The 144,179-nt window shown below is 42.8% G+C and overlaps 1 protein-coding gene and 1 pseudogene across 2 annotated transcripts; both read left to right on the top strand.

Annotated features, from left to right (window-relative positions):
* Positions 1 to 13,378: 13,378 nt before the first annotated feature.
* Positions 13,379 to 13,914, top strand: LOC128420812 (ferritin heavy chain A-like; annotated as a pseudogene).
* Positions 13,915 to 45,379: 31,465 nt separating this feature from the next.
* Positions 45,380 to 120,252, top strand: KIT (KIT proto-oncogene, receptor tyrosine kinase). 2 transcript variants are annotated; one of them, XM_053402340.1, is made up of 21 exons: positions 45,380 to 45,629; positions 74,526 to 74,774; positions 80,702 to 80,980; positions 81,493 to 81,629; positions 85,383 to 85,542; positions 90,427 to 90,616; positions 91,473 to 91,588; positions 100,633 to 100,747; positions 105,401 to 105,591; positions 105,771 to 105,877; positions 105,974 to 106,100; positions 107,531 to 107,635; positions 108,561 to 108,671; positions 110,357 to 110,498; positions 111,355 to 111,443; positions 111,768 to 111,895; positions 112,945 to 113,067; positions 115,559 to 115,670; positions 115,799 to 115,898; positions 117,754 to 117,859; positions 119,679 to 120,252. In XM_053402340.1, the coding sequence occupies exons 1-21, from the start codon at positions 45,566 to 45,568 to the stop codon at positions 119,802 to 119,804; spliced, it is 2,877 nt and encodes a 958-aa protein (XP_053258315.1). In that variant the 5' UTR covers positions 45,380 to 45,565; the 3' UTR covers positions 119,805 to 120,252. The 2 variants fall into 2 exon arrangements, with proteins under 2 accessions (XP_053258315.1, XP_053258316.1); XM_053402341.1 differs by lacking the exon at positions 74,526 to 74,774 and having other exon boundaries at positions 119,679 to 120,251.
* The last annotated feature ends 23,927 nt before the right edge of the window (positions 120,253 to 144,179 follow it).

The following is a 144,179-nucleotide window of genomic DNA, read 5'->3' as shown; positions in this document are numbered from 1 at the left end:
AGCACCACCCGCATCCCTCTCCAAGAGTGTTAGGTTTACCTTTATATGGCAAAAATCAATCACACTGACCAGGAAATTGGGAGAGAAGGACTGACACAGCATCCTCAAATGAATGAGTAGTGGAGCACTGCTAAACCTGTTTGACCTTTGCCCTCATAGACCCCCTGCAATCCAGGAATATGCAGCTGTCCCTTACAGACACTACAGCCTTTTGATTATTTACCTACTTGGAAATGTGTAGACCAGTTGTTTGTAAAAATATCCAAGCAGTGGACACAATATATAATTACATAGCATACATACATAACATGTACATTTAAAATATCATTAAAAATACTAAACAATATGTATAATTCCTTCACATAACTGTATTAGCTGCAAACAAAACTATTAATAGCTCAGTTGACATCTCCTTTGTTTCAACATGCAACATGTATTGGGCTGGTTCTAAGTAAATGGGTATTTTTAAAACATCTGCAGCTGCATATACACCATACTACATTTAAAGCACATCATCTCAGTTCCAAAGAATCCTGAGAACTGTGGCTTGTTAAGGGTACTGGGAATTGTAGCTCTGTGAGTGGCAAACTACAGTTCCCAGGATTCTTTGGGTGGGGTGTTCTTTAAATGTATGGTGTGCACACACATCCAAAAAAAGTGGGAAAGATGACAGTTGGAGCTGTACCATCTTAAGGCACCAAAACACAGCTGTCAGTAGACTCAGAAAGAACACTTATATTTGTTCTCCAAAACACAGCCAGCCATTATCAACAGAATTTGTAACAGTTGTAACATGTTGGTAATACCTAAAAAGGACATAAAAAACTAGTGCACCCAACCATCTGCTGTGGTCATCATGACCAAAACCCTTTTATACAAACGGAGAAGATTTGGATGTTCAACTGCATATTCTACTTGCTGACACAGATAAATAATCTTGGATAATGGTAACATTTTATACACGGGTTTAATCTGCCCCTCTAAAATAATTCCCACAACATACTGAAACAAACAAGCCAGTCAGCCAATAAAAGGCCAGCATTAATGCACTTGAATTCCTACAGCTTTCAGTTGTGTGATTCTCACTGTGAAACCTGTGCATAAAAGCTTTGTCCCTCACCGGCAACCATGTTTGCTTCCTGAACTCATTGTTCTTCACATTTCTTTATTCTTGAAGCTGCTTATTTCCCCTGATCTTAGGGTGTGGATGTGTGATTTACAGTGTCTTGAAACCGGATTCTACTAAAGACCCTTCTGCTGTGCAAGATGGCAGCTGTTTTCTTTTTTTAAGAAAGAAAATCTTTGAATGAGCGTCTCAGTCTCTTCCTGCATGCAGCTATCCAACGGAAAGTTCTTAGCCTGTCTATATGAAAGGGTGCTTGTATATTGAGTGTTGTTGCCTGCAGTTCTGTCCTTCACAGATGTGCCACTGGGAAATTGGTGAAACCAAGAAAATAGGGGCATTTAGCCAGGAATTTTTGTTTTCTCTCAATACACACAGCTGTAACATCGCTAGGTTGTTATTTCCTTCGGAACCCATACATGTCTGTGTTGGCTTCTTAGAAGCAAGGCCTCATTCAAAGTACAATCCACCCTTTCTTTCTGCAAAAGCAAACAAGAAACCTGCCATCAGTTTTTCTTTCTTTTCTTTTTTTTAAATATTTTTATTAAACAGTTTTTATAATCACACAAACAATACGTAATACATGACAACAACAAATACATAAACATACAATAACAAAAATAAAACAAAAAAAAGAAAAAAGAAAACAAGTACCATTTCATATCCTAATTTCTTAAACCTTTCTTCCTCGACTTCCTCATGCCTCCCTTTTCTGTATTCCAAATTCTGATCAATTACTCAGCAAATCTTCCCTTATTTTACTTTAAATTTAAGCTAGTCTTCCTTATTCTCCTTGTCTTAACCATTGCTAATAGTAACCATTTACTTTCCAGTCCAACATCATTCTAACTTTCATTAATTTTGTAATATTTCTTTAAATAGTCCTTAAACTTTTTCCATTCTTCTTCCGCTGCTTCTCTTCCCTGGTTTCGGATTCTGCTCGTCATTTCTGCCAAGCCCATGTAGTCAATCACCTTCATCTGCCATTCTTCCAGTGTGGGTAGCTCTTGTGTCTTCCAGTACTTTGCAATGAGTATTCTAGCTGCTGTTGTAGCATACATAAAGAAAGTTATATCCGTCTTTAACACCCCTTGGCCGACAATGCCCAAGAGAAAGGCCTCTGGTTTCTTAGTGAAGGTATATTTAAATACCTTTTTAAGTTCATTATAGATCATTTCCCAGAATGCCTTAATCTTCGGGCACGTCCACCAAAGGTGAAAAAAAGTACCTTCCTTTTCTTTACATTTCCAACATTTATTATCAGGCAAATGGTAAATCTTTGCAAGCTTGACTGGGGTTATGTACCACCTATAAATCATTTTCATAATATTTTCTCTTAAGGCATTACATGCCGTGAATTTCATCCCGGTGGTCCACAACTTTTCCCAGTCAGCAAACAAAATATTATGACCAATGTCCTGAGCCCATTTAATCATAGTTGATTTAACCGTTTCATCTTGTGTATTCCATTTCAGCAGCAAATTGTACATTTTTGACAGATTCTTAGTACTGGATTCTAACAATTCAGTCTCCAATTTTGATTTTTCCACCTGGAAGCCAATTTTACTGTCCAATTTAAACACTTCATTTATTTGGTGATAGTGCAACCAATCTCTCACCTTGTCTTTTAATTTCTCAAAACTCTGCAATCTCAGTTTGTCCCCTTCCTTTTCCAGAATTTCCCAATATCTTGGCCACTTCGACTCCATATTTAACTTTTTAACTGCCTTAGCTTCCATTGGCGACAACCACCTTGGGGTTTTGTTTTCCAGCAAATCTTTATATCTGACCCAGACATTTAATAGTGCTTTTCTGACAATATGGTTTTTAAAACTTTTATGTGCTTTAACCTTGTCATACCACAGATATGCATGCCACCCAAAAATATTGTTAAAACCTTCCAAATCCAAAATGTCTGTGTTTTCAAGAAGCAGCCAATCTTTTAGCCAGCAGAAAGCTGCCGCTTCATAGTACAGTTTAAAGTCTGGCAGGGCAAACCCCCCTCTTTCCTTTGAATCCGTTAATATCTTAAATTTAATTCTGGGCTTCTTGCCCTGCCAGACAAATTTAGATATATCTTTCTGCCACTTCTTGAAACAGTCCATTTTATCCATTATTTGTAATGCTTGAAACAAAAACAACATTCTTGGCAATACATTCATTTTTATAACTGCAATTCGGCCTAACAAGGAAAGCTTCAAGTTTGACCAGATCTCCAAATCTTTTTTCACTTCTGTCCAAGTTTTTTCATAATTATCTTTAAATAAGTTCACATTCTTAGCTGTCATATTTATACCCAAGTATTTCACTTTTTTAACCACAGTCAACCCCATCTCATTCTGAAACCTTTCTTTTTCAACCTGTGTTAAATTTTTCTCCAATACCTTAGTCTTTAACTTATTCAATTTAAATCCTGCCATTTGACCAAACTCTTGAATTATTTCCAAAACTCTTTTCGTACTAGCTTCTGGCTCTTGTAATGTAAGTACTAGGTCATCTGCAAATGCTCTCAATTTGTATTGTTTAGCTCCGACCTGGACCCCTTTGACCAACTGGTCCTTCCTAATCATATTAAGCAAAACCTCCAGGACCGATATAAAAAGTAGTGGGGAGATAGGGCACCCCTGACGTGTCCCTTTTTCAATCTTGAACTCTTCTGTAACCACATTATTTACAATTAATTTTGCTTTCTGTTCGGAATATATTGCACCTATACCATTTTCAAACCCTTGGCCTACCCCCATCCCCCGGAGGTTCTTCAACATGAAACTCCAAGATATATTGTCAAAGGCTTTCTCGGCGTCCACAAATATCAAAACAGCTTTAGTGTTTATATTCACTTCCAACTTCTCCAAAATGTCAATTATATTCCTTACGTTGTCCGATAAATGCCTTTTCGGGAGAAAGCCCGCTTGGTCCCCATGAATCTCCTCCATCAAAACTCTTTTCAATCTCTTTGCTAAAATGTCAGCAAAGATTTTGTAATCCACATTTAATAACGAGATGGGTCGGTAGTTCTTAAGTTGGGTCTTTTCAGTCTCTGTCTTTGGTATAAGTGTAATGTAGGCCTCCCTCCACGTATCGGGTGCCCTCTTCCCCTCCATAATCTCGTTGCAGACTTCCTTCAAAGGTTGTATCAACCCTTCCTTCAAAACTTTGTAATATTTGGAAGTCAGTCCATCCGGTCCAGGTGATTTGCCCAACGTCATACTTTGAATGGCATCTTCTATTTCCTGTGCTGATATCTCCTGGTTCAAAATAGTCTTACTTTCCTGCGAAATCTTTTTCAGCCCATTTTTCTCGAGGAATTGTTGTATGTCCATTTCTTTCTGTGGCCCTTGTGTGTACAATTGTCTAAAGTAGCTCTGAAAACGGTTCCTAATTTCCACTGGGTTACATATATTCTTTCCTTCCACTTCTAAGTTTGTTACCGTGTTGAGTTTTTGTCTCTTCTTTATTTGCCAAGCCAATAACTTGCCACATTTATCTGCAGATTCAAAAGTCTTTTGTCTCATTTGTTTAATTTTCCATTCTATTTCTTGATTCATCAGTTCCATATATTGTGTTTGATACAATTTAATTTCTCTTAAAATCTCTTGCGATTTTGGCTTCAGTCTTAGTTTCCTTTCCCCTTCTTTTATCTTTTCCAAGATTTTCTCTTTCCTCTCATTTTGCTTTCTTTTCTTTAATGAATTTTGTTGTATCAAAAACCCTCTCATCACGGCTTTACTTGCGTCCCATACTATTCTTTTTTCTACTTTAGTCCTTAAGTTGATTTCAAAATAATCTTTCAGAGTTTTCTGGGCCTTCTTGCAAATCTCCTCGTCTCTAAATAAGGTGTCATTCATTCTCCATCTGAAGGAGCCAGTTGTTGTTTGCTTCATCACCATCTTTACTGCGTTATGGTCGGAGAAAGTTTTTGGGCAGATTTCCGCTTTCTTTATGTTCGACGCCATACTGCTAGTCACCCAAATTTGGTCAATCCGTGTCCATGTCATTTTGGCTTCAGAAAAGAAGGTTCCCTCTCTTTCTAATGGGTGTTTTGTTCTCCAAATGTCAATCAAGTCCATATTGTCAGTCATTTCAAAAAAAGTTTTTGGTAGTCTTCCATCTTTTGTGACTACCTGTCTTTGTGCTTTGTCCATATTTGTTGAAACTACTCCATTCATGTCTCCCATCTGGTTTCACCTCAGATCGTATAAATCTTTCGCCTTTTACTAAAGACTGCCATCAGTTTTTCATGGAAACTATGCGAAGATGCTTTCAGAGAAGCTTTTTAATTAAAAATATGAATTAAGCAGACATATGTTATTGTCTAATCTGACTGAATGCAAGGGCTCTTAACAATGTGTTGTTGTTTTTCAAGTTTGGATACCTGAGATGTTTTGAATTGGAAAAGCAAGAGGCTGAAGGTGCTGTAAACTTGTTGGGAACTTGTTGAGGGCTGTGGTAGAAGCTTCTACAGAACGACAAATCCCATTTGTTGTAATGTGACAATCAAACAGGCATACCTCTCAGAAAGGCATGGAGGGGGACACACATACACACCAAGAATCTTCCATTCCTCCCTGAAATGTCAAATGATGACTCCCAAAGATGACACTCAGAGATGTCAACATGCGAATTTCTTGTGGCTGTTATTCCACTGAAGCCAATGCGAATATCAGGAGGAGGAAGTTTGCAAACTCCTAACCAAGCTTGGCTTGCAGCTGGTTCTGAATGCGGAAGACAGTATATGCAGATCAGCTTTCCTCCAACTGGTACCTTCCAGATGTTCTGGATCACAACTCCTATCAGCTTCAGCCAGGTTGGCCCAAGGTCAAGATGATGGGAATTATAGTCCAAAATATCCGGAAGGCAGCATGTCAGGGAAGACTGATATAAATCATATTTTCTTCAAATGTACATTGGTGCATCACTGGCCTGAATTTTCCTATACCAGTGCTTCCCAAACATTTGAGACAGAAGGGTGGTTTCTTTGGGGGGGGTATTTGCTGCTTCATGTGACAGTATAATGTAGCCAGCCTGGATATTATTTACCTTATTCTACTCAGGAACATGTGGAAGGAACCTCAGTTGTGGTTCCTTCTCAGGCACCAGAATGTTTTCATCATCCAAGACATTGCTTTCCTTAAGTTGCTTTCAAGAGTTCTCCAAAGGTCAACACTCAGTGTGCCAGTGTGGTGTAGTGGTTAAGAGCGGAAGACTCGTAATCTAGGGAACCGGGTTCGCGTCTCCGCTCCTCCACATGCAGCTGCTGGGTGACCTTGGGCCAGTCACACTTCTTTGAAGTCTCTCAGCCCCACTCACCTCACAGAGTGTTTGTTGTGGGGGAGGAAGGGAAAGGAGAATGTTAGCCGCTTTGAGACTCCTTAAAGGGAGTGAAAGGCGGGATATCAAATCCAAACTCTTCTTCTTCTTCTTCATGAAGACAATAAAACTGTCAATTAATTTGCAGCAAGCAGACTGAATTATTTAAGGCAAGAGATGTTGTGCTGTTTGTCAAAGATAGCCACATTCTCAGACAAAACGATGTTGTATACAACCAACAATATTGTTCAAAAAGGGAATATTGTGGAATAGTATGAAGGGAAGTATATAAGTGATTATATACTATCTTGCAGTTTTATTATTATGGGGAATTTTGGATTCTGCTATTGGATGCATGTAAACCTAACAGGAAGACACCTTGCAAGAATGCTGCAATCCTAATCCCAGTGATCTGGTAGTAAATCCCACTAAATTCAATAAGATTTCCGGCTGAGTAGACACATTTAGGATTGTGCTGTTCTGATTTTCAGAGAAGGTGATGTGCTGCTGCTGGAATCAGCTTTGGGCCAGGAACCACTGCGTCGGGATGTTGCTCAGACGTGGTCCACATGGTTTGGTGCCCGCTAGGACAATTTCCCAGAGTGCAAAAGAGACTACAGAGAAATGGGAAATTCGTGCACAGATCTGCTTCAACTCAAAGCTTTCCACTGGCTCACAAGGCCAGATTGCAGCAGCACCTAACTCTTTAGTATCGTTCCTTGATTCTTCCCTACCTAAAACACTACCAGTTCTAAACGGGAGATGTACCATGGTGATGACAGGCCTTGCGGTGAACTGGAGAATAAACAAGAAGTCCTTGTTTGACAGGAAACACTATTTCTATGCAGAGATATGCTGTGAATGGGAATTTGCTGTACATTCTGTGCACAGGGAATAACCAGAATGAAATGGTAACCAGAAACGTGAGGATCAAGCAGATTTTCAAGGGATTGATAATGACTTAAACCACAATGTGAACAAAGAGAGTCGCAGTTAAAAAAATAGTCCCTTTCCCACAAAATTACAAAAACCCACTGCATGGAGAAAACTAGCATTTCAGAGATCTAGATTAGAACTTGGGCAGCCCAAAAAGTTTTATCATGTGATGAGTTGTATGGTGAATTGGGCTGAAATCAGCTATATTAGCTGCCGTTTGGTTATGCCATGTCATTAAATATTGCAAGAAAGGTGCCTGAATATTGAGACAGACATTTGTCGTAGAAATATTTATTCCACACCAACCTCACTTGATGCGAAAGTTGAATCATTTATTTCTGGGTTTAATATTTGATTTCATCATTTGATGTGCTTAAGAGGTGAATAATAATAATAATAGTAATGTGGCTTTTGTTGTTTTGTTTTTAATCATTTGCTTGTTTTTATCCTGTATTTTATTCTGTGAACCACTCTGAGATCTTACGATGAAGGGCAGTATATAAATCTAATACATAATAATAATTTTATTAGATGAGGTGTGTAGATCAGCAAGAATAAGCCAGTCATAAAGCAAAGCAAAGAGACAGCATTTGATCTATTTATTCACAGTTAAAATTAAAATTAAAATCTTCACGATGTTGTATATATTATATACATTAAGTTGCTGTGCATCTTTGCATGCAGGATTTGGGGGAAGCCAGTAAGCCTTGACAGACAGCACAATGAGCATTTAAAACAGATTGCTCTTCCCACATGAAGATTTGTGAAGGAGTCTTTTCAATGTGCTTAATCCTATTTACAACCCCTAATTGGAGTAATCTGTTTGTGAAAAACACCAAAGTCTCCAGTCTTCAGGCAGGCTCATCAGTTTCAGAGGAAATAAAAGTGCTATTTGTTTTTATCATCCATCAAACCCAATCCCAAAAGAACATCATAACGACGTCAATTTTAATGATGATCTATTTCATCTTAAATTAGAATAAAGCTAGCCTGTGCTTGGCAAAACGACAATGGCAGACTCTGTTAAGAGACCTTGTAAACACAACCTAGCAAAGTGATTTTGAATCCTTAGTCCCTTTCTTCAACTGGGAAAAGAGCAGATTACGCACACCTCCTGATTTTCCAATTCAGTTTCAGTGCATGTAAAGCACACATAAAAAGAGTGCTTTACAAAACACATATAATTTAAATATGGACCTTTTGTGCATGCTTTCAAAAAATCTGCATGAAACAGGATGGAACGGTATAGTACACACAGCTCTAGGATAGCTCAGATGGTAGAGCATGAGACTCTTAATCTCAGGGTTGTGGGTTCAATCGCCATGTTGGGCAAAAGATTCCTGCATTGCAGAAGGTTGGGCTAGATGATTCTAGTGCTCCCTTCAAACTCTACAATTGTATGATTCTATGACAGATCTAGAGGGACGCGGGTGGTGCTGTGGGTTAAACCACAGAACTTAGGGCTTGCCGATCAGAAGGTCAGTGGTTCAAATCCCTGCGAGTTCCTGTTGCTCGGTCCCTGCTCCTGCCAACCTAGCAGTTCGAAAGCATGTCAAAGTACAAGTAGATAAATAGGTACCGCTCTGGCGGGAAGGTAAACGGCGTTTCCATGCACTGCTCTGGTTCGCCAGAAGCAGCTTAGTCATGCTGGCCACATGACCCGGAAGCTGTACACCGGCTTCCTCGGCCAATAAAGCGAGATGAGCGCTGCAACCCCAGAGTCGTCCACGACTGGACCTAATGGTCAGGGATCCCTTTACCTTTATGACAGATCTATGGCTAAGCACCACCAAGATTGAAATGGGACAGAATCAGCTGCTCAGTCCGTCCCTATCTACATTTGAATGGGCCAAAATATTTTTTGGCCACTTCTATCTATTAGAATAATTTCAATGTGCAGAGCATACTTAGCAATCCTCCTTAGCAAGTCAATTTTCTCCAGCATTTCCAGAAATGATTGATTAGCATAATAGCATCTCCATCTGCATCATTCTGTATGATTAAAAAAGCACATTTTGAGTCTCTTTATCTCTATCTCCCTCCCTCTTTGAATAAGTATATACATGAATATATGAGCCCTAGGGTTCCTGGTGCTTATTCAAAAAAAGTGTGTAGAGTGTCCATTGACTTGTAAGGAATTCACCATTTCCTTCTGTTCCCTTAGGAACCTCAATGCAACTCTAAGGATTCTAGGAATATCACCTATCCCCACTTCAGACAACAGAGGAGCTGAAGAGTTTTTCAATAAGGGATATGTCTTTAAAACTACATATGTATCCTGTTATCCCATGTTACCTTTGCAAAAATCCTGTGAAGTAAGGAAGGCTGAGAGATTTCCCAATACTATCCAGTGACTTTCAGAAGACCTTCAAAAATTTGAACCCTCAACACCACCACGTTGCCCAGTCTTTCAAACAAAGAACAGCCCCTTATACCACAACAAGAAAAGGGAGATATATATATATATATATATATATATATATATATATATATATATTCATTAAATTTGTTTCCTGTTGGGTCAAGTATTATGCCACTTCTATTCTTGCTAAGATTTCTGAAACAAATGTGATATATATGAATAGAAATCACTCTCTGAAATGGTTTCATCATGGTGACAATACTCATGGTTGAGCTTCTAAAAGTGAAAACGCTAGACTGTCTATGAATCCCGGGGAAGAAATGGAACCACACATTGAAGTGCAAGTTGAACTTGAGGTTAAGCATGAGGTTTAAGTGCGTTGTTGGAAAATCTTTTGTTGAACTTAAGTGCCTTGAAACAGGCTCATTGTCTCTCAATGTGTCTTGCCTGTTGCCTGGGAGCTCTGGGGTGCACACAATACATTTTCTCCAGCTAATTCTAGGATGAACGAGAGATCTCTGTGAGCTCCTAAAGTGGGGGGTTTATAATTAAAATTGCAACTGAACAGGCCAGAAGGGAATGAAGTGCTCAGGGTACCCTCCAATTAAACTCCTCCTAAAACGGGACTCAGCTGCTGTTACACTTCTTCCAGGCCAGAGGTGACTTCTTAGTAGCCTTGCTGGTAAATAAAGAATGAGGCTGTACTGAATGAGTCTGATGTGCTATGTAATTGGCTGTGCACAATTCGGCTGTGATATGTAAATGTTCTCCTGACTCAGTGCTGTTTTGTATAACGAAAGGAGAAATCCTTGCGTGCCCTTTTGCAGTGATTGGGACTTATTAGTCTGTGACGGGCGTCTTCTAGGTATAGGTAGACTGACGCAGACCAGGGAAGGACAGGGGAGAATCGCATGTGGGGTTTTCTGCCACAGGACCATGTCTCCCCATATGAGCCTGTCAGGGCTTTGAGATCTTCTGGGGAAGCTTTTCTCTCCATCCGGCACCTTTGTAGGCATGTTTGGTAAGAACACAAGAAAGGGCCTTCTCAGCGGCTGCTCCCCGTTTGTGGAACCCTCTTCCACAAGAAGGGAGAGAAAGTCCCCTCTCTGCTTTCCTTTCACGAGTAGGAAAATACATATTTTGTTCCAACAGACCTTTGGTCACTAATATCCATGATTTCTGATAGTTTGATACACTTATAGGATGAGATGATAGTAGACATCTAATAGTAAGACGTTTAAAACAAGTTGGAAGAAAAATTAGGAACCTCTTGTTGGAATCTCATAGAGTTAACGGTTTTGTGAGGACATTTGAACCGGCAAACTATGGTTTTGGGATAATTATTGATCCTGCTTCAAAGCATGGTTTCAATTTGCAGTTAGGAGGCAAAACACTTAACTTTTGCAGCTGAAGAATGAGATAATAATGCTTTAAATAAATAAATACAGTGGTACCTTGGGTTACATACGCTTCAGGTTACATACACTTCAGGTTACAGACTCCGCTAACCCAGAAATAGTACCTTGGGTTAAGAACTTTGCTTCAGGATGAGAACAGAAATCGTGCTCTGGCGGTACGGCGGCAGCAGGAGGCCCCATTAGCTTATGTGGTGCTTCAGGTTAAGAACAGTTTCAGGTTAAGAACGGACCTCCGGAACGAATTAAATACTTAACCCGAGGTACCACTGTACCATAGTTTGCCAGTTCAAACAATACAGCAAATGATGCTTAGTGGAAACCAGGAGGGTAAGAGGGGAACCAGTTCATGTAAGGGTAGGTGACTGGGGACAGTGGGAGGGAGCTTTGCTTTGCCATTCCATCTGAATTAGCCTTCATTGCCAATATGACGCATGCATCTACTTTTGCTGGCAAATAAGTGCTGATATCCAATTTAAGTCATACTTAGAGTGGACCTATTGAAACCAATGGATTTACTTAACGATGAACACTGGATATCATTCATAGAATTTGTATAATAAGCAGGAGGTTATTAGAATGTATAATACCAAAAGAGTAGGCAAAATTAGAGACGGGTGAAAAGTTCAGTTTCAATTGGCTCAGAATCAGCTTTGTCATTCCTCTGGCAAAAAGCTTGTTTATTCTGATCCAATTGGAATCAAAATTTGCTCTGTTGCAGGGTTGGCAGACTGTTCAGGATATGAACAGTTGTAAGTTTAGGGGGTTAGTCTAGATGATGCTCCTTGCCCCTTCCCGTTCTTGGGGTCCTTAACCCAGCTGACAAGAGGAGTTCCTGGAACACCAGTACAATAATTGTGGGTGCCATGAAGCAGATCCCTTCTCTGTTTCCCTGTGAGTCACCAATCCCCTTCCACTTAAGCACCTCCAAATCCCTACCCACCTACCTGCAAATCTCTAAGCCTCTTCCACCCATATGTTTACCTGGCTGTGAGGAAAGTTGGAGGTCTATCTCTCTTCTCTGGCTTCTGGTCCCCAAAGCAATGTAACAGAGCACATCAAACACAACCCTCCCAGGGATACAAATGCCTGCAGCAGTTGTGGAAAAATTAAATTTCCCAGTATTAATTTGTGCCGGAAAGAGAAAGACCAAAACAGAAGTAGCCAGGTGTCAGGGAGAGGCTAGTAGATTTTGAGGGGGAAAGCGCTGTGTTCTTATTTGGTTCCGATTAAAATCTAAGCTGAAGAAGAACTGGGTGTGCTTCATGCTTTTCATAATTATGGCTAGAAGCAGATGAGCATAAAACATGTACTGGTGGCAAGTAATAAAACTCCCTTTATCACAGATAGGAAACAAAGTGAGCAAGTATGGGAAGCATAATAAATGAAGACAGAAGATTCAGAAAAGATAAATAATTTCATAAGAAGAAGCACATGCTAGCCTGAGGAATATTTTTCAGCGCTGAAAAACAAATATACCCACACATATACGCATAGATATGGAGCAGAGGCTCATACAGATGTTTAGCAAAATGGAAGAAAGGAGACTTGAGGCTTTTGAGATGAGGGTTTGGAGAAAAACACATAAACTTTATTAGATGTAAAAGAAAACTAATAAAGAAATATTGAACAGGACTGGAGAGGGACGAAGGCTGCTGCAAAATATGAAGAGGTGAGGTGATCAAATAGGATCAAGGCCTCCCTCCAAGACACAGGCTGAGGGAAGGTTGCCATCTCACAGGGAAGTGGGCAAATCCAGCTGCAATCCATACATGGACAGCCCCCACCTCTATGCCACGGTCACCCTACCTACCTGCCTTCATTTGCTAGACCCTGGCAATTTTCTGGGCTACATGGCACCCATTCTGGACAGAGTCAGCTGTCAATAAGAACTGACCTGGGTGACAGTAACAGTAGTGTAGGGCTTGTGGTGTTGTTTGGTTTCAGTTTAGTTTGCTAGGACACAGATGTTATGTACTGAAGTTCTCACCCTGGGCCAGCAGGGGGATACTGTAGATAGTTTTCACTCAGGTCCACACATGCAAATAAGGAATTGAAAGTGACGTTCAGTGATTGGATAGTTACAGAAAGTTCTTACTGTTGCGTTGTAGTGGAGCTCTATATAAGCAGGCTGGCTGAACCCTTCAGTTCAGTTCTGTTCTGGCCCATGAATAAACAAGAGCTGTTTGAAGAATCGCTGTGTCGTCTGATATGTTCACCCACAACTTAACAACAGAGATGGCTTCTCAGGTGTGCCAGAACTTTTGTGCTGACTGTGAAGCTACCTTGAACCAGCTAGTGAATTTGCAGCTGTATGCTAGCTATTTGGATCTGTCCACGTCCTACCACTTGGACCGTGGTTATGTTGCCTTGTGTCATGTGGCCAGGTTCCTGAAGGAGCAGTCCCAAGAAAAGTGGGAGCATGCAGATAAGTTCCTGAAATATCAGAACAAGAGAGGAGAGCACATCTTGCTGAAGGACCCCAAGAAGCCAGAGAAGGATGAGTGGGGCAACAGCCTGGATGCCCTGCAGAGTGCCCTACAGGTGGAGAAAAAGGTGAGCCACACGCTCTGGATCTGCACAAGCTCGCAACAGAGAAGGGAGACCCTCATCTGTGTGACTTCCTGGAGTCTGAGTACCTGGAGGAAGAGGTGAAGGTCATCAAGCAGTTGGGAGACCACCTCACAAACCTGAGGCACCTGGGACTGCTGCAGAACAGCATTGGGGAGTACCTGTTTGACAACCTCATTTTGAAGAAGAGCAGCTAATGCTCTCATCACTTTAGAAAAAGAGTGAAATTTGTAGTCAAGTTTGTGTAGTGTATGTTCAAGAAAAAAGAAAGAAAGAAAGAAAGAAAGAAAGAAAGAAAGAAAGAAAGAACCTGGGTAAAGAGGCCTTTAAATTGTTTGAGTTGATATTTGCTTCTCGCCTTTCCAACAATCATGTCAACTGCAAAGCGTCTCACAATAGCACCATTAAAAATTAACAAATATTACAGTCACTATAATCATATCAAAACCACAGCAGCATATAAATAAGGCAGAAAACAAACAAATTCAGCCAGCGATATGCAATTCAATGCAAACTCATAGTGATTCAGAATATCAGAAATGGCTGCAAGTCGTCTCAAGGCTCCATCCAGACAAGCAAAAGTCATTATTAACAGAGTCTAAGACACATCCCAGGCAGGCCAAAGCACTCAAGACAGGTACAAAACATGGCTGGTGAGCGGTGTGGCCTGGAAAAATGATGCAATTAGGGTTGCCACCTGTCCTGTATAATACAGGATTGTCCTGTATTTCAGGTCTTCTCTCTCTCTCTCTCTCCTGTCTGCCCCACCCTGCCAAATTGGGGGTCCTCTCCAAATGCATGTGTTTGAAAGGGTGTGCGAAAGGTCATGTATTTAAGTTCTGGACAGCCAAGCACAGAGAGATCCACAAATTAATATAAATCAGTCAGATGGGTGGGGTACAAATAACAAAACTATTATTAGTTGTAGTATTTTGTGTGTGTTTGTGTGCGTGGCAAATTCCAGAGGGGCCATCCTATTAGGCTGCCATGGGTTGTAATGGATTGCTTTGAAGTCACTTGGGCACTGGGGAATCTCCCACCAACTGCCCCACCCTGCCCTGTCCAGTATTTTGCCAGAACAAAGGTGGCAACGCTAGGTCCAGCAGGGGAGGGGGCGCCTTGGGAGAAGCCTAAGAGAGGCTCTGAGGGATACATTTGGCCTCTGGGTCTATGGTTCCCCATCCCTCCTTGAGATGCTTTCAGTCCAGGCGCTGCAAGCTAACAGCAGATTGACACAGCTTCAGTTCACTATTAACTCATAATAAAGTTTCCAGTTGTATTTGAACTGATTTTACAAAGGCAACGGCAAAAAACCCCTTTAGCTAAATAATTATGTGTCATACTTCTTGATTACTTTTTTTATAAAAAAAATATATGTCATGGGGTTGGTTTTTGTTGGGTGTTTTTAAACCACAGGCAGATCAGAACCTTTCAGTGTAAGTTACCATGGCAAACCCACTTGCTGTTATACTACTGAACTAGATAATGAATTAACCACAGCACCATCCGTATCTCTTCAACTAAGAACAGACATTGTCTGCATTATATCGTTTACTGGCTGGCCACGTAATACAACTGTGATCGGCAAGAAAATACGTTATCTCACACTGATAGGACATGAATATCTATTTTTATGCCGTTTCTTCGACAGAGGCCCCCTTTCTTAACGATAAGAAATAATTATCTCCCTTGAAAGTAAGTCTTTGTGTTCATGTGGAGCACATACATGTGGTTTTTCAAACAGTTATCCCGTATTGAATGGTGCTTGGTGCCCCAATGAGGCCAGGGAGAGGGATATATGGTTCGGTCACAAGGGGGCACTCGACGCTAGTTGTATCTGGGAGCAGTCTGGAGTTTCCTATACATACATATATATATATATATATATATATATATATATATATATATATACACACACACACACACACACACACACACGTTTTTATTAATTTTTTAACATATCATTTCCAACAATCATTTAACATACATTCTTATCTTATAGACTTTTAGACTTCCGTCAACTACCTCTGAAGATTTTCCATTCTTTACCACTTAATCTGCATTTCTTAATTTCTCTATTACTTTTAATTCTCCTTAACTAATAATTCTCTTCATAGTCTTCTGTCAGGGAACTGCCATCAGGGACGGAGAGAGAGAGAGAGCTCCAGAGGGATTCCAAAGAGAGTCCCGGGCTGGGGAGAGGCAGCCCGTCTTCTGGAGAAGGGAGGCAGAGTAGCACCAGTGGAGAAGGGGGGCAGATGGGGGAATCGGCAAGGCAGTCCCATGATTCCTTACCGGGGACCAGCGGGGAGAGAGAGGGTCCCCAGCTGCCTACACCCTTCTTGCGCAGAAGGCTTCCGCGCAGGGAGAGTAGGAGGAGACTAGGCGTCAAAGAACTTTTATGCTGGAAGAAGTTGAAGAAACGCCCACTGACGGATTCTGCCAGCGATTTGAGACAGCCACGGGTGAGTGACTGTCCGGACAGAAAAGGTTCACTCAGAGAAGCCAGCCTGGTGTTGGCACCGATTTATGCACGAGCAACCCCTAGAACCATTACATCTTCCTTGCAATATTTCGCATAGTCCTCCTTACAAAACTTCTTGCAGTCCTACTAGCATAATCTGTTTATTACAATTGCTTTTCAAATAGTTCAAATATTTACTCCAGTCCTCTAAGAATCTCTGGTCCCGCAGGTTTCAAATCCTTCCTGTCAAGTTTGTCTAATTCTGCATAGTCCATTAATTTCATTTGCCACTCTTCTTTCGTCGGCAGTCTGGAGTTTCCTGTATGTGTTTAAGAAAGAATCAGTAAAGTTATTGCCTCAAATCCTTACAGGGTGTGTGTGTGCGTTGCGTGGCTCTTGCCCGCCATTTCTACTCTGGTGTGAGGCAGGTTCCCAGACAATGGCTGTGTACACATCGTACATTTCAAGCACATCCCTCAAAGAACCCCAAGAACTGTAGTTTACCCCTCACAGAGCTATAATTCCCAGCACCCTTAACAAAGGAAAAGGTGATGAAGCTCCACTACCTGCAGCTGTTAACTGTTCATCATCTGCTATAGCCTCTGTCTTCCTCCTCCTCCTCTGTCCAGCAAGGTTTGGGCAGCAACAGCAGCAGCTTCAAGGCAATTCAAGGCAGTGGCAGGAACCTGGTCTCTTGGAGGAAGGTTCAATTTTGCCTCTTTGGAACCCAGTTTTCATCGTGACTGTAATAATGGTTGTTCTTGTCCTGTCTTGTCAGTTTACAGAAATCAGCTGGGAGAGGATGTTTTCTCTCCCTTCCCCTCCATGAAGAAGAAGAAGAAGAAGAAGAAGAAGAAGAAGAAGAAGAAGAAGAAGAAGAAGAAGAAGAAGAAAGGGAGGAGGAGGAGTTTGGATTTGATATCCCGCTTTATCACTACCTTACGCGGGTGGCGCTGTGGGTTAAAACCACAGAGCCTAGGGCTTGCCATTCAGAAGATTGGCGGTTTGAATCCCCGCGACGGAGTGAGCTCCCATTGCTTGGTCCCTGCTCCTGCCAATCTAGCAGTTCAAAAGCACGTCAAAGTGCAAGTAGATAAATAGGTACCGCTCTGGCGGGAAGGTAAACGGCGTTTCCGTTCGCTGCTCTGGTTCGCCAGAAGCGGCTTAGTCATGCTGGCCACATGACCCGGAAGCTGTATGCCAGCTCCCTCGGCCAGTAAAGCGAGATAAGCGCCGCAACCCCAGAGTTGGACACAACTGGACCTAATGGTCAGGGGTCCCTTTAAGGAGTCTCAAAGCAGCTAACAATCTCGTTTCCCTCCCTCCCTTACAACAAACACTCTGTGAGGTGAGTGAGGCTGAGACACTTCAGAGAAGTGTGACTAGCCCAAGGTCACGCAGCAGCTGTGTGCGGTAGAGCGGTAATGCGAACCCGGTTCACCAGATTACGAGTCCTCTGCTCTTAACCACTACACCACACTGGCTCTCTCATGGAATTAACTCTGCTTTCCTGCTAAAACCTGCAGGGCATGTACAGGCAGAGGAGCAGAGGGCAATTGAAAAGTTGGCAACACTTTTAATATGTACGAGGGTCTCCTTCTGTAGAAAAAGTTCAGGAGGCTCAGAGGGATGGTCTCATCTGACTATCAACATGCAAATTCGAGCAACTACTCCTCCACTTGCATTTGTGCATAGGAATAAATATATGGGAATCTTTTGCATACCCTCTTCTTTAATAACATGCAAGTGACCACTCTAACCCTATGCTTACTTTGCTTCCAAGGAAAATGTCAGAGAGAGAGAGAGAGCTGGATTGATATATCCCCTGCATTCCCTAGGAGAGGATTGAGAGCTTTCCAATCCTCAGCAGACACTGGGGCTGAGCCACTGTTGTAAAGTGAGTAGTGTGGGTATGTGAAGTGGCAGGCATTAAAAATGAAAATAAGAAATTGTATCCCGGTCAACTCTTTATTGTTGAATGTGCTATTGTTATGCTGCTCATCATGAGATATAACGCAAGATTGGGAGACAGAACGTTAACATGCCTTTGGCAACAAAATACCTGGGTTCAGACCTGGCCTATATAATTACAATGAGGCAAGGCTAGACGTTTGCACAGAGACCTCACTGTAGCACAAATTGCAGAAGAGTTTATCTAGTGGTGGTTCTAGGCTAAACTATTTCACAACAAAGTAAATCTGTGTTTTGCAGAGTTGTAAGGTAAAAAGGTAAAGGACCCCTGGACGGTTAAGTCTAGGCAAAGGCGGCTATGGGGTTGCGGCACTCATCTCACTTTCAGGCGGAGGGAGACGCCATTTGTCCACAGACAGCTTCCCGGGTCATGTGGCCAGCATGACTAAACCACTTCTGGCGCAACGGGACACCGTGACGGAAACCAGAACGCACAGAAACGCCGTTTACCTTCCCGCCACAGCGGTACCTATTTATCTACTCGCACTGGTGTGCTTTCGAACTGCTAGGTTAGCAGGAGCTGGGACCGAGCAACGGGAGCTCACCCCATCACAGGGATTTGAACTGCCGGGCCTCAGATCAGCAAACCCAAGAGGCTCAGTGGTTTAGGGCACAGTGCCACCCGCAGAGTTGTATGCTAATAGAAAAGATGGAAGGCCAGGGAACCTTCTCTCCAATTTAACTTATTAATGCACCCTAGTTTAAAAATAGTGGGGTGGACTTGAAAGAGGATTTACTGAGTATCCAAGCTCAAGGAATTTGGCTGCAGACTTACTCTAGTCATGTTAAAAGTGTTCAAATGGGTAGCATAGTCTTTTTTTTTTTTTTTTTTGGTAGGACATCCCAAAAGGATGTTGAGGGACACAGAGCCTTCACTTGGTACCAAGCAATCTTGACTGTGTGTGTGATTTTTCATCTTATGATTTTCCATCCTAATACTCTCATCCCATTCTAAAGTTAAATAATTAGCAGTTTCCCCCCTCATGTTTAGTGTTTTTGAATCAGCTTCCTTTTATCCTTATAAAATGGTTGATGCCTCTGACTCCGGCACTGGAGACATAAAACGCGAAAGAGCATTTGAAAGACTCAGTGGGCATAAATGCTTCACTTTAATCCTCCCAGGCCCTTTGGCAACCAATAATGTCACAAGGGCAAGTGGACAATGAATGCTTTTAAACGTTCTCGTTTCCTCCATCCGTTTAAGCGAAGTGAGAACCTACAAGGCTGTCCATAAATATAAGTCAGACTCACGCAAGGAAAAAAATAAAGGAAGTTTGTAAGCAAACTCTGTCTGTAACCACAGCAGATGCTCTTAAAATACTTTAGGTTGTATCTAGACAAAGGTGCATGTAGGTTCTGCAGAAATCAACCAGAACAGTTGGCCATGTAGCACTGTAGCCTTTGACTGGATCCGGCCCATTACTTTTAAAAACAGTATTTCCTTTGAACTGGCCTTTGATCATAAAATCATAGAACTGTAGAATTCTACAGTCCTAGTCCAACCCCCTTCAGTGCAGGAATACTGCCACAGCGAGCCTTCTGGTTCACAGCCAGACACACTGACAAATTTGTTAACATGAATCTTGCCCCCACCCTGTCCTGACATCTCTTCCCCGCAGCAGAAACTAGGAATGTTACCTTTGTTAAGCAGTGAAGCGCAGCACTATAAATATTTGGAAAGTAATGCTGAAAAGGTGCTGGATATTGAAAATTGCTGTTAGTGGGTTCAAATGCAAAAAGGTAACATTTGGGCATCTACAGGTGTGAGAACCAACAAAACACTGCAAAATAGATTGCTGTTCAAGATTCTAGCTGTCTCCTTTCATTCATTCTCCCAACTCTATGCTCCATGCTCATTTTCCTATATTTCTTTGTACTTTTGCAAAACCTGGAGCCTGTTGATACCTGCCATTTGTGAGTTGTGCCATTTTGGTTACCTAAGCAACAACACTCAGGACCTGAGCATCAGAAACCCATCTTACCAGAATAAGGCAAGGGAACCCCATTTTCTGAAACCCAGAAATTCACCCCAAATAGCCAAATAAATGGTTTTATTTAGTTCCAAAGGTAATAAAGATGTTGATGGAGGGGAGAAGACCTGAGTAGCCATGTGGGTGAGTTAGGGTCAGCCATCATCCCCGAGATGTGACAGCCTGGACTCAGGGTCCCCCTTCTGACTGGCAGATTGGGCAATATCATACATTAGAAAGGGCCAGACAGAAGCCCATCATACTCACAAGATAGTGTATGCAATTCACCAGGCACAGCAAGAAGAGATAGTGCCAACTGATTCAAGATAATAAAGGGGAATGTAAATACTTTCTTTAAAAGGTGAAAAACAGATGTATAATCGCTGCCTTTAGGTATGTCTGGGACTCACATTTATGCTTGTCACTACACCTCTTTCCAGACATATTTTCTAACATGTTGATGATGCTTTTTGAAATGCATTATGGGAAACTGTAAAGGTAAAGGGACCCCTGACCATTAGGTCCAGTCGTGGCTGACTCTGGGGTTGCAGCGCTCATCTCACTTTACTGGATGAGGGAGCCGGCGTACAGCTTCCGGGTCATGTGGCCAGCATGACTAAGAGGCTTCTGACAAACCAGAGCAGTGCACGGAAACGCCGTTTACCTTCCCGCTAGAACGGTACCTATTTATCTACTTGGACTTTGATGTGCTTTCGAACTGCTAGGCTGGCAGGAGCAGGGACCGAGCAACAGGAACTCACCCCGTCATGGGGATTTGAACCACTGACCTTCTGATCGGCAAGCCCTAAGTTCTGTGGTTTAGACCACAGCGCCACCCTTTAGGAACTTTTAAAAGTAGATGTTCTGGGTGCTTCATCTTTGCTTTGCTTGGGAGTAGAAACTTTGTTGCAGCAAATAAAATGATCAGGCTTATTAGCCACTGTTTTGCTTCTTTAACTTGGCTCTCTCTCTTGAACCTGACTGGTTTTGAAGCCGCAGATCCTGACGAATTTGGGAAACCTTTTAAGAAGGGTACCCCAAGTTTTGGTACTTCCTTAACAGCATCATCCTTCGGTCCAAAGTTTTTGTACCTTGTACGAACAGAGGAGGTAGGATAGATAGGATACCTGAGGCACACACAGCTCCTGTAGCACAAATTACTCCTTGTTCTACTGCATCTTAAGCTACTCCATAGTAGTGGCTGCTGCACCAGTTTACTGACCTACATTAAGATCAGTTTCCTGTACCTGGTGTCTTTCTGCATTCACACTGTTATAGGATATACAGTCCTTATTGTACAGAGCAAAGGGGCAAACTCCCCTCCACATTTTGCAAAGTGAGGTAGGTGAAGGTGCTTGCTTAACAAACTGTTAGGTCGCTTGAGCAAGAAAGGCAAATCACTCCCAGCTTCTACCTGGGTGTGTGCATGTGGTAAGGAACGTGGGGTTAAGGGAGAAAGACATTGACATCTAGCAGGAGCTTTTATAGTTGGCTAGCAAGAGGTGCAGTGCTGTGATAATAAAATAAGAATAATACTTAATATATTATTATTATTTTATTATTATTATATTAATATAATATAATTAAGGATGGAATAACAAAGTGAATAACACAACAATAACAAAAATAATAGTAGGTAAAGATCGCACAGGGGTGGAGGGAAGTACTGGGCTGTGGGGGAGGGAGGTGAAGGGATTAATTGAAATTGTTAAAGATTGGTATAGGATTTAAGAGATTTAAATTTTTATAAAGATTCTATAAGGGAAGCAGAAAGCAGTAAGAAATATCAAGTAAAGGTACTGGAGAGGAGATCAGTGTAAATGAAAACATGAAACTTATGGTTTTGTTACATATGATTTTATTTTGGAATTGTCTGTTTATTTTGGAGTTGTTTGTTGTAAAGAATGTGTATTATGTGAATAAAATAATAAAGGATTTGAAAAAAAAGGGCCACCACAGAAAAAGAGAGAATAAGAGCTCCAAGCAGTAGCAGCTGGTACATGCATGGGGCTGCACCACTCTTTAGCCTTCCAAACACCATTTAGCAAGAGGGGAGGGGGGCAAGGCAGTGGGGCTCAGCATGGTGTGGGGACAGCATGGTCACAGCAACAGGATCACTGGGTTGTCTCTGCCACAATGCCCCCGCTGCAGTCCTCCTCCCCTGCCTGGCCTCTCAGTAAGCAGCAGCACCATGACAAAGCAACATAGCCCCACTGTCTCCTATAACCGCCAAGTGACATGTGACACATAGCTTCTAGGCAAAGGGCCTTCTTGGTGGTGGCACCCTAAATTATGGAAATCCATCCCCAGAGAGGTTCTCCTGGCACCTTGGTAGTCTTTCCAGTGCCACATGGAGACCTGCGAACATTGCAATCCACAGATTGGAACGGCTTGCTCTTTGGCATGGAAAATTTTCTGGTGAATCTGTCTGCTGGAATTTGAATGCTGTTTGTATTATTCTGTGATTTATTTATTTTTTAAAAAATGGTATTTTAAAATTGTATTCCTATTGCTCACAAGCGGTCCGGAGAAAACTGAGCAGCATGTACATGCTGAAAATACGTCTATAAAATAAAGGCCAGCACTACCTCTCCAAGTTCCTTCCCGCTAACCTTTATATTTGTAATTAGCCATATATTATAGAACATACACTTTCCAATGGGGTCTCCTCACAAGGACATGGATCCCTTTCATGACTGCCTCTGAAAACTTCTTACAACCCAGAAAAATGGAGGGGAGGAGGCAACATCGTGTAAGACCAGAAATTGTGCACATTTAGCTTATTTTCCCTATTTATTTCACTGATGAATTGACCTTCTTCACTTGGAAGAGACCAATATTGTCTGGATCGGAGATTATCAAGTTTTCCGGCTATTTTATCCCAGCCATGGGCGACTGCCGAATTTTAATCAATAGACACAAAAAGAAAAGTAATCTGTCAAGATGTAAGGCCAAGACATAGGCTTGGGTCCTAAGAACAATTAACTAAAGGAAGTACTCTCATCCCTGCATCTGCCTATGATCCCTGAAAAAGGTATTTATCTTAATATCCAAGACATAGTACACATTTCCACATATTACTCTATGGATTTTCTACACACTTCCCCAGTCCATAAAGACTAAGAGGCCAGTTGTGTGGCAAATGTATCTATGACCCTCCAAAACCAGTGTCTGGAGAACAGCGGGCACCCCTAGCCTAGAAAGCAGCACTTATCTGCAGCATGTCCTGCCATTAATTGAAAACACAATGTTCTCTCAGCTGTGCCGATGTTTATTGTGAAGTGCTGTATAGCAAGGCAGTTAAGCTAAACCCGCCCGTTCTGTAATTTTTAATATGCCTCTGTAATTAATAACTGCCAGCCTCTTATCTTGTGTTGCAGTTGAGAAATATTTTGATTATAACTAACAGCAAACTGAAAAATTGGTTGTTTTGCTTGTATGCTGCTACAATACCTGTGACAGCAAAATATACAACCAGGAGACTAAGGCCCTGTCTGAAAATATATATGCCGTTGGAGCATCCTACAGTTTAAACAAGCTAGCCAGTGAAAAATAGAAAGTAGTTTGGGAATCCGTTAATTTCAGGGAATAAGGAAAACAACAACAAATAAAATAAATTTTTATTTGTTCTCTGCCCTCCCCAGCCGGAGCTGGCCTCAAGGCGGCTAACATCATAAAACTAACACAGTATACAAAGGGTAATAGTAGTTTTGTTTTTTTTTAGAATTATACTAATACTATTTGGAATACTATTTACTTGACTATTCTTACGGAAAGGCCTACCAAATCCTGCTTTAGCCGCAGGTATTTCCAGTCTACACTCTTCAACAACACAGCCTCCCCTGCTTTATGCTTCTTGTGTTTTGCATTTCTCATTTGTTCTTCTCAGTTGTGAGTGTTAAGCCTGTTCCTCTGCTCATTTTCTCCATGGGGCTAGATTTGTGAATTAATCGATTAAAATTTAGCATACCCTCCAAATGTCCCTATTTTCCAAGGTCCTCCTTAATTGAGAAAAGCTGTCCCGGTTTCTGATTTGATCCCGGAATGTCCTCTTTTCCTTAGGATGTCCCTATTTTCATTGGAGAAATGTTGGAGGGTATGGAATTATCCATCCTCCAAGCTGTCTGAAGGCAATCCTGCATAGGGCAGTTTTTAAAATGTTTTCATATATGCTGGAAGCTGCCCAGAGTGGCTGGGGCAACCCAGTAAGATGGGTGGGGTATAAATAGTAAAATTATCATTATGGAACAGGACGTCCCTATTTTCACCAGAGAAATGTTGAAGTACACTAGTAAGAATCTGCTTCCAGGGTAGTCAATGTCCTCCATATACGATCGCCAAATGCTTACTGTACAAGACAACAGTCCTCTCTTTGAAGGAGACCAGTCCAAGTCCACTTGAAAGATAAAGAACCAGAAGAAGGGAGAGTAGAGGCCTCAGAGCTGGCACACCCATGAAGTTGGGTGAGGTGGTCACCTCAGGAAGCACCTCCCAAGGGGTGGCACACCAGTTCCTCCACCCAGCTCTGCTACTGCTCTCCCCAGCCTCCGGGGCAGAGAGGGATGGGTGGCAAAACTCCACAAAATGCCTCCCTCCCTGCCGAGTTGGCAAGAGGGGAGGTGTTCCACCATCCAGTGGCATGATGATGCCATGGGCTTTTCCTGCTGAACAGCAACCTGAAGGTGGAGAAGGAGGAGTGACTCCACCTGCAGCTGATCAGTCTTCAAGGACACGGATGAGAAGGAGCTGATGAGAAGCCTTCTTAAACAGAGTTCTCAGCAGCAGTCAGATGCTGGAAACAACGCTTGTCGTTCCTGGCCTGACCTTGCTTCTTCTTGCTCCTCTTGACTTTTGATCACCAGATTCCCTGACCCCTAGCCATGTGAATTGCTGTTCACCTAACCCTACGGTTGGACCTGACTTTGGATACGGACTCTGCCTACAGGCAAGTACACCTGTTGGTTGGCTGGCCTCCCACTCCTCTGAGCTCACTCGTTGTTGCTCACCATGAGATGATGACAGGCAGGGCTTAGCATCAGCTTCTCCTGGAGGGAGGAACCAGTGCAAAGCTTCACTGGTGGTCTGGAGGGGGGGCGGTCTGGAAAGGATCTCACTCCCATCCTGCAGGAGAAACTCCTTGTGGAGTTTGTACACCCATCATGGGGTAGCAGGTGCTGAGGTGCCTTGGGCTGCCCCTAAGAGGTCTTGAAGTTGCTATCAGCAGTTAGGATTTGGACAGCAGACTTAGGCACACAGGTCACCTGATTACAGCGTTTCCCCCCCCCCATGTATTGTATTCTTGTTTTAAGTATAGTAATTAGTTCCATCACCAATTAGAAACATCACCTTGTCATAAAAAGGTCCGTATAGTTAAAGCTATGGTTTTCCCAGTAGTGATGTATGGAAGTGAGAGCTGGACCATAAAGAAGGCTGATCGCTGAAGAATTGATGCTTTTGACTTATGGTGCTGGAGAAAACTCTTGAGAGTCCCATGGACTGCAAGAAGATCAAACCTATCCATTCTGAAGGAAATCAGCCCTGAGTGCTCACTAGAAGGACAGATCCTGAAGCTGAGGCTCCAATACTTTGGCCACCTCATGAGAAGAGAAGACTCCCTGGAAAAGACCCTGATGTTGGGAAAGATGGAGGGCACAAGGAGAAGGGGACGACAGAGGACGAGATGGTTGGATAGTGTTCTCAAAGCTACCAGCATGAGTTTGACCAAACTGCAGGAGGCAGTGGAAGACAGGAGTGCCTGGCGTGCTCTGGTCCATGGGGTCATGAAGACACGACTAAATGACTAAACAACAACAACAACAATTAGTTCCATAATGATTTGGTATGGTAATTGTTTAGCTATCCATACAAATGAGCACATTTTATGCAGATCTGTGTCCTCTTTTTTTCGGTGATATGCTAAGTGTCCATCCTACCAGCATATGCTTCAGGAATCAATGTATCCCATAGTTGGGGAGGGTGCAAACTATTCTTTTGAGTTTCCCATTTGGAATACAAGGTTTTCACCCTATTCAGTAACGAAGCTCAGAATGAATAGCAATTTTAACATACCCTCTTCAAGTAGCTGGTGCATATCGCTGAAATGCAACAGACAAACACGACCTATTTATTTTGGAGCAGAATGCCACAGGCTGACATCTTAATAGAAACTGTGTGAGAAAGAACAGATTAAACAAAGATTGCCCGTTACTGGCCTTTATTCATCTGTTGACAGGATCTGGGTATATTTGCATAGCCGGTATTGCCAGCTACCAATATCCAGCAGGATCCTGTTGTCATTAAGCCCTACCTGACTTATGCAAATATTCTTTCATGCTAAATAATCTCAAGGCAGCCTTACCAACCGTACTATTGTTGTGTCTCTTGTGTCTTAAAACAAAAGCGCAACGTGTGATATAAAATTATCTGGAGAGGAAGAAATTTGCAATATTGTTCAACAGATGCATAATAAGGCCTGACTTGAAAGCCGGCTGTTTTGCCAGTGTTAAAATGTGTTTTTCCATTTTGACCATTCGGGGAGAATTTCTACAAAATGGGACGAAAGTGTTGTCCTAGTGCACTCTGAATAAACCTTGTTGCTTTCAGGACATCGGTATGGGCTCAAATCTTGGTTACAGAATAGTGTAAAATATTTTCCCTGTCCTGCTAAGCCAAGAGCAGGTTCATATACCCACTGTCTCTCTCCCAATATGGTGAGGAACCACTTCAAAAAACAAGACAAAGTTTCATACACTTGGTGTGTATTTTTTCCTCCTCAGAAAATATTTCTGCCTCCTTGTGTTTACTACTTTTAACTTTAAGCAGATAAGCATCTGAGGTAACCTTAATTATAAGCGTGAAATATTTATGTATGGAAATGCTACACTGAAATCTCAAGGGCAAAACAAGGATCGGTTTACTACTATTATAATATGCACAATATTATTAGAATAATTATGCAAAATAGCCACTGCTTTCTCCTTTTATCAGCTGGAGAACAAAGGCTGTGAGTGAATGGCTTTCCCACTCAGGGTTAGCCAGTGAGGCTGCAGCTAAAATGGAGGCCAGACTCAGATAGGTAAAGGGACCCCTATTAGGACCAGTCGCGGACAACTCTGGGGTTGCGGCGCTCATCTCGCTGTATTGGCCAAGGGAGCCAGCGTACAGCTTCCGGGTCATGTGGCCAGCATGACTAAGCCGCTTCTGGTGAACCAGAGCAACACACGGAAACGCTGTTTACCTTCCCGCCAGAGTGGTACCTATTTATATACTTGCACTTTGATGTGCTTTCAAACTACTACGTTGGCAGGAGCAGGGACCGAGCAACGGGAGCTCACCCCGTTGTGGGGATTTGAACTGCCGACCTTCCGATCGCCAAGCCCTAGGCTCAGTGGTTTAAACCACAGCGCCACCCACTGGAAACCCAACAAATTAGACCATAACTGATTCTCATTGGTGCTGTGACAACTACACAACTGAGTTCTAATAGCAGTGATACCCAATCCAATAAAAATGTTTTGGAGCCCAGAGTAATTTATTTCATGTCATCGCAGGTCCATCATCTCAGGGCGTGGTTTGAAAGCACGTGAGACCACCACCTTGCTGAAACTAAGCAGGTCTGAGTCTGGTCTGTGTCTGCATGGGAGTCCTCCTGGAAACTGCACATTTGCCACTTTGGGTTCCATGATGGAAGGACGCTGGTATATAAACATAAGTAAATTAGTTTCTTACATGTATAATTTGAATGAAAAATCTGCCTTGACTATGAGACCTCCTTCTTCAGCTTCCTATCCAGCTTGCAAAGGTTTTCATACCTGCACCTAAAGAATGTGAGAGAAATTCAGAGGCAGTTTCAAATCATGTGTGGAACTATTTACTTCATTCTTTTCTTTTACTGAGGAGGGGGCGTCATAGAACCACGGAATTGTAGAGTTGGAGATGGAGCAATTTCACCATCTGTTTTAAAATTTATATTGCTAACCAATAATGTATTTATTATTATTTTATTGATGATTACATTTATATCCCACTTTTCCTCCAAAGAGCTGAAGGTGGTATGCACATTTTTCTTCACAACAACCCTAAGTGGCTTAGGCTGAGAGATGACTGACCTAAGATCACCTCAGTGAGCTTCATAGCCCAGTGGGGATCTGAGCCCTGGTCTCCTAGGTTCCTAGACCATCACCCTAACCACTACACCACAGATTTAGGGTGGGCAAATAGCTAAGGTGAGGCATAATCAGCTAGGCCTTGGCCCCTTGTCCCTTGGCCCCATGTTTGTGGAAACCACTGAGAATCAAGCTTCCTTTTAGACAGAGCCAATGAAGTGAATTTGACCAATCTCCGGGAGGCAGTGGAAGACAGGAGTGCCTGGCGTGCTCTGGTCCATGGGGTCACGAAAAGTCATAGAATCATAGAATTGGAAGGGACCCTGAGGATCATCTAGTCCAACCCCCTGCAATGCAGGAATACGCAGATGTCCCATACAGGGATCGAACCTGCAACCTTGGCATTATCAGACATGACTAAACGACTAAACAACAAGAACAAATGAAGTGAACTGTGGGTAGGGAAACATTCACAGATGATTTCACATCAGACACATTTTTTGCAATGTGTTACTAGCAAGGAACAGGGGAGGCACTATTGCTGGTCCCTGTAACATGTGACTGCTCTTTCATAATGCTTTACTTATTTTTTAAACCTAGTGCAATATCACATTATAAATGGTCATCATAAAGAACCTACGGCCCTCCAGATTAGGACTGGGTGATATATTGATATATTGTCTAAAACTGGTTTGAGGTCCATATTGTGATATCGGTTTCATAAGTTTTGACTTAGCAATATAGCGTGAAGCGTGTACTATGCAAAAATCACAATGTGGGAAAAGCCATAAAGCCAGCCAATGTTCTTCTCGATTCCTGCCACCTCTGTTAACTCTGTCGTCTCAACTCTCCCTTGCCTCCTGCAGAGGGCAGCAAGTCACAAGAGCAGGCACCGGCATAAATCACGATGCAGGAAAAACCATGAAACCAGCTGTTATGTACTGAAGTTCTCACCCTGGGCCAGCAGGGGGATACTGTAGATACTTTTCACTCAGGTCCACATATGCAAATAAAGGATCGAAAGTGACGTTCAGTGATTGGATAGTTACAGAAAATGGTTACTGTTGCGTTGTAGTGGAGCTCTATATAAGCAGGCTGGCTGAACCCTTCAGTTCAGTTCTGTTCTGGCCTGTGAATAAACAAGAGCTGTTTGAAGAATCGCTGTGTCGTCTGATATGTTCACCCACAACTTAACACCAGCCCATCCTTATTTCGGACATTGTGATATATTTAGCTGGTGATATATGTTAAAAACCAGCTGGAGGGCCACAAGATTCCATATCAGTTATTCATTTTGTTGAAGCTTGTCATTCATGGTTAGCAGCCGGCGACAAACACTCCTGCATCACAGGGAGAAATCTTTCTCAGCTGCAAGACCCCCCTCAGTTGAAGTTTCTGGGGAATGCAACACGAGGATCTGAGCGCTAGGATGCAGCCTACCTTGTGAATTTGAATTGTTGCATTTGCAACCCAACAAAGAGATCATTTAAAGAAAGGGCAAGCGTATGCTTTTCTCTGTCATAGGTTATATCTACATTTTACCAGGGTTGATTATGCCACTGAGATCCAGCCTGACCATCTGTTCCTAGGAGGCCTTTGATGAACTTTTAGTTCATATGCAAATGTCCATAATTCCCAAGTGTTTGCAATTATATAAATAGAGCCCTAAGGACACGTATCATTTGTCAGGTCTCAGGATAACATGCGTTGCTGAAATACATTTTTCTTCACCCATATGCTTATATTTCCATTTTGCAGTCCTTCAATATTGCAGAAAGTAGCCTAAAGGCAGAAAAATAATGAGACTCCAATATAACATGAGGTTGGCTTTAAATTCATTAGATTTCTCCCACCACTATCTTAATTTTTAAAAAAAAAACACAAAAAAAATTGGGACTCAAGAATTATTTACAATTATAAGATTGAGAACTAGAGGAGGGTGGGACTGGTGATCCTGCAATTTATACATTCATTCTGTCCAGTGACGTAATCCCTGAGAGAGTTCTTTGTTTCACGAAGTACGGGTGATCTGTATGGTTAGCAAACTTGACATGACTTTGTAGGCTGGCAAAGTGGGTAGGTCTCAAGGTTCAAGACAGATCATCCAGGAGATTGCTGACAAATCTTACATCACTATGGCTTGCTGAAAAATAATTTGTGGTAAAGCGAAAACAAAAAACCCTTCTGGGAGGGATCAGCCATCACATATGGTTTCTTGTGCAAGCTTAATTTTCAGTGCAAGTTCCACATTCTAATTCCAGAAAATAATGTTACATGCCACTGCAATCTCAGAGCAGTGAGAGATTCCAGGCACTTAGTCAGGGTTTGCGTTTCCTTTGGAAATGAAACACAGTGGAGACTGTGGTGTCTTTATGATATATGGTTTATTTACACATATATACAACCTGAGCCTATGATGCTGGGGTTCAAAGCATTAAACGGCCATCACAGATCAGACACCACAGACACATTAAGGGCAACAGGTCACATCTGACTCTGAATTAGGGTCTATATCTACTAGAATATTTTCCTAAGAAAATAAAGAATCATGTTGCCATCAAGGCACTAGGCTAGTTTCGTTAGTAACCTTTTCCTAAATTTCAGTTTTCAATAACAATGTCAAACTTTTTAAAAAAGTTGTGATTGATGATGTTTGGAAACCACTTGGAGATTTGGATTGGAATGGACTGTATCTAGTAAGCAACTGCTGCTTTAAAAGAAAGAAATAGGCATGCCTAAGATTCAGTCATATGATCCACTGCTGAGCATCCAAAGATAATGAAAATTGGGCTATGTTTCCTTGTCTAATGTGTTCTTTGGAAGGGAGTGTTGAGGGCACAACGTAAAGTTATGATCATTTTAAGTAATCTTGTTTTTGTCATGCTTCATGCTTGGTCTATTCTGCTGGTATATTAGTCAGGAAGCCACATTCCAAACAAATATGGGGATTTATGTATTGCAACTGCTCAGGAACTGCTTGAAGGTATAACAGCAAGCAAAAGAATCATTTCCATCAGGTTACAAGACATGGTGCCTGATGAGGGGAAATGTTATTAATGGTTGGTAACCTGTCCACTTGAACTCTAGGGGACTTTCATGTAGTTTCTTTCCAGATATCCCTTTCAAAAATTCTCTTTTCATTTCCAGTCACTTATTCTAGGGCTCACCCAGACTTGTACTTGCCCCACTGCTTTCCCCCAAGGAAACTCAATCTTCACTGCTGAATCAGAGTCAACATCAGTCAGGTTTCCTCCATATTGACGTTTGCTCCCATTTATCACTAAATAGTGGGTTTTCCCAAGGAAAGGAGCAAACGCACTCAGACCTATGTCTAGAAAGTGTGGGACAGGTGGGAAACTGCTTGGACCTGTGCACAGGATAAGTGGAAGTGGGGATGAGCCCCTAATTTAGTTGCATACTGGACTAGACTACTGGTGCTACCAAAACTCAAAATTGGTTGGCTCTTAAGTCAAATCTTGAATGTATCTTGAGCCGTGACTTCAGTCCAAAAAGTTTGTTCCATAAGTCAAACCGAGATCAATTACAAGTTGATTTGTATTTCCTGTACCTGAACAGTAGGCAAAGGTTAGCTTGACTTATCAGTCAAACTGCCATCTTTGCACACGTTCAGTTGTTTGTTGCCATAAATTTATGCTAACTTTCCTGAGGAAACGGAAAAGGCACATTTGCAATGCACATTAGTACCTGATCTACTTTGGCAGTTCCTGCCTCCAACTGTTGCTCCAGGTCCAGGTCTACCTTCCATTGTAAACAAATCACATGTGATATCAGAGAAGAATACATCACGACACAAGAACATTATATTATATACAACATGTTCCCAGTATGCACTTTGGAGACATGCCAGCACAAGGATTAATTGAAATCTTGTAGTAATAGCGTGTCTTTGTCTCCTCACTAAAAAACACAAATTATTCTCTTCACATCTGTGGGCGGCAGAAGAGGTTCCATGTAAGAGGTGCCACATATGATTTGTAAGCCATGCCTCTTATTCGGAAATTAAGTCACACCACAAAACATAAGTTTTTGAATGAGTGTATTGATTACACCTTTGTCTCCAAACTAAACAACACACACAATTTTATTTTTTTTTAAAGGTGAGGAACATTTGCTTCTGGTTGCATGCAGTATTCATCCCGATAAAAAACAAGTTAACTTTTCATTATCCAAACCATTTTTTTTTCTATCTAAATCGAAAGAGCAAAGGATTTCAAGCAACAGACACACACACAAAAAAAGGCAATTGTTTCGTTTGAGCCAGAGCATATTTGCAATGCATGGCTCAGCCCTGAAAATGTGAAGTAATAATTTGTGCTCTTGTGCAGAGTGCATCACACCCATGAGTAATCATCAGTCCCTTGAGTGTGAGATTATGGAGAATGTCTTCCAAGGTCTGGAGAAGGATGTGGAGTTGGACAGGCATTGAGCCTAAACTTTTCATTGTATAAACTCGTCGACAAATTTACAAAAGAGCAAGTTTGTTGTGGTGATTGTTCTCGCCCAACTCAATGTTATTACAGTCCAGCTTTGGGGTCTGTATATCAGAATCTCATGCAAACACTACATAGGTAGTGGCACTGGAGATATGTGATGCTTTGTGAGTATTATCTGAGCCTAGAACAAACTAGTTTAAGACCCATGAAACATAAGCTAACCGCACTCACATTGAGCCGCATGAAATGGAAATCCATCAACCTCACCATATATAAGGGTCTGGCGACTTCTGTTTCAGTGTATCTGAAGAAGTGTGCATGCACACGAAAGCTCAAACCAATAACAAACTTAGGTGGTCTCTAAGGTGCCACTGGAAGGAATTTTTTTTATTTTGTTCTCACTTAAGTGGCTTTGGGAACTACATTTCTCTTTTACTGGTTCAAAGCTGGAAGATATAAAGATCATCTGTAAGGTATGTCCTCTCTGGGAGAACAGAATATGATGAATGGAAAGAGTATGAGATATATTAGAGTCTCAGACCTCCCCCCCCCCCCAATTTTCCCTATTTTTGATGGACAGACCCATATTTACAGAAGCCGTCCCAGTTTCTGATTTGATCCCAGAATGTCCTGCTTTTCCTTAGGATATCCCTGTTTTCATCAGAGAAATGTTGGGAAGTATGGAGTAATGCGACCTGTGAGCCAAGGAGATAAGTATCCATACAACTTTTAGAAGACATCTGAAGACAGCCCTGTATAGGGAAGCTTTTTAATGTTTAATGTATTATTATACTTTTATATATGTTGGAAGCTGCCCAGAGTGGCTGGGGCAAGCCAGTCAGATGGGTGGGGTATAAGTGATGATGATGATAAATTAATTAATAGAATAGGATGTCCCTATTTTCATCGGAGAAATGTTGGAGGGTATGAAGTCTCCTCTGGCCAGAGGTCTGCTGTTATTTATAAAATGTATAAATTGTCTGAACTGTATGATGATTCACCACTCTCACTGATATTTATTGGAAAGTTTAGTTAAAAGCTATTTTAAACTTGAAGCAACTTAGAGCAACAACTTAATGGCCGTTGCAGATCCTGCATCTCTTTTATAAATGACATCATAAAGCGGCTCTTTACAATATTTGTTGATGTTTTTGAGATGAAGGCTAAGATTCTAATGGGCAACAATGAGAAATTATTAAAGGTGTAGAAGTAATGAAAAGTTGCAGCCAAAATGTTTGTTAAAAACAACAGGGTAAAATTGGGTTTTTTTGCAAAATCTGTTTATCGTAACTGATAGCTGATCCCTCTGGAAGCAAGCTTGGATCCTACTGTATCGATTCACTTAACGGATCTGAGCATCCCCCAGGCCAGATTTTTAAAAAACAAACAAAATTGACAAAAATGTGGTCCTTAAATTGATCTCCCTTTTAGGCTTTCCAAAATGCATCAGTAGAAGAATCCGCTAGTTAGATAATTTATGCCTAAACCTGCTTAATACCATTTCCCCCCCCCCCGGGGCATGATTTACACATCTCCAATTTCAGATGTGTGTTGTCTTATTTATTTATATGCAACTTAATCTTTAGCACATTTTCTGTAAGATTTAGAACACAATGCGTGCTCTTTTAATTTGGGTTATTGTTTCGGTGACATTTATATTTACTTCCTTGCTGTCTTAACGCCGATCAGTTTAAAATGGCCTCCAGCAATTTGCTGTGTGTTTCTATGTGTTGCCATTCCTCTGTGTGCCTTTCCTTCCAAGAACTTATTTTTTGAGGGGTAGTTCAGGGAAATAACTCATCCCTAGAATGTTAAGCTTATATGTCCAATAATAACATTTGTATAGCATTTTCGAGTGCCCAGCACACTTGATATGTGTTATCTAGCAAGGAACCACAATTGTTTGCTGTATATGGTGTTGTGTTTGATATTATAGTGACTGAAATGTTTGTTGCTGTTTCATGCTAATGTGATTACAGTGGTACCTCGGGTTACATACGCTTCAGGTTACATACACTTCAGGTTACGGACTCCGCTAACCCAGAAATATTACCTCGGGTTAAGAACTTTGCTTCAGGATGAGAACGGAAATTGCGTGGCAGCGGGGGACCCCATTAGCTAAAGTGGTATCTCAGGTTAAGAACAGTTTCAGGTTAAGAACAGACCTCCAGAACAAATTAAGTTCTTAACCTGAGGTACCACTTTACGTAACCAGAGGTACCACCGTATTAGCAGCCGCTTTGAACTCAACATTTGTGTTGGAAAAGTTTACTTATCTCCATGGCTCAGGGGTTGCATAACTCCATAAGGTAAAGATAAAGGGACTCCTGACCATTAGGTCCACTCGTGGCCGACTCTGGGATTGCGGCGCTCATCTTGCATTACTGGCTGAGGGAGCCAGCGTACAGCTTCCGGGTCATGTGGCCAGCATGACGAAGGCACTTCTGGCGAACCAGAGCAGCGCACGGAAACACCGTTTACCTTCCCGCCAGAGCGGTACCTATTTATCTACTTGCACTTTGACTTGCTTTCTAACTGCTAGGTGGGCAGGAGCATGGACCAAGCAATGGGAGCTCACCCCGTCGCAGGGATTCAAACCGACGACCTTCTGATCGGCAAGTCCTAGGCTCTGTGGTTTAACCCACAGCGCCACCCACGTCCCCAATAACTCCATACCTTCTAACATTTCTCTGATGAAAATAGGGACATCCTAATGAAAAGCAGGACATTCCAGGATCAAATCAGAAACCGGGACGGCCTGTGTAAATCTGGGACTGTCCACTGAAAATAGGGACACTTGGAGGGTCTGTTAGTAGCACCTGTAAAGCTTGCTGGGATCAGTCTAAAAATGAAGTACTTCCTTGGCTGGCACATTCTGAAATCAAACCACATGGGCAAAGGAACTGTTCTCCTTTGCAGACTGGTTCATGGCGATGCTTCATAGTGACGTTGGATGATTGGCAACTGGCTCACTAGCTTGATTCAAGTCCCCACCTCTGCTGTAAGACAAGACACTACTATTATCTCACTTGCTGAAGAGTTGTGAGAAGAAACTGAGGCCGAGAGATGGCTTGCTTAAGGCTGCCTAGTGATGTCACGGCAGTGGCAGGATTTGAACTGGGGACTTCATGATTCAAAGTTCTCTCTCTCAGCCGGTATGCTACATCAGCTCTCAGTCAGTTATGGGTTGTAAGTATGGGCGCCAAGCCTAATTTTTACAATCTATTTTCTCCCACAACAAGAAAAGACATTCCGGCTTGTGGCGACAGATCAGAAAAAACAAAACTCTTTGGTATTAAAGAACTCTCTATGTGACAATATGACTGAAATCTTCACAAGAGATCTAGATTTCCTCAGGCTGGTGGTGAAGGAAGAGAAGCCAACTCTGTTGACAAGCTACTTCTTAGTCTTTAATTTCCTCAGTAGTCAGAATCACATGAACCCTCAAAAGGACTGGATCGGGGATGATTATGAAATCATTATTCATTGTAACGGCTTACAGAAGCACGAAGCAGGAAAGGCACTGCAGACTGAAAGTTTTTAAAAAGGAAAATAGCATTTTCTCAGTGAATAAAGAAATGTCTACCACAGTGATCATAAGCAAATGAGTGATAATTCTCCTCTGTCTCCCAAATGCCTAGTACAGTGGTACCTCAGGTTACATACGCTTCAGGTTACAGACTCCGCTAACCCAGAAATAGTACCTCGGGTCAAGAACTTTGCTTCAGGATGAGAATAGAAATTGTGCTCTAGCGGCGTGGCAGCAGGCCCCATTAGCTAAAGTGGTGCTTCAGGTTAAGAACAGTTTCAGGTTAAGAACGGACCTCCAGAACGAATTAAGTACTTAACCTAAGGTACCACTGTATTTACTTAGAATTAAATATATATATAAAAATACAGCCATATATTTCTTTTGCTCGCAAAGAAATGCTGCCCTGGCGATGATATTATTATCTTTTGATGGATAAAAACTGGCCTGTGTCAAACTCAGACAAGGAGAAATATGAAGCCCTGGTGGGTAGAAAGTTAAAAGAGCCCTTGGCTAGCATCTCGGAGTCAGAGTGAGGAGTTCAGGCACACATTAAAGGGAGGGTTTATGGGACTAACAAGCCTTTTGCTTTTGTGTCTCCATTTGGAGCAGCAGTGTTTGTGTGTGGACATCAGTGACACTGCTGTTTTCCTGGTTGGGGCAGGGCTGGGGTAGGGCAGCAGTGAGGTCAGGGCACCATCATTTAGTTGTAGTTCTTGCAGCCCATCTCATTGTTTGGGGATGCAGATCATTGTGGCTAACTACTCCGCCACAGCTATTGTCCCTAGACCAAAATGGTTCAACGAGACCTGGGAGACCAGGGTCCAAAGTGGCCATGAAGTTCACCATCAAGGTGGGATGCAACTAATGAAGTAAATAAATAGGGCCTCAGAAGAAGACCATAGCAAATCCAATGTAGCATTTGTATTTTTTATCCCATGACTGCTCAGTTTGGTATTTACCAAAGAAAATTCAAATCAGACAAAAGAACATGTCCATTATAACATAATTAGGTAAAGATAAAGGGACCCCCGACCATTATGTCCAGTCGTGGCCGACTCTGGGGTTGCAGCACTCATCTCGCTTTATTGGCCAAGGGAGCCGGCGTACAGCTTCTGGGTCAGGTGGCCAGCATGACAAAATCGCTTCTTGCGAACCACAGCAGCGCACGGAATAACAAAATTAACAGAGCTCAATTATGCAGGGTGGGGAAAAGCACTGGGCTTTCTTAAAGAACCTAATTTCTTTAGACCGTTCAGATGGAAGAAAAAGGGAAATATCCAGTGTTGATGTCTTGTGAAAGCTCAGAGTGCTTTCAGAGCCCTTTCAAAGACTAAAGAAAAAGGCCACACCTGAAAGGACAGTAGGGTTTGTTTACCATTCCCAACAATTGTCAACAGCACCTCAGGGTTGATGGTATCAAGTAGCAGCTGCTGGGTCTTCTTATCTCTTCCCAGGGATCACAAGGCACAATAATGGCTGTGGAACATTACCTAAAACTCTGACATAGCAAGAGACAATGATGTTAGCATCCAAATTTGCATGGTACCTGAAAGTCTTTTGGAATGGATTTTGTAAGATTTTCTAGGTGTTGCTAGGATTGTTTAAAACACCTTAGCATGATTTTAAACTATTCAGAATCCAAGAAAAGTGGAGGGTCTTGTTCTGGTGTCAGAGTTTCACTCAGAACTTCACTCTTAGTTGAGTTGCTCTTTTTATTGTGATTGTGGCTGTTATTCTAGCACCATCATTGACAAGGAAGGAAGGAAGGACTACCCCTACTTTATTGGGGAAGGGACAGGGAGAGTGTGACCTTGCTGGTCCTCTGTGACCTCTCAGCAACTTTTGACACTATTGACTATGGTGTCCTTATGCAGCAACTCAGAGGGATGGGACTTGGACCTATTGTACTACAGTGGTTCTGCAGGGTCACTACCAGGAAGTAGTATGAGGATATTGTTGCCCAGCTCAATGTGCTGCCATCTGCCTTATTGCAGGGCAGATTCGAGGGTAAACCATACGTGGAACGAGTCTGCCCCTGTGGCTTGATGGAGGTAGAAACTGTCTCTCATGTCTTGTCACGCTGCCGCTTCTATGGGGATATACGCTCGGTATTTATCCCTCCTGTTATACAAAAATCTCCAAATGGCTCCGAACTTCAGTGTCTAAAACTCCTGGTAGAGGACAAGGATCCAGAGATCACGCTAAGGGTGGCCAAATTCTGTGCGACCGCCATAAAACTTAGGGAACAAGCTGTACTACCAAAATGATTAAGGCTTTAAATGACAATTTTAGGTTATATTTTAATGATCAATATTTTATATATATTTTTAACTGCTATATCTGTATTGTCTCTGTTATACCCAATTGCATTTCAATGTATTCCTGTTGTGTTTTACGATTTTCCTGATATTGTAAGTGAGCCGGAACTGGTTTGTGACCGTAATAATAAAATTCATTCATTCATTCGTTGTTGCCCAGCTTCATAGCTTCGGGGCTATCGGGTGCCACAAATCTGGGGATTTGGAGGTCCATGCAGCTCTGTCTGTACATTTCATCATAATCAGAAGAGGCTCTGAAGGCACCAAATTGGTATCTGGAAGCAGTGACAATACACTGAAGCTGAATCCTGATAAGATGGAAGTGTTGTGGATGGGTGACTGGGATTAGCTGTATGGCCTGTTCTGGTGGGGGTTGGGGAGAGTTGCACTCCCCGTGAAGGAACAGGTTCAAAACCTGGGTGTATTCCTCAATTCCAGTTTGTCACTAGAGTCTCAATTGATTTCTATGACTAGGGACACTTCTGCCCAGCTTAGGCAGATTCACCAGCTATTACTGTTTCTGGACGAGGATAGCTTGTCCTCAGTTGTCCATTTGGACTCCTGTGATGTGCTGTCTCTGAGGCCGTCTTCGAAGATGGTCCAGAAGCTGCAGCTAGTGCAGAATGTCCTTGCTAGCCCTATGGGACCATTTGTGACCACTCCTTTAAGCACCACACTGCCTGCTGGTGAGGTACAGTGTTACGTTCGTTCTGGAGGTCTGTTCTAAACCTGAGGTACCACTTTAGCTAATGGGGCCTCCCACTGCCGCCGCCGCCCAATTTCTGTTCTCATCCTGAAGCAAAGTTCTTAACCTGAGGTAATATTTCTGGGTTAGCGGAGTCTGTAACCTGAAGCGTCTGTAACCCGAGGTACCACTGTACTTGGTCCTATTCAGTGTGTTAGCCATAGTATAAAAAGTCCAAAATTACTTGGGACCCAACCCCCTACAATGAAGGAATCTCTTGCCCAACGTGGGGCTCAAACCCATGACCCTGAGTTTAAGAGTCTCGTGCTCTTCCAACTGAGCTAAAGCTAATGATCTTCAGGTGAGGTCTTGTTGGTGGTTCTGCCACTGCGGACTCCCCAGTTGGTGTTGACCTGTGACAAGGCCTTCTCAGCGGCAGTTCTCCATTGGTGGAACGCCCTCTCTGATGAGGTGGAGTTGTCCCCCTTATTATTGACTTCTGGGAGGAATTTAATAATATTCCTCTTTATCCAGGCATTTATCGGCTATTTTAAAAAAAACCACACTTTTGCTCAAAGTAGACCCATTGAATTTAGTGAACCTAACTTAGTCTTGTTTATGACTTTCAATGAGTCTAAATTTGAGTAAGAATACCACCCACAATTCCCGGTGACTGTGAAATCATTGGATGAGAGAATGTGACGGTTTTAAACTGTTTTAGAATGTGTTTAATGATATTTTTATTTATATGTTTGCTGCCCCACCCTCCTTTGGGAAGAAGGGCAGGATATAAGTGTAATAATAATAATAATAATAATAATAATAATAATAATAATAATGGCTTGAAAGCTAATATTTGTCAGTGGGAAGAGAATAGGTGGATTTGAGGGAAGGTGAGTGTATCATGGGATGTTTGTCCTCCTTGCCTCGAAAAAGATGTCTCACTTCTTCCTCCTTAACACTGAGTAGGGTAACTTAGTCACCTCAGCCCATCAACAAACTCGTAGAATGAGTCCTCATAAAATCTAAAGATTGTTGATATGTCTTCTTGTATGCTGTTTTAAAATTCCATTGGGGAATATAGTATATATGAAATACACAAGCTGAACATTTAATAACTCCACAGTCAGGAAATTAAAAAAGTAATGGTTCCCACTGCTGATCCATTGCTGCTGCACACCTGATATTTACAAGCACATAAAATATGAAAATAGATTTAGCAGTTGCTGAAGGAAGAATACTTCTGAATTTCCTGAGAGTTGCGCGCTTCTAGTCTCAGGCATAACTTTGCAGTAACTGATTTTTCAGAATGGCATCTTACCATTCTACAATGTATTCGGTTACATAATCACACAAAATGTTGTTTTATTTTTAAAGGAGAGAAAAATCCACTGCTGCCTGGTTTGATTGGACACAGGAATTAGAGACACACTTATTGAAAAGAAGTGCTTTTAAGCTGCTGCTCAAGATAGTTTAAAATGCCATGCAACATGGATGTCACGCTGCAAAAATAGTTATCTACTCTGAACCCTGAAATCATTAGCTTGAACTGCAAATCATTATAGCTAATTAGCAAAACCAAACAACGTTAAAATAAGTGAGCCATTTTGATATATGCAATAAGCGACTCTTTGATTACGAAGGCATCCTGTAACATTCTGGCTCCTTCTAGCACACCAGAGTCTTGTCGTGGAACAGTTGCATCTCCATACAAAATGGATGTGATCATTACCCCAGACTTTTTCATTAGATTACTGTATAGAGTACAAATTATAGAATGCAAAATTTACCCAGAGTCAGTGACTTTTGAAAACTAGACATCCATAATCCCAGACCAATTTTGTTACGGTTGTAAACCAATCATTATTCTACTTATCTGATCTGACCAATGAAACTGTGTTTTCCTCTGATTCACCAGAAGCGGCTTCGTCATGCTGGCCACATGACCCGGAAGCTGTACGCCAGCTCCCTTGGCCAGTAAAGCGAGATGAGCGCCGCAACTCCAGAGTCAGCCACGACTGGACCTAATGGTCAGGGGTCCCTTTACCTTTTAGTGGTATACTGTATTTTGAAGGACAAGAGCAACAGCGACTGTTAGCAGCCTTGGGTATCTCAGAGATGCAAAAATGGTGGGGTAGAAATATTTTAAATAAGTAAGAGTAGCAGAATCCTACATAAACCACAAAGCCTAGGGCTTGCCGATGAGAAGGTCGGCGGTTTGAATCCCCATGACGGGGTGAGCTCCCGTTGCTCGGTCTCAGCTCCTGCCCACCTAGCAGTTCGAAAGCACGTCAAAGTGCAAGTAGATAAATAGGTACCGCTCTGGTGGGAAGGTAAATGGCGTTTCCATGCACTGCTCTGGTTCGCCAGAAGCGGCTTAGGCATGCTGGCCACATGACCCGGAAGCTGTACACCAGCTCCCTCGGCCAATAAAGTGAGATGAGCGCTGCAACCCCAGAGTCGTCTGCAACTGGACTTAACGGTCAGGGGTCCCTTTACATTTACCTTTAGGCTCATATTGTGAGTTGTACCTCATTTTAGACCTCTGCAGAAGAATCCCCTCAGGAGGGACTCTAAGAAAGAATGAGTCTCACACCCAGCTCTCACAGGCCTGAGCTGCACACCCAAGCAAGTTTCGGTGCCCTCCCCACCACTCACCTTTCTGGTTATAGTACTTTATTTTGATGTTTTCCCTGTACACAATGGAAAAAAACTTAAGGAAAGAGATCTTACAACCCGATATCATACCCTCCAACATTCCTCCAGTGAAAATAGGGACATTTCTCATACCCCACAACTGACCCTCCTTGACACACACACACACACACACACACACACACACACACACCATTTTTGGCCCCCTACCCAGAGCATTGCCACTACCACAAACCAACGGGACACACATACACACCCACCCTCCACTGTCCTGAAAACACCCCTTAATCTCGATTTTATTATTTGGTAGATTTACAAAAAGAAAAGCACACACCAATAAATACATTTTAGAAAGGGGCAAGGTTAGATGTGGGCATGCAAAGCATTAAAAACAGCAACACCTCTGGTCCTCTCCCCCTTTCTTCGTGCCCAGGGCAGGCCTGTGCTCTGCCTGTCCCTCAGACCCACAAGCTGCCCAAGGGAGGGGGCTGGCAGCGGTGGAGAGGCAACCAAGAGGCAACAGGATGCTTCAGTGCAGCTGCCACTGCCGCTGCTGCTGCTGTTGCCGCCACTCAGAACAAGCACTGACTCATCCTCTTCCCCAAGCTCGGTGGTGGTGGTGCTGGTGGAGGAAATAGGGATATTCCGGGAATCAAGTCAGAAGACAGGACAGCTTCCATAATTCCTCGACTATTCCTGGAAAACGGGAGCACGTGGAGGGTGTGCAATATAAGTGTGTCTGTTTCCAGTTGCGCTTTCCGCATCAATGAATTCCTTAAGGCCTGGAAATCTGATTAGTCATGCGTGCCTTCCATAAAATAAAATAAAAATCTGCAGTCCTTTAAACCAGGCATGTTACAACTCACAGGTGGGCCACCAGCCATATATTGACCTATAAGGGATGGACAACCCCACCCTTTTCCTTTGCATTCCCAACCAGGCAAGAAAAGGAGGTTTGTTGATTCCCCCCCACTCTACATTTTTTTGTTGGTTGGTCATAAGTGGTGCTGGCCTGCTCTAAAGAACCAAAATCACCAAAACACCAGGTTTTGCATGGTGATTTGTGTGTGTTGTTTCTTGTTTTGCATCTGACTTGAATTTGCAAAATAGAATTAAGTGAAATGCGTTTGTTAAAATCTTACCAAATGAATAGATCTGTGAGGAGATATTTGTGTGATCGTGATGTGTGTACCACAGGCAACTGGACTCATGGAGGAACTTTGAATGATTTCCTTATTTCTGAACAGATTAAGTCATATCCATTCTGTAGAACCTAGGACAAATAACCACAAAATGTGGGCTAGTCATGACATTTATTTTGTTTTTTTGTAATTTTTTAATCCCCCTCTTCTTCTCCTCCTCTTAAAAAAAAAAGTATGATGAGATTGACCCTAATGTGAAATGAGTTTTGAAGTACTCTATCTGATGTAAATATATCAATATTTTACTTTGCAAAGAAGGATGGATCCACCAGACAAAAGAGAGTCCCTGTCAAAAAATGAAAACGAGCAAAGAAATGGCGAGACAGACAGTTTCTACATACACGGCAAATCTTTCATCTGATGCTGCCAGACTATGTGGGATAAGGCTGTTAACCTTTGAAAAAGATTTGCAGTTTGGGACAGCAACAAAACTAACATCTCACCACTGGCAATTTCTTTCAAGTATCTGATGGCCTTGAAGAGGGAGGAAGAGAAATTCTCTTTTATCCTGATAGTGGCTGCATTGTTATGAACAGCAATATGTCTTTCTCTCAATCTTTGTATGGATTTTTTCTGGCAAGTTGTTTTGAATTCTTCCATCAGTAAGCAATGTGCTACCTTCAGAATATTATACTATGAATGAAGATAGGACTTTTGTATACATCTTTGCTCTCTCATTGTTGATACAGCCTTTCGAGACCCATCTACTCCTCCCAATTCATAAAACTGAGAGCCATGGTGTGTACGTTAATTCCTGCCTCCCCATATTTTAGGCCCCATGGAATTATTTATCAGGGCCACCGATATCTCTGGACAAATGCCTGCTCTAATAAAGCCAGAAGGCCCTCGGCGCTGGATCTCAGTGTCTTGGCTGAACGATGGGGGTGGAGACGCTCCTTCAGGTATACTGGACCGAGGCCGTTTAGGGCTTTAAAGGTCAGCACCAACACTTTTAATTGTGCTCGGAAACGTACTGGGAGCCAATGCAGATCTCTCAGGACCGGTGTTATGTGGTCCCAGCGGCTGCTCCCAGTCACCAGTCTAGCTGCCGTATTCTGGATTAATTGCAGTTTCCGGGTCACCTTCAAAGGTAGCCCCACATAGAGCGCATTGCAGTAGTTCAAGCGGGAGATAACTAGAGCATGCACTACTCTGGCAAGACAGTCCGCAGGCAGGTAGGGTCTCAGCCTGCGTACCGTAAGTTTCTGCTTCCATTTTAGCTTAATCACAGTTTAGTGTTACATCCTAACTTTCAAATTATGGTTAATCGTAACTACAGTTTGTTGAAAGGAGCTGTTTTCTTAAGCTATGGAAGGCCTCTACTTCTCTACCTGGAAGGACACACGTTCCCCACCCCTGCTTTTCTTGTTTGCTGCTTCTTTGGAAGTGATTGGAGCAATAGTAAGAACAAGAACAAGCCAAAGAGCATAAATTGGGTCTGAATCTAAGCAGAACTGGAATGTGGTGCAGTGGTGTGAGAAGAGTTAACCATGAGCCGGATCCACAACATTACTCACATTAATTTCCTAAGGTGGAACAAGCTAGACCTCACTTCGAAACTGTCACACATGCAAACACACAAACGTCTTCATATCATATCACATACAAACTCTGCATCCATTCCCTCATTTTGCCCTGATATGCCTATTTGGTGCATGTGTGAATTGGCTATTTGTCAGTAAAAATATTATAACAGCAATGGTTCATAATGCACATGATTTAGCCTGACTCAAGCCCTTTTAATGTCCACTGATTTCAGCCCTTCCATTGCAATCAATGCAACATAAACATGCTTAACTTGGGGCAAAGCAAGACCTTTTCCCCTCTGGAGTTGCACAACTTCATGTGTTCTGCACACCTGGGTGCTAAACAACAGAAGAGGGCTCAGGTTTGGCACAACATATCTCATAAAGAGCAGCTGACTCCATAACAGCAACTGTTATAAATGTTTTCTTTGTAGTTTTGAAGGGAAGTCATGGTGGCTTTCATTGTTGGAGAGCTACTTCTGCACTGTCTCTTCCCCTTTCCATAAAACAACTACAGTACTACCTTCTTAATTAACACCTCTCCCTTGGAGTGTCTGGGAGACTTGGAAGGGGAGAGAGTGGTTACTTATTTTTCCAACTGAAAAGGGAAATGATTCCTCTGTGTACGTTAGAACGCTTCCAGAAAAAAACCGGAGAGATACGGTAATTTGCTAGGTCTGATAGGCTCCCTTCAGCCCTCAACATTGCAAGTCCCCCCCTCCCTACCCCGCGCCAGCCCCTGGAGTTTGTCGCGGGAATATTGTCTGTCGGAGCCAGTGGGCTGCTGGAGAGAGAGAGAGACAGAGGCGTGGCCGCAGGAGGCAGTGCGAGTCGGGCTCCCCGCGCGGAGCTGGCTTTGCTCGCGTCTCTCTCTGTGTGTCTTTACGCGCGCAGGGGACCCTTCTTCCGAAAGGTCAGCCTGGAGAGCCTCTGCGCTTGGAGGATCGGACGCCGGTCAGCGGCACCATGGAAGGCTCCCCAGCTTTCTGGGCGGTCGCTTTGCTGGCTCTTCTTCTGGGCGAATCAACAGGTGGGAAGCGAGCGGGTCGGATCCCTTCTTAACGGCGGCGTTCCGGGAAACCACCGGCGGCACCTGGCGCGCTGAGGACGGTTGCGCACGGCAGCCGAACGAGGGGCGCGCGCGGAGAGGCACAAACGGTGTCCGGGTGGGAGGCGCGTCCTTAGGTTCGCGCCTCTCCCTCGAGATCCGTGCCGGGGATCTGGGGATCGAGGAGCACAGAATATGCGCACGCCTGAGGGTCAGGCGGAGAGTGGGGAAATTGGGGGCGTGGGGGGCAGAAGGGATTGTTTGGCAACCAGCTTGGGTGGCTTCACGAGTTTGGGCGAAACAGCTCGGCTTCTTTTTCCCCACAGGAAGGGCAGTTGGAGCTCGAGGTCAGCTTCACCCGCTTCCCATTGGGAAGGGATCTCGAACCCGGTTTATGTTATAGGCGGCCAGTGGGTCAGTGTTTGCAGTCATGCCAATCACGGGATGCGCCTTCCCTTAGGCTCCAGCGCTCGGATCCGCAGGCGCGTTAAGCGTCAGGAAAGGCGCTGCAGGTTTATTTTGCAAGCCGCGATACTTAAATGCGCAACTTTAAAGTTATGATATTTTGAGGGGTGGGGATGGTAACAAAACAAAACACAACGTTTCATTGATTGCGAAGGAGCTTTTCCAAATAGCGTGTTTTAGTAGGATTCAAATGACCGCCCCAGTGTATCGCATCAGTGAATCCTGTCCTAAAGTCTCTGGAGAAACAGGGGTATTCTGCGAGGGGCACTCCGGTCCTAGAGGGAAAATCAAGTTATGTGGCAAAATCAAGGGGACAACGCAGTCACATCCTGTGCACCTTAGAGCAGAAGCAAGACCATAGGACTTGGAATCATGCCAGTTTGTCCCATTGATTTCAGTGGGTCTACTCGGAGCATAACTACCCTTTATAGAAAAATGTTTGAAAATGCAGGGTGGTTTTTTTTTTTATTGCATAAAAAGCAAGTTGTAATTTCTACAAATATTTTGATATTGAGAAATAATTTTTGTCATGTTAGGTTAGTAGAGCGGACCTACCCACGAGTACTTGCAATAGTTTGTGTTGATTCCACGTACCACTTGGTTATGTAGCCATTGCTGAAGAATCTTGCTCATCCCAACTCCCAAGCCATGTCTCGGCAGGTCATACGTATCCACTATCACACACAAGATTTGTCTTGGCATTGCCACTGCTGTTTTTTTTTTAGTGTCAGACAACACGTGCTGAGAGCGGAACCTGCATATGGCATATAAAATGACCGGTTTCTTTGGGGAGCCAACATACTGAGTCTTAAAGTGGCAACTGCTGCCACGTTGTTTGCCGGATCATTCCTTTCCCCCATCCTCATAAGGTGATTTTGTCAGGTGATTCCCACCCTCTGCTGGCACCTGTCAGTGAGAGCCATTTGGTACATAGAAAGGACATAATATATAGTGAACATGCGTTTTTCAGCCTGCTACCGGTGGACGTACCTGTTGCTGGTAGGTGCATGTCAGAAGCCACTCAAAGAGCCTTAATTGTATTTGTACAGCAGTGAAACCTAAGCAGAAATGTGTTGTTAAACCTTGCCACTAATTCCTACCCGAAACTCAGTGCAGCTGAAATCTGTGAATGAAATCAACTTAGATGTCCGGATGGCTCTGGACATCCACAGAGCAAAGGTCCATGGATTGCCACATGCATGGTGTATTATTCTGTTATACAAACTGTGTGAAGTGCCTATCTCACATGTAAAGAAACAACCCTTCATTCACTTTGCAGACCTTCTATTGTGATCTTTTAGGAATGTTATTTACTGGAAATACGGAACATTGAAATGTGTTTTGGAGCAGGACATTAGTCAACAACAACAAAAAGGAGTGCTGAGAAGAGGGCGTTTCCGTATAGAGTAGTGACAGATAGAAAGCTTGTCTAGGATTAGTAAGGATCTGGGTTAGGAACACCATACAGAAGTCACAGTATTCCCTGGATATAATTGTAGAGGCATAATAGAGTGGTTGACCGTGCTGGTTGCACAGGAATAACTGCTTAAATGTTCTCAACTTGCTCTATGTTGGCTGCAGCTATGGACTTCCAACATGTTGGTTTTGTTGCTCTTAAAATACCTTTTTAACCCCACCTTTTAATACCATTTCACAAGGAGTCTGAGCTACATCCTGCACAGGTGCAATATTAGAATTTGCCACTAAGAGGAGACTCCAGCAACCATATACAGTTCTCACTCCTGAATGCCTGCAAAACTGCCTATGCGAACAACTTTTGAAACTTCTGTATTTTATTTTTTGTAAGCAAGTTGATGGGTTTTTCCGTATCGTGTCTGTCATGGGGGAGCGAGTGTTTTTGAGGCTAACTTATCTCCTAATCAGTACAGCGTGCCTTTGCGGTTGAAATGAACGTTGTAGAGCGTACAGCGGTGAAATAATGCACGAGATTGAGGGCTGTGTCCAGCACTTTTCTAGTGAAGGAGAAACCAAAGCTGTTTATATCTGTTCTTGGTTAATGTAAATGGGTTTGTTGGGTCTACATTTGCCTGTGCAACAGAGACGTTGATGGTTATGTGGCCTAACCCAGCACACCTAATTCAGGGTTTCCCCAATGGCTAATTAAGGAGCCCAGCCCAACTGGTTCCTTGGGTCCCAGTTGCAGTTCTGCGTTGACCTTGTCACAAATCCCTCTGCTCTGTTCTGTCAGTTTGTTGATATACTTGCATGGAGCCATCTAGGTAAAACATGGTTTGCATTGCAGTTTTAAAACCATTAACTTGGAGGTATAAGAACCAGCTTGCATGGCACCTTTGGTAACCTCAGATCCTTACGTGATTTGAAAACAGCTGCAGCTGCACCTGTTTCTTATTAGGTGTACCTGGTGACCAGCTGCAGCTTTTGGCAGCAAAAGACACCTGCCCAGTCTTTACCAAGCCACCTGTCTTTTGCCAGTGGACTCCCATAAACGTGCACTTGGCTATTTGATGTAGCGTTGACTGTGAGCACAAACAGCTGTTTATGAAGCAGAATCTTAATAGCTTGATCCCAAGAGCAACTGCACACAGCAGGAGTAACGCAAATTGCTGCACGAGCCCAGCATTGTATTTACATTATTGTTGTTGACCACCTTGAGCGCCATTGGTGAAACAGTGGGAGACAGCGTAAATAAATAAATGAGCACACACACCACAATTTGTGCCGCAGAAGTGTTGGCAATGCTACGCTGGCAAAAGCTGCCGCTGTCTTTCAGGAGCTTTGCGCTTGACTCAGTCTATGGCTTTTAACCATGATATCTTAACAGTGTGAAGAGGCTGTCTGCTTAGCCCCACATCCTAGATATCTGTACACGTATTGGCCATATCCACAGCTGGCATTTGATTGGCATCAATGTGAAAGGAGGCATGCCTGTAAGGAGATGTCTTTGTAAAGCTGTCCCCACCAGGAGGAGAACTCTAGGCCATCTGAGATCGTATCGTCATGTGCATGGACCCCCCATTCAAACTGGCACCAATCATGCATCTTGGTCTAGCAGCCACTTTCTCAGAAGAACCTCCATGTATTCTGTACACCTGAGTACAGGGCTGAGTACAACTGAAGAGGGCTCATGTTTTTGTGCAATACATCTTGTGAGTACCAGATTATGTGAACCGCCCAATGGCAATAAGCAAATAAATAGCCAGGAATTGGACCTAGTGGTTGGTGGTCGTGGAATCTAGAATGGGCTTATCTGTCTGATATCCTGAAGGTCTTTGGACACTGCACATTCAGCTATGTTTGTTAGTGATTGCAGTAAGAGGGCTGTGGAGTTTAGCTATTGTGGCTAATAGCCATTGATAAACTGCTTAGTGTCTGCTGTATTGTTGCAAAATGCTATAATTGAATTGCAATTGGCAGGTGGTATGGGGAGAACAGATTCTGATCTTTCAGAGGATGGTGTGGCAGCAACAGCTGCGTAATTAGAATCAAGACAAAGCCAGGGACACAAATTGGAGGAAGTTGAAACAATACTTTAGCCCTGTTGAAATCATTGGCTTAAATTCACACACTTTAGCATCTATGTGTCATTTATTTCTGTTGGACTTAGCACTATTCATTAAGGGTAGCCCTCCTGATGCATGACTTAGAAATGGTGACTTTTGTGGTCCACAAAATCTGATGGGGACCACTTTGGCTACTGTTGAACTTTAGGTGAACTTTAGGCTTTTATAATAGTCGGATTGAGCAAAACTACTTGGAAAACCTCTTAAAGATGCAGAGGTAGATGCTTTGTTTCAGGCTGATCTCAAGTTGTGCCATGTGAACATAGAAAAGTCTTAATATTAGATCAGGTTGCACACTAATACCTGAGGTTGTACGTGTCTGGTACTGGAATATGTGAGGTATGTTAGTGACATCTTTACTCTTCTGCCCTGGCAAAGGACATGTCTCAGAAGAAGGTGTGGTTTGTTGTGAGCAAAGTTGATGGAATCAGTCTGATAGAGTGATCCAGGGAGTTATGTTAACGTGCACAAAAAGAAAGACAGAATTGCTGGCATTCTTAACCCAGGAACAGGGAGCGATTGGTCCTGATTCCTTGCCTGAAACATTGCTTAGAATCACTGTTATCAGCTGGGTACTTCTTAAGAAGGCATCAGTACATCTCTGAGAAGCTGTAACCTTAAGCTTACAGCATTATGTTCTGCTTACCTGGAGCAAGGAGCAGCTATCCCTTGACAGGAATACAGGTGGCAAACTGCTGCACCTAATACAGCACATTCTGTCCCCGCAACCACATGGGCAGGCTGCATAGTGCAGCAACATATTGTGCAAGTCTTGGCCCCGTTTACATGTTTACAGACCAGTTCTATATATTTCTTGGTTGGAGGAGTGGGTTGCAGTCTCCATACACAACACATGTAGCTGTGTGTGTTCATGTGTGAAAGAGAAATCACACAAATTGGATTTCTGTGCACATAGCCTTCCATTTGGAATATCCACTTCAAACTGTGTGTGGGTATTCACTGCTGTGGAGAGGAAGGGTATGTATCTGTGGCTGTGCCATTCACATCTGCAGATTGCTGCACAGTCTTCCCAAAATGTGAGCCAGGCCTATGGCAGTACTGTGTGTGTCTCTCTGTGTAAGAGGGTCACTAGACAGCAGGTTTTTAAGTTGACATGAGCTAGAAGCTGATCTACTTAAATCCGTCATCTCAGCAGTGCTGTCCCATTAACACAGAGAAACGGTGAGCTGGAGTTCTCCTTCCACGTTCTGCCCCCTGGGACCTACCAGCCAGCCCACTAAGGGGTGAATCAGAGCTGCCTCTCTGTCATGGTGGTGACGACAAGAAGGAGGAGGATAAAAAGCAGAAGCAGGCAAATGGAGCTAAACCGGGCAGACCACCCCCTAAACAAATACAAACCCTGCTGTAAGCTTGCTCTTTCCACCAATTGACCTCCATATTAATAGTGAAAGCCACATCCATTTTTAATGCATTTCTGAACATTCTGCCTCAAAACATGGTCTCCATTATCGACATCAATGGTTTAATTATTGCAAAGATTAAATACTAGGCCAGAGATAAGGCAACTGAGCTTTTCTTGGTTCCCCGCCCCCACGTGTGATGGGTGCCTCATGACTTCTGTCGGATCCCTATAGGATGTCTTTTTTTCTTCAGGAAAAACCTGGGAAAACAGGGTTGGCCTTACAGCTTCTTTGGAAGGTCAACACACCTCTTTAAGCGTTGGTGTGCAAAGGACAAGAGGTTGCTGGAGTGATTATTTCTGCCTCCTGTTTCTTTGTTTAACTATATTCGGGCATTGGGTGTTCTCTGGAGCCTCACAGAAGAGAACGTTTGTTTGTTTTTGCTCTGAGTGACACATTGGATTAATTTATTAATATGGAGGAGAAGCATGAAGATACAGAAGGAGACACACTGCCCTAATGGATCTCTACCTAGGCAAACATAGCACAGACATTTACATTAGGTTTAGTTTCTTTGTTTACTGTTCTGCTTCACGCTTTTCAATAGAGGGGAACTGGCACAATACCTAACTTTAACCTTCCTATGAAACTGAGCTATTAACACCTTCAACTCTTCAAATTTTTCACATTTTGCATCTTTGTGGCCTTGGCTGGGTGGGCTGCCAAACTTTCCATACAGTTCCCCGCCCCCCATTTTACACCTTAACTTAACAGCTTCCTTTCTCCCTCAAACCATGGAAATTTAGGACTTGTTGAATCCCCAGTTGGTCATGAATTTCATGGGCTGACCTTGATCAAGTCGCAGTCTCTCTGTTTAACATCCTGGCAGGGTGGCTGTGCTGATGAGGTTGAGAAAAACCCATGCATGCCACCTCTGTGAACCTTTTGAATGTAGCTGCCACCTTACTGTTTTGATTTTATCTGACCTGCTGCATGAGACGTGGTTGAGAATGGCAGATGAGGATTCACAACTAGAGACTTCTGTAGCACCTTAAAGAATGATTTTATTACAGCATAAGCTTTCATAGGCTATGACCCACTTCATCAGATGCATGCTGCATTTTGGAAAGTTGTCCAGTAATATGCAAGCATATTATAGAAATATTATAGAAATATATATTATATATTATAGAAATATATTATAGAAATATAGACTTTCTCAAGCTTGGCTATATAGAATCCTCTTGTCTCCATAATCTCATGTCTTGGGAACCACTTTATGGATTATGGTCTACTTAACATGGGTCTACCTTTGAAGACAGTTCAGAAACATTAACAGGTACAAAAGCTTTGTGGAATGCTGCAACATGGTCCTAAAACAGGCATAGGCAAACTCGGCCCTCCAGATGTTTTGAGACTACAATTCCCATTATCCCTGACCACGGGTCCTGTTAGCTAGGGATGATGGGAGTTGTAGTCCCAAAACATCCGGAGGGCCAAGTTTGCCTATGCCTGTCCTAAAAGATCAGCACCTGCTTGTTTCTGGGCCAATTCACATGGATAGTTTTTCACTTTAAAGCCTTATATGGCCTAGTAATTCTTCCTATCACCTTTTCCTGTATATTTGTCCACATGCAGTGTTAGAAACTGGGATAGAAAAGCTAGGAGCCAAATGGCTTCTGGGACCTGAGTTGTGGGTGCCAAAACAGAATGGCTAGTTGTCACTGGTGTGGGTGTCAGCAACCCTTTTTATTTATTATTTTGATAAGCATGAATTAATACACAATTCACATAAGTAACACATTATTAATACCACATTTTTGGCAGAAATTGTTAATAAATCTTTAATTTGGCGTTTACTGTAAAAATTATGTTACCATACTTCAGTTTTCAACACACTCTACTCTTTATTGTTAAACTCCTTCACATATTGTCTATTCTTAACATATACTTTGAGGCTTCAAAGCACATACATTTCAGTAATCCTTGAGTGTCAGCCAGTCACACAAAAAATGACACCCAGACTTTGGGAGGTGCTCGCAAATGGAGAATCCTTAGGTGCGAAATGCACCTGGCACTCTGCTAATTTCGAACCCTGCCCACATGCACTGTACAAGGATTGTACAAGGAGCTTCTCTTGTAAGCACCTCCATCATCTTAACTATGTGTACAGGATTGCAAGCCTTACCACCACAGCTGTGAATGTCCCTGCCTAGAGAGGTTTGCTTGGAACCCTCCCTGTTGACTTTTAGATGGCAAGTGACACTTTGAAAAAAGAATTCAGAGAGATTTTAATCAAATTTTTAATATTTTTGCTTGTCTTGGTGGCGTTCGTACGGAGCCCCCAGTCGTCTCACGGACTATTGACCCGTACACCACTAATCCACTGCAGTTTATTTTTTCCCTGCCCAATGTCATGCTGAGCTTTGAGGATCTCCCAGATTTGATGACCTAGAATTATAGAATTTTACAGTTGCAAGAGTTTTTGGAAGTCATCCAGCCCAACTTCCTGCTCAGGGCAGGAATCTTGCAGTTACAACATCCCTGACGGATAACCGTCCAACTTCTACTTCCAAGGAAGGAGAGCTTGCCCCCTTCCTGAGGCAGTCTGTTTTCTGGTAGTTCACGAAACATTATGGGGGGAAAGAAAACACTGGTTCAGAGGATGAAATAATCCACACAGTGCAAAGAATGACAAAATAACAGTGCAACATAAGACACCTTTATTCTCTCTTACCAACTCTTCTCACTGTATGATCATGGAAGGTGTTCTGAATTACAGTCCTTTGTTGAATAGCATAGTGTAAACAGAAATATTGCACTATTTGGAACTGGCAGCATGGCAGGTGTTTTGGGTGGGGTGGAGATATTTGCATCATCGTGCTCTTCCTCCCTTACCTGTCCAATAGTGGAAAAATATTTCAAAATATCTAGAAACCAATGTCAGAGTTTTGATATGTCAGGAAAAAGCGAAGTAAGTATTTCAAGTTTGTAGGTACCAGCATCATATTTCTTGGCGTCCAGACAGCTACCTGTCTGGGATTTTTCCAGTACTGTCACCGCCTTCCTCCTCCCCTCATCGTTTTTGTCCACAAATATTGACTTGGCTCACTAATTCTCCCCTATTTTTTGGCTGGGTTCACTACTGCCAGCCCTAAGAGCCCTGGCATGCCTGGGTGAGAGGCAGAGATTGTAGAAGGCAAGATAAGACTTCTGTTGTTCCTTGAGTGCTCCAAAATTCATTGAAAATGAGAGCCATGGGGAGGTGTGCTGCTGTGCAACCTTCTTACAAGAGGGCCAGCGGTTTATCTGATGAGCTGGTGGCTTGGTTTGTGGCTGCCTGCCTTCGTCCACAATGAAATCATGTATCCACGTGTGCCTGTTCCACCTGGTGTGAGTGTCTTACGTTTCTTCCAGGTGGATTTGCATATAGTCAAACCTGCATGTGCAGGTTTTTGAAGGTTCTCCCTGTCCTGTTGTGCAGTAGGAGGATTCTCACAGGATCTGAAACTTGCGCGCGAGAGAGAAACCATGCAGGTGGGTCTCCTCCATGCCATTGAGGCTGGAAGGCAGGGAGGCCAACACTAGGTGGAGTCAGAGGCAATGTAGCTGTGGGAACTATATGAATCATTGTATATGCTAGATTGGCTGCATTGCATACTTTAGACGCAACGTGTCACATACTTGCCTAAAAAGCTTGGCCACCACTGTTTTACTACATTGTGAGACCTTTAGCAACGATGGATATATAAAATACACCAGTCTCATACTCATCTGCTCAGAAGTGACCTCCATTGAATTGTCTTAGGCTGCAACCCTCAACACAGGTGCTTGGGAGTACGTCCTTCTGAACTGAATGTGGCTTTCCTAGTAGATCTGCATAGGATTGTACTGTTATCCTCATCTTAAGCCCTCGTGATAGGGAAGGAAGCCATCTGCATATCCCCTCTTATTCCCCCCACAGAAACCAAGATTTTAGTATGTATAACTGAATTGAATATATACTCTCCCCCTGTTTGTGCTAGATTCCTTTCTCTATTACTTTCCCTATGCCAGATGTGATTTTGTAAACCCTTTGGGGACAGCGACCTATCTTTTGGATGTGACCATTGTCAATTATATAGCCTTACCCAGTGGTTTTCAACCAGCATGCCGTGGCACCCTGGGGTGCCTTGAATGATAGTCAGGGGTGCCACAGGCAATACTGGCCTCTGTCCCTCTTGCCTTCCCTCCCTTCCTCTGATGCCCTCTTGTGCCTCTGCCTCTCAAAGGCTTGCACAGCTGTTTGTTGCCGCAGACCTGGTTTTAAGCTCCCAGGTGAATGATGCCTCTGGGACTGGCCAGGGGGTGCTTTGCAGGCCCTTGTGGGCCTGTGTGAGGAGGCACCTCTCTTTGGGGCAGGAATGGGGCAGCTCAGAGGCCAGAGGTGGTGGCAGCGGTCCCAAGCAGAGAGGATAGGAGTCGTGAGGGGATACTCCACAAGGAAGGGTATTTGAAAAAGGACAAGAAGCTGCCAGATATTTGGGCAAGGGGTGATATAACTGGACTCCTGAGCCCCACAGGGGTGCCGCAGAAAGAACGGAGTTGGTCAAGGGAGCCGTGGACTCAGAACGGTTGAAAACCTCTGGCCCTGTCAATTAATTGGAAAAATAAAATTATATGCACATAAAATAGCTGTGTTTAGAGTGCCTTAGTGGTATACTTTGAATTTGAAGCTGTTCAAAATATTTTGAAATAAACCTGGGATTTGATGAGACAGAAATAATCTGAGGAAATATGAGGAAATAGACAAAGTTGGAGGGAAGAAGGGCTAAAAGGTCATCAGGATTTACACATGAGACATAAAGCTGAGGCTGTAATGCTAGGCATAAGCTCCATTAAATCCAATGGGATTTACTTCTGAGTAGACATGTCTAGGATTGTGCTGTTAGGCTCCAATATCATGCCCACCTAAGTCCCACTGAAATCAGCATTAACTTAATTCCCAGTAAACTTATATAGGATTGTGTCATTAATTTATGAGATGCATTTTATAAGCAGAGGCATTAATAAGTCAAGGTGAAACCTCTTTAGGTTTCTTTTCTTGTCCTCCTGTCATTTTCACTCCTCTAGAGAAGTGCCATCTCACGCAGTGTTTCCCTTTACATTTGAGCGCCGTTTTACAGATGTTGTTTGTCTTTTTAGTGTAGTACAAACATCTTCCAGGATTTTGACTCATTTCCTCAAGTCTCTCTCAGCTATTCTAAAAGGACAAGAGGAAATTAGCTCTAATATCCTGAAAGCGATTGATTTTTTTTTTACTCTGTGTAGTACTTAGTTTAGTGAAATCTCAGTTTGTTTCCAACTTTCCCCTCCACCTATATTTCCCCCCCCCCCCATCCAACAGAGGGACATCCTACATTTATTCTGTTTCCCTGTTATTCCTACTGGACAAAAACCCCATTCAGAGTGTAAACCTCAGGTTCATTCTCATTCTCTATTATCCTGGCCTTCCTATTCTGAAAACTGAACTATCTAAACAACTGGAGTTCTCCTGTTTGAAGTATCTAAACAAAAGTCCCATTGTTTTGGCTTGTATTGCCCTTTAATGTGTTGGGGTCAAGCCACATCAAACTGTTTACTTGCCACTCACTTCCTTCAAGTAACTGGCAATGCCAGCCACCATGGGCTGTTGTGAATTTGTTGAACCCTTTCGCTCCTCACCCTCCTCACCTTCATCCTTCACCTGGTTAAGGTTGTTTATCTTTATAGGAATCTACCTTCGACAGTCCAAACCTTGGTCCATATAGCTCAATATTGTTTAAACCACCCTTCCCCAACCTGGTGCCCTCCCAAGTTGTTTTAGACTATACCGTATTTTTCGCCCTATAGGACGCATTTTCCCCCTCCAAAAATGAAGGGGAAGTCTGGGTGCGTCCTATGGGGCGAATGCAGGCTTTCGCTGAAGCTTGGAGAGCGAGAGGGGTCGGTGCGCACCGACCCCTCTCACTCTCCAGGCTTCAGGAAGACATCCGCAGCCTAGGCAGCCCTGTGGGAGGTCCCGCAAGGATGTCTAGGCTGCGGATAGCAGCCTGCTTCCCGGAGCGTTGGGCGCTCTGCTTTCAGGGCGCCCGGCACTTCGGGAACACATCCGCAGCGTGGGGAGCCCTGCAGGAGTTCCCCGCAGGGCTCCCCACGCTGCGGATAGCAGCCTGCTGCCCGGCGGGCAGGACACCCTGAAGCAGAGCGCCCCTCGCGCTGGGCAGACATCAGCTAGCCCCACAAGCTCAGGGGACAGCAGGGAGGCGCAGCGCCGCCATCCCGCTGTTCCTCGACCTGGTTTGGTTTCTCCGACCTGCTTTTTTTGGGGGAAATAAAGGGAAAAAAATTTCCTTTATTCCCCCCCCCCCCAAAAAAACTAGGTGCGTCCTATGGGACGGAGCGTCCTATGGGACGAAAAATACGGTAATTCCCATCATCCTAGGCGCTTGGGTCTGATGCAAGTTATAGTCCAGAACATGGAACTAGATCCACAAATGAAACTAATAATGACAACAGCTGTAGGGCACCAGGTTGTTGTTGTTTTAAATCATTTTTATTGATTTTTCCAAATTTTTACCAAATCGGCCACATTAAAACAAATTTAATACAAACTTTCCAAAAATTGGTTTCCGACACTCCGTTCTTGATGCGTCTGTTCTTGTTGCTGCATTATTTCCCTACTTATTTCTAATTAACATTTCGTTCCTTACAGTTAACCTTATAATAGCTTTTTGTTGTTTTACTATTCTTAACCACCAGCTATCCACTTGCTAATTCCTGCATGTACAATATTTTGATATTTACAATATCTGCAAGTGAGGTAAATCAAGTAGGGCACCAAGTTTAGGTTGGGAAGACTAGTCTATTAACGGTTGGCAGAAGTCACACCTGGAGTTACCAGAGATAGGGATGGAACTTGGAACTGTGGCACGCAAAGTATGCACTTTGACAGTGGGCTACATCTCTTCCCCGCTCTCCCACTGGATAGTTGGGATGCGAAGGTGGACCTCTATATGCAGGTGGGCTTCAAATTCCATCATTCCTGTCTATTGGCTGTCATAGCTGAGGCTGTTGGCAGTTGGGAGTCCTATAACATCTGGAGGGGTGTAGTAGAAAAGGCACTTTGAGGATTTTATCACCACTCCCATCTTGTCATTCAAGTTCCAAGACTGCCAGTATCCAAGACTTCCAGTATCCAAGATGCCACACATCAGACTTCAATCTCCTGAAATCAACAAGAACTAAATAGGACTGGCTTTTGAGTAGGCATGTATAGTTGTTGGCACCCGTCCTGTCTTCACCTCCAGAGGTGAAGTCAAACTGCTGGAGAAAGACAGCACCTGCAGAGACCTGTAACTCATAACTGTTGCCTCCAGAGTTGTTTTTGATGCATTAGTACCAGGGCGCAAGCTTGGCCATTGTGTATGGAGGTCCTGGGCTGCCTAGATGACAAGACCTCACCCCGCCCCCCTCGGCTTGCTGATGTGGTCCAAAGGAAAGGAAAGCAATATATTTGGCGCTAGCTGGGCTGCAGGAGTTGCCAAAAGAAGGCATACCAGGTACCATCCAACCATCTTAGGGACTCCACTCTATATTTGTGTAGGGCTTACTCCCTAGTCTTTTCATCTCCCAAAGATGTCCCACAAGGTATGTATAGAATTGGCCTTTTAATTATATCCCCCATCCTTTTGCATCTTGCAGTAAAATTACATCTCTTTGTTTTGTGCACTGTTTCAAATGTGTTGTATGGTTAATAATAATATAATAATAATTTTGAATTTATATCCCGTCTGTCAGAAGGGAGTGTGGATGCTTGCGAAGATAACAGATCCCTGACACCACCCATCTGGCTGGGCTTCCCCAACCACTTTGGGCGGCTTACAACATACATAACACAACAAAACATCAAACATTTTTTTAAAAAGACACCCTACACAAGCAATAAATCTATAAAAACCAATAACAACAATAGTAATAATGAACAGTTTACAGTTAGACCCAAATTAAAGTCACCGCCAACCCAAACTAAACATTTAACCAACACCAACCCGACAAAAATGAAAGAGGGGAACCAAAATTAGAACCGTTTAAGACATTTTAGCCAGTTGCCCCAACCCAAGAGTTGTTCCAGCAGTGTCCCAGTGGCCTCCCAGGAACCTTTTAGCTGTTCAGGGTGAATGTGGGCCCTGCCCTCTAGGCCAGGTGGAAACGAGCCTTGCAGCAGGGAGCAGATTTCTCTTCCAGCAGTCAGGCGGCATCCGTGGTTGGGGTTTTATGATTGTTTTATTGGTTTTAACATTCTGTGGGCTGCCCCTAGAGAATGCAGATGGATAGGCAGTATAAAAGTATAACTAATGACTAAGAATAATAAATATGAGCCAATATTGTAACTTCTGTATAAAAACAATGTAGTACGTTTCCAAGCACAATTCAAAGTGTTGGTGCTGACCTTTAAAGCCCTAAATGGCCTCAGTCCAGTATACCTGAAGGAGCATCTCCACCCCCATCGTTCTGCCCGGACACTGAGGTCCAGCGCCGAGGGCCTTCTGGCGGTTCCCTCACTGCGAGAAGCCAAGTTACAGGGAACCAGGCAGAGGGCGTTCTCGGTAGTGGCGCCCGCCCAGTGGAACACCCTCGCACCAGATGCCAAAGAGAAGAACAACTACCAGACTTTTAGAAGACATCTGAAGGCAGCACTCTTTAGGGAAGCTTTTAATGTTTAACAGACTACAGTGATACCTCGGGTTACATACGCTTCAGGTTACACACTCCGCTAAACCAGAAATAGTGCTTCAGGTTAAGAGCTTTGCTTCAGGATAAGAACAGAAATCGGGCTCCGGCGGTGCGACAGCAGCAGGAGGCCCCATTAGCTAAAGTGGTGCTTCAGGTTAAGAACAGTTTCAGGTTAAGAACGGACCTCCGGAACGAATTAAGTACTTAACCAGAGGTACCACTGTATTGTATTTTAATACATTATAATTCTGGCAACTCTGCTCATTTTGCTGACAGCACTATTGTTGTGGTCTCTCTGCAAAGATATGTACGCTTATGTTTCCCTAATAGGAAGGAGGCTAACAATGGCACTTTGAAGTACACTGTCCAATCTGTGTAAGTGTACCCTGAAAACACATGAGTCAACTAACTACGTATGTGAGAATGACCCCCCCCCACTAGTTTTTCATGGTGTGCAAAGAATACTCATGCAAGTCAGTCACATTACGTGCATAAAAATAATGTAGGACGGAATCGTACAGGTTAACAATGCAGGAGAAGGACATATGTAAACATCATCTTCGGCACCCTGATTGCAATCAGTGGGCCTACTTCAGAGTAGATGTGTTTAAGATAGGAATGCCAGTCTTGGGGATGATTATGGCTTACATTTGGGGGGGGGTTCACAAAGGCAGGTTGTACAGTAGACCCGAAAGAATACTCCCGTCTCCCGGCTTATGGTGAATCTTTGTAAACGAACCAATTATACAAAAATAGAAAAGAAAAAGATTCAAACTTCCTTTTTCTTCATATGCAGGTACAAAGAACACGTCGATCTATCATTCATGGTAGTTTTACTAAAATGATTTTAATAACGTAAAGTGATTATGAACAGTACTGATTATGTTCCGTTGGTAACATAATCAGTTGCACATTTCAAGCTCTGCATTTTACTTAATTAATCAGTGTTACTACTAAGCATCCGGGACCTGCAGAGTGGTGGTTGGACAAGTGTTTACGTCTTTTTTCCTGTTTTCTTCTATCTGAACAATTCTTAGAGCTACCCAACACTGGGAAAATCCCATTAGGCAAATCTCATAGTCACACCTGCAGCTGAGTTTGGGAGACTGGAACTGTGAATAATATATTCTTTTTTTAAAAAAAAAAATCTGACTTGATCGGAGAATGGCAAGCTCCCTGTGACTGTCGCTGAAGACTTTAGCTTTCTAGAGTCTAACAGCTCCAAATCTCCTTCATTTTGTGGTTGGCAGCACCAGTGGGATGTTTGATTTTGGAAGCCTGACAAATGAGTTAACGCTCTTTGAAAGGAGAGATAACAAAGGTATTCGGATGTGTTGTGCCTTTTCTTTCCTGTGAGTAGTAGACTTCGCTTGGCAGCGTTCGACTTACCGAGAACGGATGTCCCTCGTGGCATCAAGTGAGCTATTACAAACAAAGACTGGCTGGGAATAAAGAGGAACCAAAACTCATCGGTTCCGATATCTAATGAAGGCTAGAGTGTTTTTCCCTTCTCTTTTTTTAAAAAAAGGAAATAAAAAATTCGTATGAACGACAGCAGAAGCTGAATCATGTTGCTTTGATTTCCTGTACCGTAGAAAGATGACTTCAGAGGAATTTGTTTGGAATAAGGAAGCTGGAATTGGGAAATTTCCTAGGGCAGGGAATGTTGAAAGAATGCCGGCAAGCGCACACACCTTTTGGTTGCTTCCTCCCCATCCTAGCAGAGAGAATCTTTGACACACATAATTCACTTTTCCATGGTTCTGGGTAAAAGTCAAATCTAGTACAGTGGTACCTCAGGTAAAATACTTAATTCGTTCTGGAGGTCCGTACTTAACCTGAAACTGTTTTTAACCTGAAGCATCACTTTAGCTAATGGGGCCTCCCGCTGCTGCCATGCCGCCGGAGCACGATTTCTGCTCTCATCCTGAAGCAAAGTTCTTAACCTGAAGCACTATTTCTGGGTTAGCAGAGACTGTAACCTGAAGTGTATGTAACCTGAGGTACCACTGTAGAATTTAAATGGACCCTCTTCCAAAGGGATGGGGAGAGTCAGGCACGGGGGGGGGGGCACAAATGTGGCCCCCACAGGCCTCAGACCACTCCCACTCTTTTCCTGCTCCCCAACTCACAAGCCCTAATAATTATTGTTCCTTGAGAATGTGTTCTTGAACTCTTGATAATGCCTCTTCATTGGCTGGATACACAATAAGAGAGGAGGGTATGTCAGTGTTCGTCAAAGGTAGTTTCCTGTGCAAAGGTAACATTGGTATTATAGTTGCTTTGCCCGTTTCTGCCACTCGCCCCATCTTCAAAATCTCACCTGCCTACCAGCCACCGACGTCAAGTGTCGTTATGAGCCAATATTTTAAAATGTGTTACGCAATTAGTAGAAATTATAAAAAGCGTGTTCGTGAGAAATGAGGAGATCCATGATATTCATATGGAGTTGATGCCAGACACTGGGATTTGATTTTTGTTTTTTAAAACTAAAGGATAATTAAAGAAGGCATTCATTTCCAAATGGTGATTCAGAATCCGTGCATTTAATCACAGCAGTTTAGATGGTGGCTTGTCAGGCTACACAGGTGGTGTGTAGTTAACAAAACAAGCAGAGGGATTTTTTAGAAAAGTACAGTTAGAACTGGATATGGAAGAACTGATTGGTTCAAAACTGGGAAAGGAGTACGACAAGGCTGTATATTGCCTCCCTGCTTATTTAACTTACCGTATTTGTCGCTCTATAGGGCGCTCCAGACCATAGGGTGCACCTAGTTTTTTGGGGAGGAAATAAAGAAAAAAAATCCCCCCCCACAGCCCCAAAGAGCAAAGAAGCCATCCCACTGGCTGTCTTGGCTTCCTCTTTAGCCACGCAGCCGGGAGAGGCTGCGCGCGGCTTTGGCAGAAGCCAAGACAGCAAGCGGGATGGATCCCACTCGCTGTCTTGGCTTCCTTTTTAGCCGCGGGGCTGGGGCGGGGGAAGCCCGAGCTTCCCCCGACCCCAGCCCCCAGAACGGGTCTGGGAGCGGGGACGAGGTTGCGTGCAACCTCGCCTTCGCTCCCGGAGCTTGCTGCTATCCGCAAGCCTTCGGAGCCTGGCAGGAACTCCCGCCGGGCTCCGAAGGCTTGCGGATAGCTACCCAGCGCGCAGCGCTGCGCTCCCTGGGATTCGGTCTGCTGCCTGCTATCCGCAAGCCTTGGGAAGTCCAGCTCTGAGGGCCTTCTGGCGGTTCCCTCACTGTGAGAAGTGAGGTTGCAGGGAACCAGGCAGAGGGCCTTCTCGGTGGTGGCGCCCGCCCTGTGGAATGCCCTCCCGTCAGATGTCAAGGAAATCAACAACTATCTGACTTTTAGAAGACATCTGAAGGCATTTTTAATGTGTTTATAATATTCTGTTGGAAGCTGCCCAGAGGGGCTGGGGAAACCCAGCCAGATGGGTGGCGTATGTATGTATGTATGTATGTATGTATGTATGTATGTATAGGTAAATAAAATAAATTAGCTTTTGGGCATGAAAAAATAAACCCAACAATGCTACTGCAGATTGTACTGTTCACTTTAGGCTCCAGGTTGACTGACATTTCCAACAATGTTCTTGAGAGGCTCCAAGGAGTTCCTCTTAGCCCTAGCTGAGATCACAGCATTAATGTGGGTGCTTTCGAACAGAAGATAAGGAAGGCAATTTAGGGGTTTCCATAAAAAGTGCGGGCTTAGAAAATTCCTTTTACATTCACTGCCTGGTCAAGAAGCTTAATTGCTATCAGTGCTCCAGCTGGCTACGTCATCACTATAGAGACAGTCATGTTCCAGGTTTACTTTAGTTTATGCATGGAAAACAAGCCCCACAATGTATTTATTGTTTAAACTACTGAGTGTGGTGAGATTGCAGATGTTGTGGTGAGATTGGGAGTGAGCCATGAACTGCCTTGTTCATTTCCCAAAATAATGACTTGTCAGTTTCCCAGACTAAAAGAGTGTAGCCTTTGACGACGTGACAGGAGAAAATCCCCACAAAGATATCCTCAATGGTTGGCTCAAACAGCGTTTGAATCCTTTACGTTTTCCTCAGTTGCACTTCGCAGACAAAGGCTGGATTCTGATCTCTGCTATTTCAGTGAAATTTTAGAGCAATCGAAACAAACATGGCGCTTACATATTGTGCAACTGGCATGTGGATTGGTGTTCATCCCACTCCTTCGTTGATTATGTAAGAGAAAAATGTGTACAGACAGGTTATTCTTTGCATCCACAAATAACCGGAAATGTAAACATCCTGAATATGGAATTTTATTTTAAAAGACAATATTGAAACAAGTTTAAAATTATTTACAACGGAAAACTATTCAGATATGAAATCCTATTTGAAGGGAATCAGGCATATGGGCCAAAGCAAACATTTTACTGTGTGTTCAAGGATGTTATCAATCAGACTTTCACAACTTGTAACCAGCTAAGCCAGTTGCAACCTACCAAACATGTATGACTGTTTTTGTTCTGTGTTGTTTTGCTGTTTCAGATAGGCAGCAAGAACAGGAGGTCTGTCAAGTCACTGGTGATCTGATGGCATAATGGGGGCCAGATTGCTTTGGGAAACAAGCTGTATGGACTTGCTATAAGTAGTAAGAGTTTTCTATAAATTGAACATAAAGTTATTAGTAAGTCCTGTCATCACAGCTACTGCTATGTCTGGAAATTGGGGTTGGCAAACTGAGCAATCTCTTACTCCTGCAAAAAATAAAGAAGATCGTAAAGTAATTAGAGGTCGTGTCCAACATTACTCCGACTGTGACTATTACATAGTTGGAAACCCATTTTGGTAAGCCATTCTGTACTGCAGATGGAAGGGTTCTTGGACTCGGATGCCCACACAGACTCTAAAATGGCTGCCTACTTCTGGACTTCCTAAATGTCTATGCAGGTATTAAAGACGTAGGAGGCCCTTTTGAGGCCAGCCACTGTCAACTAGAGTTGAGATATAATATTAACTTTCTTTCACCCTCAGTTTAGTTGTGTAGATTATTTTAATCTGCATGTTTTATTCATTGTTGCATTTTTCTCAAAATGAGATATATTGCAGAGGGGAAAACCCAGAGATAACAAAATAGCAACAGTAGAATAATTATGTAGTTATTGCTATTTTTTTTCCTTTTTGTAAAGGCTTTATCTAGGAGACTATCGGAATATCTTTAATGAAACTTCAATATCTTGATTAAATTGCTGCCAGCCCTTGAAATAATTAGCATTCATATTACCAAGAAAGCTGCACTTCAGTTGAATTTGGTGTTTTCTAAACGGCTGGTGATTCAAATGCTGTTATGGGGGAGGAAAGCTTTGGGGCTCTCCAGATTTCCTTTCCTTTTATTGATGCTACTTTCTTAAAGAAATCTAGAAAACATCATCTCACACCCTTGTGGCACATTACAATAAACACTTCTTTCAAATAAAAAAAGTAAAGAGATAATGCGCTTTTAGAAAGTGCCTCCAAAGATAAGTTGAGGGATGGAGTGGGAAAGCAGAACCATTAAGCAAATTGTCCTGTAAAGGTTGCAGTGAATGAAAAAGTAAGAACTCAACACATTTGAATGATGAATTTTCCATTAGTGTAAGTTTTGGTCTGTTTTAATTGTTGCAACTTAATTATTTTATATTTTGCATATGTAAATGTACAATGGTTGGGAAGGAAATTAAGAGGGGGAACAATTAGCTGATTAGCAGTTTTATGAATCTGGAACAAAACTGAGTATATTCCAGAAAGTAGCATCAATTTTGTAGGTTTATACGAAATAAAAAATTTCCACATGTTCTCAGTAGGCGACATTTTGATTGAGCAAAATGCATGGGGTGTCGTGCTGCAAAAACCCACCACAATGCTCAGATAGAGATTGTCAGCAAGGCAAAAATGGGGCCTCTGAGAAACAAGAGAGATGCAAGTTTGGGAGAACCTGAGGTTTGCAGAAGTAGTTTTTTTTGGTGGATGGGGACAAATGGGGAAATCCTCCCTCCCCCCTCTGTCTGGGGTGGAAAAAGCAAAAGAGAGTTTAGCATATTCATTCAGGTCAAACTGGAGAGGGTAAAAACAGGTGTATAGGTGTGGATGTGGGTACTTTGGTCTCCTTGAGCTTTTTAAAGTATCCTGCCTGGAAGGAACCCAGAACAGGAACATTCCTGCCACTGCAACCTTTTGTTGCAGATCTAGCATGGATTGTCTAGTCAATAAATTTGTCACTGAAATCAATCTAACTCACATTTTGATGCAAAGCTTCATCTTTCCTTCCAATTCATGAGCTCTAGCCAAATATAGATCTACTTTTGCGTTTCATTTCACATCCTGTTACCTGTTATTGCTTACGTATATCCGTTTTTGACACGAATACCCTCAAGGCGACTTTCAAACTAATCATAATAAAAATAGTAAATTCAGTATCAACACTAAACATCAGTAAAAACCGCAAAATAAAACCAGCGGGCGAAGCAGCTAAAAGCAGTTTAAAACCAATACTATTAAAAGTGCAAGCAAACCTTCCGCACGCCACATTTAATTGAGTTGTGTCCAGTACAAGTTGTTGTCTATAATTAGCATAAAGTTGAGCACATTAAATTTTCTCACTTCACTATAAGCTCCTCTCAGTAGGGGCAGATAGAAGAATCCTCAGCCAAATATAGCGGCCGCAATGTTCAAGTTTTGTCATGGGTGTGGGAAGGCTTGTTGAACCAATTTGGCATCCATTTTTGTTATTCTATCCCTTGGCTAAATAACTGCCAATTCTTCTTCCTTTTCTATTCCTCCAGGTTTGCTACAGGTTGGTTCACCCCCCTCCGAATATGCAGTACGTGAGGACTGAAAAATTTATTTGAGTGCTTTGTGTGCCTTTTGTGTCCACATTTTATTTATATTTATTTATATATATATATATATATATATATATATATATATATATATATATATATATATACATACACACACACACACACACACACACACACACACACACACTGAATTAAAATCGCTAACACGACTGTGAAAGTCTTCTCTGTCTACAGCTGAGGACTTTCTGGTGCAAGTGAAAAATGATCCTGGCTTGGCTCCAACAAGCCATCACAGCTCTCACACCACAGACACCAGCACACAACCTCATCTGCAATTTGGTGCAGTCGGTTCTCCCATTCACCTGCCTCCTGTCCTTTTTATTCTGGGTGCTTTGTGTAGCAACATGGCCATACTCGCCCTCTTTCGGCCTGCCCCTTCGACCTCCTTGCTTTGGTGGCTGCATTAAAACTCCCTCATGGACCACATCTCATCCACCATGCCCTGGGAGAATGTTTTTTTCATCATAGGAACACTAGAAACTGGCATAGGTCCATCTAACTCCATATAGCCTGTCACTGACTGGCAAAAGCGGCTGTCCATGGCTTTAGGCAGGGAACCCTTTCCAGACTTTCTTGGTGATGCCATGAATTGAACGTGGGACGTTCTGCGTGCAAATTTGATGCTCTTCCACTGAGTTACAGCTCTTCCAACAACCGTCGTAAGGGATGTTTCCTGCAAGGAACCATCACCTTTATTTTATTTTACTTAATTTGTTTTTAAAAAAGCTTGTACTTTCTGAGGTAAACCTCGATTCTCCCAGCTATCCTCCCTTTGCATTTTGGCTTGTTGCTTTTCAGAGTTTTTAAAGATAAAAGGATTAATGTTAAAAGAGAGAAGGAGATTATCATTATCACATTATCTCCACAGATGGTGCAAACAACCCATTTGGTAAACAACAGAGTCCTTGTTAATCCTGTCTCTCTATCTTCCCCCAGTTTTAAGACTTTCCAAAGAAACCACTATTGATCTGAAAACCTTTGGGATATTTAGCTCAGGAACTGTAACTGAAGGATGCTTGACCTGTTTTTATTAAGCCTTGCTAGGCTATGGTGTCAGTTGTGTTTAATTGTGGCAACAAAGTGCTTTGTTCTGCAGGGAGACCTTGCGGAGGTACATATCTGCCACTGTAAACAACAAGTAGGTATTGTGGTCTTTGTTGTTTTCCCCCTGGTGTTGCGAATCCAAGCAGGAACAACAGGGACCTGAACTTTCTGTAGCCCCTCGTTGACTCGAATGAGAAATGCAGGTGATAATCACCTCTGATAACATTGTTCTTGGTTAGCCATGTGCAAAATGCACCACAGGTGTCAGTTGTGGAGCAGAGGATGACAGCGTCAAGTCACGGGGAGCTCAAAAGCTTGACTGAAAGACATCCGTGTAGCTGAGCAGCTTCCATGCTATTTTATATTGTTGGAGTGAGCAGTGAAGTGAAGTACTTTTGTGGTATCCCAAAGGTAAAGGGACCCCTGACCATTAGGTCCAGTCGCAAATGACTCTGGGGTTGCGATGCTCATCTCGCTTTATTGGCTGAGGGAGCAGGCGTTCAGCTTCCGGGTCATGTGGCCAGCATGACTAAGCCGCTTCTGGCGAACCAGAGTAGCGCACGGAAACGCCGTTTACTTTCCCGCCGGAGCGGTACCTATTGATCTGCTTGCACTTTGGTGTGCTTTCAAACTGCTAGATTGTCAGGAGCAGGGACCAAGCAACGGGAGCTCACCCCATTGCGGGGATTCGAACCGCCAACCATCTGAACGGCAAGTCCTAGGCTCTGTGGTTTAACCCACAGCCTACCCCTCCCCAATTTGGAAGAAGCAGGCTGGGTCTTGCTGGGTCTCCCCATTGTAGGGCAGGGATATGATTTGCCTTCCCACACGAAGGAGGCTAGCAGCCTTTGAGGAACTGTTGTGTTCCCTTTGCTTGTGAGGTAGTGGTGAGCCTGACAGAGCTGCTTGGCATGAAGGTGGGATACAGCCCTGAATTTTGAGCTACCCAGCTTTAGGGCTTCATGATTGATGGAGGACTAATAGGAGACCTACCAAAAGGACTGGCTTTGCATTGCTTGCCTGTTTTGTATAGTCTTAAAAGAACTCAGGCAAAATCAAAAAGTGTCACCGGATTAGACAGTTTTGGGGAAGCCCTGACCCACAAGCCCAGTCTGGCCCAGCACGACTCCTAATTTAGCCCACAAGACCCCAAAGTTTTGGCCACCTGCCCTGCACCTGATGCCATATATGATGCCAGGCGTGTGGCAGATAAAGTTGTGGCTGCAAAGACACAATCAGGAGTATTTAAGTGTGCAAACAGGGCTTGCATTGGGTGCCTTTTAAATTTGACACTCAACACAAGCTCTGTTGAAAGTGAGGGTTGATCTGCAAACTCCACTTCTTTTTTACCTGCCCTGACCACCTGTCAAAGTGGCCCACAGGAGTGGGGGGAGCTGAGCATCCACTCCCCACCCCTGCTCTACAGAAAGAAATCTCAATGTTGATTAAAAAGGTAATTTTGTTCCTGATATCCAGCTGCTGTTTTTCAATAGTGAAGTGCTATTTAATATAGTAAATGCTCCTATCGCAGTTCTGAGGTATTGCAGCAGTCAAAGCTGCAATCCCACAGCAACAGCTGGTACCACCAATGGTTCTTCAGGATAGTTAACTCCTTGTTGTCTAAGGATGCACATTCCCGTGGGCAAGGAGCTGATGTCACCAGTATCAGTTGGGGAAGTAAATGGCTCTTGAGATCATGGAACAATGTGATGAGGCCATCAGCAAACTAGTATGGTGAGTGCCCTGATGACAATTACTTTTCTCATACAATCACATTGTGTTCTCTTCCTTTTTGGCATTGGAGGTCCATAAGTGGAAGATTCCTCTATGTGGTCTGTATGGCTACAGGCATTTACTGTATATGCACTCAAGTTCTGCTGGTTTCCGTACAGTTTTTAAGCCCCATGTGGGATTGCGGCCCTATTACTCCTCTGCACAGCACTGCACTGCACTCAGAGTTCATGTCTCCGCTCCTCCACATGCAGCTGTTGGGTGACCTTGGGCCAGTCACACTTCTTTGAAGTCTCTCAGCCCCACTCACCTCACAGAGTGTTTGTTGTGGGGGAGGAAGGAAGAGGAGATTGTTAGCCGCTTTGAGAATCCTTCGGGTAGTGATAAAGCGGGATATCAAATCCAAACTCTTCTTCTATATTGCCATGGTTTAATAATTACACTGCATTTTCATTCAAAGATACCATTCCTCTGCCAAGGTTGCATATTGCCTATATCATAACAGATGTGCAATATGTTTATCGGTGATCCTGTGCCGCATTTTCTAGTCTTCATCATATTGTGGGGTGTGCTTGTTTTGCTTGAGTCATCTGGAGGACTTTTCACCTCTACCGCCATCTTTCTCTATTGGGCCAGTACTTTGTTTTGCATTTTGGGGGCTGTTGGACCAGGAGCATTGTGTGTTATGGGTCCTGCTGGGCTGGGGGTTAGAAATGTTTGGGTCTTTCTATGTCCAAGGCCAAGCTTATATTTGAGCTAGGGCTGGACTGCTTTCACCCTGTTTTGAACTTTGGCTCCCAAACTGGGCATAATCACCCCACCTCTAAAACAAGGTGGCCGATGAAGAGGGAAAGCAAAGCAATTCATCTGGGGCATGTTTATTAAAGCGAAGCGACTTTTTACTTCTGCTTCCAACCCCAGGTTGAATGGCCACCCATTGAATGTACAGCGGTTTGCCTGTAACATCCAAAGCAGGAGAGCTGACAGACACTTGTCAGGTCACTTGCATGTCTTTGTTCAGCTTGGTGGGTCAGACATTGTGTTCCAATGAACGCAAGTGTGATTTGTGCCATTTTGAAGGTCCGTAGCTCTGTGGTACAGCATCTGTCTTTCGACATTAGTGAGCTAGATGGACCACTGGTCTGACTCAGTATAAGGAGGCTTCCTGTGTTCCCATGATGTGCAGTGTGTGTTTCTTTTAATACCATAAAGTGGTTTTTGTTGCTGTTTCTTCTTGGGAATCATAAATGGGCACATGATGAACTGCAAATGCTGCTCTCAGTCCTGTGACTTTGTATTCATTCTTGTCGGGGGACGTATGCTGGGTACCTTGTTAGAGGTGTATGGTGGCTTAAAAGAGAAGATTCATTGTAAGCCAAACAGAAGCCTTTGATTGTATGACTTGGAAATTACATGGCTGCACAGAGTGAAAGAAAGCTATTGTTCCCTATGGATGCCAAAGCAGCAAATAAAAGGAATGCATGCATGGAGATAAAAGCAAATATGCATATTTTTTTGGAGGGGAGGATTCAAAATGTTTTAGTATGTGCATGTGCTTCTGTTAAACTTTCTCCAAAGAATAAGAGTTTAAAATGAATATAGAAATTATAAGAGTGATACAGACTTTCCCATCTTTCGTGTCACATACGGTACACCGTATTTTTCACTCTATAAGACGCACCAGACCACAAGACGCACCTAGTTTTTGGAGGAGGAAAACAATAAAAAAAATATTCTGAATCTCAGAAGCCAGAACAGCAAGAGGGATCGCTGCGCAGTGAAAGCAGCAATCCCTCTTGCTGTTCTGGCTTCTGTGATAGCTGCACAGCCTGCATTCGCTCCATAACACGCATGCACAATTCCGCTTACTTTTTAGGAGGAAAAAAGTGAGTCTTATAGAGCAAAAAATACGGTATATAAAAGGTAAAGGGACCCCTGACCATTAGGTCCAGTCGTGGCCGACTCTGGGGTTGCGGCGCTCATCTTGCTCTATTGGCCGAGGGAGCCGCCGTACAGCTTCTGGGTCATGTGGCCAGCATGACTAAGCCACTTCTGGCGAGCCAGAGCAGCACACGGAAACGTTTAAATTCCCGCCGGAGTGGTACCTATTTATCTACTTGCACTTTGTGCTTTCGAACTGCTAGGTTGGCAGGAGCAGGGACCGAGCAATGGGAGCTCACCCCATCGAACCGCCGACCTTCTGATCGGCAAGTCCTAGGGTCTGTGGTTTAACCCACAGCGCCACCCGCGTCCCTCAATATACCATACTAAAGGTCAAAATATGTTGCATGCTTAATTACAGCCATGGAGGTGGGGTTTTTTTGGGGGGGAGGGGGGTTCGAAACACACAGGGAGAGGAGGTTTTCCCCTTTACTCCCTAACCAAAATCCTCCAAAGTCACCCCACTGGGGTGCCAGTAGGAATTTTTTTGGGGGGTGGGGGTGGGGTGGGTTGAGGACAGAAGAGGGAAGAAGTCTTACCATCCCTGCATGCTGTTATTTTTGTCACAATCCCTCTCGCCCCAAGCAACTGTAATTGATTTAAGGAAAAAATAGAGACATAGCAGCATGCTACACGTTAAGTGTAACATGTAGTTTGGCCCCCAATCTTTGTTGATTGGGAGGGGTCTCTTGATTGTGTTGATTAGATTATGTAGAGAATCTGACCTTCTCTCTTCCTTATCATCTGCATTTAAGTACCTTTGGATTTCTCACTAGCTGGAGTGTTTATCTGACACCCTCTTAATCCATTGTACTTAGAATCATAGAATCATAGAGTTGGAAGAGACCACAAGGGCCATCGAGTCCAACCCCCTGCCAAGCAGGAAACACCATCAGAGCACTCCTGACATATGGTTGTCAAGCCTCTGCTTAAAGACCTCCAAAGAAGGAGACTCCACCACACTCCTTGGCAGCAAATGCCACTGTCGAACAGCTCTTACTGTCAGGAAGTTCTTCCTAATGTTTAGGTGGAATCTTCTTTCTTGTAGTTTGGAACCATTGCTCCGTGTCCGCTTCTCTGGAGCAGCAGAAAACAACCTTTCTCCCTCCTCTATGTGACATCCTTTTATATATTTGAACATGGCTATCATATCACCCCTTAACCTCCTCTTCTCCAGGCTAAACATGCCCAGCTCCCTTAGCCGTTCCTCATAAGGCATCGTTTCCAGGCCTTTGACCATTTTGGTTGCCCTCCTCTGGACACGTTCCAGTTTGTCAGTGTCCTTCCTGAACTGTGGTGCCCAGAACTGGACACAGTACTCCAGGTGAGGTCTGACCAGAGCAGAATACAGCGGCACTATTACTTCCCTTGATCTAGATGCTATACTCCTATTGATGCAGCCCAACTTCTAAGTGCTGCTAAAGTTGCCGGTTAAATAAATTTGGTACTGCCCTATAATCCATGCAAACTTCATTTCCAGGCTGAGCCGATGGCATTGTCCCTAATGCTGAGAAAAACCAATTTCCCCCCCAATAATTAATTAATTGAATTGTTCTTACTGTCGGTATCAAATGAGCACACTGTAAGCCAAATGGGGATACACTGGTTTTGTTTGTTTTTTAAACTTTGTGGGCATCTACAAATCATAAGCAAACGCTAATACATAAGCTGTCAGATTTAAACTATCTCTAGAAAAGAAAAGAATTCCCATAGCATCCCCTTCTAGGGAACATACACTGTTTGTGTGGCTTAACTGTGATAAGACATACATCGTAGCTGAACTCAGGTACCTGAACTTAGACCTCCCCAAGATGGCCAGAATTAATTTAACTCCCTTTGATTCAGAGCTGTAGCTTAGTAGGAGAGCGTATGCTTTGAATTCGAAAGGTCCCCGGTTCAATCGCTGACCTCTCTGGGTAGGGCAAGGAAAAAACAGCCACACAGCATCAGAGAGCATATCTTACAGATGTTCTCTTCCTGTGCAAATGCCAGAAGAGGAAGCTGGAAAGCTAGATTTCTTCCTCCTTTGTTAGCATGTAGGCATAATGTGAAGGTAAAACCTTGAGGGACACATACCACACTTCCATATTCAGGCAAAGAAAGACTGGATGAAAGAACAATAATTTGGATGTCTTTCTAGATAAGTCCTCTTAATTGTACATAAGACTAGCAAGGCTTAATAAAAGGTCAGTTTTCCTTCAGATTCACATCATACATTTAAAACACATTGCTTCCCCCCCAAAGAATTCTGGAAATTGTAGTTTGTTAAAGTTGCTGGGTATTGTCACTCTTAGGTGTAAAGTACAGTTCCCAGGGTTATTTATGGGATGCCATGTGCTTTAAATATATGGTGCTGATGTGACTATATTATTGTTTATGTTTCTGGATTTCTCACAACCTGGCCTTGAAGAAGGAGCTGGAGAAAAAAATCAAGCTATATTAAAAGTCCTTCCTCACCTTCACAGTGAAGGTGGGAAGGCACTTTCTAAAACATCTCAGTGTAAGGGAGAGATTCTCATGATTTTGTGGCAAGGGGGATACCGTCCAGATAAAGCAGCAGATGATAAGTTTCTTTTCAGTTTTTTAAACCAACAGCAGATTTTTCTGCAGCTTTAACTTCTGGCAGGATTGTTCAGCTGAGCAGCATCCATCTTCATTAGTAAACAGATGCCCAGTGGGAATAACTACATCATGAAAAAAGATCATTACCACGGAACTGAATGGAAAAGAAGATGGCTGCCCCCATGGGCAGCCCATGGTGGCAGCCATCTTTTCCTTTTTCAGCATAATGTTCGGAGTAATGGTACTATGTTGTGATGTAGCCTCGGGGCATCTGTTTGCTAATGAAGACTGATGCTGAAATTTTTGCCTTGTCCGAAAAGATTTAATCCCACCCCAAAATAAGATACTTCCTTTCCACACCTGATATATCAGGGACTGTCTTCATGGACACCACCCACCCACCCACCCCGCTGTGGGAGCACCAAAAACAGCCTGGTTTAGCAGCCAAGAAATTTCAGTCATCAGCCATGAGGTAATACTTGAATCATGTTTTGAGAAGAAATTAAACTACAAATCAAACTGACGTAGGCTTGTGCAACATGATTTCTTTTTTTAAAGACCTATGAAAGGAAATCTACGAAACACTAAACGCTAAATTTTATTTTTGGCAGGTGGTACCAGACCTTCTATTATTCCAGCACGTTCCACTTTGGTTGTGAATAGTGGACAAGAGTTAAAGCTGTTGTGTAGTGATGGTGGCACTGTGACCTGGGATTTTCGGAGTTCGGACCCATCAGGAAAGCCCCTCATTTCAAAAATGAAGGAGTTACACATAAGTAAAGCAGAAGCAAGCCACACAGGAACATATACATGTACAAACACAGAGAGATCGAACAACTCAATTTATGTTTTTGTTAAAGGTAAATATTATTGTTTTTTCCCCCTCCTCCTTACCTGAAAACTTGGTTTGTGCTTCCATTTATATTGATCACATTGGTGCTTTTGATGTGATGTTTTCACACCCTAAGAAACCAGTGTATCGGATGAATTCTTCAGATTCCTGCTGCACCACAAGGTTGTCTGATGCTTAGGTGTGTACCAGTTAAACTATCACTGAAACTTATGTGTAGGCTACTTGCTATCCATTATTCTAGGATGGGGCAGTCTTGATCTAAGACCACATTACCCTCAAACAACTGCTCCCAAGAAGCATCCCGGAGATGGACGTGGCATAAAACCTTTGTTTGTCTTTCTAGGAACTTAGGGCCATGTCAAAGGGCATATTGAAATGAACCTTTTAGGCTGCAATCCCAAACACGCTTTTTAGGGAGCATGTCCCATTGAACACGGCGGGATTTCTGAGCAAATGTGCTTGGGATTATGGTGCATGCATACTAATTCAGGGCATCTGCCTATCACAGGCTTCCCCCTCCTATGAAGCATGGGCATTCCTCCCCTCCACACACACAAAAAATAATCCTTCCACATTTTTACATTAAAAAATGCAGACTTTTTGCTCTTGAGGCCTGCAAACAGACATGCTCAATAGATAGACAATTTGAATTGTTATGCTTCCTGGCAACCAGATGGGTGGCTGGATCTATGCCAGCAGGGAAAACATGAGCTCAGATATTGGTTGGGAGCAGTTGCATCAGTTTTAGTTCCATCCTGCTCCACAGTTTCGTTTATTCTTGTTTGCTTATGACATTTGTATGCTGCCCTGTAACATAAAGTTCTCTTGATGACCAACAGTAAATAAGTAATGAAACAATGAAAGTTCAAAATAAGTCAAGAAAATCAAAAGTTTCACAGCAAACCAAAAGCTCACCCCAGCTGCTAAGTTAAAACACAGATTTAAAAACAGAAAGGAACAGACAACATGAGGTGAATCAAAAAGTCTTCGCTTGCTGACTGAAAGATAGTGACTGGCCCTGGGAAGTCTGTTCCACAACCAGGGTGCCACCACCAAAAAAGCCTTCTCCCTGGTAGTTATCCAACTCTCTTCATTCAGCGCAAATACTGAGATCTGGACCTCAAAAGAGGATTGTACGGTTTAGGTAGCTACGTATGTTCATAGGTACATAGTTGTGGAAAAGAAGAGTAGATGTAGTTCAACTAACCATGTAGCCACCTGTATCAGGACTGGACAGTGAAGATCCACCTAGAGGCCAAGCTGTGGTCCTCAGGCTCTTTCTGAACTGCAACTTCCAGCAGCCTCAGTCAGCATGGCTAATAGTAAGGGATGGTGGGTGTTATTGTCTAGCAATATCTGGAGGGCCACAGCTTAGCCATCCCTGAGCTGTAGGATCAGAGAATTTACTTGTAGTATCACCTACCACAGGTAAATTATTGGATCCTGCAGTTTGGGGCCAGAGTCCTTTGCATCTCTCCTCATTATTCATTCCTGATCATGTGGCTACATAACAACACTATTTCTCTTTCAGGACAATCAGGCACAGTTTTTTCTCATTGTCATTTGATGAGAAACCCCATAGTGTCTATGGAGAAGTGTCTGCTCTGCCAGTTTCCTTAAGTGAGCCACTTTAGGGATTTCTGTATATTTTGTTGACTAGATGTCAAAAGGAGCTGGCTCCATTGACAAACATTGCAATGGAGGTAACGCCAAAAGGTACTGGAGTTCATCTCAGCAGTGAAATACCTGTGATGGTTGATTCACACATGTGTATGATCTAGTAAGGTTGTAGCCATCAAGTGTTGAAGATGTACATCTGAACAAACACTGAGGTCCAGGTGGAAACTGCTGAACCCTGCCCAGTAGTTTTGATCTTGGTATTTATAGGGTTTAAACCAAGGATCAATGCTTAAACTTTTGAAGGATAAAACTCAGTATATACTGCATGATAGTCGTCAGAGGCACATCTGAGCAGCATGCTTTCCCCTTACTACTGAGTAGCCCAAGGCTGTTGCCACAGAGCTGAAACTGGAAGCAGAACTGAACTTCCAGTAAAACTTGAGGTCCAGTAACACTATTTTGAAACATTGGTTTGGGGATTTGTTCTGGGCCTGAAAGATCCCTTTGAGACACAATTGTTCCTGTTGTTGATGTTGATTGGAAAGATGCCCACGTAAACCCCGAACATCTTTAGAATATCGTGAAATAAGGGGAGCTGAGGATCTGGAGTATGAATTTCTAATGTGTTCTGGGCAGCTCTTCTGTGGTCCTTTATCTTACTAAAGGGATTTATGGAAGCACCACCAAAAGCGAAGTGCATGTTTTCCCTAATTTTTATAATCTGCTTCTGGTAACACTTAAGGACTGGTTCACACATGTGTACAGATCACTAAATTTTCCATTAATTGATTTCCCAATAATCCTGAAGGGCAAGTGAATGTGTGAACTGACTTCATAGGAAAACTTTGCTTCCGTGATGTGAGATGGTTCGAAACATCTGATTAGGGGTATTAGAACTGTGATACTACATTCATATATGTAAGACATGAAGTGATGGAAAGAAATATGTGTGAACCAAGAAGCATTTTTAGGAGTGCATTTCTGGTACCATTCCCACCACTGTCTGCAAGACTTTTCTGTGGTGCTTGGTTGTGTGTGCTCAGCTGAACAGAGAAATTTCTCTTCATCTATTGGTTGATGTCTTTGAATTACTTTTGGTCTTCAATTTGTTGATTTCTTCTGCTCTGTGAAGTTGCGCAGAAAGAAAATGTATCCATGCTGCCCATCTGTCACTGAGAGTTTATTTTCTTTGCAAAATGTTCTGTTTGTTATTTGGTGGTAGTCAGGGAGTATGGCGTGTCTGGCCTATTTTATTACATTTATATCCCATATTTATTCCATTGTGGAACCCAAATTGGCCTTTGGTTCCCATTAAGTCTCTCATCCAAGCTCTGACCAGACGAAGACCTGCTTAGCTTCAGCAAGGTGGTAAGTGTAGAGTGGCTGCTGCATCCCTGGGACAGATCATACGGGAAATTCTTCTGATGGTGCTACTACATCTCTCTCACTCACTGATATGTCCCATGTGTTTTCATCATGCAGATGCTACCAGTGTGATGCAGGTTCCATCCGCAGATAGGAAATCAATAGCCACCCCCACATTAGTAACATAGAATCAAACTTTTCTCAGCGTTTTACCTCAAAAAGTACTCCCAAATGAACACAGAACGCTTCCTGCATTAGGTGGCTTCCCTGTTTTCTGGAGGGGGCAGTTCTGCACATACATATAGATGCATCGTAAAGCCTTTGATGGGAATAATGAATCCTGCTCATGCAAGCGCTGTGTGCCAATCAGAGTGGACTCAAGCCTGTGGATTGTGGTGGGAGGGGAGGAGTATGTCTGTTAAGGTGTTTTGAGGATTGCAGTAGATGGAATAAGCCTTTGCTACCAGTTAAAATAATTTCTATTAAGGTTCTATTCTGTTATGGAGGGATTTCCTAACACTTTCCATAGGAATTTCTGTTTGTGAATGAGATGGAAAAAGCTATTCATGGTAATGTACTGAAGTGTGAATTTTACTGTGTGGGCTCCATTTCATACTGAGATCTAAATAAACAAAAGGAAATTGTACTATGAAAGGAATTCTGACATTCTGTGATCTTATTTCCCCCATTAGGGCTTGCTAACACACAGTGGGATGAGCTGGAAAGCATAGCTAAAGTAATTCCATTCATTTAATTTGCTCTGTTCTCCTGGAAACTTAAAAATACCTCACCAGTTTCCAGAAGGAGACAATTTTAGTATTTCCTTTGGCTTCACAGTTTGCCAGTAGTGAGCAACAACTAAGTCTGTTTCTGGCTAAAAACCCAATCTATCTATAGACTTAATTCAAAATCCCTCGTCATAATCACAGTGTTATAAGACTTTAATTTTGTGGAAGTTCTTTTTGGATGCTTTTGGGAGATTTTTTTCATTTCGCCCAAATCTATCTCATCTTATAGTTAGTAGCCCTTTGAAGACATTAGGACAAATTGAGCCAATTACAGTCAGCTTCTGATGTGTGGGTACCACATGTGACAGTAAGAGGCCCACTGTAACAGAGAACTGATTAGCCAATGACATCAAGATCTAAGACAGGCAGAGAGATCAGAGACCTATGAGATGTTTACAAGAGTAAAGAGGAAAGGATGAAGTGGGTAGTAAAAGACCCACCTTTTACTGGGGCCAGTGGTCAGGGATGATGGGCGTTGTTGTTCAGCAACATCTGGGGACCCAAGGTTGGGAAAGTCTAATCAGGAGAAATGTTCATGGAGGCTCTGAACCCATTCAGCTGACAACCCATTAGTTAATATCCTCATAATTTTCATTCTGTTATTTTCAAGTCATAAATGTCTGAAGTACACTTGGAGGTGAATTTATAAAGTTTTGGGGACAGTCCCAGCAAAAATAAGTCCCAGAGGAGTTTTTTCTTGTTTTTCAATTATGCAAGAAAGCATCATAATGATGATTAAAAATGGATAAGGATTCTTTAGTACAGAATTCTTTAATTGCCTAAATTTCAGGAAAAGGTCATTTCAATAGTTCCAAAAAAAATAAATCAGACTCTGTGACTGCCTGAGTCTGTAGCTCTGCTTGTAGAAGGGCTAAGTCCACATTTTCACAAACAAGTAGAATTACAGGGGAACCACAAGACAATAGAATCCAACCCTAGCACAAGACTATTCACTCAGTATATTCATCAATTCTCAATGTTCAGGGTGAAATACATATACCTCCTGTGTATCAGATGATGGGAGCAAACAACACTGGGTGGCTATTGCTTTTATGCTCTGCGTGTGAAATTCCCGTTGGCACCTGGCAGGCTATTGTTTGCTTGAAACTGAATCCTCTTAGCGTAAATCAAGGTGCACAACAAGCAGAAAAGATGCCTTCCTCAAAAAGGTTGGCTCCAAATTTGATCAGAGTGGTATCCAACATTAGTCACTGAGTACAGTAGACACTTACTTTCTGCTGAGATCAGACAAGCTCCCTCCCTACTGCACTTCAGATAACATCTGAATACTTTTTAAAGTTCCAGCAGGCATTTTAAACAAGCTTTTCCGATGTTATGGTTAATTTTAACCGTTTTTATCTATTCTGTTTATTTTTTGACCTTATTGTACACCACTTGGAAACCTTGATATCATCATCATCACCATTTTTAATTTGTATACCACCTTTCTATCTTACAATACTCAAGGCAGTTTACAAGCTGAAGAAACAAAAAATGTACATCTTATAACAATCTAATGCAATACAAAAATGTGACAATAAAACATACCTTTAAAATAGGCAACCTCTATCAAAAAAGTAACATTCAACAATCATTAGAATAGTATAAAATAATAATATCAACATATAAAAGTTAAACAGAAATCCACTCAACAGTTACAATAATATCTAAACTATAATCAATAACATAATGGGAAGCCACAGTACATAAAACAATACAATACACATTGAGAAGCAGAGGGTGGGACAAGGCAGATGGAAGGAGGACTTGCCTGATGGAGTCTCTCCCCTCAGTTCTTCCTTAAGCGGTATAGAAATATTTATATATGCCAGTATATCAAGATAACATCACAGCAGTTTACAACAATTTTAAAAAGCATAAAACCAAACAATAAAATCATAAACAGCATAAATTGTTGGGGGAGGGGAAATACTTGTGTGAAGATTTGTGTTTTACTGTGTTTTCAATATTTTGTTGGGAGCCACCCAGAGTGGCTGGGGCAACACAGTCAGATGGGGGCGTATAAATTATAGAAGAAGAAGAAGAAGAAGAAGAAGAAGAAGAAGAAGAAGAAGAAGAAGAAGAAGGGGAATAGTTATTGTTATCATCATCATTGTTTAATATATAGTCTTCAGGTAAAATGTTTTTGTTTTCATTTCAGATCCAGCGGTCCTGTTTTTTCATGAGCCTGTCACATACGCGATGGAAGATAGCGATGCTCTCATTCAGTGTCCAGTGACAGATCCAGACATTTCAAGTTTCACTTTGAAAAGGTGTCACGGGAAACCTCTGCCTGAGAATATGGAGTTAGTTCCTGATCTTCAGAAAGGAATTACCATAAAAAATGTACAGAGATCATTTTCTGGTTGTTACCAGTGTGTGGCGTATCAAAATGGAGAGGAGAAGGTGTCAGAATTTATCACACTAGTTGTGAGGGCAGGTAAGACATACATTCCTCTTTACTGGAATATCTAGTAAAACCATATTGATCACTGCTATTATTGTGTACAAACTTCTTCCTGCAGCTCAGGCAGCCATTATAGTTGGCATACCTTTATATAAGATTGCATGTTAACAAGGGTAAAATAATTAGATAATTATTTCTTTCAGATGGTACACTCAGCTTCCATCAGTGGATGGAAAGGCTTTTGGGTTGTAACCTTATAAAATGGTCATGGAATGAGTTTCCTGATTATGCTTCAGTCTTTGCAGGATTAAATATTATGTATGCTTATCTGTGCATGCTATATAGTGCCTATAAATGTTTTCATACTTTAACTAAGAGATGTACTTGGCATGAAAGAACAATTCAAATACATTACAGAAATTTAAAATACCTCTAGGAGGTCTAATATTTTATTAGGAGGTTAATAACTTCTGATTTTTTCCCCTCCTCTCTCTTGGAGGCACTGCATGTAATGAAAAACAATGCACATCTAAATTGTTTTCCAGTTCACAAATCCCTTCCAGCCATCTCCTTATCCAAAACCAACCAACTTCTCAAAGAAGGTGAAGAATTTGAAGTTACATGCACAATCAAGGATGTAGATAGCACTCTGCAAGCTAATTGGATTTTTCAAGGCAGCGCGGTGAGTTCATTATACCCCATCAGTCTTAACTAATGTACTTGAAAGAACAATCTTAAAAACACACCACAGGATCACATTGGGGGTGCGTTCTTCATTAGTTATGACAAAACAGTATTCCTGAGAAGTGTTGTTACCCAGAGCAGTAGCCTTGACAAGTCTCAAATAAGATACCTCAGTGGATTCCTAGCCTTTCAGTGGATTTTTACCCTTTCTGCCACACATGGCATGACAACAACCTACCTGGAATTGCATGATCTGTCTCTTTCCTTCTGACTGACAGCAGCTACTGGACAAAAAGATGACGCTACTCATCTTCTTCTTAGGATTTATTTAAAGTAGAAAGTCATTCTCTCCCAGTAGGTACCATAGGCCCTCTTGCAACTTCAGATTTCATTTTTGCTTTATCCTTCTTCCTCCCTCTTTAATACTTCTTGCTTTGTTTTGTGCCTTCTGGCCATCCTTGCGTTTCCATATTTTCAACCCTGCTGTCATTCATTCTTTTTGTTTTATTATTATCTAGACAAAAGACCCAGTTTTGATATAAGCCCATGTCTCTGAGTGCATTTGAAGTCACAAGTGCAGAACTGCTAAAAAAAAAACCTCTGCCAGGCCTCACAGGGACTTCCATTTTCAAGGGGTAAATACATGTTACATGTTAATACATGAAAGGAACCTAACACAAACATACTTTTGTGAAGGTAAAGCAGGCTAGACTCTGAAGCTCCTTTGCTTTTTGGAATAATTGCACTGGGAACTTCTTAAATGTGTCTGTATGCTAGTTAGCATCCCAGGAACCATTTTATAGAGGGGAAACTATTCAGCGGCTGCCTAGGAAGCAGGTTTCAAGGGCAGGTCTGAATCATGTAGCCAGTCTGTAAGGCAAGGAGGAATGAGAGTTCAGGGAGAGGAAGCGCAATGGCTTTAGGAATCGAGACAGTGGTTGAGAAAGCTCCAAACTCATATTCACAGGTTGCTGCAGGTTCCTGAGGCTGGTAGTGCTTCTGTGAATTGTTGGCATAGGTGAGAAGCTGATCCAGTAGTTATCCCCTATCAGGGCCCTGTTATTCATGAGCAAGAACCAATTCCCAGGAGTGGAACCCAGCAAAGTTCAAATGCATAGAGGTTCCCAGCCAAGAACTTTTTGAAGTCAAGCAAAGACTGCAGGCTGCTGTTGAATGTGGTCATGACTTTACCAAAGAGCAACAACGCAGCAAAGTAGGTCAGGCTTTAATTTGAGAAAGCCAGACATGTGAGAGGAGCCTGAATATCTAAAGCAGCACTACTACCGCATGAAAGGCCTGGATGTCAAGTCACAATGCCTCTGAAGTTCACAGTTCTTTGGCAAGGAATCACAGATAACAGTGATTCATAATCTGAATCTCAGCCTCCAGAGCTCCTCAATCCTTCACACACACACACACACACACACACATTCATTCATTCCCCCCGGGACCCACTTGCCTATGGCTGTTCCTTGTGTCCTGCTGCTACTGTTACCTGGCTGTGGTGGTGTTTATTTCTATTCTATTTTTTAAATTTCCATACCGCCCTTCACCTAAAGACCACAGGGGTGGTTTACAATATAAAAACATGAAAATACATACAGTGGTACCTCTGGATACGAATGGGATCCGTTCCGGAGCCCCGTTCGCATCCTGAAGCAAACGCAACCTGCGTCTGCGTGGGTCGCGTTTCGCCGCTTCCATGCATGCGCATGATGTCATTTTGGCCGTCTGCGCATGCGCGAGCAGCGAAACCCGGAAGTAATGCGTTCTGTTACTTCCGGGTCGCCACGGAGCGCAACCCGAAAGCGCTCAACCTGAAGCAACTTCAACCTGAGGTATGACTGTAATGTTGTAAAAAACAACAGCAACAATCCCCCCTTCATAGTAGAAGAGTTGGCCTGTGTAACAAAGACCCAAATGCCAGGGGACAATAGAGCTACCTATAGCTCAAGCAGTGGCCGGTTAAAAATATATGGTGGGCTTGAGGCTAATGGGGATTCATAGCAGCAATTGGAATCCCATAATGCTCCTAATAACAATTGTTGAGTGTGTCTAATGAAGGTCGAAAAAAGCTCTTTGGGGCTTAAAAATTACTGACCTGTTTTCTGATTTTTAAGGGGATGTTGCTTTGTTAACTGAGCCCAATTCCAATTTGAGCTTTGTCATCATGAGTAAGAAGTCTATGAGCAACAAGTAGGCCAGAGACAGTAAAACAAGCAGGCCAGAAAGAGTCATCCAAGGGATTTGGTCCCAGTGCTGCTAGGCCCTTTACCTATGTGGAATTCATTTTTATTTTATTTTGGGTAACACCCACTCTGCTCTTAATCACTGGTAGTGGCATATCTTGTAATTTAAGCATGCATGGAAAACTTCTTAGAAGGTCACGTCTAACCTTGCTGAGTACAATCCCACGGTTAATTGTCAACTGTTAATGGCAGTGATTAGAATATATAATCAGTGATTCATGTGTACCCAGAAAAGGACTAGGGCAGCACTGTAATGCTAGATAAATCGCACAGCCTCGGGGGGGGGGGATACGTCCTGGGTAATCTGTCCCTGGAGCCCATTCTCAGCAGAGCTGCTGACTCTTAAGTGCTTATCTGTTGGCAAATCGCAACTCACCCACTCCAAGGGTGAATTGAGCCTCAGCAGCATGCGGTCAAATATGGGACCTGCAGATGGGAGATCTGGGACAGTTCCAAGAGCATTATAAATTTTTCATACAAAAGCTTGTTTTCGTATGTACTCGGATTCATACTCTTTAGTTTTGTTTGTTCATTCTATTTCCCCGCCCCACATTTGCATGAATTAAAAGCTACTGGAATATTGGGGAAGGGCTGATACTTTCAGCCCTATTTTTAAGAAATAGTGTTAGAGGAGTCAGTCTGCTAAATTTGGAATGAGAGATGAAAGAGTATGGGCATTTAGCTGTGGAGTGGTAACACGGATTCCCTGCTAAATGTGGTTAGGAAACCAGGAGCTGGTCTCAAAAATGGATGCTCCCTCCCTTGGCCAGAACATGCATTCTCTGCTGCGACAGTGATGGTTAATCAAGCAGTTCATTGGTGCCCAATTCTAACCCTGGTTACTGCCAACCAGTGGCTGGTGGACCAGAATTACATGACCAGAAATTTCAATTGTTGGAGATCCAGGTTTCCCTGATGTGGAATTTTGCCAGGCCAAGACTGAAATCCCTCCAGTGCTACCTCAGTGGTGATGAAAGAGCCACTATAATGTCTCTGGACCACATGGGAGGAGACATTGATACGGCAACTTACCAAAGCAGTGTTTCTGGGAACTGGGGCTATGTCATCTCAGTGCTCCGCCCCTACCACATGACCCATGTTCCCCATGTGTATTGAAGCAACATTGCAAAAAGACAAGCTTTTGTAATGCCTTTCATGCTGCTGAGGTAAGACTGGGAAGAGTCTACAGAGTCTCCTAATTAGAAGGCAGACTACCAAGAATGTAGGAGTGGATCTGAAGAAAGGAAATAAGAAAAGGGGAAAAAAGGGTGGTGGTGGGGGAAGTGAGTTCAGCTTTTTTTAAAGAGAGCTCTGAGAACGTAGTTGTTTTGTATGGAGAGGTTCCAGTGACAGGTTTGTCATGATGGCTTATTATTCTGGTTTTAAGTTATGAATATTAATATGGCAAAGTTATAATTACATCTATTTTTAATTTATCTAGGAAAGATGCTGTATACACTGTATCTTGGATGTTAATTTTTTTCTCTCCCCCTTGCCGACAGACTGTTACAGGGAGAAGCAGGAATACGGGCGCTTATGGATATGAAAAGAAATTAAAGCTGAACATCAGTTCAGTGGGAGTTAATGATTCTGGAGCATTTGTGTGCCAAGGAAGAAACACTTTTGGAACAATCAATTCCACTATAACCTTGAAAGTACTAGGTAAATAGTAATACTGCAGATATATAAGATGTCTGTGCCATGGGGAGAATATAACACACAGACTGAGATGGTTGGAAATATATAGATATATATAATACTATATTATGTTATGCCAAAAATCAAATAGCAAGTTTTGCAATGTGTGTACATTACAGTGTGAAAACAGGTGCACTAGCATGTGGAAACAGAAAGTCCTGCTCCTGGTCAACAAAAGAGAGCACCCTTGGGTTTCCTATGTGGTTACCACCCCTTTAAGAAGCTACTAGGATGTCCTTTGTGTGTGCACCCAGCTGGCACAATACAAATAATGTAATGGCATGGTTGATCATATAGACCCTGACAGAAGGATGCTAATCCATAGGAAAGGCCCATTCAGTTGACCCTGCCTGCATGACATACATGCATGCACACCCCTTCATTGTGGGACTGCGGACCTGTGTGAGCTGTTCTTGTTTATCTTGCCATTGCAACCTGGTTCCCTGACCTCATAAGAATGTCTTACGGGGGGTGCACCTGTTCTGCAAGATGCAAAGTGTGAACTGGGCCTAAGACACAACTTGTGAGTGTAGGAAGTGTTTCTGTCCTTCAGCAAGAGTACTGCTGCTTTCAGAGGGGAAACTAGCCACACAGACCCTTAGCGGTGCCCTAATTAAGAATTGGGACATTCACAAGCATATTGTGCATGTGTATTGTAGGAACGCAGAGCCCTCAGTCATTGTACAGTCTGATTTCTTCTAAGTCATAGCCTCTATGCTATTTTTAAGTCAGGTGTTCTAGCTTCTGGAGTTTTGGGCCCCATGCCTGCCTATGCAGGTTAAGAAGAAGCATTACGCGGGGTTAAAGCACACAAAGCGTTCAAAAACCATATTGTTAGGAGATCTCTGTTTAATGTCTGGATTAGATATAAGGATTTATTGGAAAACAAAACCCCAAGGTGGTTGTCGCCAATGGAAGCGAAAGCTCAGAAAAAGCTCAATATGGAGGCCAATTGGCCAAAATATTGGGAAATTTTGGAGCAAGAAGGGGACAGATTGAAATTACAGAGTTTTGAGATGCTAAAAAATAAAGTGCAGGACTGGCTACATTATTATCAGATAATGGAGGCGTACAATCTAGACAAGAAAATTGGCTTCCAGGTGGAAAAATCTAAATTAGAAACAGAAGTGCTAGAACCTAAAACTAAGATTTTGTCAAAAATGTATAACTTGCTGTTGCAGTGGATTACGCAGGATGAAACGGTTAAATCTGCAATGATTAAATGGGCACAAGATATTGGTCATAACATTATGTTTGCTGACTGGGAACAGTTGTGGACCACCGGTATGAAATTTACGGCATGTAATGCCTTAAGAGAGAATATTATGAAAATGATATACAGGTGGTACATGACACCAGTCAAGCTTGCAAAAATCTATCATTTGCCCGATAATAAATGTTGGAAGTGTAAGGAAACTGAAGGTACATTCTTTCACCTTTGGTGGACGTGCCCAAGGATTAAGGCCTTCTGGGAGATGATTTATAATGAAATGAAAAAGGTATTTAAATATACCTTCCTGAAGAAACCAGAGGCCTTTCTCCTGGGCATAGTCGGCCAATTGGTGCCAAAGAAGGATAGAACTTTTTTTTATGTATGCAACAACAGCAGCAAGAATACTTATAGCAAAGCACTGGAAGACGCAAGACCTACCCACTCTGGAAGAATGGCAGACGAAGCTGATTGACTGTATGGGATTGGCAGAAATGACTGGCAGAATCCGCGACCAGGGAGAAGAGTCGGCAGAAGAAGATTGGAAGAAATTTAAGGACTATTTAAAGAAATACTGTAATATTACTGAATTTTGAAGGGAGTTGGATTGAAATTAATGGTTTCTAGCTGTTATGGTAAAAGAATATGGAAGAAATGTTTTTTCTTTTTCTCTTGTTTTAATAAGGTATAAGTTACAATTATTTAAGAAGCTGAATAGAGAATAAGGGGTTAATTAAGTGCGAAGTTAGGAGATCATGATTTGCTGGATAAATAATTTGATCTAGAAAACAAGAAGGGGAGGTTCGAGGAAGTCAAAGGACGATGGTTTGGAAACTAGGTTTGAAAACTATGTGTTTTTAATATTGGTTTTTTTTTCTTTGTGCTTTTTTTCTCTTCTTTTTGTTTGTATAAAATGGAAAATCTTAATAAATATTTATTTTTTAAAAAAAAAATAAGAAGAAGCATTACACGGAAGTGACTCAACGGTTGGGGCAGAACAGCTATACTGTACTTGCGTGCCAGCAGATGGGTCCCTGTTGCTCACCGGGAGTGGACAGGGAGGTTGGTGCAGTGCAAATGCACCAGTGGAACCAATTTGGTGCTCCTGTCAGTGCATGTGCACCACACCAGCTTTGCCACCACTTCACTTCTCTCTCTCCCAGTAGGCAAACCTACCAGTAAGCTAGCATAGCTACTTTTGGCATTACACGCGACAACAGCTTGCAATCCACAAACCAGGTATTCTAATTTTTCCACATCTCCTTTAAGTCAGAGGGATTGTTTCTGGAAATTGTGGATTCCATCCATTATCTTTTCACCCATCTTTTCCCTGAGCTTTACTTTTATCTTTTGGTTAGTCAACCTCGGCCAGTGTGTCAGTCAGTCCTCAGTCAACATGAAAAACATCTATGGCCTTTTGCCCTCTCTGTGCTGTAAATGGGTTTGGCATTGCAAAGGTATATGGCTGCGATCCAGTAATGCATTCCTACTCCCACAAAGCTTCATTTGCTGTAGATGACCAAGTAGCTTCATGTAAACCGTTTTTGGATTGCACACTGCTATAGGCTCTCCTCTAGTATACCGACCTGATTCATGCATAACACTTAAGTCAAAACATGACTTGGTGTGATTGAGAGAACATGGGGGTTCCTGAACCAAACATTATGGATGCAGCACCACTCCCATGGTCTTGCTGCTGATACAGTACCCAGGACAAACTCATGGTTTGGCTTAGCATTATGTCTAAACCTAGGTTCATGGTTTGTCTTGCTCCAGCAAGCGTGCTATAACCAAGGTTTTTTCACCTTATACGTCAACTACGCTACTATGTAAGAGTATAGAATTGTAACCATATTGCATCTTTATGTAAAGTGCACTGAGTGCCATTACAGAATGGGGGATTGATTAATTGATTGATTGATTGATTGCATTTATAAATCTCTCCACCAAAGGCAACACACAATAAAATAGTTACGTACCGGCCTTTGCATGTTATGTACTTAGGCTGAAATTCTGTACACGCTTATCTGAGAGTACATCCCATTGAACTCAGTGTGACTTTTTGTCTGAAAGGGTTTTCACAAAGAGTATACAGTGGCAGGACTTTGTAGCAATTTTTGAAAGGCTAACCTGGTAAAATGGGCACTGCAGCGGAGATGATCCAATTTCTATACATTAGCAGATTTTTTTACTCTGCAAATGGAAAACGCAGGAAACAAGTTCCCATCTGGTAATTGACCATATGAGAGAGAAGCTGCTCCCCAAAGTGTGCTGGAGTGTGCCCAAAAAGTACATTTTAGCATGAAAGGTTTGATTTCCAGCGCCCGCTAAAAAGCCTGATCCATTGTGTCTCGTGAACTCTAGATGGGTTCTGCCAACCAGCCACCAAAGGTGCTTACATTGCCCTGTTTATTAACATACTTTCCTGAAAAGCAGCCCAGAGTGTGGGATTGCAGTGACATGTAGTACTTTTTAAATATTAAAATTACCATAAGTGCTAAACTGATTAGGAGCATATTCATGTACTGTAATTAGCAGGAGTATTCTGAACATGTCTTTATCCGTAATTGGCGAAAAGGGTGGGTACCCCCCCCTCCACCACCACTCTGCTTCGTAGACCTTTTAATTTCACACACAAAATGAATAAAACCTAGCTGTTACATTGCAGCATCTCTTGATTCTGTGGATATTCCACTGGACCGAATTCATTATCAGCTGCAAACACTTGTGTGCACTGTCCCAGAAATAGGATGGGAACACGGCACACCTGGGCAAAAAGAGATTTATTGATTGCTGGATGCAATGCATGTTGCTGGTTCTGACTTTATAAGTGCTTTTATTTAAAGCATTTATACCCCGCTTTACATTTTCTGGGGTGGGGGGGAATCAAAGCAGATCAAAACATCAAATAGAATATTACAAAATATCAGCATAAAACATGACGAATGAAACTCAGATACTGAGAACAATAAAGTTCCATATTTAAAGCTGTGGAATAAACAGGAAAATAAAATATTCTCCTAAACATAGAAATATATGGAAAAATAAAATACAAATGTACAATTAAAGTTTGACATATAAAGCAACATTAATGGCAAAACAAGATAACTGTTTCAGTAAGCTTTCTGTTTATTTGTACTATTGCACAGCCCATTTTACCGATGACTCTTTCATGTTAGTGTTGTAGATGCATTTATTGTTTACTGTTCTTATATTTGCGTTGGTTGCATTCTTATGACATTTTGTGCTGTGGGCTGCCTTGAGATCTTGTATATTTTTCAAGGGGTAGGTTATAAATTAAATCCAAGAAATGCATAAGTAAATAAATAAATAACGTCCCGTGGACATTCGCGTCCCACTCAGTGGCTACATCTAGGGCTGTCATGCAAAATGCCTGTACAGAAGTTCAGGATCCCTTTGTGAACCTTAGAGTTATTGTTCACCTCACTCAGTAAAATGTCATTGACGCTCAGTCTTGCATTTAGCTGATAAGACCTGCTTTTCCACAGGTTGCAATTTCTGCCATACTTGTCAGTAAAGTTTGCTTATTCTCTGCTGACCTTGGTTTAATTATACACGGTTTTAAAGAAACCCAGATAATTATTATTACTTTTATCTTTCCCTATGACAACCACCAGGTAAAGGATATGTCAATTTATCAACTTCGGCAAACACAACAGTAAATGTAAATGATGGAGAAAACCTGGATTTAATCGTGTCGTATGAGGCATATCCAAAGCCAGAAGAAGAAGTATGGATGTACATGAATGAAACACTGCAGAATTCATCCGATCATTATGTGCGGGTCACAAACATAGACAAAAACAGGTAATGTAATACATTGCAAAGAAGCATGCTTTGACAAAGCTGCTGGGATCCACCCCTTTTCTGGGGAGGGAAGAGCACCCTAAATCATTCTGGCAATTCCCAGCTGCCTTTCGATATGATGTACAGGAAGGTATGTTTTGGGGATTTCCTACTTAGCTTACTGACCGATGACCACTAAACCTAATGATCAAACCCAGTGCCTAGGCTTGTTTGCTGGACTTCTACTGACTCCTTAGCTTGCTGGACCCTCTTCCTCCATTGGTCTTAACCAGGGGTCAGCAAACTTTTTCAGCAGGGGGCCAGTCCACTGTCCCTTAGACCTTGTGGGGGGCCGGACTATATTTTGAAAAAAAATATGAACGAATTCCTATGCCCCACAAATAACCCAGAGATGCATTTTAATAAAAGCACACATTCTACTCATGTAAAAACACCAGGCAGGCCCCACAAATAATCCAGAGATGCATTTTAACTAAAAGGACACATTCTATTCATGTAAAAACACGCTGATTCCCAGACCGTTGGATTTAGACCAGGCCGGATTTAGAAGGCGATTGGGCCGGATCTGGCCCCCCACAAGTCCACTGAGATTTGCACATGCATCTGTACCAGAGTGCAGAAGTGATGGTCTTCTGATTCAGGAGCCTTCAAGCAGCCTTCTGTTGCCTTTGGCAACATAGCAAAGTGTAGTTGTCCAAAAGGAACAAGCAGACCGGATTGGTGTCCTTGGTGGTTTTAAGATTCCACTTGTAAGCACTGTTTAGTTTTTAAAAATGTCTCAGAATAGCGACTGGCCTTTCTGTTTGCGCTGTGAGTAATATGAGTAATAAAACTAAATTGCTTCCTCCTCCTCTAGGTATTCCAGTGAGCTTCACCTTACTCGACTGAAGGGAACAGAAGGAGGCGTATACACATTTTTTGTGTCCAACTCAGATGCCAACTCCTCTATAGCATTTAATGTCTATGTGAACAGTAAGTAGAAAAGAGCAGTCTGCAATATTTCTTTATCACAGTTCACTGCATTTAACAAAACACATTGTACATGCAAGGCATCACAGTGATTAATGGGCACCTTGTAAAACAAGGTTTTGCAAATTGGGAGCTAGCCCCAGGTGTGAGCGCTCTTTCCTTTCTCTCATCTCAAGAACAATCCCTCCTCTCTTCCCTTCTTGGCATTAAACATGTTTTTAGTTTTCCATGCCGGCAGTGTTCTCTCCAAACTCTGGTTTTCGATTCTCCTCTAGTTCCACTTCTTTACGTTAACCATTGTTTAGCTAGACATGGCTAATCATGTTCTCTCAGAGTGATGGTTTGCAGACCATGGTGTCGAACTGCGGTTTTAGGGATACCATAGGAAAGGGAAGGGAAAACCGAAAAGAGTGTGCATTGTTTCTTAAGACTGTTTTCTGGTTTGCAAACTATTGAGTAAATCCTGACTAGCCATATATTTTTTTTAAAAAAAGGTTCAACATTCATACGTATATACTGCTGCATAAAAAAAGGTAAAGGTACCCCTGCCCGTACGGGTCAGTCGTGTCTGACTCTAGGGTTGTGCGCCCATCTCGCTTAAGAGGCCGGGGGCCAGCGCTGTCCGCAGACACTTCCGGGTCACGTGGCCAGCGTGACAAGCTGCATCTGGCGAGCCAGCGCAGCACACGGAAACGCTGTTTACCTTCTCGCTAGTAAGCAGTCCCTATTTATCTACTTGCACCCGGGGGTGCTTTCGAACTGCTAGGTTGGCAGGCGCTGGGACCGAGCAACGGGAGCGCACCCCGCCGCGGGGATTCGAACCGTCAACCTGATGATCGGCAAGTCCTAGGCGCTGAGGTTTTACCCATAGCGCCACCCACATCCCTCTATACTGCTGCATAGGATACCTCAAATTGGGTAGCTAATGTGGTGCATTCTAGATGTTTCTAGACTACAATTCTAGTCATCCCTAGCCATGGGACTTGCTGGCAAGGGCTGAAGGTAGCTGTATTCCAACGGCTTCTGGAAGGGGGTCAAGTTAGGTATCCCTGCTTTGAAGCAACTGTATACCTCATTCATTTTTAAGCGACAAGTTTTCCTGAGCTTAGACTAAATACTTTACAAGCTATAAGGCCTTAAAAATTCAGAAAACATTATTCCTCCCCTCCTACATATTTGGCAGAAATGTAGTGGACTACTACTAGGTTACTTAAAGCGAACAACCAGCTAACCTAGTTCTGCTGTCAGAATAAGATACTTAATGCTAGCAGACATGCCAATCTCTGCATACACAATATAACTATAAACATTTGAATCACATTCCCCTCTCTCAAAGAATTCTGGGCACTGTAGTTTGTCAAGTGATGCTGGGAATTGTAACTTTGTGAGGGCTAAACTACAGTGCCCAGAATTCTTTGAGATAAATGTGTGAGTTTAACAGATATGGGACACGAGTGGCGCTGTGGGTTAAACCACAGAGCCTAGGACTTGCCGATCAGAAGATCGCGCTTTGAATCCCCACTACAAGGTGAGCTCCCGTTGCTCGGTCCCAGCTCCTGCCCACCTAGCAGTTCGAAAGCATGGCAAAGTGCAAGTAGAAAAATAGGTACCGCTCCGGCGGGAAGGTAAACGGCGTTTCCGTGCGCTGCTCTGGTTCGCCACATGACCCGGAAGCTGTACGCCGGCTCCCTCGTCCAGTAAAGCGAAATGAGCGCCGCAACCCCAGAGTCGGTCATGACTGGACCTAATGGTCAGGGGTCCCCTTTATCCTTTACCCTTTAACAGATATAGTGTGTAGGCAGATTAAAAGTCTCAGAAATGGTATGGTGCACATTGTTCAACTAAATTCAGGTAGGTGGCCATGTTGGTCTGACGCAGTCAAAATAAATTAAAAAATTGTCTAGTAGCACCTTAGAGACTAAGTTTGTTCTGGGTATAAGCTTTCGTGTGCATGCACACTTCTTCAGATACACTGAAACAGAAGTCACCAAGAGTAGATCTATTGAAATGAGTGGATCTAACATAGTCACGTTTCCTTAATTTCAGCGGGTCTATTCGGAGTACATCTTAGCTGAATACCACCCTACTGTCTGTTCTCAGCCAGCAAGACTTACATGGTCTAAAAGGTTTTTGAAGGTTGCAGCTGTCTCTCTCCCCTGTGCAGCTGCCTTGCTTCTTCCGACTGACAGGGTTTTAGAATCAACGTGCAAATTAAGGAAGGATTACTTGGTGCACTTGTATCATAGCCAGTTTCAGAGTGCACACAGCCCATATCCACATATTTAGTGTTCATTATCACCTTTGTATCCCAGGCTTCGACCAAGGACTGGATTATATCATTTTAACTTCAGTCTTGTGGGGGAGGTTAGTGGTTCTCAAACTTTTTTTCCTCTGGGCCACACTTTCAGAATAAAAATTTGCTCGCACCATGTCATTTTAGAAAGAATTATTGAAATAGTTTGGGGAGAGGGGAGAAACAACTAGCAGTGTTTGATTTATAACATAGAACTGCTGTATTATATGGTCTTGGGACATCCAGAAACTATAAAACAATAAGAACATGAATCATTCCAAAAATATAATGATAAACAAGCTTCTTACACATGTACCTTAAGTATATATGTAAGCTCAATGAGAGGCATGAGCTTGCTTTTGCTAGGTGATCTCATTTATATTAGGTCTAATTTGAGACAAGCAAACTCTCATCTTCGCGTGAGCACAAAGAAGCCTTTCTGTTTTCTGATCTTTCATATTGAATCTTCCTGCCACGTTTGCCCTCCTTTCCTGCCAGGCAGGGTAGTGTGCCACAGCCTTTGAGAACCACTGGTCTAAGACATAGCGAGTACCAAAACATTATTAGAAATCTACATGGGTGACCAGATTTTTGAATATTACTCCTAGCCCAAGTCCTAGAATCTCCTCCTCCTTCTCTTTTTTCTTTTCTTTCTCTGCTGATGACATCATCAAATATAGCGAAAGGGATGTAATGAAACATCGATCCAAACATGGACCAGTGCTAGCAAGTGTGGGCAGAGATACCCTCCCATAGCATTGCATTTTTCAACTTCCAACTTCCCAAAATGACGGGTGCTGAAAAGTTGTAACATGACTGGGGAATTCAAAATATATTTTGGTTAAATTAATACAATTTAGTTTTGCTTGGTAAGTAAAATGTGTGTAAAATGGCATAGAAATAATTAAAAATGCTTGCCAAGTACTTACAGATTTTTTAATATCAATGTAATTTTTATTATTTAGCATAATCTGAGATTTTCAGAAGGTAAAATTATTTGGTTTCCCAAAAGCAGTTTATGTGCTTCTTCATCAAACGTAGACTTACCAAGCTAAATGTTGTCCAGTCACAAAAATAAAAGCAGATTTGAATTCCTCACACTCAAAAACATGTTTTTAAGACCCCTCGCTGAAGAAATCTGCAAAAACTAAGTTTCACCCTCTAAAATGACACTCCCTACTCTCACAGCCTCATTCTGGGAGCTTTTTTTTTTTTTTTTAATTTACAGGGACTGGCTTGATTCACTCCACTGTTTTTAATTATCCCCAATATCAGGAAAAAAACAACAATGAGGCTAATGGCTATGTATTGCTCACTGCTTCAGCTGCAACAAATTAATTATTGAACATTTCATTAAGCTGTTTTGCATAGTTCCATCCTCTTGTCAATAATCAGCCATAAAGCGCTTTAAATCTCTAATTTCATTAGTTTATTAAGTGCTATTGAGCTACCAGCAAGGCAGATTCCAAGCACGGTTGAAGAGAGCTTAAAGAAGTTACTTTCCTACTTTTGCATCTCCGTAGTTGTTACTTCAGCACCATTGAGTCAATTTGTGTTACTTTTATTGCCAGTTTCCTTCTCCCTCCTAATTACTAGAGGCAAATAAATATTTAAGATTGCACGGTGGCAATATGTACGTTCTCACCATGGCACTCTGGAGAGGAATTTGTCACCCACAGGCCCAGAGCTATGCACTGTGGGGCTGACAACTTCGGTGTGTACATTGGATAGAAAGACTGGATGTGCCATTGCCACTCCAGTTTGCAGCACACAGAGAGGCACATTAGTTGGTGCAGAAGGTTGCACCAGAAGCTTCTGCTCTCATGTGACAGCTAGGAGCAACCAGTGGAGAGGGTGGGTGGAGTGGACCAGGCCTCTTGGCAGGGCCATCACCACTGCAGAGCATTTCAGTGTGGTGTTAAGGTGTGGACGATGCAGCCGAACCAATCCAATACTCCCGTCATTGCACCCAAACCTTGCCATCCCCCTTGCACCCACACCATCTCAGTATATGGCAGTGATGTCACTGCTAGGAGACCAGGTTTGTGGTGCTGCCCCTCTGGCAAATAGCTACTCTATCTGCCCAATGTGGAAATGTTCAAGCAGGGTTACAGCTGACACTGAACCCACTGGACATGAAGTTGCATGTCTTGTTTAGCAGATGCCATCTTGGGATAGAGTCATTATATATGTCTCTCTCCAGCTAGCCTTCTATCCGTCCACCCACCCTTGGGTGACAGTATAGGATTTTTTAAATTTTTTGGTCTGCCAGCTATGTTGGCACTGGAGGAATTAAGGTTTTTTGCTTCTTCTGCACTGTTAACCCAGCTTAGACTTTCGGCAGCATTGGTACGGGATGCTGATTAATTAGAACAGAGGGACGACTTTTTTTTGCAATGGGTACAATTGCTAACAGCAACATTATCCTGCTTATCAATAAATAAGAGATGCTAATATTATTTTACTCGCTTAGGGGTATTAACAGAACCACACAATTCCTATGCTTAAAATATTTATTTACCCAAAGTGGTTGACGAAGGATTAAAATGGCTTTTATGGCTCGGCAAGTGGATGCAAAACTATGAAAGACTAAAACAATTAGCTGGTTTTGTTTAATAAAGTTGTAGACCTGGTTTAACCCACTGATGAGTGTCTGGTCCTCTTATGTCGTTCGTGCTCGCATCACGAATAGAAGCCGTGGCCAAGCCTTTTATGTAGCTCAGAAATGAGCAGAGGCAGGAACAGAGTTCACCCAGCGTTCTCTGAGTCAACACAAAAGCAACTGGAGATACTGGCCAAAGTCTCTTGAGCTTGGTTGGGCTTGGAAACTTGATTTCAGGGGCATATAAAAGCCCACCTCAAAGGAGAGGTGACCTTTACAATTCCAGCCGAACTCATTTCATCCTCCAGTTTGTTTACATACCCAGGAACGAATCAAGAGACTGAAAATGAATTGAGTAATCTTAAACAAAACTCCCTTGGCTTATCTCTTTCACCCCAGGACCAACAAATCTGAAGGGGTGGCTCTTCAATAAGTAATTTCAATGAGGCATTTAAAAATGTATTCTAAACTTTGGAAGACTTTTCATCCTGAAAATACATCCAGTTCTGTAATTATTTGAAATCCATATTTGCTGCCAAAAGCCCAATGAATAAACAGTTGAAACGGTTTCCTGGGAATATATTTGCAGAACTCCCATTAACTTTGGTGACAGTTCCACAAACAGGAGAGCCAAACAGAACTTGGCCCTCAGTCCTTATGCAGATAGGTACATCCATTATGTATCAAGTAATGGCTGCAGCTGCTTTTGGGTAGAATGGTATCTGAAAGTGGACTGTGTTGCAGTCAGTGACTTGTTCAGTCGTACCTGGATCCTGGTGGTAGGAATGGAGGACATAAAACTAATTTTAAAACAGGCACACACCGCGTGTGTGAAATACAGCATACCTCAGCATAGTAGTTAAACATGCAGTTCCGGCAGCCTCCTTCAATCCATATATATTCTGTCTTAATTGACTTGCATCTCAGATGTCTGTGTGCATGTTATCTTACCAAGGCTAGTTGCAAACGAAAAAGAAGTAGTGAAGGGAATACCTAGGTTTTGAGTTTGTTTAGTCCCATAGATGAAAACGGGTCTCACGTCAGTTTCAAGCCAAGTACCCTGGCATAACTGAATCAAGGATTCATAGCCTTAAGGCGTATCTGCATCAGCTTTTCATTGGAACTAAGGAGCAAACTGGATGAGATGCTATGCATGCAATTAGCAATATTTCAGTGGCTTTTAAAAAGGTAAATAGGAGGGTGGGTAGCATGACCCAGATTGGGATCCTGGGGGAGAGGGTGGCTTTAATCTGTTGTAATCTCAGGGGTGTGGAGAAAAATATACATTAGGGTGCTAAGTTTAGTCAGAATCGAGTATACACTTCCAGAGTTAACACTAAATACATTACTTCTGGTAAATAAGCCAGGGCCGTTAAAATATGTGTCCCAGACTTTTTAGACTCATCTGCCTATGCCCTATCTGAAACCAAAGGGGTGCATTGGTTGCCAGATGTGAATTTCCCCCCCAACTCTCCTACCCCTCTAAGGTTAGTATCTACAAAATGCCCTCTGCTGCAGAATGCAGAAATCACTTGGGTACAGGGTTGAGTAGGCAAAGAGGCAACCTTTTAGGTATCCTGGACCCAAACTGCTTAGGGCTTTGTACACCAGTGCATCCTGAATTTAGCCCAGTAGCTCATTGGCATTTAGGAGGTGCTGGCTGAAGTTCCCAAACCGTTGTCAAGGGCAGGCAGTTTTAGATGTCGCTCGGTAAACTTGTGTTCCCAACCCAGCATAAGATCAGGCTGCAAAATCCAGTGAACAGTCAAGTATCTTAGGCATGATGGGGGCTGCGAGGAACAGTATTCATGAATGCGATTGCTTGGGAGTTGAATAAATAAGAGAGCTCTTCTCTTGCCTGAAGCTGTTTTTCCCCCCTGACGCTCCCTCTGACCAGGATGTGCATGACCGGTGAGTTCGGCACTCAGTTGAGTCATGTTGCTAATCCAGCCTGGCGATTTTGCAAAAGGGTTGGTTGGTTTGATATTTTGACTGAAGTGTTGCATGCAAATACAGAGGGGAAGAAGGATTTTCAGTTCCTGTAACATACTCCATGGGCAGGGGAGGGGTTGGAAGGAAAAGCGAATACATACAGAAGCTAAGGCCCCTCCATGCATAAACTCAAGACATATAAATCATCCAAGTGTTTAGAAGTTACACACCTGGTAAAGAGCTGACCTGTTGCGTCTCGACTATAATTTAAAAAATTGGTAACCTCCATGGAGGCAAGAACACATCCCTTGAGTGTGTGCTTGGCATGCATTGGCTCAGACAGTGGCTTATGGATGAATTCATGGCTGAGAGTTGTGCTGGAGATCTCCTGGCCCATAGCGGATGCCATTAGTCTTCTACAGCGTTTGAGCAGGCTGCTGCTCTGCTCCCCTCAATCCTTCAAGTGCTTCTGCTGCCTCTTCCTCCTTTGTCTGTCCATAAGACTCCATTAACCTTCCTTCAGCAGTGCAGTGGGTTCTCTCAGGCACAGGCAGTGGATTTCCCCCACTGAGAATGGGACTAGGTTGATGGGCCTTCTCCCTTTGGAATTGACAGAAACAGAGATTCTGGGGCCGGTAGTCCCAGTCTCTTGCCCAGTGAAGATGTTCCAACAGGGCCCAGGAAGAATCTCACTGCTACCATAACCTTCCCTCTGACGCCAGTAAGATTCTCAGCTTTTGAGAGGGAAAGGGAGGCAGTAGCAAAGGGCACTTTGCAAGCATCCTCTGGGCTTTCGGCGAGTATTTGAATTGAACGCTCTCAAAAACCCGGGGCTTTTGCAAGCATTATTACTCTGAGTGCTCCCAAAGTCGAAGTCTTTGTTTTGCGCTTGAGGATTTGGAATGAGTGGGACTGTCAAAATTGCATTGGCCTCAGTTCCTGCTAGAGCTGTCCAGGTCCTCCATTAAGTAAATCCTTACAGGATGTTATGGAAAAGTTTTGTCAAAAGTCTTTTCCTTGGTGTACCTGTTCTTCGGATGCCTTTTCAAAGACAGCTAGAACAAATGTCTGTAAATCCTATTTATTGCTGCTGTCTTCCCCATGGGCTCTGATAATAATCTTTTAAATGCAGCAGTGCTGTGATTTCTTAAATGTAATAAAAGAAAGTGTCATGTCTTGGAAAAGGAAGCAGAAGGCCACAAACCTTAATCGGCGGAGAAACTTACATTAGGTATGTAACAGCATAGCAAGCCCGTAATCTTCATTTGACTTCATGGGATGCCTCTTTGTAAAAAGCAGTTGAGCAGTTGCCCTGAAATCTGTTTAAGGTACCTTAGCTCTCATGCTAAATACTGGACATAATTAGTAGTCTCAAGGATCAGCCTTTTCCCCAACACCTCCGTTTCGAGTAGAAACAAGAGGTCAACTTGAGACCAATATGAACCTGCTGGAAGACTGTACAGTGGTACCTTGATTCTTGAACTTAATCCGTTCCGGGAGTCCATTCGACTCCCGAAATGGTTTGAAAACCAAGGTGTGGCTTCCAATTGGCTGCAGGAGATTCCTTCAGTCAAGCAGAAGCCACGTCGGATGTTCAGCTTCCAAAAAATGTTCGCAAACCGGAACACTTCTGGTTTTGCGGTGTGCGGAACCTGATTTGTTTGGGAGCCAAGCCATTCGAGCACCAAGGTACCACTGTATAGGTTTATGAATATCAGTGGTATTTTTTCTACTTCCTGTTTTAAATTCTTTACATTCCTGTTGAGATTGACTTGGTTGTTCCCCCCCCCTTCTTTTTTTGCAAGATTTCTTTGTAACATATTGGCGGCAGGGGGGTGGATCTTGCAGAGAAGCAGCAGCCATGGTTTCAGGACACAAAGCGGCCATAGAACACCTAGTTCTGTCCTTCGAGTGCTGTTAACTAGCAAGACTTGCTGGGGTAAACACTGCGAAATGCTTTGATGCCTGGGGAAAAGGATGGGCGTTTCCAAAGATGAATATTATGTTTCTTTTTGCACGTCCAACACATGTTTACTCAGAAGTAGCACTGTGTTCAGTAGGGCTTACTTGTAGGCATAGCATTTGTCGCTGCCTTGGGGGCAGATGCTTAATTTATTGGCACACGTTGCCAACATATTTCTAGTATTTGGGCCAAAGTATGAATGCGCAGTCATAAACAGATCTAAGGAATGACTATGTATCTGTCCGTTTTATTTTCAGCCAAACCGGAAATTGTTGCTTCAGACAGGCTTAGCAATGGCATGCTTCACTGTGTGGCTGCTGGGTACCCTGCCCCGAAAATAGACTGGTATTTCTGCACAGCAGCTGAGCAAAGGTGAGTGAGCCAAATAATTTCCACCCTGCGTTTTGTCTTTGGGTTAGATCTTCAGCGCAATAAATTAATATGCTCAGAAACAAATGTTCAGATGAGTGGCGTGTTTATATTGGTAGAAGGGCAAGGGCGATACAAATGATAGTATTTTTCTAATAAAACGAAATAAAGAAATGCTCTGCCTGTACGTCATGTGCTCTACAGCTCTGAATCAGCCACTGGAGAGTCGCTTGAAAAGTGAGGAATGGGTTTGATGGCTTGGTTTCCCAACCTTGCCTGCCCCCAGTGCCTAACAGAGGCTGTCAGCCAGTTGTGTTGGCACAAAAGTGTCATTGAAATTCTACTCAGTATTGACCCAGGGTAGATTCCAATGTATAGTTAGCAGAGTAACAACTTGAACACATTGCAGGATTCTCAAAAAATAGACCAGAGGCAATTACATTTTATTCAGCATAGCTTTACTGCTACTGAAGGGAAATGAGCATAATGGTCACAAATCCAATACCTTCAGGATTGGCGCTGTCCATAAGAAATCCAGTTGCAGCAGACTTACCTTAAACTTACAATAACTTATAATAAGTCTAAACCTTAACACTAAGCATACTATGTACGGAACACAACACCAGAAGGAAAAAGAGATAGAAAGAGAAAGTGAAACCCAGGCTCCTTCTGGCCTTACTTTTATAGTCAGCATGACCTTGACAGAGGTAAGAGAACCAGTTTCACCAGCTCTACTCAGCTTCTCTGAAGGAATAACCCAAACATCATGAACCTGCTGCTTGTTTCTTTCACACACAGAAGCTTCCAGAACCCTCTTGAAATGGGAAGATCTCTACATTTCATATCAGTACTTTCTGCACTAAGAAATTCAAACTGACAAAAAGTCCCTTTCTCCATAGGGCTGTTCAGGTGGAAACATACATAGGAGCTATTCAGATGAACCTTCCTACACACATCCTCAGGGAACATGAGAAGTGAGCAAAACCATGGCTGCTAACCCACCCCTGCTAGCAGAAGCCAGCCATGCCCTTCTAGTAGTCTTGCATAGAACTATACACAAATGCAACTCTTTGCAAAAAAAAATAAATATTAATAATATAAGTTATATTGAATTTCCGTTTTTTTACAAATTGACTTCAAATGGAACAGTTACATCGTTTAATGTATTGACTTCCCACCTATGCCTCAACAATTCAAAACCTTTTCTACTGCACTGTCTTTCAAACTCTTTATCTATTACAGAAATCTGTCTAATACAATTACTTTATCATTTTTCTCCCACTGCTCCCTATCTCGAATCCTGCTCATTTGACTGTATTTTTTCAGTATTTTTTTTCCAAATGCTCCACAAAAGCCCTCCATTCTTCTATAAAAAGTCCATCGTTTCGATCTCTTGATATTGATGTCAGCTTTGCCTTTTCTGCATAGTCCATTATTATTTTTTTAAGCCATTCCCCCTTCGTTGGAACCTTCTCTTCTTTCCATTTCCATGCATATAACATTCTAGCTTCTGTTGTCACGTACCTAAATGATTTGGTCATTTTCTTTGGCATGACCATCCCTATTATCCCTATGAGAAAAGCTTCAGGTCTTTGGGGGATAAAGCCCATTTAAACATCATCTTCATTTCATTATATATCATTTCCCAGAAGCCTTTAGCTTTTTTTTTTTTTTTTTACATATCCACCACAACTCTTTGCAATTGGGAGCAGTTCTCAAAGATAAGCCCTGGACATGCATAGCTGTACACATTTAGGTCCTTTTCACTGCACCTATGGCCCTTGAGAAGCATGGCACATGGATTTGTCAGGAGCAGGGTTAACAGGTCTGGTTCCTCCATGCATATTTGTGGGAAGGTTCATTGGAATAGGTCCCATGTTTCCTTTGCCCATCGGCTGGCAACTGAGGGACCAGTCAGCATCTCTCAGCGAACTGGCTTAGGCTAGGAGGACTCCGCATTGTAACACACTCAGTATCCTAAATAGCCTTACTTACGGCAGGACTTTTCTGTGGTTCGCTTCTTTCTCTTTTCTTGAAGGAGTCACTATAATTTATGACTAAACATTAAGGGCCAAACATGGACTTCAGAGGGCTTACACCCACTTGCAGCCGGGCTGTTCTTGGCCCTAATGATTTAACCCCGTAGAATGACAATTACAAAACAGCTCCCGTGTATGGCTATTATCTTTTGGATTTATCATGTAATAACACAATTTTCCAGGACACAGGGTAATTAGATTTTCATTTACACACAGTAGATTATAGGGTAAATGTGTCTTGTAAGCTTGTGGGGGGAAAGAGAATTAACTACAAAGGTAATTACCAAGTTTCTAAGAAGATTGTATGTACTTTCAGTGCAGGTAGAGGATTTGCAAACAAGATTATAAAGCACTTGCTTATTTTGACAGCGTTCTAAAGACATTCTTGCTAGCAGATAATGTGTTTCCTATATGAATCATTTTTCACAAGTTATTCTTTCCTAAGTTTACTTTTGGGGTGTGCATTTTTCATCCACAGCAACAGGCAACATTTCTCAACTCTGTATATATGCTCCATCCTAAAAAGGATTTTAAATTGTGACATTGTAGTAGATAATGAAGAAAGAGCATTCTGCTGGCTAAAAACCACTTTTAGGACGGCCTTTGTTTTCTCTGTATCAGAAGCAGAGGTTTCTGCAGAGAGCCTTCAGACCCAGCCCAAGACATTTTGCTGCCTACAGCAAGAGACAAAACAGCTGCCCGATTCCAAACCATATATAAAGAAGCTGACTGGACAGTCAGTCAGTTTTTACTGTATATAGCCAGAGACCTTTGCAATGGACGACAGAGAAGAAAAGGAAACTTTCATCTTAAATCATACACATAACCTGTAGCAGTTTGCAACATGAAAAGAAATTTACAACATTAAGACTTAAGATTGGAGTGCATTCACATAGCTGGAACAGAACTTCTTGGCTGCAGGTGCAAATCTGGCTACCTGGTGTGTAATATATGGATGTTTATCTGCTAGGAGTTCAACAGTCACTTTTGGTATGAATCAACCTGGAAGCCAATTAAGAATTGGCGCTATAAATTTTCCTCTAGGCGTTGTATACAGGGGCCAAATCAGCAGGTAGTGTTTGATGTCCTCTGCCGGACTGCATCCATGTACACTTTTGCAATCCATATGGGGAATTACCCAATATCTCCCCTCTAAATATGCCAAGGGCATCTGTCGGAATCTTAGTTCTACAAAGGCCCTGCGTAGTTATGGGAAGGTCAGAGTCTCAAGGTAATGGGGCCTTGAGTGAACGGTCTTAATTTGCTCAGAGAGGAGATTTCCTAGAAAATGGTGCCTGCTGCCATCTTGGCTGAAAGTGCAACATGGCACAAAGGAAAAAATAGCCATAGGGAATGCACTACCATTTATGCTACTTTGAAATCTGACATTAAATATATTACCCTTTGGATTATTGTAACGTTTTTAATGAATTGTCATAACAGGCTGTGAGCATTTTGTTGACACACTTTGTTTTCCTGTTTTATGTATTCTGAAAATTAATGAGAAGAGAAATGGGATAAGACCATGAAATCTAAATTCATACTTTGTGGAAGATGCAAAGTAGGCTTTTAAGCAGATTTACATCATTTGGGGCATGTTGTGTTAGAGAAATATGTATATATTTGACGTTAGACGCTATACATGCACTTCAGGCCTCATGTGGGTGGGGGAGACAGACAAAAAATTAGAGGAAAACATTTTTTTGAGAGAGGTTTTGTTTCACCTTTTTGGAAATGCTGGCGAGTATGAGATATGAGATATTTTCCCTCTTTGAATGGGCAAAGCTTTTTAAGATGAGGTTTTACTCACTCAAAATGTATAGTACATGGGGATTTCCTGGGTGTCAAAAAAGGATATTTATGTATGCCACTACTGAGGCCCGTGTTTTGTTAGTCCAAAAATGGAAAACGAGTGAGGTCCCAACTAAAGAAGAATGGCAACTTAAAATGGTGGAATATGCACAGCTTGCAGACCTATCATATAGAATAAGAGAATAAGAGAACAAGAAGAACATAAATTTAAGGAAGTTTGGAAAACGTTTATTGAATATATGGGGGGGGATTGTGTACACCTGAAAACGTTGGCAGCATTAAGATAAATTCAACAGTGCAAACAAGTTTTGTTCGATCTAATCATGGAATACTGAATGGTTTAGTTTATGTAAAATATGCAGGGATTTATGATATGCGAAATGAATCATGGAAAGAGAAGAAGGGAAGTCATTGACATTTTAAGGTTGTTTAAATGAATATTCTAAAGTGTAAAACAAAAAATTAATTAAAATTATATAAAAAACAAAATGTATAGTACGTAGATGTTAATGTTAGACAGTCTAGTACAGCATTTAGGGAATGCTAATATAGATATAAACAAGATGCATTTCTTCACCTAAAGCAGCGATGGCCAAACTTGGCCCTTCAGCTGTTTTGGGACTGCAACTCCCACCATCCCTAGCTAACAGGACCAGTGCTTTGGGAATTGTAGTCCCAAAACAGCTGGAGGGCCAAGTTTGGCCATCACTGACCTAAAGGGTCTGCTATTTTCCTGGCATCAACATTTTGGATATTTTCTCTCTTGTCCACCAAGTTGGCTCACCCGGTGAATTGTTTCTTCCAGGTGTTCAGATTCACCAAACATTTCACCAGTAGACGTGAAGACCAATTATAAAGATTCAGCTTTTCCTCCTTTTGGGAAGATAGTTGTTGAAAGCACCGTGGATGCCAGCATGTTCAAGAATGGCACTGTTGCATGTGAAGCTTCCAACGACATTGCCAGGAGTGCTGCTTTTTTCAACTTTGCCATTAAAGGTAACTGGCAGCCCGAGTGATATTTGAAACGGCATACTGTGTTCATGCTGTAATCTCCCTGAGACGGAGAACACACCTTTAGGCTCATACCATAAAGTACTGTGTTCCTTGATGAGTCAAGGGCCAAGTCTCTTAATGCAAAAATTTAAGCCAGGCTTCTTTTGTGTGTGTCTTTCCAGAACAAATAAGCACCCACACCCTTTTCACTCCTTTGTTAATTGGCTTTGGAGTAGCGGCAGGACTCATGTGCATCACAGTCATCATTCTTGTGTACAAATATCTGCAGGTAAGAATCATGTAGCTATACCACTCACGATCTTATTTTTTCCTTTACCTACGTTCACGGTTTTATGCACTCAACATGGTTGTATCTCTCTTCCAGAAACCAAAATATGAGGTCCAGTGGAAAGTAGTTGATGAAATAAATGGAAACAACTATGTTTACATAGATCCCACACAGCTTCCTTATGACGACAAATGGGAGTTTCCGAGAAACAGGCTAAGTTTTGGTTAGTTTACATGTATTTGACCTATAGAACTCTGTGTTAGCAGAATGGCATTGTTCCTGGAAGGGGATGGGGAATGTAGGACCAGTACTTTTTAAAGAAGTCCTTTAAGGAGCTTGTGTCCTCTTCAGAGCAAGGATAGACAAGTTACCTTCTTTGCACGTAACCATGGCTTGCTGAGAACAAACAAGCGTGTGATGACTTGGAAGGGAAATCACAGTCACTTCACTTCTCCCCTTGTCTTCCTGCTCCTGCAATACCTAAAGCTTAACTAAGTTTGGCTTAGTGTTGTGTGAGAACCTGGGCTAATAGCACGTCTCCTGCAGATGAACTACAAATGGAAAATCAAGAGCAAATCTTGGTTACAACTCATGTTTGTTGGGAGCAAGACAAACCAAAAGCCCAGGTTTGAATGTAACACAAACCAAACCATGGCTTAGCTCTGGGTAGCATGGCAGCAGCAGGACCAAGGGAAGATTTTATTTTATTTTATTTTATTTTATTTACTCCAGGTATTTGTACATTAAGCCATTGTTTGGCTTGTTGTTATGTGCGAACCAGGCCAATATAAAACCAGTCAAGAGTTCTCCCTAGCCCACAGACTGGTCCCCCACTAGACTTGCATTGGGTTACACTGTGGCCTGTCACAAGCTGAGGAAAATGGTGGGGAACTTTCCTGGAGGAAAAGCTCTGCATTATTTGTGCCATGTTCTAAGTAACTCTGCTTCCATAATTTGTTGTTCTGCTTACAGTCACCTCCAAAGTACGTCACACATACAACTAAACCTCAGTATGCATTTTAGATGCCTGTACAGTGGTACCTCTGGTTGTGAACTTAATTCGTTCCTGAGGTCCATTCTTAACCTGAAACCATTCTTAACCTGAGGTACCACTTTAGCTAATGGGGCTTCGTGCCACTGCCACACGATTTCTGTTCTCATCCTGAGGTAAAGTTTTTAACCCAAGGTACTACTTCCGGGTTAGCAGAGTCTGTAACCCCAAGTGTTTGTAACCCGAGGTGTTTGTAACCCGAGGTACCACTGTACTTTGTTACTGTTTTTTTACCCGTAACTGTTGTCAAATAGTGAAGACATAGAGACAGGAGAGATGGAGTCAAAGAGGGAAAGGTTAAGTCAGATGTGCGGAACAAAGGGGAGCTGAGGGAAAATAAAGAACTGTAACTTTGGGCCCCAAAATATTAACAATAGTGTTGGACTTTGTGTAACAAATTTGCTGCCCCCCCCTCTACCTAGATTAATGAAATAATGGAATTAACAGCTACGCGGTGGAACACTATTTGTGGCTCTTACAATGGCCTATCCCTGCTTTAAATTTCTTTAAAAAATAGGAATTGGGTTGGTTGCATTGCTAATCTGTTTGGTAGCAGCTCAATGTTTGGTTGTTGTTTTTTAAACACTCTGAAAATCCTTTAGGCAAGACTCTTGGAGCTGGAGCTTTTGGGAAAGTCGTTGAAGCCACTGCCTACGGTCTCTTCAAACCTGATGGAGCAATGAGAGTAGCTGTAAAGATGCTCAAACGTACGTTCCCAACACCTTCATTGAAAGTTTTACTTATTTAAAAATGTCTCTCTTGCCCTGTCATCCCAAGGGTTCCCAAAGCGACATACACACCAAAAGATGAAAACCATACCTCATCGCTACACATTGCCTTCAGCCCCAAATTCCTGCATAAATTGCCAGCTTCAAATATCTGAAGAGCTGCCATGCAGGAAATATTAGGACACCAGTGCTCTGTTGTTCCAGAGGACAGAACTAGAATTGGTGGGTGGAAATTGTAGGGAAGTGGATCTCAGCTAAACGTTAGGAGGTGCTTCCTAATGGTATGAGCTGTTTGAGAGTGGAATACCGGCTGCCTTTGGAGGTGGTGGGTTCTCCTTTGTCAGAGGCATTAAGCAGAGGTTGGGCAAGCATCTGTCAGGGATGCTACAGCTGCTTCCAACATTGTAGATACTTGATTGAATGCTGGGTTGGTCTAAATGACCTGGAATCCTTTCTGGTTATGTGATTCTAACTGGTAGAGTGTGAGCCTGGAAGTGCCTCCTTGGGAAGGAAATTCCATAATGAGTCTTCAGGAACGCTCCTTCCCACACACACACCAGTAGCCATTTTCCCAACTTCAGGAGGGAGTTTGAGGTGGGGTTGCCATCCAAGGATCTCCAAAATATGGAGCACATTGTGTGACCATAAGAATGTACCCCATGTGTCAGAACACTGTGACACATCAGATTAAAGAGAGTTTTTCTCCCAGTTATTGTATCCTTTACAAGTAAATGTTCCTAAGATCAGAAACCAGTGTGGCAAGCCTAGCTTTAAGCAGAGCCTTCTTGGAAGACCTGAAAGCACATTGGGCCAGGAAGCAACCTGGAACACCTCGTGGTGTGTTCCTTTGCGACTCCCTTCTCCCTTTTTAAATCCGCTGAATTTCTCATCTTTCTCTCTCCAGCCAGCGCCCATTTCACTGAGAAGGAAGCCCTGATGTCCGAGCTGAAAGTCCTGAGTTACCTTGGCAACCACATTAACATTGTCAATCTACTTGGAGCTTGTACAGTTGGAGGTACAGTTTGCAACCTGTTGCTCAGTTTGGGGAGGCTTGAAGGGAAAGCTAGTAATGTTCACACAGAGAGAGAGACGTCCTATTCCGACATTCAGGCATCTTGTGTGCCGGCAAACAAGTGAGAAGTGGGGAGCGGTCTGTGCCCCCAAGCCCTGCCCCATATGGCAGTTCAGAGCCCTCCATGAATTTGAGGGAGAAGGTGTGAAGCAGAGAGCCTCCTCTACCATTGGATGGTCCTCACAGGACCAAATCAGTGCTCCAAATTACACTGGGAGCCTGCCTGCTTCAGGGTATCAGTCTTAAACTTTAAACCAGGGGTTCCCAACTGGTGGATTGTGATCCCCAGGGGGTCTGCGTAACCCACCCAGGGGGCACCATTCACATAATGAAAACTACCATAGAGGTAGCAAAAATATCAAAAGTTGGGGGTCCATGGCTTGAAAAACAGGAGGTCCACGGGACTTAGCTAATTGGGATCCGCTGCTCTACACTGTGTACAGCTGACACGTTGGAGAGAGCTTGGTGGAGCAGCCCATCCTTGCTACTCCTCATGTGTTTGCTTACTCTGAAGGAGATCAAACCCTCCATTCTACACACAAGAGGAGGAGGCATCTGCAGGCTCAGGGGGACCCCAAGGTTTGCAGAAGTACACAAAACCCACCGATGGAAAAACCCACAGGAGGGCAGGAAGCAACGGGCAGTTTGATGACTGAGCACACTTAGTGGCCGCCGGATGTCCGTTGGGGGTGAGGGGGAAAGGGAACAGAGTGTCCTGAAAGAAGGCAAGCTTGACTGGGATACTGAAAAGGAGACCTCACAGCCCCAAGAGAAGGCTTGTGCTCTTTTCATAATACCTCACCCAGCATAAACGACTGTAGTTATTGCTATTATGGAAAATAGTTCCGGTTCTGTGTGAGTGGGGAGGGAACTATCCAGAATAAGTAGCACTGATACAGAACCCTATATTTGAAATCTCAGGCATCCGGTTCTTGAAATGACTTAGAGGCAGCCAGGCATTCAGAAAAACACATCTTTGATATAAAAACTTTAGAACCGTAGACAATTTGATTCTGCCCTTAAATTTCCCTTTTAATCATTTGAAAAGTCTGGAGCTTCTAGCTTTCTGTCTCAGTAGAGAGTTCTGTCTGAATGGTTCTCCCTCCCTCCCCCCAATTATGTTGAAGACTATAATATTTTATATCATTTCCAAAACATTACTATAAGAGCGAGAAGTCTACTGTAAACACGAGTGAATCAAAAGGATTAATGTTAGAAGCTTACATTTGGAACAGATAACTTCCTTCAGGAAGAGCTCCGGAATGAAACAGATGTGTCTGGTTTGCACCATTATCACAGGACTTACTTAATTTGTGTGTATGTGTGTTTCTTAACACTGCAGCCCTATTGATGTGTGAAAATAATTAATTGGGAATGACATCGTCTTAATTGGAAATAAGGCTCAGTGCCTGAATAGAGAATCCGCTGATGTAATTTCACCCTGACTTTTCAAGCTGAAACACTACTCTATAGTGTGATTTGAAATGGCCCGTTTTTGTACATGTAGCCAAATAATCGAGGGGCTTTTTGTTTGTTTGTTTGTTTTGTTTGTTTGTTTCTGTTTTTAAATATGCCTGAGCCAGAATGGAAAATTCACCCACTGCTTTTGACTTCCTCTGCATCTGCAGGTCCTACTCTGGTCATCACAGAATACTGCTGCTATGGTGACCTTTTGAATTTTCTGAGAAGGAAACGTGACTCCTTTATTTGCCCAAAGCATGAAGAAACAGCTGTCTACAAGAACCTTCTCTATCAAAAAGAACACATGTAGTAAGGATGTGGTGCCAATATTTGTGGTCATTGCCAGGAAATCACAGTGTACCTTTTGTGCGCTTGTGCATTTGGGAGGGGAGTTGTTTTGTTGCTTTTCACAGCTTTGTACTCATTTTGTGTGGGGGTGGTTTGGGGGAGAGCTTTTATTTATCACATTGCTTCTATTTCATGCTTCCGCTGAGGAATTCAGGATGGTGTACATAGAGGCTGTCCTATTTTACTATCACAACTATCTTGTGAGGTAGTCTGGGCTGAAAGATAAGGGTCCTGCCCAGGACTACTCAGTTAAGCTTAGAAGCTTTAAAGGAATTTCAATCCTGGACTTTGTGATTCAAGTCTAGCACTCCCATTCTGGCTGTCTTTTAAGAGAGCGCTCAGATTATTCCTCACAAACTTTTGACTGAGTCTCCCCGTTCCCTGTGGATTAGATCAGTGTTTCCCAAACTTGGATCTCCAGCTGTTTTGGGACTACAACTCCCATCATCGCTAGCAACCAAGACCAGTGGCCAGGGATGATGGGAATGGTATAGGATTAGGAACCACACAGCCAATGAATATTTGTTTCCATTGGACATTCTTTCCCGTTGTCTTGCAGCCTGGCAAAGTTATGTGCTGTACAACTACAAATTTGTCAGCCAACAATCTAGAATGCGAGACTGTGAGACAGTTGATAATATGGATTAAATATTTCTCTCTCAAATAAAAAAATGATATGTTCATTCAGGTCGTCTTCTCTACATAGCTGAAAACCTTAGTCACTCCTCATCATACAAACCGCTAGGGGTCCAGTGACCCAAGCCAACAGATTCCTCATATATTATCCAACCTCATAGTTCTTCTGTTTTCCACATAGTGATGCCACTGATGAATACATGGACATGAAACCAGGAGTTTCTCAGGTCATCCACGCCAAAGCCACTAAAAGAAGTCCAGGAAGGCCAGGTAATCTGCCAAGCAGGATTGGAAAAGAAAGAAGGAAAGTTCCTTTTTTGAAATGGCTCCTACCTATCAGAACATGTCCATTAAAAAACAACACCACCAGCACTAATTCAGTGTATTAGAACTTTAATAATCTACACTAAAACGGGAAACAATTTTGCAGTTTTCCATTGGGTGGGCTCATACGGAATCGCTTCATGTTTCAATAGCAGCTTAGGGGTATTTCTGTGTTAATTAAGTGCTGTGCTCTGTTAATAGAAAAACTGCTATCTTCCCAAATGTCCATAATTAATCCATTTATGTATTGTCCCCACTTGCGTTGCGTAGGATCGTTTGCTAATCAGGATGTCACCATTGCCATCTTAGAAGATGATGAACTGGCTCTGGATATTGAAGACTTGCTAAGTTTTTCTTATCAGGTGGCAAAAGGGATGAGCTTCCTTTCCTCCAAAAATGTGAGTGGAGAAGTTGGGAAATAATAATTTGTTCACCTAGAGGAGCACTAAATTGAGCATCTCTTTCACTGCTGAGTGATTTTTGAAAGGATGGGAAACCAGCTGTTGTCGGGTGCGATGTATTTGCCTCCTGCTCTTGATGTTTTTACACCCCTGCTCATGCCACCTTGGGAGTGTAAAATAAGAGTTCTCCCCCAGCAGGTACACCTCCCATGGGGAAATAAGAGGTTGTGGGATATGGGCAGGGAATCAGCTATGTTCTTCAGCCTGGAGAAACAGACCCTTACCAATCCCAGGTCACAATATCATCATATATCCTCTCTGTAGATTAGCAGAGCTGGCCTTCAGTACTATGACCATCAGTCAGAGGAAGTGTTTTAAATTGGGGTGATACTATGGGCACCCGTAAATACTACTTTGTACAGTCGGCCTTTTTATATACTTTTTTAAAAGCTCTTCACCTAACTTTATCTGCTTCATACTAAATGTTTGTACTAAACAACACCATAGAACAACCCAAGCCACTTGGTGGAGGTCATCCCTTTCTGGCTTCCTTGTATCATGGTGAACAAGATTAAGTAGGTGCAGTGGGTGGAAACCCCAATGGAAAACATTCCAGTTCTGAAGACATTACTTGAAAGCATATTCCATTGATTTCCATGGACCTTTCCTCCAAGTCACTGTGCCGTGAACAACATTTTGAGTTGGCAGAATCAAGAGAACTAGGGAAGGAAAGCTGTCCTCCCCTTTGTGGAATCAAATGGAAATAGAAACGGACACAAAGTAAAGCAAGGCAAGCTTACTAACTGTAGGATGTTACTGTAGCTACCTTGGTACAATCCAGTCTTTATCCAATAAGATCCTTGTTCTCCTGTCCTCAAAAAGTCATTTGGCTATAGCCAGTAAATTAAGAGCAAGGTGCCCAAATATAATAGAAGTGCAGTTCTGCACAGTTGTATATTGGTGGTATGCAATGCAAAACAATCATATTTGGTTTATATATATATATATATTGTTTGTATATATATTTTTTTATTCAATCCCTTCAGTGCATTCACAGAGACCTGGCAGCAAGAAACATATTGCTTACTCATGGGCGGATTACAAAAATATGTGACTTTGGCCTTGCAAGAGATATCAGGAACGACTCAAATTATGTGGTCAAAGGAAATGTAAGTATGTTTGGATGCAACCTGCACCTCTATGAAGTGTGTTGCAGAACTGCATTTGATTCTTAGTGGCTGGAGTTCATGCCTGTCAGCGTGTGTGTGCCTTTGCCTAGGGGGGCCAACTTAGAATAGGAATGGAGAGATGGACAGTGGAAACAAATTGTGCTGATTTTTCAGAACAGAAGGTATGGAGGAGGTCCCTTCTGTCATAGGTTCGCTTGTTGCAAATGGCCTCCCCTCAGATAAACTTCCTCTCAACTAAATCTCTTCATTAAACCTGTAATCTCTTCCTGTGTGCCATGTGTGCGGTTGAAACTGTCTCCTGAGATAAGGAGAATCTGACTCATCTGAGGCTCAGGCAAAGAATATTACATTCCCTCCTTCAAGTTTTACCATCACTCCTTTTCCCCCTGAAAAATTCAATGTGATATGCAGGCATGAGCTGTGATGACAGAATACTTGCAGCACAGGCAAGCAAACAAGAGTATGAAAGCCCCTTAATAGCATCTAAATGTGCAAAGAAACTTAAGTGAGGACCAGGTTTAATTTTGAAGCCTCAGACTAATTATCTGCATCTAGGATTTTTAACATACAGGGCAACAGCTTGCAAGGGGGGCAGTAAGTAATTGAATTTCATTTGCCTAGATTAAGGGGTTTCTGTGTCCTGAGTTGCCTGATGTTTCATAGTGTGAAAGAGTCAGGAGACGAATTGGCTGCAGCTGTTAGGAGCTAGGGATGTTCCATAATTGTTTCTGGCATAATATCAAAGCTGATGCTAGGGGAACTCCAATCACCCCGAAGAGTGACAGCAGCCAGCACCTACCTCCGCCTCCAGCAAAAAACAATTCAATCATCCTTCGGTGATCAAAGATATGGTGGCTTTTAGATTATTGCTCTAATTCAAGGCTACCACTTCATCTAATTACACTAAACAGTAACACTAATTGGTTTCCTGAACCCAAACAATGAATTGTGGTTGTACCATACAATGGCAGCCATTTGATGAAACGTGATCCTTTGAAGTGCAGTGATTTTAACCTAAGATTGCTTTCTAATGCCCAAAGCCAACTTAAAAGGGGTTTCATTAGAGAAAACGAACTGCTTTGTGATGAGAAAACTAGAAAGGTGTAATCATTTAGGAATTATATAGGCTACAGCAACATTAAGCGTTAGACCGACTTCCAAGGTGCTGCTTTAATCAAGCCCATTGGAGAATCCATTGGGACGTCTGACTTACTATCTTTTAACAGGAAGATCCCAGCTATATCACAAAACTTTTTGAAAAGTCCCTTCAGGTTCAAAAATGGGGTGCCTGGGGCCCTGCTGTTCAAGATGCATATCTAAAACCCATAAAACTAGTAATACAGCTCTTGGGATACTGGCCTTAGGTTGTTTCTATTTTATAAGATTTTTTCATTGTATTTATAAGCAGTTTCAAATGGTTCGAACTACTCTTAACAAATAAAAATACAAAGTACATTGTAGCATAGCCGTGGGATACTATAAAACAGCAATTGGATAAATAGGATCATCATCATGGCTAAGTGTGTTGTGACTCTTTTTTAATCGATACATTGTGCTCTCTAGATGTTGTTGACTACAACTCCCCTCATCCCTCAATAGTGGCCAGGCTGACTGAGGCTGATGGGGGGAGTCCTAGACAACTTTAAGGCACCACCACTATAGGCAATACTGAGTACGTTTGGTTGCCATGATTGCCTGATTTGTCTTTCCTTTAGCTGCCTTTCAATGCAAAAGGTGTAGAAGTTTGGCTACATTTTTGTAGAAGCAGGCCAGGGATTTTCATCTAGGTGGGTTCTAAGCATTTCAGAATATAGTCAGCCAGTTTTATTGCACATAGCCAAAGGCTGCCGCAACGCACACAGAAACATTCAACAATTAAAAGAAAATATACTGGATTGATAGAAAAAAACTTAAAACATTTATACTATCAAGACATTACCTACTCTAAACAGAGCTATAAAAGTACCTTAATATACAAATTAAGACATTAAACAATAAAATTTATAAGCTAAAATTATCACATGGCCACTAATATATTAAAAAATAATGTTAATTAATACAATGTGCAATTATATTCGGAGTTTGGTGATAATATCACTTTCATTTTTGTTACCTGGATTAAGCTCCTACCTAAAGGGTTTTGAAACGAACCCTTTCCAGTGCCTTGGTGGCATTGTCTTATGGCAATGAATGCCCATCTCTATAGCTGCTATTTCTGATAGGAATGAGCTGTGCAATCCTGTCGCTGGCTGCTGGCAGGGCTTAATGGAGCAATGCAGCCACGTCTGCAGCCCAGCTGGCTGGGGCAGAAGTTGAAGGAGCAAGCAGATCCCTGAACCAGTCTGGAGGTAGCACAGCAACTGGACCCAAATCAGGCCTGATGTAGTCATGATGGCAGTGGGGTTGGCTCAGGCCCTGCCCGCCCACTGAATGCACTCGTTTTTCATTTTCCCTTCCTTTCTCTGTAAAGGCACGACTTCCTGTGAAATGGATGGCACCTGAAAGCATTTTTGAATGTGTATACACTTTTGAGAGTGATGTCTGGTCTTACGGAATCCTGCTTTGGGAACTGTTCTCTCTAGGTAAGATGCATATGACTATCAACTCTTGTAGTTTATACAGAGCTACAACAATTACTTCTTGGATCTTTTGTTTCTCACATTTAACCAAACCTGATATGATATATTAACAGACAGCTCTGTGTTAACAGGAAGCAGTCCCTATCCTGGAATGCCTGTGGATTCCAAGTTCTATAAAAGGATTAAGGAAGGATACAGAATGTTTACTCCAGAATTTGCACCTGCTGAAATGTGAGAGGCCAAATTTATAACAACGTTGAAGTGGAAAATGTCAAACTTCTAGATTTAAGCTTCTTGATTTAAGCAGTGTATTTGTGTTCTCCTGCTCAAAGTTGTAGTCATGAAATAAACTGCAACTGAATATTTACCCTATCACTGCCTTAACTGCTGGTCCTAGATTCATTTACTTGGAAGTTTGCCCCAGTGAAATCAGTACGATTGATGTCCCAGATACATGCGTGTAAGATTGAGATATTAGTTTGCATGACGATCTGTACTCAAATTTCTTTAAAAATAGAAAAACAAAATCTAGCCACAATATGACCCAAAGCATGCACCCAGAAAATCTGGATTTGGCAGTGTGAGTAAATGAAGCACATTATCTGTGAATTTTGATCTGGGTAGGTTGATTTGGGAAGGTTATGGCCCTTCCCAAATTTGTTTATTTTGAACAATTGCACTTAGATTTTGGAGAGGTGAAATGACATAGACTGGACTCCTCACTACACTGCAGCCCCTAGAAGTCCTGCCCAGATGACACCCCACACGACCTTTTGAAATTTTGGAAGCCATTGCTGATGAACTTCCAAACCTGTCTTGAAACTTGCAACTGGTGCAACATGATCACAGAAGCATTAGATCTATACAACTGACGAATTAAGCAAATAATGATGATGATAAGAGAAAACAAACTCGTGGAATTTTGTGTCCCAAAGTTAGCTAGTTTCACTTTGATTTTCTCATCATAGCTGATGGGATGTTGTTGATAGCCAGCAGGCCATGATAGTCAGATGACCTTAGCAAAATAACAACAACAAACCTATGGTTACGTGAAACATACTCAATAAACACACAAGACGTAACCGGCTGTACTTTTGAATAAATAAGGTATACTATTCATTGTATCAAATTATAGATTCGATTGGAAGTCTCATAAAGTTCAACGGAAAAAGCAGAAGACCCAGTAGATCAGTACATTCTCTAGAGTGGTCATAATCAAATTTCTATTTGCCTATACCTTTTAGACTCTGTGAAAGGATTCTGTGGAACTGTAACAACCCTTCATGTGGATTATTGGACTCTATGAACAGACAGGTGGAATAGGCACTTGTACATGTATGGACCTTATGCATGAATTGACTAGAGAATTAACTGATCCACTGGGTCTTCTGCTTTTTTCGTTGAACTTTATGAGACTTCCGTTGGAATCTACAATTTGATACAATGAATAGTATACCTTATTTATTCAAAAGTACAGCCGGTTACGTCTTGTATGTCAGATGACCTTGACAGCAGGGTCTTCAAGATTTGATGTTCCTATAAGTCCTACTCTTTATTTCCCACCGACAGTGTGCTAGACCATGGATATAGATCTAGATGGGTTAGCATCTCTGCTCAGAAGCAAAAAGCATGAATGGAAAGGGTGCACTAAATAAAGAATGAGGATGGGAACAAAGGGCTACGGTTACTTGATAGCAGAAAAGTGAGGTGTCTATGAGATATAGGTTTTGAAAGAAGTTGAGATGTTCCATAGAACGTCCTTTGATGACAAAGGCATATCAACTCACAGCACCTGCATGGTTGAATATAATTGGGGGCTTCTCAAATATATGGCAAGGCAAGATCAGAACTGAGGACATAGGCCACCATACAGCACCAGGTTGTTGTTGTCTTTTTAGGATTCCACACACAATCGCTATATTTTTTAATCTTTCTACTTATTCCAGTAAACGTGGTTTGCTTTAAAAACTGTGCAGTAAAGTAGTATGCATTTTGATGCCGTATTGCTCATCGTTGCTCTACATGCTACTTAACATTTCACCGACTGCTGAAATCTCAGTTGATAAATTTCTGACCGCATTTGCAGGTATGAGATAATGAAGAGCTGCTGGGATGCTGACCCCGTGAAGAGGCCGACTTTTAAGCAAATTGTACAATTGATTGAGCAGCAGATTTCAGATACCACAAACCATGTAAGCACTGAGCCTTTCAATATGCCTTCTCAATGGAGATGGGTGCTGAGTGCCCTTGTTTAATGTCGTTACGCGCCGTAAATGGGTATCTCCCCCCCCCCCAATTTCCTGTGCATTAAATGCCTTTCTCAGTTGCTTGAAAGAGTAGAAATGAAAAGAAGTTGTCACCAAATACCATTCCTGTTTTTGTATATCTTGATGCAGGAATGGCATTTAGCAGATTTTGGCTCAAAATTAGAAGCCTTGTCTTGTCATATTGGCTACTTGCAGAGATTCCAGAGTAGAGGGGAAGTACAGCCAGATAACTGACCAGCAAATTGCCCAAAAAATCAGGGACAGCAAGTGGGATAAAATTGGAAGGGAACAGCCACAGTTTCTTAATGAGAATTGGGGTTTGTGGAGTGGTGACCCCAGAGCAGTTAGATGGCATGGAAGCACTTCCAAGGCACTTTTAAACTTTATGTGTGGGTTAAACCACAGAGCCTAGGGCTTGCCGATCAGAAGGTCGGCGGTTCGAAACCCCGCGACGGGGTGATCTCCCGTTGCTCGGTCCCTGCTCCTGCCAACCTAGCAGTTCGAAAGCACGTCAAAGTGCAAGTAGATAAATAGGTACTGCTCCGGCGGGAAGGTAAACGGTATTTCCATGCGCTGCTCTGGTTCACCAGAAGTGGCTCAGTCATGCGTGTACACCGGCTCCCTCGGCCAGTAAAGTGAGATGAGCGCCGCAACCCCAGAGTCGGCCACGACTGGACCTAATGGTCAGGGGTCCCTTTACCTTTAAGTCACACTGGAGATCCTTATAATAATAATAATAATAATAATTTATTATTTATACCCCGCCCATCTGGCTGGGCCTCCCCAGCCACTCTGGGCGGCTTCCATAAAAACCAAAAATACAGTAAAATATCACACGTTAAAAACTTCCCTGAACAGGGCTGCCTTAAGATGTCTTCTGAATGTCAGGTAGTTGTTTATGGATCAAAAGAGATCAAATAATCTAGACTGAAGAGAGAAGCCTACAAATGTTGCCATCTAATGATGTTCACTGTGCTTTTTTACTAAATCCAAAGCTTACTTTTTTAAAAAAAACAGAACAAATTTGAAAGCTATTTTTGGTTTGTATCAGGGATGGGGAACCTCAGGTCTATGGACCAAATGCATCCCTGGTTCTGATCCAGTTTTGGTGTGTGGCTGGAAGGTGTCCTTTAATTGCAGAAATGCCTCTAGCTTAGAATCATAGAATTGTACAGTTGGAAGGGGTCCCGAGGGTCATCTAGTCCAACCCCCGGCAATGCTTCTCTGGATGGGGAGATGTGCCATGTAGAAACCCCTGACACTTTCACAGATGGAGTGAAGCGATAATTGAAATCCAGGCAAGATGCTTGGAAGTTCCTGCAAAGGTGCAAATAAATAAAATAATAAAGTAAGTTAAGGGATACAGTGGTACCTCGGGTTACATATGCTTCAGGTTACATACGCTTCAGGTTGCAGACTCTGCTAACCCAGAAATAGTGCTTCAGGTTAAGAACTTTGCTTCAGGATGAGAACAGAAATCGTGCTCCGGCGGCGCAGCTGGAGGCCCCATTAGCTAAAGTGGTGCTTCAGGTTAAGAACAGTTTCAGGTTAAGTACGGACCTCCAGAACAAATTAAGTACTTAACCCGAGGTACCACTGTATCTCTACAATTGTAAATGGGAGCAAAATCCAATAACAAACAATTGGTCGTTACACAAGTTTTTGTAATCGCGATCCATGGGGCAGGTAGTTTGTTGTCACTGCAGTCGTCCAGTACTGATCGCGTTCTTGTATCTTTCTCCAGATTTACTCAAACGTTACAAGTGGCGTTTGCACGCAAGGAAACGCTCCAGATCACTCGGTGCGAATAAATTCGGTGGGCAGCAGCGCTTCATCGACTCAGCCCTTGCTCACACACGAAGTTGCTTGAGAGGAGACTCGTCCAGCCTTGATGAAGAAGCTACTGTCGTTGTTTTCGAAATGACTACTGGTTGTTTGCAGCGTATTCACTACTACGCTGAGGGTAGTAGGAACGTTGCAGCGATATTCTTGCTCTGTTCCCCGCCCCCCCCCCACCTCTCTTTTTGAAAATCACATGCTGTTAAAAACAAAAGTAGGTTACCCATCACGGTTAACAATGTTGTTACACTGTTTGCTAGAATCTGTGTATAGTTGCTATATTAAATGCGTTTGTAGTGTAGAACCAGATTTGGGAGTGGGAAAACAACCTGTTTAAAATCTTTGGTATGGATTAGAGATGCATCCAGCAGCGTAGGAAGAGGGGGGCAGGGGGAGCGGAGCGCCCCGGGTGCCATCTCTGAAGGGGTGACAAGAGGGCACCGCACGGGGTTGCCATCGCGCCCACAGCTGTGGGTGAAGGATCCTCTGCGCAGCAGCTCCTCTTGGTCTCTCTATCTTGCGCGCTACAAGCCTAGGTCACATTTCTCACCCCCTCCCACCTATTGGGCTTTTCCTTCTTGCGCAAGCACTAGGGATGGGGAGGAGGTGGGGGTGGCGACGTTGCCACCTCCCTCTTAAAGGCACAGTGCCAATTCTTACTATCAGGGCAGACACAAAGAGTAGAGCACCTTGCCTCCCTCACTGCTGCACCCTTCGCTGTCAGCGAGCAGCTCGTCCTATCCCCGTCTCCCTCACCCCCCCCCAACTCTGGATACTTGTGAGTCGCGTGGGGGGGGGTCGGTATGCCATTGCCCCCACTCCTGAGTCCTGGCTGGAGCCTGGAGGAATAGGCAGGAGGCAGGGAGAGGACGAGATTTGCTTGGCTTTGCTGGCAATTATGTGCAGCTCCCCCCCCACACACCCCTCTCTTTCTTTTTGCTCGGCAAAACTTTGGAGTTCTTATTTTTCTTACATTTTCTTTTTTGCAAAAGCGTGTGGAGCGTCTGAAGGCTGGAAGCACTTGTAAGAAGGTTCAGGGGTTTGGTTTTTCCTTTTGCAAAACCGCGACCATTTTCTCAAAGGCAAACCGCCGCAGGCAGGACGGGGGGCAGTGGAAGAGGAGGAGGAAAGAGTTTTTGTACAGAGAATGGAGCGCCCTCGTGGAGAACCGGGTGGTTTGTGTGTGTGTGCATGGAGTGTATCCGATCAGTGTTTGCAAAAACTCTTCAACTTTGCCCCCCAGAAATAAAAATAAAAATTCTAGCGGGGAGTGGGTGGGAGAGAAGAGGGACAAAAAAGCACCACGAGGAAAGAAGCGAGAGGAGGGCAGAACGAGAAGTGTTTTCCAGGCACTCAACTATGGGAAAGCAAGCAAGAGGTGAAAGAGTTGGGAAGAAGATCTTTTTATCTGGTCATGTTCAGTGCAAAATTGCAAGAGAGATCCAACTTCTTTCCTGCCCTTTCTATCTGAATGGAGGTTCTTCTGTCGCCGCCCCCCCGCCCGCCCCCCCGGTCCGGCTTTCTTTAAAGGACACACATACACAAACCTTTTTTTAAAAAAGATTTCGACGGTTTCTCCTCCCAAACCTGCTTTTGCATGCTTCTGTTCCCTCTTGATCCCAAAATGGCAACTTTCCCAATTTTCTCTTTTGCAGACTCCTCCCCACCGATTTTGGACTCTGTAAATTTAGGTCTCTTTTTAAAAAACAAAAACAAAACAGAAATAAAACCTGATTTCAAGTGTTGTAAAATGACAGCTTTTGGGGGGAGGGGGTGGATTTGTTTGGAGGAAAGCCGGGGTAACGCGTGCTATTGGTGGGGAGAGGGCAAGTTCCTGTTTCTTTAGGAACAAAGAGAAATCTGTCTAGGCATCTGTCACTCAGGGAAAGAGACATGAGAAACTTTTTGCGAGAGCATTTCTTGTCTTCCCATTGCTTTCAGCCCTTGGGTGCTGGGGACCCCTCTTTTTTCGGGGAGGAAGTCTCTGCTTATTTCAAGTCTTGCTTGAATTCAAACGGAAGAAAATGAAATGTTTGATCTGCTTTTTCTCCTCCCCCTTTTCTGCCCCCGTTCGGATCCATCTCCAATTTTATTCTCTTTGTGTAGGAATGGACACGGCGGAAGAGGCACCTTGTTGCTGTTTTAACTTCCTTTCGCTTGCATTTTGAGGTTGGGGGTGGGTGGGTGGGTGTTTTGACAAAGTGGACGATACGCGGGGCAAACGTAGCCGACCAAAAAACCCCCAAAGCAAACCAAAAACAACCCGTGCTTTTAGCCCAACTCTCCTCCGTCCTTCCTGAATTGTTTGCATTTTTTAAAAAAATTATTATTATTTTCTCTGGGCTGGATTGTGTTGTTCCCATGAGCAGCTGGCGGTGTGGGCAGTTCAGGGCCAGGAGAAAATGGCAGCAAAAAAAGAAGCTCCTCCTCCTCCATCCCTGAGTAGTTACAGACTTGAAACAGGAGAGAGAGAGAGACTCCTTCACGGAGCCAGTAGCTCCCCCTGAGCCCTTCTGCACTGGTATTGCTTGGAGGAATAGGAGAACGAGGATCCATTTGCTTTTGCAGATTTTTTAAAAATGGGTACAAAGTCTTGCCCTTTTCCTTGTGGGGGGGGGGCGTAGAGGAGCGGCAAATGCGTGCTTGCATTTCAGTGCACTTGAATTTGCCTGGCGTTTTTCTGCATGTGCGCGCTTGCTGGGGGTGGATACGGACATGTTGATCTCTGAGTGCCTTCCTCCAAACAAACCATGTGGCACCGTCAGTGGGATCCCTCTGCTGCCACTGCAGGTTCATACAGAGAATTCTGCCACCGTACATACAGCACACGCATGTGCCGTATGGACGACGTGCACATGCCCCGCCAGGCAGTTTGCGCCACCCCAGGTGCCAGTTCTGCTTCCTCCGCCACTGGATGTATCTATCTGTATATATTATATATAATGCCAGACGTCAAGAGCTCTGATTCTAGAAAATAGGTGTTTATGTTTGGAAATGAATAAATGCAGATATCTGAATCGATTTCCATTACTTTCCCAACCCCAGAAATGTTAGAAATGCAAGCAAAAAGCAAAACATAACAATTCAAATCCTGGAGCAAAATAGACCACTTGACCAGAAGGGAATGGAAAGACCCTGAATATTGTAGCACCTCAGCTTGAGCACCTGAGATGTTGGGCCACCTCTTAGGACAAGGGTGGAGAACCTGTGGCCCTCCAGATTTCCAGTTCCTATGATCATAGCCAATGGCAGAAAAGAGTAGAAATGGCAGGAAAGAGTCTAGCAACATCTGAGTGGCAGTTCTCACCTGGTTTGTCCCCCACTTAGTGCTTCTGCATTCTAGGTAGAAGATACATTGGGGCGTGGGTGGGTGGGGCTGAAGGAGAAGATTATGTTCATGCTTCATTTTTGAATGCATATGTTCACATTCATGTACATGTACCTATATTTTGTAACCTGTAAGTGGCTGTCCTGTGGTTGGTTTTAATTATTTTTCATAGCTTCATCTACTTTGGAAGGTCTCTGCATCCCATTTCTTCCACGGCATATGCCAGGAAGAAGAAAATTCGCTGCTGGGTGGCTATTTCCAAGTGATCAAAATAATTGTGTCCCCATTGACTACTGCTTCTCAGTCTAGTGAAGAAATATGTCTTATCTGCATTACACAACATACAGTTTTATGTTCTCTGTAAAGCTCTTGTAATGCTGATCAGAGACTAGGCAAGGTGTTAATGGTATGAACTAGGTACCTTCTGAAGAAAGCTGCTCATTTTTCACAGCTTTTATTACCATCAACGTGATTATTGTTTGTAAAAGTCCTTTTCTTTCCCTTATTCTTCCCCAAGTATCTCCTGGATGCATTTTTCTACACAACCGTGAAAGCTTTCTGTAGAGGCCCACGTAACCACGTCCTGGAGAAGGGCTTATCCCTCTGTGACGTTATGTACTGCAGGGATGGCAACACTTGATAAATAACTTGCTTGAGGTTTGTGGATTTTCATATTAGAGCCAAGCGAAGTATAGCAGGCAGGTAAATTTAGGAATGGCATAACGATATTGCTACTGTTGTTCCAAAATACATCCTTAATGTCCTAGACCATAAAAAGATGCTTAAACATTCTAGACCCTTTGTTTTTTTCTAAAAGATCCAGTTTTCCCCAAAGGAGCGAAAATCTAGAAGAAGGCATGTGGGTAATAGACCAATTTTGAAATAGCTATTTATTTATAGTGCACCAGCATTTCAGCACCCTGTTATTTCAGCACTCCTTTGTTGAGTTTACATTGTTTTGTTAGAAGTAGCTATTCACCCAAATACAAGATAATTTTAAAAATAAAATACACTGCTGGATTCCTCAAATTACACTGAATACCACTCACTTTTACTGTATGAGCTGATCTATAGCTACATTTTCCTCCATGTCACTTGGGGCTCTATTTACAGATGTTTGCTAGCCAGTCTTCACAGTAGACACTTGCACTGGAGTTATTTACGCTGTTGCACCTTTCCAAAGTTTGGGAGAAGAAAGGCTCAGTCCAAAATCCACATATGCAGGGCTTTCCCATTATCTTCTGTAAAGGGAAACTCTCCCGAAATGCACCAGGTGTTCCCATTGCACATGCAGGTCATCTTCCTGTTCTGAGAATAGGGAAGCCTTGGCTTCTATCCTGCACCTGACCCCAACTTCTAAGGATAATTCCAACACCTTTTTGGCTCCCATAGCTGTCAGAAGGCATAATAATTTTCCACACTGCGGTACTTCATTGGCACTTAGATGGAAGACTTTATTCCTTTAAATGTTCTGAAAAGTTATATTTTTATATTTTTTTTGAAAAATTAGTTTTGCAGCAGCTTGATATTTTCAGGTTTGTAGCAATAATGTCTCCTCAACTCCTTTAGGTTCTTGAAAAATATTTTTATATAAATATATATATATATGCAAAGCAGCTGTATGTATAAATATGTGGATGTTTGAAAAGTTGTATTGTTAAAAGAGTTTAAATAAAAGTGTAAATAATATACATTCATTCATAGCTGTGCTGTGATATACTTTGCTAGTTCCATCGTTGCCCTGTGATTAATCAACCTGCTTTTTATGGTCTATTTGAGCTTACTGGCAACCTATATTAGAGATCTGCAATGTGAAAGAGAGTAGGGAAAGGCCCAATAGTATGGTTGATCAACTGAAAAATGTGTGAAGGATTGAAAAGCAATATTTAATTGCACACATGTGATACTGCAACAAATGTGCACCAGCTATGGAGATGGATTATATGCAAGCCAACTCAAAACCATCTGGTTTTGAATTAAGTTCATTCACCAGCACCCCATGACTGGCCTGTGCATTCCTGATACAGGGAGCAGTGTGGTTGATCGATCTTACTATAAAGGAACTAGAATGGATAGGCCCGGTACCAGAAGTACTTTCATATGTGGTGGACCTGTGACAAGGTTAAAAAAATTTGGGAATCAATTTATAATGAACTCAATAGGTATACTTTCCCCAAAAGACAGGAAGTGTGTCTATTAGGTTTAATAGGAATGGAAATCAAAATGGGAGACCAAAATTTGTTCATGTATGCTACATCCGCTGCAAGAACCCTCCTGGCCCAAAGATAGAAAACACAAGACATACCAACCATCCAGGAGTGGCAGGTGAAGCTGACAGAATACGCAGAACTTGCCAAATTGTCAGGGAGGATCCGGGACCAGGAAGACCAAAGATACCAAAATAATTGGAGTAATTTATTGAATATTTAAAGGACAATTGTAAAGAGGTCAAGACACTAGCAGGATTGACATAATACCTTCAATGTATAATAGTACTTTTGTGAGAATGATGTGCGTGACAGAAAGGGGTTAAATACACCAATTGCAGGGAGGGAGGGGAGTCGCGACTCGGCAGAGTCAAAGGAAATGTATGGCATTAATATGGTTTGTTGGAAAAGAATATGTAAGGAAAACAATAAAAATTTACTTGGGGGAAAAAAGAAGTACTTTAGGTACTAGAAGGGAGAAAACCCCTCACTCACTGGCATGTAGGTTTTCCACATCACCAATCCACTAACCTGAAAGTTGACTGCAGGCCCATGTAAGCCAGACAGCATAATGCAAAACTAGGAGATGTCTAAAGGAATGGCAGAGTTCTTACGTGAGTTAGGCATCAGTGGCAGTTGGCAATTATAAGTAATGGCATTCCAGTCAATCTCCTCTATGACCTTTTCTGCCCTTGTGGTCTCTCCGCTCAAAGTTTCTTGGGGAATTCTGCATCCATGTGATTGGTGCCTTTTCCAGACGTCCATCCTTTTCTGTTTTAGATCCTGTTTGGAGGTTGACTTGGACCTCAGATTCAAGAGAGTCAGTCTTAAGAGTGGAGGCTTCAGACTCATTCCCTGACGAATGTAAGCTATGGGGACCAAGTAAAAATGGGGACAGGGCTCATACACCTTTTAATAGTTGGGTACAGTCTCCCCCCTTTTGCCGTGCACACAAACAATGTTTTGGACTTCAATTTCCATTAGCTCTAGCATGCGTAGCCAATGGTCAGGGAAGATGGGAGTTGTGGTCCAACATCTGGATAGCATCAGATTGGTGAATATTGGCTGTGTAGAAGAGGGAATTTCAGCAGGAGTAGTTTGCCATGAATTCCTTCTTCTGCACTACTTTTAGATGTGCCAGGAGTCCTATATACCAGCTTGCATTTGCTGGAAGTGAACAGTCATGTACCATATTTCTCCATCCCTTACAGATGTTCCACATTGGGAATGCCTGTACAGTGGTACCTCGGGTTAAGTACTTAATTCGTTCCGGAGGTCCGTTCTTAACCTGAAACTGTTCTTAACCTGAAGCACCACTTTAGCTAATGGGGCCTCCCGCTGCTGCGGCGGCGTTGCTGGAGCACAATTTCTGTTCTCATCCTGAAGCAAAGTTCTTAATCTTAAGCACTATTTCTGGGTTATTGGAGTGTGTAACCTGAAGCGTATGTAACCTGAAGCATATGTAACCTGAGGTACCACTGTACTAGCCTTCCAATTTCCCTTCTCTCAATTGCCATCATTTTTAATATTTGGGAGCCTAATGTGTTTGACTTTAAATTAAAGAATCACAAGCATAATGGCAACCCTTATTAAATAAGGAAAATTGCTCTCAAAATGGTTTATAGCTTGTGAAAGGAGAGTAACTTCATTTCTGTTTTGAGGTTGAAAAACGCAGTGGCTCAGAAAGCATCTATCTTAACGATTCAGCTTAACTAGGACTCCATTCTGAGTTTTAAAGTTTTGCAAATGAAGACATTGAAAATCCAGAGACAAAAAGCTGCAATCGTGCTAAATCAGATGACTCAATAATATCCCATCATTGGTGACTGTTATATGCAATTAATTATTACCATTAACACTTACTTAATAGTAATCTGCTAGAACTAGGTCAAGCCACTTACAAAATATGTCAGCTATATATCTACTTGTGGGTGAAAAGGGGAAACACTGAGACATCCGGCTTGAAAACACAGTGATGGAGGAGACAGAAGGCATGAAAATTAGATTAGTAGCTATGAGACGGGCAAAACAACAGGGCTTGGAAGAGAATCATCTACCCAAACAATACACATGATTACTCCTACATCTTACCATTTGTTTGATTTCTTTTTTTCCTTCTTTGCTGCACATGGGTTTTTTACTTAATCCAAACTTGGGCATATAATAGGATTTGGAGGTCTCTAGCACAAACATATGGTCACTTTAACATCAGTTTATCTCCAACACTCTCTTCGTGTATATAGCAAATCATATTTTTGTTTTCTCTCTGACCCAATGCATTTTCCCATTTGACAATATTGCATGAAGACACGGAACCTAATTCATTGGATTCACTATGTGGGCTTAACACAATGATCTTTTCTTTCAAGTTTCTTGCTGCTAAATTATAAACACTTATTTGTTCTTTCATTTCAAAACAACAGTTAAGGCAGGGCTGGTTTGGATGCTAGGCTAAATCAATGCTTAGCATTCCAAGGATGAACTCTTGCCAAACTCATATACTACTCCTCTTTCTCCAGTCTGACTGGAGGAATTCAGAATCTCTCTATTCCATCTGTGGTGAGATGAACTTTGTTGTGCCTCAAAACCCAGACATATTGCTGTTAGTCTTAACTGATTGGTGGTATATTTATAAAGTCATCTTGCTTTCGCTAACCATAGTTAATGTTAACCACAGTTTAGGATTTGGATGACACACTAAACTGCAGTTATTCAAAAACGTAAGTGGAAGCTTCCAATCACCTCCTTGCAGCAGCACTAAAGGAGAAGAAGGGGAGTACTTAAGCCCAGTGGAGGCGGGACACGTTCTTGTAACACTAAACAATGGTTTGGTGTAACAACAGAACTGGGCAATTTAAAAATAAATAAATACTCCACTCTAGAAGCAGATTTGTGCTCTTACAGAAACTCATTATTGGGACAGAATGCTATTTACTGTGAACTTCAGCTATTCAAGAACTACAGGGATTTCCTGGATACAATTTTATGCCAGACATTCTTCAGAAATCATTGCACAATTTTATAAATTCTGTGACTCTGGCTTGCTATGTATAAAATTGTGTTTGGCTTTAACACATGTGAAAGTCAGAAACGCTGTAAGCATATGGCTGTCTGCCACCCTTCCTGTTCTACATATGTGATTTGCCATGGTCTGGGAGAGCCAAGAAACAGTATCGGGATTTTTCAAGTTTTGTGCTACTGTTAAGTAGAAGCGCACAATAAGGCAAACACGTCATCTGGCGGTAAACTTGCCTACTGCCTCTCCTGTATTAAATTTTTAGACTGTAAATTCCTCAGAGCAAGGATCTCTCTGTCTTCCTGTACACATCACACACAAGTACACATGTGCACACGCACACAAAATACAACCCTACACATTTTTTAAAAAAATAAAAAGTCATTGGAGAACCAAGCAGGTAGCAGATGTGCAGTTTTTAGCTGCAACGCTGTTTACGGACTCTTCGTTCCCTCTTGCTACTGCTTCATGCACTATATCTAAAGACAGTGGAGCATTTGAACAGTGGTTGCTTTGAAAGGTTTGTTAGAAGGATACCAAACCACCGTCATATGGCTCGGCCCCTGCCTGCATTGCTTAGAGGAAAAAGAACTGACATCAGCGAGTGACAGAAAATGAGCGAGTTGTTGTTTTGAGAGATAAAAGTGCCACAGTTCTAATCGATGCACATGACTATCATACGCATAGTGAGGCCACATCATTGCTGTAAGGGCTCGGAAAGTGACGTAAAATAAACAATTGTTGCATCTGCAGTTTGGAGAAATGTTAAGGGCTGTTCCTGATATTGTACTAGCGTTATTCAAAAAACCCTTGTGATTTTCCTCTCGGTGTTCCTACCCTGGAAAATATTGCAGCAGACCATTGCCTTTTCTGAATGATGATGATGATTTTGTCATTGCCTGCTATTTGTGAACCTTTCCTCATGAGTTATTCTCCATTTTATGCCTTCACTTTAGCTCTAGCTCACCTGAATGCAAATCCTGTTAATCTTCCCATGGTACGTTGGGAGAAAGAGAGAGCTGTGGATCTATTATTATTATTATTATCATAATCATCTATATACCCGAGGGTCTCAGGGTGGTTCACAGAATAAAATCAAGATATAAAACCACAAAATACATAATCTATGGCATAGCTGTACCCGCCTCTCCTCTGTCTCTTCTCCAATATTAGCTCCATCATCAGAGACGAATTGGCTGCAGTCCTTTTGGCAGTCTCATGGGGGAGATAGCCAACATTAGATCTCCTCTCCACCCTCCAAGAGGGAAATCCAACCGATTCTAAGATCCCTGAGATGGTCTCCCATTGGACCATTGGATTGCAGCCTGAAACTCCTATCTCTCAACACTCCAGCTACAAGTATTGTATCAACTTTGCTCATTTAAGGAAGAGGTGGGGATAATCAGAGGCAGGTACAGTGGTACCTCGTGTTACGTACTGTCCCCCTTACAAATGCTGCGGGTTATGCGCTCCGCTAACCCGGAAGTACAGTGGTACCTCATGTTACATACTTAATCCATTTCGGAGGTCCGTTCATAACAGGAAACCACTCGTAACATGAGGCGTGCTTTCTTTAATGGCGCCTCCCGCTGCTGCTGCACCGCCGGAGCGCATCCCAGGGCAAAGGTCGCAACAAGGGGCATCTACTTCCAGGTTAGTGGAGTGCTGGATGGGGGATGGTACATAACACGGGGTGCCACTGTAGATGCCCCTTGTTGTGACCTTTGCCCTGGGATGCGAGCGGAAGTTGCGTTCCAGCAGCGCGGCGGCAGCGGGAGGCACCATTAGAGAAAGCACTTCTCATGTTACGAGCGGTTTCCTGTTACAAACGGACCTCTGGAACAGATTAAGTACGATACACAAGGTACCACTGTATGGGGCAATGCAACCGGTTTGCCCACTAAGGAGATCAGAACCGGATTTTGGCATCACACAGGGTGCAGCTGAAATTCGAAAGACCAAAGTCCACCTCCAGAAATAATCTTTCTGTGATGGTATAGCCTTTTCTGGGGATGGGAGAAGAGACAGGTTTGCTTTATATATCTGGTGAGATAGGCACCTGAGCACTGGAGAGGAGGAAGACACAGCCCCAGAAAAGAAAAGAAAAATGAAAAACCAGGGCACTTTAAACTCACAAAATGGAACTGGCAGAGCCTTGAGGATTGCATGTTGCAATGGTGTCATAGGCAGCACCTCCTCCTTTTCCTTCCTGTGTGGTCTCATAAACTTGCAATGCAGTTGTGGGCTTGGCCGTGCCATTCATTTCTTAGGCCTCTAAGCCACCAGCTGCAGAAATAAGGAAATGCTCTGGTTCCAGCACAAGTTTGGGTGGGAAGCCAACCAGGAGGAGAATCTACAGGAGCCCTGTTTGGGCATTCAGTCTCCTCATGGGTAAGAAACACCCAGGGATGGGCAGATCTGCAGATTTTGGTTTCTGCCAGTATCTCATTTTTCCAGGCTAAAATTCAGTTCTCCACATTTCTGCAACAACTGGTGCACTTTCACCCTCATGAAAATTGGCCACCATTTTAGTGCAAATTTCTCCCAGAGTACATGCTTTTGCAGGCAGTTTTGACTAGCAGATCTTTGCAATCAATTCTCCCTGTTCTAATGCACTTTTGTGTGCTGTTTTAAGTAATGCACACACGCTTTCAGCATATGCATTTTTTTGTAGTCATTGGAGAACTGCATTGCAAAATTCAAGGAAGTGTACGTTTTGAAGGATAGCTGTGTTTTGGTTTGTGCATTGCTCCGAGAAGCGTGAATTAGATAGATTCTCATTAAAATGCAAACCAAAATGAATTTCTTCTCCATCTCTATAAACACATGAGTGGGAGGCAGAGTACCACGGATGAGGACCCCTCCTCACCCTATCTGATGCATCTCCCGAATACCATTTACATCCTTCCTTGAGTTTGAGGGTAAAGATCTGAAGTGGGGAGCTTCCTCAACGTAGTGGAAACTCCTTGCCCGATGCAGAACTGTGCACACTCAAGACTCTAAATTGCGTGGAAAGCTTTGACAAAGAGAGGATGCTGTCCAATTTCAGCCTTCATTTGTGGAGGCTTGTAAACATGACCAGAGGTCCAACCAGAACTCTCTCTATATTTCTTTTTTTAAATTCAGGTTTCTTAAATTCTGTCAGTGGAGAAGGCACAGTGCTGCACACACCTCCTCTTACACATCTGACCTCCTTATCTTGTGTGGGATGTTTCCAAAGGGGGAGTTGTAAGCACATGCAGCTGAACATGGTTACAACCTCCCCAGGGCGGGAAAATTCAGATTGCCAACTGAAGGAAGGATGGTAGGCACATTCAGCCCACATGGGAGCATGGGGCAGTAGGCAGTAGGTTCAGCATGTGCAGTCCCCACCCTACCCCAGTTAGCATTTAAACATGTATGTACAGGACTACAGTGGTACCTCGGGTTACATACACTTCAGGTTACATACGCTTCAGTTTACAGACTCCGCTAACCCAGAAATAGTACCTCAGGTTAAGAACTTTGCTTCAGAATGAGAACAGAAATCGTGCTCCGGCGGTGTGGCGGCAGCGGGAGACCTCATTAGCTAAAGTGGTGCTTCAGGTTAAGAACAGTTTCAGGTTAAGAATGGACCTCCAGAACAAATTAAGTTCTTAACCCGAGGTACCACTGTATAGCATTTGGAGTTTATGGGTTTTCACATAGACATTATTCAGCCAGAAGGGTTTAACTAGGTCCACAGTGGCCAATGTGGTGTCTTCTCAATGTCATTTGACATGTGGAACAAGCCTTGCGCCAAAGAATTGATGCTTTTGAATTATGGTGCTGGAGGAGACTCTTGAGAGTCCCATGGACTGCAAGAAGATCAAACGTATCCATTCTTAAGGAAATCAGCCCTGAGTGCTCACTGGAAGGACAGATCGTGAAGCGGAGGCTCCAATACTTTGACCACCTCATGAGAAGAGAAGACTCCCTGGAAAAGACCCTGATGTTGGGAAAGATGGAGGGCACAAGGAGAAGGGGACGACAGAGGTCGAGATGGTTGGACAGTGTTCTCGAAGCTACGAACATGAGTTTGAGCAAACTGCGGGAGGCAGTGGAAGACAGGAGTGCCTGGCATGCTCTGGTCCATGGGGTCACGAAGAGTCGGACACGACTAAACGACTAAACAACAACAAGCCTTGCGATATGTTTAGCCTGGAAAAAAGGAGACTGAGACGACATGATAGCCATCTGCAAATATCTCAAGGGCTGCCGCATGGAAGAGGAAAGAGGTTTGTTTCCTCCTGCTCAGGAGGGTAGGACACAAAACAATGGCTTCAAGTTACAAGAAAGGGGATTCTGACCAAACATGAGAAAGAATTTTCTGACAGTAAGAGTTGTTTGACAGTGAGACAGGCTCCCTTGGGAAGTTGTGGACCCTTGTAGGTCTTTAAGCAGAGGTTGGATGGCCATCTGTCATGGATGCTTTAGCTGAGATTCCTGCATTGCAGGGGGTTGGACTAGATGACACTTGGATCCCTTTCCAGCTCTACAATTCTAGGATTTTATGCCCTCCCGATGTTGTTGGACATGCCTCACAATTGGCCCTGCTGGCTGTGCCTGGTAGAAGTTGGTCTCTCACCTCACATGGAAATCATCACACTGGCTGCCTCTAAACTAGGCCATACAACGAGCCCAATCCTACAAAATGATTGTAGCTGCTTTTCCTCCAGTCAGCCTCTTCCCTTGTCAAACTTGATCTGCTTGTCTCCCACCATCTTGTTCCAAAGAAGCAGTTAGCTGCGCTTTTAAATCAGAAGGAGAAAAAAGGGGCTTCTTTGTTTCCCTCATGATCAAAAACAGCCTTTTATTGGCTTTGCTTCGATTGTACCGCAAATCGCCCTCAGCGAGAAAGCCTTGAGAATTTAAAAGACGCATGAGCAATTAAATATGAGTTTTGGATACAAAGTGGCAGGCAACAGTAAACACAGTCACGAGGGGCGAATGAAAACAGGTTCCTAGGCAAATTTTCCCTGGAGCATCCTTATTTTATTTAGAAGCTTCTAGGAAGCTTAGACAATTAGACGTTTTTACTGACAGAGATGGATTTTCTAAAACCTAACTGGACCCACGGCCATCTCAGATTGTCACTTCTTGTTGATGCTTCTAGACTTTTCAATGCTCACCACTCCATAGTTACCAGAAAATTCGGCCTCTCTCACACAGCTTATGTTGTTTGCCCATCTATCCCTAAACTAAGAGTCATGCTTTTATGACTGCCTGTCCAATCCTCCCAATACTTCAGGAATCCCCTTTCCCTTGCTTTAGCTGACTCTGGCAGAGGTCTTCACAAAACTCTTCCCACATCAGTTGGTCTGCTGAGGAACACTTGCATATCTGCCACAGGAGCTGGGAGCCAGCGTGGTATAGTGGTTAAGAGCGGTGGACTCGTAATCTGGAGAACCGGGTTCGCGTCTCCGCTCCTCCACATGCAGCTGCTGGGTGACCTTGGGCCAGTCACACTTCTTTGAAGTCTCTCAGCCCCACTCACCTCACAGAGTGTTTGTTGTGGGGGAGGGAGGGAAAGGAGATTGTTAGGCGCTTTGAGACTCCTTAATGGGAGTGAAAGGTGGGGTATCAAGTCCAAACTACTACTCTTCTTCTTCTTCTTCTTCTTCTTCTTCTTCTTCTTCTTCTTCTTCTCAGATGGTAGAGCAATGAGACTTTTAATCTCAGGCCATGGGTTCAAGCCCCATGTTGGGCAAAAGATTCTTGCATTGCAAGGGACTGGACTAGATGGTCCCTGTGGTCCCTTCAAACTCTGTGATTCTATGAACTTACCCCTGAACACAGTAGGCGAACTCGGGGGTAGAGGTTCAATTGTATGTACTACTCAGCTAATGTGGGGCACCTCTTTCGCCAGCCTGCCATCTAATGATATATCAAGGAAGAACATATTGTTGTGCACCACCCCCATCGCTGATCAGTGCAAGATTCCAGTTCAAAACATGTGCTTCCTTTTGGAAATGAGGCACAGTGGAAACCGTGGTGTCTTTATTATATATGGTTTTATTTACATAAAGTAAGTATGATGAGCCTATGATGGAGGGGTTCATAGCATTAACACCCCCAAGAGGGTCTTGCTTCTCCCATAGCTGCAGACTTGGGTTCCAGCAGAAATCAGCCTCCGCGCACTCTCTCTCTCTCTCTCTCTCTCTCTCTCTCTGCCTTTCCATCCTGTAGCTTTTCTTCCACATAACAGCAAACTCTGCTCTAAAACTCAGGCTTTGTCCTGTTACCTATCCAAGAGTTGAAGAAGGGATCCCACCCATTTGCCACCTGGCACAGAGTGCCCCTTTCCGTGTTTGTCACCCAGGTAATTACCTTATCAGGAAGATAACCTGGCATATTAGATTTTAACACTTGCTGAATCCAGGGATTTAGAGGGGTCTGGCACCCACAATCTCATAACAGTATTTTAGATTGCTGGGAAAGAGTGGCAGTGAGCAAGTTGTCTCTCAAGGGAGCCTGTCCACCCTTTTTCAGCTTCTTACTGAGAAACTTGGAATTGTAGCTCCGTGAGGGGTAAACTACAGATTCTTTGGGGTGGTTGCTTTAAATGTATGTTATATACTCAGAGGGCTACATTCTGATGTGCTTGTACTAAGCTTATGCAAGTTTAGATTACACCTGGTCTTTTCTTTATTGAGTATTTGTTGTGATTTGCTTGTGGAAAAGTTATGTGACAATGAACAGTCACCCTGCATTCATCTTGATTTGCTTGCTTTGTTTCCTGTTAATCACTTGCTCATTCCACACTTTCCATGCATTTCGTTGTCACTTTCCTAACTGGAAAAAAGTCTGTTTTCTTTTTTTGAGATTTGTTTTGCAAGGAGAACAGGGTGCTTTAATCTACTTGGAGCTGTGCAAACTTAAATTTCTCATTGTGCACTTGACTCCCTCATGCAAAATTGTGACAATTTAGGGATGCTCTGAGTCTCCCCTCTCACCATGACAACATTACCAACTGGTAAGTCCACTCTGGACATTCTACAGAAAAAGCAACCAATGGGAGCCTCTCGGTATTTATTACTGTGGTGTGTATGCCCTCCATAATTAACTAGGGTGTATTTTATTTTTATTTACCCAAACAACAACAGCCCAGACTGCACTTTACAAGACCAAACACTACAGGCAGTAATAATGCAGACGTTGGTCTGTGTATATATGAGGCCTTTGTCTTCAGCTAACACCACAGCGAACCTACTAACAAGAATTCTGGTTGTCCTGATATATAAAACCTCCACGGAGTTCACGATTCATTGGAGTCATCACATGCCTTTCATTTTCTGTCCAACACTTGCTTCTGAGTCAATATTTTGTTCCCCTCTGCGCGCTTATTGATATTCTTTTTTCTCTTTTAATATTTGTTCTGTCATTTTATTAGGCAGTGAAGCCAACTTTAACAGGTGAGTGGAAAATAATTATCTGAAAGATTTTTTTTTTGTCTCTCTTCTGAAACCAGCATCCTAATTGCTTTTTTTTTTTTTTTTGTAATTTTTGTACTAATGTGCTTCTCACCATTCTTGCTCAATCAATTAATTCCATTAGCTGGCATTCCAATTCTATGAGCTGCTGGACCAGCAAATAGTTGTTTAGGGAGGAAGACAAAAAACTGCTGTGTCGTGGCAACTTGGAAGATTGGGGTGTTGCACTGGAGCCATTAACCTGTGTTTGGCTGGCCTCTGTTGGAAACTTAACACAAGACGGAGATAGACTTGTGGTGCAATCCAGCTTTGTGCAAGTCTTATGTGCCCGCATAGCCGATTCAGGAGGTTGTATGAATTAAGAAGCCACCATCAACAGATCCACAATGGCTGCATCAAACAAATGTCTTGTATGACTCAGGCTTGGCTCTATAGAGAAGAGAGAAACCAGTGAAAGCTGGTCTATTAGGACAAGTAGGCCGCTCCCCACCAGCTTCAGCCAGCCCCCTCCTGTCTGCCTTCTTACTTATAACCAGCCCAGGATTTGCCAACCGCCTGTCAGCTTCCTCCATCTTAGTCTCAGTGTTCTCAGGGCTCAGCAGGGAGGAGGATGGGGATGAAGTTAGTACTAGTTGTTCCTTCCTGTCATTTCTTCTGGCTCCACCTACTGTTGGCCTCCTTGCCTTCTGCCCTACCTTTCCCAACAGGCGCCAGCCACCACCAAGAGAAACGGGGAATGAATTATAGCAACCATAACCAGGTTGGGTTTTTTTCAGCCAGAGCTTGCTGGATCTCTGTTCCGGCACCTCTCAGGTGGGCACCATTGCCATTCTAAGAGAATGAGGGAGGTACAGTGGTACCTCGGGTTAAGTACTTAATTCGTTCCAGAAGTCTGTTCTTAACCTGAAACTGTTCTTAACCTGAAGCACCACTTTAGCTAATAGGGCCTCCTGCTGTCGCCGCGCCGCCGGAGTACGATTTCTGTTCTCATCCTGAAGCAAAGTTCTTAACCTGAAGCACTATTTCTGGGTTAGCAGAGTCTGTAACCTGAAGCGTATGTAACCTGAAGCATATGTAACCTGAGGTACCACTGTATTCGTGGTGAGTTCCGGTACCTCTTTTTCTAGAAAAACAGTATTGACCATATTTGGGTGTCATCATGTGTGAGATTGCTGTCACTTGAAGGAGACAACAGCGACCACACTCTCTGGCCTCATTCCTCCTTCATGACTGCTTTGGTGGCCATTGGCAGGGAATATTCTGACATGGGCTCCTTCAGAAGTAAGGTGGGATAGAAAATTAATGAATGATGCAGGGTTCTACATAGTGCAATGAAGCCACATATGTACAGCTACTTCTGGTTTTCCCTCCAGCATGTGGAGGGCAGTAGTAGTGCATTATCCCACCATGACAAAACAGCAACGCGTGTGCAGATTTTGTCCAAACTGTAAAGTTTATATGCTACCTTCCTTTAAATACATCTGAGTGGGGAGAGACCTGCAAGAACCAGAAACCCTCAAAAAAACGTCCCAGACAGCCGTCCTTTCTCAACCACCTATTCCAGAAACACTTGTTTCCCTTCAGTTGTGATGCATTAATTCTCGTTTTTGATGTTATCTTTAGCCTGACCATAATTCATTGCTTGTTTTTCTGCTTCACACTTTCACATGGCCAGAGCACGTTCCTTTTTAGCAACAGGCTTAGAACTATCCTTCATGAAACCAAATTGACCACTTCCTGGACCCAGCATTTTCCCTTTACACCACAAAAGCTCATTTCTGACTTTAATTACTACAGGGCTTTGATGTATTCTTAATTCTTCTTCTAAGCTTCGGCCTTTTAAATGCTTCTTCCAATGTGCGCTTGAAGGATCAGGAGGTTTCCGCAACCAAACAGTCTTTGTGTATATAAACTGGTATTAATGACCTCATCTTCCCTATTACCTTTCCTCAGTGATCAGAAGTGACCACAACTCAACTAGGTGCCCGGCAGACTTGACCCAATTTAGTGTTCAAAATGCTGGGGAAGCAGAAGAAGTGAGGCACGAGATGGCCACATGTCATACTCTGGAGAAGATACTCCCCATTTGAAGAACCTCTAGCCCAAGTTCAGTTTAAAGATGAAGAACCATCAAAGTTGATGGGAGGGGCCATCATAAAATCCTCACATACTGACTTATAAGTGCAGGTGCAAATTTAGAAATATAATTTAAATATAAATACATCTCACCATGGTGAGGAAGACTATGACCAGGGGACCTGTGCGCCTGCTCAATTTGCTCTCCAGGTGCTAACAGTTGATGAGCAACTTCAAGGTTCCTGCTCTCCTTTATTTTCTTTTTCTTTTTAAATCTTTAAATCAGGCCTTTAACAGGATGGTCTTCAAAACAGGAACTCTTCGAAGACAGGGCTGGTGTCTGACAGCCTTTTAAATAGTTTGTCCTCTGTAAAGGAACTCACAGGTCCTGAATGGGGTAACTGTGCCCCTGAAGAAGAAGAAGAAGAAGAGTTTGGATTTGATATCCCGCTTTATCACTACTCTAGGGAGTCTCAAAGTGGCTAACAAACGCTCTGTGAAGTGAGTGGGGCTGAGAGACTTCAAAGAAGTGTGACTGGCCCAAGGTCACCCAGCAGCTGCATGTGGAGGAACGGAGACGCGAACCTGGTTCCCCAGATTACGAGTCTATTGCTCTTAACCACTACACCACACTGGCTCTCCTGAAGGACCAGGTACGCAGCCTGGGAGTCATTTTCGACTCGCAGCTGTCCATGGAGGTGCAGGTCAATTCTGTGTCCAGGGCGGCTGTCTACCAGCTCCATCTGGTACGCAAGCTGAGACCCTACCTGCCTGCGGACTGTCTCACCAGAATGGTGCATGCTCTAGTTATCTCCCGCTTGGACTACTGCAATGTGCTCTATGTGGGGCTACCTTTGAAGGTGACCTGGAAACTACAACTAATCCAGAATACGGCAGCTAGACTGGTGACTGCGAGTGGCCACCGGGATCATATAAGACCAATCCTGAGAGATCTGCATTGGCTCTCAGTGCATTTCCGAGCACAATTCAAAGTGTTGGTGTTGACCTTTAAAGCCCTAAACGGCCTCAGCCCAGTATACCTGAAGGAGTGTCTCCACCCCCATCGTTCAGCCCAGACACTGAGGTCTAGCGCCAAGGGCCTTCTGGCGGTTCTCTCACTGCGAGAAGTGAGGTTACAGGGAACCAGGCAGAGGGCCTTCTCTGTAGCGGTGCCTGCCCTGTGGAATGCCCTCCCATCAGATATCAAAGAGATAAACAACTACCTGACTTTTAGAAGACATTTGAAGGCAGCCCTGTTTAGGGAAGTTTTTAATATTTAATGCTGTATTGTTTTTAACACTCGATTGGGAGCTGCCCAGATTGGCTGGGGAAACTCAGCCAGATGGGCGGGGTATAAATAATAAATTATTATTATTATTATTATTATTATTATTATTATTATTATTATTATTATTACTAAAGTAGATCTGCTTTGGAGGAAACAGACAACTGAGTTGCAATCCAAAATGGGAGTTACCAAATAAACATACCTCTAGCATGTTTGAACTCCCTGCCCAACACATATGTATTCAAGTACAGGGAGAAATCCTGTCAGAGTTAAGGACTTTAAAATCCCATTGGTTTCATGGTAGAGTTAAGCATGCAGTTCATCCTCCTTAGCTGAAATGGGTAGGATTTACTGCAGTCTTGTGCATGTTTACTCAGAAGGAAGTTTCAGTAAGTTTAATTGGACTTCCTTCCACTGAAATGCATACCTAAACATGGTCCTCAGAGGAGAGGGTAAAAAGCAGGAGTGGGAAGAAATGAGGTGCTTTATGATTTCTGGGATTTTTATTTTATTTTTTGGTCCACATTACTCAGTGATTATTAAGTAGAGGAAATTGTTCTCTTCATCCATAAATGGTACATAGATTTTCTCCAAGTGATATAAGACCATTTATGCTGTGATTATTTTTAAAGTCAAATTAGGTGCTTGGAAAGGTTGAAAGTAATTCTAGTTCAATTTAGCGCTGCTTTCTGGAGCATTACAAATAGATGAGCATCTGCTTTTTTTTTACCCCCCTCCACCCCACTTCCCAGCCCTTCAGACACACCAAATTATACAAAATGCAGTCACCATGTAGAAATCAAACGTCTCAGAAATGATTCTTTTGGCTACATAATCAAGCAAGCAATTATTGCATTATCTTCAAATTATGGTTATACATTATTAATACGTATTCAGTGGGGAGGGGGCATGTTTCTGTAAAAGCATCTTTTCTGGCGTGTGTGATAGCCCAGCCTCAAAGGTGAAGGCACATGAGGAAGAAATGTTGCCATATTCAGTTTTAAAATTCCATTGGATTTGATGGGGAGGGAGGGGACAACAGATCTGGATTGATCATGTACAGGCCTTTTCCAATCAATCATTTTATCATGCTACAGCTGCGTGATAACTGCAGAGGACCCAAGTGAGTATTTTCCAGAGCACTGCTGCTGCCTTCAATATACACTTTTAGGTGCCGGGCAAAAATGTTCCTCTTCCACCAGGTTTTTGACTAACATCCCATATCCTATTAAATGTGTTTGTGAGAGAGGGTGTTATTGTTCTGTTCTGTTCTTGCTTTTATTAGGTATTTTGTGTTTTTATCTTGTATTTTTATGCTGTGAACTGTCCTGGGATCTACAGGTGAAGGGCTGTATACAAATTTAATCACACACACACACACAAGCAAGCCTCCCCAACAATACAGCACACCAGCACCTAACCTGACAGGATTTTATTGTTGGGAAAATGCAGTTCTGTGGACCAGGCTAGTACATTGGTGTCTATGCTATGTTCATTCAGGGTTCTAAGCTGTGCAGGGAGCCTCCACATATTTGCATATGCAGATTTTATGCAAAGCTGCTCTTTTTTGTGGCAATGCACTTCCTGGTCTTTTGGATGCTAACGGAGTCACCCTTCTCTGGTAACCTGGCTTTCTAACGACTCGAGGTATTTATGAATGAGCAGGAATAAAGGTTCCCCACTGTCCATTAAATCGTATTGCCAGAACAATGTTTTTACCACATACTGTTAAGCAAACAAAGTCATGGTATAACTGTTATTCTACTGAGCATAGCAGGAGCTTTGCTGATGAGTTAATGAAAAAGAGGCCCTTACTAGGAGGAAAGCATTTTTCTTTCAGTGGCCCATGATGATGATGCTTGAAGCATCCTGCACATGAATGCTACCTTTGATAGACTACATATATATTTATAAATATATATATAGGTTCAAAGTCTTCATGTTGAACTTGAAATGTCATGTTACTTGACCAGTACTGTATAAAGAGGGTCATTCATTGAATAATGAAGGGTTTTTAAAGAGTTTCTTTTGTAACCTACATATATATCCATATATGAATGTCAAACTGTCACCCCAAACAGAATGACAGTCATATATTGATATATGTGGGTTACCAAAGAAACTCTAAAAGAGGCCCTCACTAGGAGGAAAGCATTTTTATTTCATGAGAGAAAATGAGAAATTGAGAGCCAGTGTGGTGTAGTGGTTAAGAGTGGTGGACTCGTAATCTGGGGAACCGGGTTCGCTTCCCCGCTCCTCCACATGCAGCTGCTGGGTGACCTTGGGCCAGTCACACTTCTCTGAAGTCTCTCAGCCCCACTCACCTCACAGAGTGTTTGTTGTGGGAGAGGAAGGGAAAGGAGATTGTTAGCCGCTTTGAGACAATTCGGTAGTGATAAAGTGGGATATCAAATCCAAACTCTTCTTCTCTTTCAGTGGCCCATGATGATGATGCTTGAAGCACTTTGCACATGAATGCTACCTTTGATAGACTACACACACACACACACACACACACACACACACACACACACACACATATGTTCAAAGTCTTCTTGTTGAACTTGAAATGTCAAGTGTAATTCTTTATCTCCTTGACCTCTGAAGGGAGGGCGTTCCACAGGGATGGCGCTACTACCGAGAAGGCCCTCTGCATGTTTCCTCCCGCCAGCCCAAGTAGCCAGCCCTGTTACAGCCCCAATTCAATTCAGGGTGGGATGAAATTTTCTATTTTTAAGCCTAATTGAACATACGGTCAGGACAGGAATAGGAAAGGAAGGAGAGCATGTTTCTGCTTCTGCCACCTCCTGTACACTGCAGAGAAGACAAGACTTCAGCCATGCTGGCTACTCCTTTACCAGAGAGTTACCTGCAGCCAGAAGGACTGAACCCTCTGCTAACCAGCTGGTGAGCAGAGGATTCCATTCTGCTAGGATCTGCTTTCCCAGACCCCTGCAATCCTGCTCTGTTTGAAAGCATATGTGTGTTCCCTTGCCGAGAACAGGCGCATGCAGCCAAAATGTAGTGCAGCTTCACAAAACAACCAATATGATTTTCTCCTTTTAACCAACCTGTACCTACTGATATCAGGACACGGGTGGCGCTGTGGGTTAAACCACAGAGCTTAGGACCTGCTGATCAGAAGGTCGATGGTTCAAATCCCTGCGACAGGGTGAGCTCCCATTGCTTGGTCCCTGCTCCTGCCAACCTAGCAGTTCGAAAGCATGTCAAAGTGCAAGTAGATAAATAGGTACCACTCCAGCAGGAAGGTAAACGGCGTTTCTGTGCGCTGCTCTGGTTCGCCAGATGCAGCTTAGTCATGCTGGCCACATGACCTGGAAGCTGTACGCCGGCTCCCTTGGCCAATAAAGAGAGGTGAGCGCCGCAACCCCAGAGTCGGCCATGACTGGACAGGGGTCCCTTTACCTTCAGCTTTACCTACTGATGTTTTTAATTTTATGCTTTATGGATATTTATGGACTGGTTTATATTCTGTTTTGCATGTTGTAAGCCACACTTATCAAAGAGTGGATTGTAAACATTTAAATTAAATAATTTAAGTCAACGGCAAGTCTGGTTGACTTCTGTACATCAAATGGGGAGATGAAGATGTCATTTTGATCTTTGCCTCAGGCAGCAAAATGTCCTGGTCTGGCCCTCATCCTATGCTCCGCCTATCTGTACAATCTCCTTGCACTGCCCCCATCTCCATTATTTCAACTGCCTGCTGGGGCTTTCCCCCTACCTGACAAGATGAGACTTGTCTCCAAAAAAGCAGCCACGAAAGCATCCCTCTGCCTGTCTGTCGCTGGGCTGTATATTGCCGCAAATCACCGGTTTCTGATCTCTGAGAAGCGGCTGCTTTGAAGACTTCAAAGACTTCAAAGGCAAATGGACTTTGCCATGCTGCTTGACTTTGAAGTCCTGCATTCAAGATGCAAGTGGTTTCGTAATAAATTAGGAGCCTTGATTTTCCTTCTCTCTTAGGGAACTGATGGTCCTGCCTGGTTGGTTCGTCGATGAATCCTAAATGGGCTTTCCTTAACAAAAAGAGATCTTATCTGTTCCGTGTGAGTAGCAGATAATGTAATTTGTGCACATTATCTGAGTAGCTGGTGAAGTAATTTGTATTTACTACATATATATATATATATATATATATAGTGGTACCTCGGGTTACAGACACTTCAGGTTACAGATGCTTCAGGTTACAGACTCTGCTAACCCAGAAATAGTACCTTGGGTTAAGAACTTTGCTTCAGGATGAAAACAGAAATCGTGTGGCAGCAGCAGGAGGCCCCATTAACTAAAGTGGTATCTCAGGTTAAGAACAGTTTCAGGTTAAGAATGGACCTCCAGAACAAATTAAGTTCTTAACCCGAGGTACCACTGTATTAGGAGTGGTAAGACTTCTGTCTTATGAGATATATTTTGTTTTGGGGTTTTTTGTTTTTTGTTTTTATTAGATCCCTGAGATCCACCAACTGGAACCAAATGTTTGAACAGGGGATAGGAAGTGGCAGCCCATGGATTGGATGCCAGCTTCTGTCCCATTTCTCCTGCAAGACTCGCACACTTTGGCCAGCTTCTGTTTTGACTTGAAATGCTCATTTTCCACTTCTCAGAAGTATGTAAAGGCAAGAAGGGTGAAGGCAGAGTGCCGGCACGCAATGGTGGCCACCTGAGAGGAGCCAGACCAGAACTATGCTTCCTCACCCTTCAACAGAATAAAAAGCACTTGTTATACAAATAATAGCTAATATTCCACCAACCAAACTCATGAATGAACCACATGATGTAGTTGAGGACATCTTAATTAAAATATCATCTTCCCCAAGTCACATGAACTGATCCCACGGTTGTATGATCACATGGCATGAGAACCAACATACTTGAGTGGTCAAACTGCTGGACCGGTGACTATTCAGTCTTGTGGTTCAGCATCATCAGGCTTCTATGGCATTTTGAACGTTGCAAAGTGAAATGTGGCCCAACTGAAGCTACCCTTCCATTTCACACGGGCTTCTGCAATCTTGCAGC

Source organism: Podarcis raffonei, chromosome 9 (genome assembly GCF_027172205.1).
Source record: "Podarcis raffonei isolate rPodRaf1 chromosome 9, rPodRaf1.pri, whole genome shotgun sequence".
Taxonomy (NCBI): Eukaryota; Metazoa; Chordata; class Lepidosauria; order Squamata; family Lacertidae; genus Podarcis; species Podarcis raffonei.
This window is presented reverse-complemented; position numbering and strand designations above follow the sequence as displayed.

Coding starts and splice junctions, on each gene's coding strand:
- KIT (XM_053402340.1), top strand. CDS start 45,566: ATGGAAGGCTCCCCAGCTTTCTGGGCGGTCGCTTTGCTGGCTCTTCTT. Junction 80,981..81,492: donor CACACTAGTTGTGAGGGCAG/GTAAGACATACA, acceptor ATTGTTTTCCAG/TTCACAAATCCCTTCCAGCC. Junction 107,636..108,560: donor AGCTGTAAAGATGCTCAAAC/GTACGTTCCCAA, acceptor TTCTCTCTCCAG/CCAGCGCCCATTTCACTGAG.